The sequence below is a fragment of the Malus domestica genome, chromosome 15, assembly GCF_042453785.1.
Source record: "Malus domestica chromosome 15, GDT2T_hap1".
NCBI lineage: Eukaryota > Viridiplantae > Streptophyta > Magnoliopsida > Rosales > Rosaceae > Malus > Malus domestica.
The window spans coordinates 4522217-4639075 of NC_091675.1; the positions used below are offsets into that span (position 1 = coordinate 4522217).

The 116859-nt window shown below is 38.2% G+C and overlaps 16 protein-coding genes and 1 long non-coding RNA gene across 25 annotated transcripts; 8 read left to right on the forward strand and 9 right to left on the reverse strand.

Moving 5' to 3' along the window:
* Nucleotides 1-9666: 9666 nt before the first annotated feature.
* Nucleotides 9667-11665, forward strand: LOC103400126 (leucine aminopeptidase 2, chloroplastic-like). Its single transcript, XM_070814667.1, has 2 exons — nt 9667-9804; nt 10432-11665. Exons 1-2 carry the CDS (start codon nt 9667-9669, stop codon nt 11428-11430), a joined length of 1137 nt encoding a protein of 378 aa, XP_070670768.1. The 3' UTR covers nt 11431-11665.
* A 10255-nt stretch (nt 11666-21920) lies between these two features.
* Nucleotides 21921-22748, forward strand: LOC103455871 (uncharacterized). Its single transcript, XR_011576639.1, has 2 exons — nt 21921-22128; nt 22357-22748. It is a non-coding gene; the product is annotated as an uncharacterized lncRNA (long non-coding RNA).
* Nucleotides 22749-24984: 2236 nt separating this feature from the next.
* On the reverse strand, nt 24985-26726 carry LOC103455870 (protein PHLOEM PROTEIN 2-LIKE A10-like). Its single transcript, XM_008395481.3, has one exon. The coding sequence runs from the start codon at nt 26377-26379 to the stop codon at nt 25111-25113; it is 1269 nt and encodes a 422-aa protein (XP_008393703.2). The 5' UTR covers nt 26380-26726; the 3' UTR covers nt 24985-25110.
* A 460-nt stretch (nt 26727-27186) lies between these two features.
* On the reverse strand, nt 27187-27786 carry LOC114821755 (cysteine-rich and transmembrane domain-containing protein WIH2-like). Its single transcript, XM_029095039.1, has 3 exons — nt 27720-27786; nt 27430-27571; nt 27187-27235 (listed from the first exon to the last, which is right to left on the reverse strand). Exons 1-3 carry the CDS (start codon nt 27784-27786, stop codon nt 27187-27189), a joined length of 258 nt encoding a protein of 85 aa, XP_028950872.1.
* A 6220-nt stretch (nt 27787-34006) lies between these two features.
* On the forward strand, nt 34007-41270 carry LOC103431402 (uncharacterized). Of its 3 annotated transcripts, none has more exons than XM_070814408.1 (19): nt 34020-34205; nt 34394-34656; nt 34763-34849; nt 34937-35037; nt 35355-35471; nt 35561-35642; nt 35734-35801; nt 35911-35970; nt 36055-36179; nt 36298-36496; nt 36591-36692; nt 36790-36876; nt 37002-37379; nt 37474-37578; nt 37692-38441; nt 38570-40401; nt 40497-40572; nt 40811-40946; nt 41089-41270. In XM_070814408.1, exons 2-19 carry the CDS (start codon nt 34458-34460, stop codon nt 41103-41105), a joined length of 4521 nt encoding a protein of 1506 aa, XP_070670509.1. In that variant the 5' UTR covers nt 34020-34205; nt 34394-34457; the 3' UTR covers nt 41106-41270. The 3 variants fall into 3 exon arrangements, with proteins under 3 accessions (XP_028950255.1, XP_070670509.1, XP_070670510.1); XM_070814409.1 differs by having other exon boundaries at nt 34081-34205; nt 34420-34656; XM_029094422.2 differs by having other exon boundaries at nt 34007-34656.
* Nucleotides 41271-41431: 161 nt separating this feature from the next.
* Nucleotides 41432-44165, reverse strand: LOC103424653 (uncharacterized). The gene is made up of 3 exons (XM_008362748.4): nt 43578-44165; nt 42980-43167; nt 41432-42475 (listed from the first exon to the last, which is right to left on the reverse strand). The coding sequence occupies exons 1-3, from the start codon at nt 44083-44085 to the stop codon at nt 41966-41968; spliced, it is 1206 nt and encodes a 401-aa protein (XP_008360970.3). The 5' UTR covers nt 44086-44165; the 3' UTR covers nt 41432-41965.
* A 4007-nt stretch (nt 44166-48172) lies between these two features.
* On the reverse strand, nt 48173-51034 carry LOC103455876 (U-box domain-containing protein 30-like). The gene has a single exon (XM_008395488.4). It carries the CDS (start codon nt 50170-50172, stop codon nt 48811-48813), a length of 1362 nt encoding a protein of 453 aa, XP_008393710.3. The 5' UTR covers nt 50173-51034; the 3' UTR covers nt 48173-48810.
* A 4047-nt stretch (nt 51035-55081) lies between these two features.
* On the forward strand, nt 55082-61123 carry LOC103455874 (uncharacterized). 2 transcript variants are annotated; one of them, XM_070813332.1, is made up of 8 exons: nt 55082-55374; nt 55788-56244; nt 56351-57019; nt 57203-57649; nt 57765-57937; nt 58028-58211; nt 58439-58563; nt 60447-61123. In XM_070813332.1, the coding sequence occupies exons 2-7, from the start codon at nt 55825-55827 to the stop codon at nt 58526-58528; spliced, it is 1983 nt and encodes a 660-aa protein (XP_070669433.1). In that variant the 5' UTR covers nt 55082-55374; nt 55788-55824; the 3' UTR covers nt 58529-58563; nt 60447-61123. The 2 variants fall into 2 exon arrangements, with proteins under 2 accessions (XP_070669433.1, XP_008393708.2); XM_008395486.4 differs by lacking the exon at nt 60447-61123 and adding an exon at nt 58752-59931.
* LOC103455875 (lecithin-cholesterol acyltransferase-like 1) lies at nt 58577-60896 on the reverse strand. Its single transcript, XM_008395487.4, has 2 exons — nt 60488-60896; nt 58577-59777 (listed from the first exon to the last, which is right to left on the reverse strand). Exons 1-2 carry the CDS (start codon nt 60880-60882, stop codon nt 58862-58864), a joined length of 1311 nt encoding a protein of 436 aa, XP_008393709.1. The 5' UTR covers nt 60883-60896; the 3' UTR covers nt 58577-58861.
* Nucleotides 61124-66530: 5407 nt separating the features above from the next.
* Nucleotides 66531-67055, forward strand: LOC103455873 (uncharacterized). The gene has a single exon (XM_017322773.2). It carries the CDS (start codon nt 66531-66533, stop codon nt 67053-67055), a length of 525 nt encoding a protein of 174 aa, XP_017178262.1.
* Nucleotides 67056-69220: 2165 nt separating this feature from the next.
* On the forward strand, nt 69221-72957 carry LOC103455872 (70 kDa peptidyl-prolyl isomerase). The gene is made up of 12 exons (XM_008395483.4): nt 69221-69583; nt 70007-70324; nt 70411-70491; nt 70587-70667; nt 70757-70951; nt 71108-71197; nt 71312-71487; nt 71697-71819; nt 71912-72058; nt 72199-72326; nt 72437-72536; nt 72649-72957. The coding sequence occupies exons 1-12, from the start codon at nt 69391-69393 to the stop codon at nt 72676-72678; spliced, it is 1662 nt and encodes a 553-aa protein (XP_008393705.2). The 5' UTR covers nt 69221-69390; the 3' UTR covers nt 72679-72957.
* A 760-nt stretch (nt 72958-73717) lies between these two features.
* LOC103400127 (serine carboxypeptidase-like 13) lies at nt 73718-77897 on the forward strand. Of its 4 annotated transcripts, none has more exons than XM_070813307.1 (14): nt 73718-74002; nt 74198-74343; nt 74722-74798; nt 74935-75057; nt 75337-75439; nt 75573-75610; nt 75782-75883; nt 75980-76066; nt 76149-76307; nt 76404-76475; nt 76943-77076; nt 77200-77313; nt 77441-77486; nt 77597-77897. In XM_070813307.1, exons 1-14 carry the CDS (start codon nt 73821-73823, stop codon nt 77678-77680), a joined length of 1467 nt encoding a protein of 488 aa, XP_070669408.1. In that variant the 5' UTR covers nt 73718-73820; the 3' UTR covers nt 77681-77897. The 4 variants fall into 4 exon arrangements, 3 of the variants coding, with proteins under 3 accessions (XP_070669408.1, XP_070669410.1, XP_028950646.1); XM_029094813.2 differs by having other exon boundaries at nt 73722-74002; nt 76955-77076; XR_011575873.1 differs by lacking the exon at nt 77597-77897 and having other exon boundaries at nt 76965-77076; nt 77441-77469.
* A 166-nt stretch (nt 77898-78063) lies between these two features.
* LOC103455877 (calcium-transporting ATPase 3, endoplasmic reticulum-type) lies at nt 78064-90386 on the reverse strand. 2 transcript variants are annotated; one of them, XR_011575872.1, is made up of 34 exons: nt 90167-90386; nt 89878-89928; nt 89713-89746; nt 89548-89565; nt 88717-88853; nt 88068-88142; nt 87097-87142; nt 86536-86595; nt 86332-86412; nt 86073-86158; nt 85782-85883; nt 85266-85319; nt 85083-85184; nt 84853-84911; nt 84603-84747; nt 83827-83934; nt 83404-83556; nt 83137-83241; nt 82329-82525; nt 82098-82209; nt 81840-81938; nt 81618-81763; nt 81404-81461; nt 81090-81182; nt 80895-80945; nt 80619-80750; nt 80396-80497; nt 80030-80084; nt 79475-79575; nt 79139-79287; nt 78916-79021; nt 78764-78817; nt 78615-78663; nt 78064-78454 (listed from the first exon to the last, which is right to left on the reverse strand). XR_011575872.1 is itself a non-coding variant. In XM_008395489.4 (34 exons), exons 1-34 carry the CDS (start codon nt 90197-90199, stop codon nt 78384-78386), a joined length of 3009 nt encoding a protein of 1002 aa, XP_008393711.3. In that variant the 5' UTR covers nt 90200-90386; the 3' UTR covers nt 78064-78383. The 2 variants fall into 2 exon arrangements, 1 of the variants encoding a protein (XP_008393711.3); XM_008395489.4 differs by having other exon boundaries at nt 79475-79560.
* Nucleotides 90387-93159: 2773 nt separating this feature from the next.
* Nucleotides 93160-98364, forward strand: LOC103455880 (WD repeat-containing protein PCN-like). The gene is made up of 11 exons (XM_008395493.4): nt 93160-93551; nt 93688-93831; nt 94027-94324; nt 94435-94498; nt 94610-94723; nt 94850-95012; nt 95562-95715; nt 95873-96486; nt 96686-96867; nt 96991-97251; nt 97709-98364. The coding sequence occupies exons 1-11, from the start codon at nt 93390-93392 to the stop codon at nt 98025-98027; spliced, it is 2475 nt and encodes an 824-aa protein (XP_008393715.2). The 5' UTR covers nt 93160-93389; the 3' UTR covers nt 98028-98364.
* Nucleotides 98365-100174: 1810 nt separating this feature from the next.
* Nucleotides 100175-101517, reverse strand: LOC103455878 (protein SOB FIVE-LIKE 5-like). Of its 2 annotated transcripts, none has more exons than XM_008395492.4 (4): nt 100869-101517; nt 100691-100780; nt 100525-100600; nt 100175-100383 (listed from the first exon to the last, which is right to left on the reverse strand). In XM_008395492.4, exons 1-4 carry the CDS (start codon nt 101235-101237, stop codon nt 100355-100357), a joined length of 564 nt encoding a protein of 187 aa, XP_008393714.1. In that variant the 5' UTR covers nt 101238-101517; the 3' UTR covers nt 100175-100354. The 2 variants fall into 2 exon arrangements, with proteins under 2 accessions (XP_008393714.1, XP_008393712.1); XM_008395490.4 differs by having other exon boundaries at nt 100175-100394; nt 100869-101503.
* Nucleotides 101518-107986: 6469 nt separating this feature from the next.
* Nucleotides 107987-111957, reverse strand: LOC103424654 (putative nucleobase-ascorbate transporter 10). Its single transcript, XM_017329407.3, has 14 exons — nt 111429-111957; nt 111213-111310; nt 110668-110844; nt 110479-110579; nt 110268-110343; nt 110117-110176; nt 109847-110031; nt 109642-109738; nt 109408-109494; nt 109274-109332; nt 109016-109107; nt 108725-108802; nt 108497-108645; nt 107987-108372 (listed from the first exon to the last, which is right to left on the reverse strand). The coding sequence occupies exons 1-14, from the start codon at nt 111892-111894 to the stop codon at nt 108154-108156; spliced, it is 1944 nt and encodes a 647-aa protein (XP_017184896.2). The 5' UTR covers nt 111895-111957; the 3' UTR covers nt 107987-108153.
* A 552-nt stretch (nt 111958-112509) lies between these two features.
* Nucleotides 112510-115669, reverse strand: LOC103400128 (uncharacterized). Its single transcript, XM_029093857.2, has 2 exons — nt 113590-115669; nt 112510-112838 (listed from the first exon to the last, which is right to left on the reverse strand). Exon 1 carries the CDS (start codon nt 115572-115574, stop codon nt 114027-114029), a length of 1548 nt encoding a protein of 515 aa, XP_028949690.1. The 5' UTR covers nt 115575-115669; the 3' UTR covers nt 112510-112838; nt 113590-114026.
* Nucleotides 115670-116859: the final 1190 nt, after the last annotated feature.

Below are 116859 nucleotides of genomic sequence, written 5' to 3' on the forward strand. Positions count from 1 at the left end.
AATATAAATGAAATTGAGTTCATATAAGTTGTTTACTAATTCAGCTGAATCGGAATAAATATCAGTATGATTACTAAATTACCCTTGGTTATTTTATTCTACATTTATGTTTATAAACATTTTAATTAGATATTTTTATTTATTTAATTAAAGTAAAGAGTTAAAATATGCATTATTGATTTATTGTGCATAAATTAGATTATAATCTAATTAAAAGTAAAAAACCTAGCCACATTCATCTTCCTACCCACAGAAAAGAGAACCCAGATACCTTCAGAGTCTTCAAGACCTTCCTACCCCGTAGAAGAAAGAAGCCATAAAGCAATTGAAGAGTCAAGTCCTTCCTACCCCACAAAATAAATAACCCAGAAATTCAAAGAAATTCATTTGCTCATGCCTATTTCTTTCTCAGGTTTATGGTGGTGCAGTGGTGATACATAAGGGAGATGGAGATGGAGAAGTGGTTCGTGCTCTAATTTTCAAGATTCTTCGATTCTTAGGGGCAAACAGAGAGTAGTTGTAGTGGGTATGGGATCTGGGCTTGGCGGAGCAGCATCTAGGGTTGGTTTGGTATTGCTGTGCTTTGAAAAAATATTGATTCTGATGTGCTGTGAGAATAAGTAGCTGTGAAATAAAGCAGCATAGTGTTTAGTAAACATTTTTGTAAAAGTGCTTTTGAAAAAAAAAAAACAAACAGTATTATAGTGTTTGGTAAACTTTTATGTAAAACAGATGTGAAAAATGCCAGTTTTTCAAAGCTGGGTTTTGCAGCTTTGTTTTTTTGGCTTTTTTTCATCCAAAACTGTGAAAAAAAAGATGAAGCTGAATGTTTACCAAACAGAAAAAAGCTCCCAACATTTTTTGATACCCATTTTTTTCATAATTACCTCAATACCAAACCAGGCCCTAGTCGTGAGGTAGATGAAGCAGCAGCACTGGTAAGAGCAATTCCACCCATGGAGCCCTTCCCCCTGACAATCCACTATTCAATCCACCATATTAAACAGTAACTGCCTTAAATGAATAGTAACTACCATTAATGAACAGTAATTGTCATTTACATCTCCACCCTTGGAACCCTCCCCCTGGCAATAAGCAATTAAAATAATAGTTTTTTTTGTTTGTTTAAATAATAAAAAACCCTCTCTCTCTCTCTCTCTCTCTCTCTCTCTCTCTCTCTCTCTCTCTCTCTCTGACACAAAAAAAAATAAAAAATTGCAAAGGCCTCGGGCCACAGGCCCGTCGACTCCCCACCCCCCTTCGCTCGGGCTCCCACCCTCACTCGGGCCCTTCCCTGCTGGAGCTACTCCCACCGGCCCTCAGGCCCTTTCTCCTCCCCTGTCGCCCGAGCAACCAGCATCCGCTGGAGTTGCTCTAAGGGAGATGATCACAGTAAGATGAAGAGCAGTATTGGAATAATCACAACCAAGTGAGGGCATAATTGGTAAAAGAAGTCCATTCCCGATTCCCCTCTAATTTAGGAATTGAAATACCTCCCTCATGTAGGAAGTCCAATTCCTCCAAAATCAGGAATGAGATTCCCCAATTGATGTGGACCCCACATATTTTTTGATTTTCCAAGATTAAGTAAACAAAAGTGTATCCCGTAATCGAAATCCAATTCCATAAACTGATTCTGATTACATGTACGTAAACGTGCTCTAAATCTTATGTCCATAGATTCGTGTAGAAAACATGCAAGTTTCGTATAGAAAACCTGCAAGACTGCAAGTTTCAATTAAGCACTACTACCTAACACCTGCAAGACTGCAATAGTAGATAGAAATAGAATACTCTGATTACAACAAATCTCTCTGTTCATGGACGATTTACATCACATCACTCAGTTCCAGGGAAATTCTTTCAATATTTATGACATAAAATAAACTGTCTTGTTGCTTACCTGCTAAGTTTCTATACAGACCTTATCATGAGAGACTTGTAAAAAGGCTCCATGCAATAGTCAGTGACCATTGACATGATGATTAGTGTGGACCACTGACATGATGATTATTGTGGACCTTGAGTATTTGTATATAATTTTTATAATATGAATTATTATTAGCACTTTAAAAATTTTATTTTACACTTATCATAAGTGTATTTTTCTTTCTTAATATAGAAAGTTTTGAGTGTAGAATGAGATTTTTTTAGTACTAATAACAATTCCTTTTATAATTAATATATATTAAATAATTAGTAATATATATATATTTATATATATATCGATTCAGTTCGGTTTCCAAACCGCCAAAATTAAAACCAAACAACCAATTTTGGTTCTGTTTGAATTGATTTTCTTAGTTTGGTTCGGTTTTTTTTTCAGTTTTTAATTTTTTGAACCCACCCCTACTTGCCATGATTTTCTTGTTACTGGCTTCCTGTCACGCGTCTAACAATTAGCTTTTTAAAAATAAAAAATAAAAAAATTTATGTTTAGTTCTAATTACATGTTTTTTAATCAAAAAATAAAATAAAAAACAAAGAAAGAATAATAAACCTCCCACGACGTGGGTTTGAATTCATTTAAAACATGTAAAATGTCATTTTGTCCATATTTTGTTTGGGTAAATTGTTCATTGTTCTTGTTATAGTTTTCTTGTTAGGGGTGTGATATCCACACACCCCTTTTTACTTTTCCCACACCTTTTTGGTTTTCGGCTGTCGGATCAGATGAATTGAAGAAGATCAACGGACAGAAATTAACAAAGGGTATGTGAGAAAAAAAAAAGATGTGTGGATAGCATACCCCTTCTTGTTATTATAACCATATTGTATTCCTCATACTTAAATTCATAATTTTATCCCTCAAAAGATAAAAAAATATCATAATTCTATCGCTTAAACCTTTTACGAGTCCTCTTAATTCGAATGTAAGTTCACATATGACCTTCTCTCACACTTAAAATCTCATATAAGATCCGTTACTAATTCCGATACATGGGCTCAGCTGATGTGTTGCCGCACAAGCACCTCTTCAGCTCATCAATCAAAGCTTAGAATTTGCCCGATTCGAGACACCTACCCCGACAAAACGAAACCATCCGTACATATTCAAATTAAGTGCTTATGTTTTTTGACCGGAGGGAGCCGCTGTTTGACACACTTTCCATGGGAAAAGGTCGAAGGCAAACAACTCATGCGCAGCCGAAATATACAGTGTTTGATTATAAAAGATTTTGTTTTGAGTGTTTATGTAATTTAGTGGTCTGATCTTTGTTTGGGGTACGAATATATCTGGCTTAAGTAAAAAGATTTGATAATTATACGAAAATTTTAAAATTCGTGGCACTCAAAAATTTATATGTAAGCGAACAGATTTGATAGTTATACAAAAAATTTATAACTCGTGATACTTGAGAATCTATACAGTTAAAGTGGCCTAAACATAAAAAATATCTTCTTAGCTATAGTGCTTAAGATGGTGCGACCAAAAAAGAAGAGTAAAATGGATTGGAGATTATCAACTTGGCACTTAAAAAACCAATTAGCGACACTAATGATGTTATCAGACGTGACCTTTCACCATAAGAAAGAAACTGGGTCATTGTCTTTGTTTTTTTCGACATAATCTTCATTAATAGAAGAAAATGTTACATAGAGAGAAACCTAAGAGCTCAAAATTTTGGATTGGTAATAATTTGATACCTAAAGTTTCCAATTAAAAGAGGCCAGAGCAGACAACGACAACCAACATTACATAGCAACACCGCTGTGGCCAAACTGAAACCAACAACCATGTAAACTGTACAGTATTATAGAAGGAGGCGGTACGAAGACCCAAACCGAAATCAAGGAAACGATTTTGCACACTTTCCACTTAATAAGCGATAAATCGTTCTCACAGTAAGTGGTTAATATAAGTTTCAGATTATACTTCTCAATCGAAAGCAAAAGCATAGGCGGCAGCCTGGTGTTATGACAGAGAAGGACGGTAGGAGAGGAAGGATAAACATGTCGATTACTAGAAGAGGGGGAAAGAAACTGAAGCAAAGGCTATGGATTTGAGATTCATTTGGGAAGATAAAAAAATGTGGCTTAAGAGAGCAAGTGTAAGATAGCTATAGAGAAATAGGTCTTTTAAGGAAAAGGTATTTTATACATTAGATTAGATCTTAGTTTATTAAATCCTTGACTCAAATTTTAACGATTAAAATTTTGATGTATAAGATATTTCGAGGTAGAGTAAAAAATTTCAAAGAGAGTTATAAATCTCCCATGCTTTGGATTCCCTGGTCTTGGTTGTACATGGTCGAGGGGAAAAGAGAGCAAAAAAGGTAAACGTAACTTTGGGCAATGAAACGTGCTGATGATTATATGAAATGACAGCATATTGCAAAATCATGGAGAAAAAGAGCTAATCTTTGAATATATAGTTAAAGTGGCTTTTCCTGCTTTGCTTTTCTTCTACATTTCATTCTGGCATGAATTTTAAATCATAATTAGGAAATCCTTAAAATCATTTAAAATAAATTAAAACGATAATTTCAAGGTTCCTGCAGGCTTGAATCTTGGCAGCAGCAGGCTATGTGAACAAAAATCAGCATATTCCACGACTAAGTAAAAGACTAACAATCCAAAATTTGATCACATATATGCAGATATTTATTCAAAACCAGTAATTAATTAACATATGATTATCATCATTAATTTCCAGTCATTAATCCAAAACCATAACCAGCAAACTTTCCCAACTGCAAATTAAAGAAACCACAAAAACTGATTTCACTTATCAAAAGGGAAGAGATAGATAGCATTTCATTTGCTTGTTACATATATAAATTAACATACAACTTATTTCTCAATCGGTCGACGTGGTGCTAGTCCAGCACTACTAGTACGTACCCTTCTTTCCTTTGCCTGTTCTTCTCCGGCTGGTGGTGGAGTGATCAACAACCTCATGCCGGAAATTCCCATCGTTCAAAATCAACGGCAGGTCGTTACAATCATCGCCGTCTTCTTGAGTAATGATACGGATGCAAGAGCACCTTTCTAAAGATGCAAAGAAAGCATAACTGACACTGTGCATGAGCCACATAGCCACCCCATCAACCTTGCTACAGCCGTGTGATGAGCCGCTCGACGAGGACCGGAGTTTGGGCTCGACGGAAGAACTACTTGACCGGAAACTGAAGAAGCTGGAGCATGTGGTGGCCATGGAGTAGGAAATGGAATTAAGTTTTGGTAGCCAGCCACATTGTGAGAGATATGTTGAGAAAGCTATAGGCTTTAAGCATTTTCTCAAGGGACCTTTATTAGGCTTGTGAATGATTACAAGTTGAAATTCCAATATATGATATTGCAATTTGGTTCGCATTACTGTCCTTTCTGCCCTGTTGGGCCGTCTACGACTAGTGCAAAAATACAAAAATTAATAAGACTTAAACATCAATTATGATTTATGATTAATCTATGAATGCATCATACCAAGCGTATATATGATGTGATCTTCCTTCATTAATAAGTTAAACACCAAAAGTATTAGTTAGTTAGAAGCTAAATGGCTACTAGTACTAATTAAGGAAAAAAAAATAAGGTGAGTATATTGTCTAATACCTTTTTCTAGGATCATCAATAGAGGGGACGGTGAATTCGAATTTATGACATTTTAAAGAATTGAAATTCGAGTATTGTAGACCGAGAAGACAAAAACTAGTTGACAAATAGAACATTAATTAGTACTTGAGTTCATAAAGGGAACTGTTATTATCACTCTAAAAATCTCATTTTACACTTGTAGACATCGAAATTTCGGTAAATAAATGTTGACCGATAAATCAAAGTGTCAACGCTCATGTATTACATAAATTTTACACGTAACGTGTGACTCAACGAAAATTGAAATGAGTTGGAAAAGTCATCAAATAGGACACATGTCAACACCTGGCAGAAACGACTTATTTCATCTGGGATATTATATTCAAAATTAGGCATTGGAAAATTCTATAAATACAAGCCCATTTCATTCATTTAAGGGAACCAATTCATATTACACCTTGAAGCTCTGAAACTCCAAAGCTCTCAAGCATCCAGGTTCCCGAAGAATCAAGAAAGCCTTCTTCGTTCTTCGTTCATCGTTCTTCCAAGATCAAGCCCCGACGGCCCTTGAAGAAAGTGTTCTTCGTTCATCGTTCTTCTAAGATCAAGCCCCGACGGCCCTTTGGATCAACAATCATCCACCTTCAAGCCCAAGCCTCAACGGCCCATTGAAGAAAGCGTTCATCGTTCATCGTTCATCAACTGTTCATCCTCAAGGATCAAGCCCCAACGGCCCCTTTGGATCGACAACATCAACGAATCCGCTCATCCGCTGTTCATCAAGCCCAAGCCTCGACGGCCCTTGAAGAAAGCGTTCATCGTTCATCGTTCATCAACTGTTCATCCTCAAGATCAAGCCCCAACGGCTCCTTGAAGATCCGCTCAAATCCACCTTCAAAGATCAAGCCCACGGCCCCTTTGAAGAAACTTCCAACTGTTCATCCAAGATCAAGCCTTGACGCCCCTTGGATCGACGAAACACCTACCAATCAACACCTTACGGAGATCGAATCAGAGGATAAATTTGAGAGAGATTGTAACCCAAAATCATCAAATACAAATATTTGTTTGTGCACGTTTGTTCTTGTCTCTTTCGTTTCAGGAATTTTCCGTGTTCACAAATTGACACGCCCAGTGGGACAATCTCTACCTCTCATCTCTTCCTTCGTTCAAAGAATCCAAGTACACCTCAAAGTCAATGGCATCAAGCAAGGGACAAGCCGTTCTTGCAACCACTGAGGGAAGGATCTTAAGCACTTCTGCCGCAAATGGACGATCCATTGGCGCCACAACCGCTCCTCAACATGCCACTTCAAAATTGGTGCCGCTAAAAGAGCAAGGGGAGCATCCAAGGTGTGAGTCTGTCATCAACCTGATCTCGCTGGGGGCACCGAAGCATGATGTTAAGGCACACAAGATGACATCCCAAAACAGCCAACGACGTTCTTCATCAGCATCCTGGATGTTTAAAGGAAAGTCACGTCTATTGGTCGCACAAGTCATGACTATTGGTGTTACCTCCGTTGAAGAACAACTGGCTCAAATGAATGAAGCGATTGCAAGGCTAACACAGATTGTGGACGAAAAAGACTTGCAAATTGCTGCCCTCGTCAGCCGACTGGAGCCACAGGACGGCGATAAACCCGACCCAGAGAATGATCCACTAAAGAGAAGAGATGACGAAGAAGATGAGCCTCAGGTGGAGAAAAACGATGCGAAGCCGGAGCCAGACCAAGCAGCGGCACTCATGGGATCTCTTTCTATCCAGCAACTGCAAGAGATGATCACCAACACCATCAAGGCACAGTACGAAGGGAGCTCATATACCTCCGGGTTGTACTCAAAGCCGTATTCAAAGAAGATCGACGCCTTAAGGATGCCGATGGGTTATCAACCACCAAAGTTCATGCAATTTGATGGAAAGGGAAACCCGAAACAGCACGTTGCCCACTTCGTTGAAACTTGCAACAACGCAGGAACCGAAGGGGACTACCTCGCCAAGCAGTTTGTGCGCTCGCTGAAAGGAAACGCCTTTGAGTGGTACACGGATCTGGAGCCTGAGTCCATCAACAGTTGGGAGCAATTGGAGCGGGAATTCCTTAATCGCTTCTACAGCACCCGCCGCACTGTAAGCATGCTAGAGCTAACAAGCATAAAGCAGTGGAAGGACGAGCCAGTCATTGACTACATCAACAGATGGCGCACTCTAAGCCTCGACTGTAAAGACAGGATCTCGGAAACCTCTTCAATCGAGATGTGCATCCAAGGCATGCAATGGGGTTTGCAATACATCCTTCAAGGCATTAAACCGCGGACCTTCGAGGAATTGGCCACTCGCGCCCATGACATGGAGTTGAGCATCGCCCATCATGGGAAGAAAGAACCGACCGCCGACTACAAGAACGAAAAAGTTCTTGGGACAAAGGTGGAAAAGGCTGCATGGAAACCCACCAAGGAAGCGATGACGGTCAACACATCTCCCGTCAAAATATCCACACGAGGCAAGGCGATTCAAACCGAAGCTTTTCGTGATCAAGAGATGCGTAGACGCACTTTGAAGGAGCTTGAGGAGAAGACTTATCCATTCCCCGACTCTGATGTGGTTGCCATGCTAGATGACCTGTTGGACAAGAAGGTGATCAGTTTGCCTGAGTGCAGACGGCCAGAAGAGATGAATCGCACTGACAGTCCAAGGTACTGTAAATTCCACCGCTTCATCAGTCATCCGACAGAAAAATGTTTCGTGCTGAAAGATCTCATCATGAAGCTGGCTCAGAAAGGAATCATCGAGCTAGATCTTGACGATGTGGCGAAGTCAAACTATACCACCTTCACTTTTGGCTCTTCCGACTCAAAGTTTTCACCTCAACCGCTGGGGGCATCCTCCAAGACAAGCAAAGTTGAAGGATGGACTCAAGTCACTCCTAAGAAATTGCATAAGAAGCATACGTCTCCTCCACAAGTCCGCCAATCGGAAAGGGGGCAAAGCAGCTCTTGTCAACCTTCAAAGCAACATGAACGTGTTGAAGATGATGAAACTTCGACACGAAGATCGTCCGTCCCCATCATGATGCGCGACTTCTTGCCCGAAGACTTCTTCAATCACGCGGTCAAAGCTCCTTGCTATGAAAATTGTAAGGAACGCCTCTCCCGGATTGCTTGACAAAATTCACAAAAGCTCATTGTCCGCACGAGCCTAAACTGTAGGACACAATGCTCCTTGTTCGCACGAGCCTAAAACTGCATGAACCAAAGCTCCTCGCCTACACGAGCCTAAATTGCATGGCACAATGCTCCTGGTCTGCACGAGCATAAAAGGCAACACCAACGCTCCTGGTCTGCACGAGCATAAAATGCGACAACCCAAAGCTCCTTGCCTGCACGAGCTGAAACTGCAACACGGCACCAAATGCTCCTTGTCTGCACGAGTTGAAACTGCAAACGGCACCACCAAAAGAAAATACAAAAAAAATATATATATATCTATGTATTTGAACTACGTCTTGACTTGATCTCTTTCTTTGGAAGGGTACGTAGGCAGCTTAAATATTCAATTTCAAGTTCAGTCACATCAAAATTAAAAAAAAAAGTGTTTTATTAAATAGAGTCAATTTTATTACAAAAAAAAAGAGAGATATATATATATGTGTATATATATATATATATATATATATATATATATATGTATATCTAGTTCGAGCAGCAACAAAAGAAGGCAGAAAACGCCATGGACTCCAAAGCAACACCAGGCCCAAGCCTGTGTCAAGTCCAACGTCCAAGCCTGGTTCTCTCTCGGTCCGTACACACCTCAAATCACCATTTCCCTTGCCAACAAGCCCAAAACAGGCCTGGGCCCATAACGCACAGACCACGCTCAAGTTGATTTGCAAGACCATGACACGTACAAAGTGACGGACCGGCTGAGGAAGGAAGTTCGAATGCCACTGAGGAAGGTTCTCGAGCTGCCGGAGGTGTACATACCAGTGGGTTTCGATTCCGTACAACAGAGTGGTTTCCGTGGTGATGAAGAATTACAAGGAGTTACTTGGAGGCTGCTGAAAACTCTACCTCTCTTTCTCGCCTTCATCACTGCACCAGAAATTCGGAATTTCCAGCAAGCATTAGAACATGGGTTCCCCGCCGCAGAATCCCAACTGGGTCTTCGATTATAGTGTGATTGAGGACATTCTTGTGCCAGGTGGTGAACTTCCATCTCTTGACCCACCACTTCAACCCGTTCATCTCGCCCGATTCGAGTTGGGTCGGGTACCACAAAGTGCAGAAGCAGCAGGATTCCACTAGCCCAAATCCGAGTCCAGCTCCCTTTCTAGCATCGTCTTTGACGCTTGTAGCAGCGCCGTCAACAACATGAGCAGCTCTCCACGACAACCACAGCAACTCCAGCTGCACGACGAATGCTTTGTCGCTTTGAGTCACCACCACTCAAAGCTCTTCCGATCAGAAGAAGGCAATTGTCGCCGTCGACAACGACGGTTCAAAGAAGATTGCTGATACTTTTGGTCAGAGAACTTCGATTTACAGAGGGGTCACCAGATTTATTACAAACTGACAAAAAGCAAACCCGAAACGTCTATTAGTCAGATACAAATACATGGCTCCAGCGAGCAATTGGTTGTCCTTCTCTCTCATGTCTCCCATGGAAATGCTGAGGTCCTCTGAGTCCGATCAATCTCCGGCGGGATCTCGACCTTTAACCCGGTTCGATCCTCATAGATCTGAAATTGCCATGACTCCCGTGGATCTCTCCTCCCTTTCCCTTCGTCTCTGTAGAAATTTGGGGCACCCAGAGGGCACCCAAATTCGGTCTCTCCCTCTTCATCCGCCGCTGCCAACCTAGGCAGAGCAGAAAGCGACGCCGCCTTCAACCTCTAACTTCCCGTCTCCACCTTCTTCGTCCAAAGCAAGCACCATCGACTGCAGTCCGACGAATCGCTTGCGGCCAAAGCTATTCGAGCCTCGTCGGCGCATCGCGACTCCTCTCTCTCCTCCACTTACGCTGCTCGCGGTGCTCGCCTGCTCTCTGCAAACATATTAGATGAAGAGCAATGCAAAGAATTGAAAATGGGTTCTTATTTGGCTGTTGCCGCAGCCTCAACAAATCCCTCGCATTTTATTCACTTGATTTACAAACCCCCTGGCGGACCTGCTAAGGTCAAATTAGGGTTGGTTGGTAAAGGTCTTACCTTTGACAGCGGTGGCTACAACATCAAGACAGGGCCTGGCTGTTCAATTGAACAAATGAAATCTGATATGGGAGGTTCAGCAGCCGTATTAGGTGCAGCAAAAGCCATTGCTCAAATCAAACCAACTGGTGTAGAGGTTCATTTCATTGTTGCAGCTTGCGAGAATATGATGAGTGGAACAGGTATGAGGCCTGGAGACATTGTGACAGCATCAAATGGAAAGACAATTGAGGTCAATAACACTGATGCTGAAGGTAGACTTACTCTGGCTGACACATTGGTATATGCTTGTAACCAAGGTGTTGATAAGATTGTTGACCTAGCAACCTTAACCGGTGCTTGCATAGTTGCTTTTGGACCCTCAATAGCAGGTGTCTTCACACCAAGTGATGACCTGGCGAAGGAGGTGTTTGCAGCTTCAGAAATCAGTGGGGAGAAATTTTGGAGGTTGCCAATGGAGGAGAGTTATTGGGAATCAATGAAATCCGGAATAGCCGATATGCTCAACACCGGTGCTCGTCAAGGTGGTTCAATAACTGTTGCTCTCTTCTTGAAGCAGTTCATTGATGAAAAAGTTCAGTGGCTGCATATTGACATGGCCGGGCCTGTTTGGAGTGACAAGAAACGCACTGCTACAGGGTTCGTTGTTTCCACTCTGGTGGAGTGGGTTCAGAACAACTCTTCTTAAGTAGCTGAAGCGTCCGGCGGGAGAAGCATTACATCAGCATCACCAGCCTGGGTACAAATCCATGTTGATGGGGTTCTTTGATGCCGCGAGTCGGACTTCAGTTGATGAATAAAACGTGCAGGAAAAGAAATGGCAAGGGTTAATGGACCTATGGACATAGTCTTGTTCAAGTTTTTACTGCGAAATCCTTCATATCTTTCCTGTAAGGGTCGGTTTAATTTCTCCTTTTGTATGATTTGCCTTTTATCTTGTCGTACACCACGTCTTCGTCTCGCCATTTGTGCGATACGTCAAGACCACCGCGCGCTCCTGCGGGCAGCGAGGACAGGATAAATGCAGTCCAGCAAGCATACGGTGCCGGTCAGATCCGGATGTTAGGGGTGTACATACAGCGATCGTGGATCATTTTGCTAGTGACAGCTTGCGCCATGGTCCCCATCTATGTGTGGCCCCCACCTATTCTCGAGCTAGTTGGAGAGACCACCAAGATTTCTGAGGCCGCCGAAAGGTTTGCAGTGTTGATGCTTCCACAGTTACTCGTCTATGCCATCAACTTTCCAATTCAATAAAAATAAAAAAAAATCTTACAAGCACAGAGGAAAGTTAGTGTGATAGCCTGGATCTCAGGTGCAGTACTTGTAGAACATGCATTTCTCAGTTGGTTGCTGATGATTAAGCTCGTTGGGGGAGTATAGGGTGTCTTGAGAGATTCCTTCAAGTTCATCCTTGCCGTCTCCGCCACAACGGATACGCTTGAAAATTGGGAGGATCGACGAGAGGCTGAGGTCGTCTAAGCTTGTGCGACTCGGTTGAGTTGCTGAACACGTGGAAGATCCCCTACTACATCTGCACGTCCGCCCTCTCTGCCCATCTTCCACCGCAGCGCCTGGCCTCCCTCGAGCTCATCACTATGGCCACCATGATAGCAAAAAAACTTCAACGACCGCCGTCAAACGACTAGCCGGTCATGAAGCTCGAAGCACCATCTTCTCGGCCTCCTTGCTCCGCTCCCTGCAAGTTCCTCTACCCATCACCCAAATTTATACACAAAAAAAAAAAAAAAAAAAGAGGGTGGTGGTGCATCTGGCACCACGTGAAAAAAAAGGGAAGGGTGCATGGGCACCAACTAAAGAAACAGAAAATAATACAAAAAATAAGAAAAAAGGGTTTCATGGTGCGTCTGGCACCATGTGCAGAAAAAGAAAGAAAAAAAAAAATATATATATATATATTTATATAAAAATAAAAAATAAAAAATAGAAAAGAAGGAGAAAAGAAAAGAAAATGAAGTTATGATAATATGGTGTGTATGTACATAATATATGTCTGTATATAGCAACAAAAAAAAAAAAAATGCATCGAGAGAAATAAAGTCCATTTTATTTATTTTTTTCTGGAAATTTTACACAAATTTGCACTATGCATACCTTAAAAAAAAAAAAAAAAAAAAAATCAAATCAAATTTACAACAGGGGATATTCAAGGACGATCAGGTGGCGCCTCACAACTCGGCAGAGCTCCAGGAAGAGAAGGCGTCGGAGGTTGGCTGTTTGAAGCCTCAGCAGTCGGTACAGCCCCAGAAGACGAAGGTAAATGCTGCTGGAACAAACCCACAAACCTCCGATGATCAAGTAAAATCTGACCATCAGATTCCTGCATCTGGTCAATTTTCCTCTTCATGTTTGTGGCATAGTTATGTGCAAGCTTGTGCAACTGTTTATTCTCATGCTTGAGCCCTCTGATCTCTTGTTTGAGACTCATCACTTCAGCCGCCAACGATTCAACTTGACGGGTTCGAGCAAATAGGCGTTGGGCCATGTTGGACACAGAACCCGCACACTGCACACTAAGAGCCAGGGACTCCTTAACAGCCAACTCATCTGACCGCCTGGAAAGTAGTCTGTTATCTTTGGGAGTGACAAGGTTCCGGGCCACCACCGCAGCGGTCATATCATTCTTCATCACCGAATCCCCAACAGTAAGAGGACCAGTAGGGGATATGAAGGATGGGCGCCATATGTTGTCTGGAGAAGGCGGGACTGCCTCTTCACCAAGATTCAAGTCAAAACGACGGTCGGAGGGTCCAGACATTTTCAAAGTGTTGAAGGAAGAAGAGATCGGACAAATCAAGATCTTAGAAGTGCAAGAGGGGAGTTTTCACAAGCGAAAATTCAAGTGTGCTTTGAAACGAACTGCATGCCTCTATAAAAAATCAGCACTCGACGGGATTTCAGAGATCGAAGAGGCGAGCTCAGAATTCGAAGAGGCCATTCAAAAATCGAAGAGGCAAGCTCAGAAATCGGAGAAGCATCTTGCTTTTCCAGACGCGTCAACACCCGTCACACGCAAACTCAGCTTTGCGGAAATCACGGGCAATTTGTTAAAGCGCCAATCCCAGATATCGAAGAGGCGCCAGTCTTTTCAGCCTCGTCATCACCTGTCATATGCACACTCAACTTTGCGCAAATCACGGGCAATTTGTCGAAGATTTTCGGTGAAGGAGAAAGCACGTGAAATTTTATTGTTCAATCACGCGTTAGTTGTCGACACGAGTGAAAGAATAGTACCTCTACAAGTATTAAAGAACTTCCTATAAACTGTCTACCTTCACCCTACATAGTAAGGCAGACATACATAACATTTCTTCATCTCCAAAAATGCTTTCCCAACGAAACCTCTCGAGTCATTCAGTGTTCCTTATTCCTTGGGGTACCTCTGCAAGCCAATGACTCCAAAGCAAAAGTATCTCATATCACCAGGGTAGAAAGCAAGAGTATCTCATATCATGCGTTCTCTCTGTCCTTTCCTTTGTCCTTGTTCTTACCTACAAAGACAAGGATAAAGAAAACAATATGCCGGAACTTCCACTCGAACTCGGGTAAGGAACCGACTGCTTGGAACCCTTCCCTGATTGCCTACCTAGCACTGCTCTCGAGTACTCGTTTCGCACTGCTGCTGTACTTCCAAAGAAGCTGCCACATCTGCCTGGAGAACAGATAAGGCAAGTGAAAATGATACCTTGCAGCATGTGGAGACAAGGTGCAGAAGGAACAAGCAGAGAAGAATGCGGTTTGCACAGTCAACTCAGCAGAAGGAGTCCGAACTGAGGAACTCGAGAAGCTGCCATATCTGCCTGAAGAAACAAGCAGAGAAGAATGCAACATGCACAGCCAACTCGGCAGAAAGAGTCTGAGATGAAGAACTCGTTTTGACCCTCAAATTCTTGGGTCGACTTACTAGGCGTTGTGGGCTGCACGTGCCGATTCACCACCCTTGAATCGAATCCTTAAAGATCAAGTCACCAACTGGAAGAAAAGCCCATCAATCTTGAAGATCATACCGTTGACCAAACTGCTCAGGTGTGAATTAGAAAGATTGAACAAAGAAACAGGTTGTCACCTTCATCTCGTGCCTACTTGCCATGTGTTCGAGTCAACCTTCAAGAATCAAGCCTCAACGGCCCTTGAAGAAGTTTCCGGCCAAATTCAAGATCAAGCCTCGACGGCCCTTGAGGAAATCACAAGTCCGATTCAAGATCAAGCGTTCACCATATTTGAATCAAATCCAGTTCAAGAACAAGCTGTGGAAAATCAACAATTGGAGGAATCCAAAAAATCCTCCAACCCAGTTCAAGATCAAAGTTGTGGAAAGTCAACAAGCGCAACAAAATACGTGCCGATTCATCCACTACCAAAGCCAAATATCATCTACCACATGAAGCTCCTTGTGGCCCAATTTCAACCTTCAAGATCAAGCCTCGACGGCCCTTGAAGAAATTCCAAACAAAAGTTCAAGAACAAGCCTCAACGGCCCTTGAAGAAATCTCAAGCCCAATTCAAGATCAAGCCTCGACAGCCCTTGAAGAAATTTCAAACAAAAGTTCAAGAACAAGCTTCAACGGCCCTTGAAGAAATCTCAAGCCCAATTCAAGATCAAGCCTCAACGGCCCTTGAAGAAATCTCCAGCCCAATTCAAGATCAAGCCTCGACGGCCCTTGGATCGACATCTACAGTAAGGGACTTCAAAACGCATCTCCTACACGTGACAATCACATGTATACGACGTGCTTTGAAGTGGGGGCATTTGTAGACATCGAAATTTCGGTAAATAAATGTTGACCGATAAATCAAAGTGTCAACGCTCATGTATTACATAAATTTTACACGTAACGTGTGACTCAACGAAAATTGAAATGAGTTGGAAAAGTCATCAAATAGGACACATGTCAACACCTGGCAGAAACGACTTATTTCATCTGGGATATTATATTCAAAATTAGGCATTGGAAAATTCTATAAATACAAGCCCATTTCATTCATTTAAGGGAACCAATTCATATTACACCTTGAAGCTCTGAAACTCCAAAGCTCTCAAGCATCCAGGTTCCCGAAGAATCAAGAAAGCCTTCTTCGTTCTTCGTTCATCGTTCTTCCAAGATCAAGCCCCGACGGCCCTTGAAGAAAGTGTTCTTCGTTCATCGTTCTTCTAAGATCAAGCCCCGACGGCCCTTTGGATCAACAATCATCCACCTTCAAGCCCAAGCCTCAACGGCCCATTGAAGAAAGCGTTCATCGTTCATCGTTCATCAACTGTTCATCCTCAAGGATCAAGCCCCAACGGCCCATTTGGATCGACAACATCAACGAATCCGCTCATCCGCTGTTCATCAAGCCCAAGCCTCGACGGCCCTTGAAGAAAGCGTTCATCGTTCATCGTTCATCAACTGTTCATCCTCAAGATCAAGCCCCAACGGCTCCTTGAAGATCCGCTCAAATCCACCTTCAAAGATCAAGCCCACGGCCCCTTTGAAGAAACTTCCAACTGTTCATCCAAGATCAAGCCTTGACGCCCCTTGGATCGACGAAACACCTACCAATCAACACCTTACGGAGATCGAATCAGAGGATAAATTTGAGAGAGATTGTAACCCAAAATCATCAAATACAAATATTTGTTTGTGCACGTTTGTTCTTGTCTCTTTCGTTTCAGGAATTTTCCGTGTTCACAACACTACTCATAAATGTATTTTTCTTTATAATTATAGAAAGTTTGGAGTGCAAAATAAAATTTTTGGAATGCCAATAACAATTATTTTCATAAAAAGAGACTTCATCCCAGTGAAAGATCCAAGAAGACAAAAGCCGAAGAGGACGTCCTCGCAACCTACCATGCCCAATGCCTAAAACCCAATTCTCTTTTTGGCATAGTAGCTATGCTTGAAGAGAATATCAAAGATGCATTGAATAATTTTATGCGTAGCGATTGGGATGAGATGTTGGTTCATATGTGTGAAAAACTTATTCAGTATGTGTGTGTGTAGTTTTGTAAATTGAGAGTACGGATATTTGTGAATTTAGCACATATCTCTTGTAACCAAAAAATATTTTTAGAGACTTTATTCGTTCAACAAAGATTTGTTACATGATTGATAGGCGCTTGCCGCATGATATTTGATTGACAAAACAATTTATAACTAGGGGCATTCCCATTCTCCTCTATGCTTGAAAATGTTATAAAAACAAATTAAGCATATTTTAGTATAAATTAGTAATGAAAATCTCGATATATATAATAGATAGGAATATAAGGATAATGCTGATATGTTAAAGAATGGAGGAAGATAATGATGAGCGTCGAGTGCGTTTCATCATTTCCATTACTAGCTAGCTAGCTACCTAAAGCTAGTTATTTGATAGAAAGAGATCGATCAAAGTCTCAAAGACATTTTTTAAAAGGAAATACTAGTGAGATTAAAAATTTTAAATTAAATTTACAAATAAAATGATATGGTTGTTGATGATTGGATTATTATGTAAACGTTGATTAACTTGTTTATTTCTTATCGTTGATACATCATTTGATTTACAAATTTGAGTTAAAATTTTGATTTCTCTATCATAGGAAGATTTGTTTTGTTATAAACCAAACCCTAAAAAAGTTAACTTTCGTGGTGTGTGTTGGGTACGTATGTGCATGCGCGCGCATGCTAGAGAGAGATCTAGAGAGAGAGAGAATCTTTCCTTGATATCCAAACAAATGCGTGGCAGAATTGCTTTGCAATAGAGTTGCTGCAGCAATTAGAAGATTTCTTACCGGCTGTGACTTGAACAAATAATAACTAGGTTAGCTAGGAGGTAATTCAATATTACCAGGAAAACAAGCCCCAGTGCTCCAAAATCAATGTATTCACTTTCTAGGCTAGAAATTGATGTATGTGTGCATGAATAATAGGTGTCATTAGACAGTCTTGCATAGTTTAAAGAGAGATTTTTTATGTCATCGGCTATACATAATCACGTTTATATTTCTCAATACAATTATGTGCATGTCTCTTTCATCACGTCGTTATTAAATAGTTTAGTCGACTCCAATAAAATATTTTTGAATGTCATCGATTGTATACAATTATGCGCCGATCTCTCTCAATACTTAATCACTTTAATAAACAAGAGAAACATGTGTAATTGTATAATTAAACAAGTAATTAAATACATTTGTTCTCATCATGACAATTCACTTCTCTTCCTCCATGAAGGCTTAATTTTGAATACTCTAGCCTGAAAGTTTCATTTCAGACAGTTTTTAGATTTAAGTCCATTCTTTACACTGCAATGTGCCAATGTTGTTTGTTAAGCGATGTGCCAATGTTGTTGGTTTTATGATAGGTGTCACTAGACAGTCTTGCATGGTTTAAAGAGAATATCAAAGACGCATTGAATAATTTTATCACAAATGTATTTTTCTTTATAATTATAGAAAGTTCGGAGTGCAAAATAAAAATTTTGGAATGTCAATAACAATTTTTTTCATAAAAAGAGACTTCATCCCAGTGAAAGATCCAAGAAGACAAAGCCAAAGAAGACGTCCTCGCAACCTACCTTGCCCAATGCCTAAAACCCAATTCTCTTTTTGGCATAGTAGCTATGCTCGAAGAGAATATCAAAGACGCATTGGATAATTTTATGTGTAGCGATTGGGATGAGATGTTGGTTCATATGTGTGAAAAACTTATTCAGTATGTGTGTGTATGTGTGAAGGGTAGTTTTGTAAATTGAAAGCATGGATATTTGTGAATTTAGCACATCTCTTGTAACCAAAAAAATATTTTTAGAGACTTTATTCGTTCAACGAAGATTTGTTACATGGTTGATAGGCACTTGCCGCATGATATTTGATTAACAAAATAATTTATAACTAGGAGCATTCTCATTCTCCACTATGCTTGAAAATGTTTAAAAAACAAATTAACCATATTTTAGTGTAAATTAGTAATGAAAATCTCGATATATATAATAGATAGGAATATAAGAGCAAGTTCACCCCTAAGAACTTTGTGCCAGCACCCAACCCATTTATCAACTTCAGTGAACAGTGATAGACTCTAAGACCATCTCCAAACCTGGGCTAAAAGCCAAATTACCTCCCAAATTATCCCCCCAAACACTCTCCAACCCATGTTAAAATTTTAGGCTAAATGCCAAATGTTATTTTTGGGCCAAATACCCCCCAGCTTTCCCCCCGGGCTAAATACCAAATGTTTATCGGAATTTAAATTTTTTTATATTAAAATGTTCATAAAATTAATTTACAATAATCTACATATTTATTTAAAAAAAAAATTGATTTAAGAAAAAAATTAGCCTAAGTTCATTCTTTAATAATTCTGGGCTAAAATTTTAGGGCAGAAGGGTTGGAGTAAAAAAGATGTTTCTGGGCTAAAAGCCAAATTTTTCGGGCTAAAAAATTTGGCTTTTAGCCCAAGGGTTGGAGATGGTCTAATGAATAGTAATAGACCAATGCATCCCCACCCCTAAAACTAAATAGCCTAGTCAATTTTATTAAAATATTATTAATTTTTATTATAAAATAATAATTGGTTTTTTACTTTCTGACTTCTTCCTTCTGGAAATGGACCTCCTCCTCACCACACCAACGCTCCCCCAAAAATGGACCTCCTCCTCCTGGAAAAGAAACTTCTGGGTCTCTCCGTGGCAAGAAATTCAAGCTCCCGCCTGGTCTCATACCCGTACCCGTTTTTGGAAACTGGCTCCAGGTCGGCGACGACCTCAACCACCGTAATCCCACCGACCTCGCCAGGAAATTCGGCGACTGCTTCCTCCTCCGCATAGGGCAACACAACCTCGTGGTCGTCTCCTCGCTGGAGCTCGTAAGGGGAAAGGGGACATGGTGTTGAATACATGGATTTATTAGGGGAAGGGGGTTGATGGGGTTCCAGGCGTCAGATCGGGTTCCGGATGAGAAAGACAGTAGCCATGACGTCAACATGGCGTCAAATGAGCCGTCTCCTTTCTCTGTCGATTTTAGGCTGGCCTGTGGACTGGCTTGGGTTGGGTGCCAGTCTATTCCACGGGTTGAAGTGAATTGGCTGAGTCCCAGCTTGTTTTTTCCACTGGGTGCCAGGCTATTCCACCTCCGGTGGAACTGCTCTAAAGAGAAGGCTGCTAGTATGTTAAAGAATGGAGGAAGATAATGATGAGCGTCGAGTGCGTTTCATCATTTCCATTACTAGCTAGCTAGCTACCTAAAGCTAGTTATTTGATAGAAAGAGATCTATCAAAGTCTCAAAGACATTTTTTAAAAGGAAATACTAGTGAGATTAAATTTTTTAAATTAAATTTACAAATTAAATGATATGGTTATTGATAATTGGATTATTATGTAAACGTTGATTAATTTGTTTATTTCTTATTATTGACACATCATTTGATTTACAAATTTGAGTTAATTTTTTTATTTATCTATCATAGGAAGATTTGTTTTGTTATAAACCAAACCCTAAAAAAGTTAACTTTCGTGGTGTGTGTTGGGTACGTATGTGCAAACGCCCGCATGCTAGAGAGAGAATCTTTCCTTGATATCCAAACAAATGCGTGGCAGAATTGCTTTGCAATAGAGTTGCTGCAGCAATTAGAAGATTTCTTACCGGCTGTGACTTGAACAAATAATAACTAGGTTAGCTAGGTTACTGAAGTGTCTCGGAGGTACTTCAATATTACCAGGAAAACAAGCCCCAGTACTCCAAAATCAATGTATTCACTTTCTAGGCTAGAAATTGATGTATGTGTGCATGAATAATAGGTGTCACTGGACAGTCTTGCATAGTTTAAAGAGAGATTTTTTATGTCATCGGTTATACACAATCACGTTTATAGTTCTCAATACAATCATGTGCATGTCTCTTTAATCACGTCGTTATTGAATAGTTTAGTCGACTCCAATGAAATATTTTTGAATATCATCGATTGTATACAATTACGCGCCAATCTCTCTCAATACTTGATCACTTTAATAAACAAGAGAAACATGTGTAATTGTATAATTAAACAAGTAATTAAATACATTTGTTCTCATCATGACAATTCACTTCTCTTCCTCCATGAAGGCTTAATTTTGAATACTCTAGCCTGAAAGTTTCATTTCATACAATTTTTAGAATTTAAGTCCATTCTTTACACTGCAATGTGCCAATGTTGTTTGTTAAGCGATGTGACCAATACTTTCCTAACCAATCATTCCCAAAGTACATAAAAATCTTGGTTTTATGGTCTCAACTCAGCATGAGGATGTGACCAAATATAGATGTGATGCTGAAATATCCCCACTCTTTTGATTGATCAGACATCAGAACGACAAATCTGTCACGAACACTTTGGTGACAATTTCAACACATATAATGCCTCCTTTTGGAAGATTCTTGTTTGTAATTTTGTTTTTTTCCGGAGATCCAGAAAGATCATCAGAATTTTGACATACTTTCTGCAATCTGCATATCCAAATTTAGAGTGGTGGAGGGGACTGCCTTGTGTTTTGTTCCTATAGCTAAGTCCCTAGTTTGGGAAGAATCCACCGACACTGTAGTTTGAACGTGAGCATAACGCATTATCACCTTAATCCAAGGGTTATTCAGTTATTGACATCGTGAGTTCTGACGTTTGACTCACCTAGTTGATTTTACCTATAATTCAAACAGGAATTTAAATAACAAAACATAGAAGGAAACCATACTGGTTCCAAAATATTCATAAACTTGTATAATCAGAAAATCATAAAAATCACAAACCTAATACAAATGAACAGGAAATAAAATCCTAATATATATTGTAACTTCTATAAAATTATAACCAGAATAAGAAACCAAATCCAAAGTCTTGCCAAACATCACGATAAAAAAAATAAACGATTTTATCACAACAAAACAAAAAAAAAATATTCACTTTCAAAGTAAAAAAATACAATTCAAATCACCTACAAAATTTTCATAAATTGTTTTCTTTTTCAGTTACAACAGTTTAGGGTAACAAATTTTGAGGTGAAATTGGGGAGAGAATTGGATAGATTTTTAAATTTAGGTAGAGCCAATTGTCAGTTGGCACTATTGGCTCTGATCCAACCATGTAAACCTGTCAACGAGTCAGTATCCAATTGGTCCAATTGGACATGCAAAACGACCTAACAAAACCCCCACTATAAATCTCCACTCAGGTCTCACTTCCTTTCACACATTGTATTCCCCCTTCTCCACAGAAACTCAAAACAAAAAAGAAAGAAGAAAAAATGGCTAAATATATTATCACCTTCTTCACCATAGTTCTGCTTCTCAGTTTTCAACTCACAGCCTTCGCTGCTCGTCCAGTCCCTGCTGCTTTCACCAACAACGCTCTCAAAACCCAACACCAAGTAAGTTGTTTTAATTGTTTTAATTTCCGGCGTCCTCTAATAACCATTTCATTTTGTTTTTGTTTCACCTTTTCGAAAAGATTGTGGTTTTCTAAAAACTAAAAAACGAAATGGTAATCAAACGCATTCTAAATTTACTAAATCTAGTATTCTTTCATTAAGTTTTGTATCTTAAAATTGTTTTGTTTTGTTTATGTTGTAATTTGTTGAATAAAAATATGTGAACAGGACATAGACGCGGAGATCGTTGCAGCGGAGGGAGGCGGGAGCTGCGAAGGAGTAGCGGAGGAGGAGTGCCTGATGAGGAGGACATTGGCGGCTCATGTGGATTACATATATACACAGAAGCACAAGCCTTGAACTCGTGCAACCAATTAAAATTATCTCTCTTTGTTTTGTCTTTTTAAAAAGCCATGCAATACTAAAGCATCCATATGTTATACTAAATAATATCATAAAAGCTTATTTGGTAAACTCAATCTTTGTTTTCGAAAGACAATGGATTTAATTAGGATAATTTAGTTTGTCTTTATAATATTTCTTGTCTAGGGTTTGACTTTATGTCCCCTTTGTACTTTTAAATTTTTCTAATTAAATTTGGATGACACATCTGCTGGGCATATGAGAGTTAAGATTTTTACAGATCGCTATGAAAGCATAACTCATTATATATGATAGTTTGATAACTTGTTCTATGTGTAATTTGGCTCACTTAATACTCTACCGCCCACTCTATTGTCAATAATAGTAACAAAAATAAACAAATTATGTGTTTGGCAACAAGAAATTTGTTGCCATTTTGCTAATAAAAGTAAAAACCCACGACAAGTCATGAGCTTCTGGTATGAACAGTGGACTTTGGTGCAGGATTTCTTAGTTATCCATGGTTTGCGTTGATGTAATATGTTATCAGAGTTGTTTTTGGCATTCTAAAAAAAACGTTCCGTAACATTTTCTAATAAAATACTTTATAGAAAAAAAAATATAAGTGCAGCACTAGTGTGCAAATATCCGTTCTCTATTTAATTTAACAAAATAAAATATTTGCTGTCCTCATCTGTAAAGGATGCCGATGGAAAACTAAGGCAGCTTTGTGGAGATAAGTCAATATGATACTACTATAGGTAGCCGTTCACACTTCCGTTTTCTCATTTTGTGATCCTTTCATTGATTCTTTTTTATTTATTCAATCCAACAAAAAAAATGAAAAAAAGAGTAGTGTATAAATCATTTTCTTGTAGAACACTGCTCGCAATTATGCACCATATATTTGGTCAACTATCGTCAATGAAAGCAACTGCTAACACCCGTATTCATAACCCATGATTAAATTGTGGTGATTAAAAGTTGGAAACACAATATGAGCAGAGTGTCAAACACGTCGGCTGTGTTGAATAAAGAATTGATGTGTCATTATCCTGTAGAAGTCCAAAGCTAAAACGAGCTTTTGCTGCGACTGCTTTTGGGAATTTCAGATTACGAAATGCAATTTTAACAACCCACCAGTTGACATCAGAATTCCATCTTTGTACGTGTGCATGCATCTTGTCTGACCTCACAAAGAGGTCCGTAATCGATCCGTAATCTTCTCGTCGGCATTTAGATCTCGAGAGATTTTTGAGTGTCACCAGTTGTATATATGTATATATGTATGTCTTTCTCTCTCTTATGACAGGACTAATTTGACAAATGAATGGAATAGCAAGCATCATTAGCACCAAACGTTTAGAATGGTGGGAGTGGCACTTTGATCCACTTACCAAATGAAATATGAATTTTCAATTGGATGGCACAGTCCAATTGCGCTAAAAATACATTTATATGCCATTAAGGGCAAAGAATCATTACTGGTTTCAAACAACTCCACCCTTCCTCTTTCGGCAACAGATTGATGACTGCCTCATTTATCCATTTCCCATAACTCACTTTCGCCGGAGACACTAAATCAAGTCCCCGTCCTAAGAGGGCGTCATCGTGCATCCATTTTTTTCCCGGAAACGCTAATTTAGGTACAGCTATAGTACCAACTGAGTTCTTAAGTAAAAACATGTTGGAAATAATCGCTAGAGCCTGCATGGTGATACCCAGGGCCACCAACTCTCTCAATTTCCAGATTTAAACAGATGAACAGCTAGCACAATGTAATGAATGTCCACTGCAGTACAATTCTACGGGTAGTAACTAACAAAACGCGAGTGATAGTTACTACAGAAACATTCATTGCACACATAGGATAAATCAAATTCCCGCGGCCCCTGGATATCTTAAATTGCATCTCCAAACTTCTTATTACAACGTTGAATTGCAACTGCTAGCTAACCAGAATACAAAAGAACGAATTATCTCAGCTGACAAAAGAAGGCATCAGAAATGGTAACCTCCTTCGAACGTTGCCTCCGCTCTCGGAAAACAGTTCACAACTAACCAACATGAACCAAAGCAGTCAGAGAGAACCAGAATCTGCTGGTACAGGTTTTTATCACCATACCTTAATGAGACCAGAATCAGAATCGTGCAGCAAACTCTTCCAAATGCGGCAACGAGATCCGGGTGCCACTAATCGCTACTTTTCTTCCATATTGAAATTATTCTGGTTTAAGTTTTTTCTACCTAAACAAATCAAGAACTAGGTAGATATCATGAATGTTTAAACAGTACAATCATTATTGGTCTATTTCGATTTAACTTCAACAACCTAAAGCATGATTCCTCTAGATCGAAAGTAGGGATGTTCTAAACCACAAGATCCCACCAAAATTCAGATATGTATAGTTGCATTCACTCAAGGATTATAAATTTAATAATTAAAGAACAAAAAAGGAATAAAAGTTCCTGAATTTAAAGCATGCGTCACAATGAATCATGAACCCCCTTTTCCCCATTTGAATTAAGTAACAAAGTTATACACACATAGCCTTCCTCAAAAGGGAGCCGTATCCGACTGATAGGAGCTCCTTACAAGGGAGGGATAACCCCATCAAATTAAGCAGCCAAGAGAACTCTTGAACCACCCAGGACGTATAAATGCAAAGCAAGACATACAGTAACTATAACCGAAGACTTCCCACTGAAGTATCTGATGACTTGCAATCCCCTGTCTGCAACCTCCCCATGAAGTGCACTAAGGCTTCTTTTCAAGCCATCTAATAGCGTCCACAACATAAACTCAACGAGAGATCGCACCGTCTCAAACGTCACCCTCCCTGTCACATCCAGAACAAACTTCCTATTGCTCGGCACAGCCAATGTAGATGAAACCTTCCTAACCCACCCACTACTATGAATAACATCCGACGAACTCCCCACCTTCCCCTGCTTTGGAGATACCTCTCGCTGAAAGCACTCATCCGCAGTTCCACTTGGACCTTCACTCTGATCAACAATTGGACATGCATGCGAATTCGAGCTTGAACTCGAACAGGAACTCGTCAAAACTTGGTGAGATGTCCTCACAACTGTTTCCACAGCACCATTACAAACAGAAACTAGAACATCCCTCACTTCGTTCTGATGCTTGGGATTGGTCAACCCATCAAACATATCTTCATAAACGTTGATATCTTTCGTTTTGTCAAGGTAAACCGCAACAGCAGTGCTTACAAAATCCTGAATGCAATTTGCTATGAGATCCTTACTTCTGTCACTGCAAATCACATTAACCCATCTAGGCACATCCGATGAACTTGATTTCGACACACTTGAATTCTCACCCAATTGCTCATCGGAGTAAAATCCCAGAACCAAATTCTTAGCAAAGCTTCCAACCATAACCGAAACAAACCCGGTTCCAGCTGTAGAGAAAACCTGCTCCAAAACCCTATCTGAAAAGCTCGAATTCCCCATACTCTTCTCCGATTCACTCTCTTTGTTCATCTCCAATCTACACCCTCGAATCATCCCAACCGTCATAGCCTCTGTAACCCTACTCAGTGACACGGAGAACTCTTGCGACCTAGCAATCTTCGAAATCTGCTTCAAACTTTGGGGCATTTCATCCGAATCGGATCGCAAAAACTCCTTCAAGTCCTTGGAAACAACCCCGATCGTCTCGGCCGAATCGGAGACCGTCTCGGCCATAGAGATTAGGGCTCCAACGAGCTTCAGGCATCTCTTCCGCTTCCTGGCCACAGAGGGCAAATTGTAAACCCTATAAGCTCCATAGCCGGAGACCCCAAGAGCTGCGAGCATCAGAAGCCATCGCCTTCTTCTCCGAGAGAAATTCAACCCCTTCGCGACGAGCCCAAGTTCCATTGGAGCTCGAATAACAAAGGGAAGCTGTAAAGCTTCGGCCTTTAAAATGCTATTGGGAAATGAACTGACAATTTAACGAATTGGTTACTGAAAATCGATTGCTTTGGGTCGATGAATTTCTAGGGTTCTGGAGTTGCAAATCCCAATGAATTGGAAGGACCAGATATTAATTGGGGGAATTAAATGAGGAGGGCGATGAGAATACGAACCTTTGCGACTTTGAAATTGTCAATTGGTGGGAGGAGAGAGAGAGAGAGGAGACGGCGGGCGTTGCAGTGTCGGAGGGAGGGAAAGCGGGACGCCCCAGCCAGAAATATTTTATTGTATTAAATAAATGACGCATGCACTGATTGGATATAATACCCGCGTTATTTAAAATATCCCGTTTACCATATTTTTGGAACACATTCTTTTTCTTTTTAATGCGAGATATTTTTTATGAGATTGTTAAAGTGAAGGAAATTTTCATGTGAAATTTTGATATATTCTGATGATCTAAATTTTTCATAATTTTGCGTATAACTTCTATTAAAATTGTTCTTGAATTCTAAATGATTATTCAAATTTGATCAACCCGAATTCCTTCAAACTCTCATGAGCGACAAAAAAAAAATATTACTAAATATGAGTACTAAAACAAATACTAAATTGTAAAGCTAACAACAGAACTATAAAAAAAATAATTGACTCGAACGGCTTATACAAAATAGAATGACATAACGGAGATGTAACAGTCTTGGCATTAGCAAATATCATTTGAACCGTCTGATCATGATTCACGGGCTGACATTGCCTTCTAAACCATTTTCATGAGCAAAGCATCTCAATGCAGCAGCAACAACAAAGACCAGTCAAACTGCAACCATAAAAATAATGAACAAAATGTCACTCTCATAATTCTTAAAAGTTATGAATCCTTAGTTAACGAAGTTGTTCTATCCCACATTTCGTCACATGATTTGTTTGGTACATCTTGTCCTAATTTACATTTTTGAACATTAAAAAACATTGTATAATGTGATATGGAAATGGAGATACAGAGCTAATTACCATGCTTCCAAACAACCAACATTGGATTTTGATTGTGGTGGCGGCGGTGGAGGCTGATACAGTACTTGAGGCGGCAGAGGAGGCTGAGGAGGCTGAGGATACCCCTGTGCCAGATACCCCGGTGGAGGATAATCACCATAACCTATATACAACCCATATGATTCATCATCTCAATTTAAAAGAAAAAAATACACCCACGGCACAAACATAACAAATTAAATCATAAAACTCTTTTCATATATATAAATTCAACCAAGTATGGTTAAATCGAACTCACTACAAATATATACCTTGAGGAGGAGGAGGGGGAGCAACAACTTGGGCTGGCTGAGCCTTGGAATTATTATGGTAACTCATGTTTTTTTTTTCACTTGATCGTTTTTAACTCTTTTTTTTTCCTGAAAGCAGAGACTAACACCCAGAGGGCAGATAGATATAATTTATATGGAAGATGAAGTTTATATGTATATATAAATTCGTATGAACTTATATGGGAAGGAGATTTTGATTTTAGCTCATTAAGATTTCATGCCTTCATACATGCACTATAATAACGAATACGTGCCATTTACTTTAATTGTTTAAAAAAAAAATTGGGATTGTTTTCTTGAAATGACTTCAATTAAAATGCATGGTCATTATTATAGAATCGGATTCTCTTCAGCTAATTTTCTTTTTTTTTTTCATTATGCTTTTCAACTATAATTTATTTTTAATATCGGATTTTCTTCTCTTAATTTTTCAACTTAAAATGCTTTTAATTTTTTCATTCTAATTCGAAATTGGACATCGTTTGCGCCTATGCGCTCGTGAGATTGAGATATATCCGTCTATTCTAAAATCACATCAAAAAACCAACATAAAATTTAATATGATCAAAATGCCATTAAAATCGTTTTCCTCAAACTATAAAATACAAAAATAATAAATTTTGAAAGAGAGATTATATTCACACACCCCAAATTACTTCTCCTACAACTTTTTTTTTTTTTAATATTTTCTACACACCACTAACACTTGATAAAAAATATTAAAAAATTAAAAGGGTGTGTGATAAATAATTTGGAGTGTGTGAATATAATTGCCAAGAAAGTCAAAATTTTAATAACAGCACATCATGTTGATGCACAAAACCGGAGGGGTCTTGGAACAACGTAAATCCGACCGTGAATCTGCAAGTAAATAACACAAGATGTATCGTGGTTCACCCCAATGTTTGGGCTACGTCCACACTGATATTGTATTTCTCTGTTTGTGAGAGGATTGTGAGGGAGAGAGCTCTAAATATCAGAGTGAGAGGGCTTGCTCTGAATATGAGAGGCTTTGAGAGGGTGAGGGGGCTTTCTTCCTATGGCCTAAGAATTGGCCTCTAACTCCCCTAATGAGGAGAATCAGGGGTTTTTTTATAGAATAAAGGATCCTCACTTATTATATATTTGCCCCTTCATTTATTACATAAGTACATTTGAGTCCCTCGAGTATTTATACGAGATCTAAATACGGAGGCCATAAGTATGGTACAAACAGTTTTGGCGCCATCTGTGGGAATCGACACGAAAAGCTATGTTGGTTCTCTCTTAATTTTTCACCTCTACCATAAATCTGCACAACCCGAGATCCTACTTGATCTTCAACCAGGGATTTCAGAGAGACCAGACGGCTGCAGATGCAAAGGAAACACCACCACCCCACCATCAGTAAAGCAAAGCCAACAAGGAACTAAATGACAAAAAGAGGTTGACAACGAGCGGTGCAAACTTTGCAAGAGCATTTACTGTTCAATTTGGATCATGCAAGTTCCCAGAGAACTTCACTGGTTACCAAGATCTCGCCAAGCAGAAGGCAAAAAGGGTAAAGAAAATCTGGATTCCTTCTGCAAATCGCAGTGGCGGTCGAAGGTGCAAGCTTTAAAAAAATGGAAGCAGCGACGGAGGAGCCCATCAGGGTTCAAGGCCTAGCCCAAGCCGGTTTAACCCAAGTTCCGCCCCAATACATTCAACCTCCCCAGTACCGACCCAACCGACGTGTCCCTGCGGAGTCGACCCACCCCCTCTCCTTCTTCGGACACGACACCTTCCTTCCTTCATCCAAATTCCTCTATCTCTCTCTCTCTCCTACAGAAAATATTATGTAAGCAGCAATTTCTGTGAAGGAGTAGCAAACAGAAGCTATGAAGGTCATCTTGCTCTCTCATTTTTTCTCCGGGGTCTTAGTTTTTCGGTGTTATTCGTATGCTCTACATATGTAAATCATACACACTCAGAAACTCCAGCAAACCCTGATGAACAAGTCCCCCAATTGTAGATATTGTTAGGGTTGTTTTCTTGGTTTGCAGGTTGCTATCATGTCTTATCTAACGGCAAGAACAGGGCGGCAGAGGCAGCGCTACAACAGTCATTTGAGGCTTGTTTCGGGGGACCCAGAAAGTTGGATTCATGTCATCATTAGAAAAATGAGGAGAATTTCGTATGAGAATGATCTCGGTAACTTTAGCTATGACAGTGAGAAGGGTCTGAATGAGGCGCAAAGTCACCACCGCAAATCAACTGCTGTTAAGTTTTGAAGGTTTTGGTCGATCTTTAAGATTCATATCTCGAAATATCCACCCGATTCGGGCCCAAAATGCGGGCGGTGTACAATGCCCGATTGACCATGTTTGAGGACTCCGAGAAAGAGAACGAGTATGGCTACATCCGCAAGGTCTCTGGACCAGTCGTTGTTGCGGATGGCATGGCTGGAGCTGCTATGTACTAGTTGGTTCATGTTGGATATGATAATTTGATCGGTGAAATTATTCGGTTAGAAGGAGTTTTTGCCACAATTCAAGTTTATGAGGAAACAGTTGTGTTGATGGTGAATGATCCGATTCTACGTACTCGCAAGGTCGACGACCTTGTTGGCCTCCTTGATCACTTTGGTGGACAACAGGCATCTGTGGTGGGACATGACCACGGAGCGCTAGGAAAAGAAAAGGGAGACCACCAGTAAAGCTACAGGAAAAAAAACAAAAGCATAAAAGAGAAAGTAAAAGCAAAAGAAAGCAGAAAAGGAAAAGCCGAAAAGAAGATGCTCCACTATTCCACTATTCCACTATTCCACGGGATAACATGATTAAAGATAAGAAGATGCCCACCAAGGTTCCTTGTCTCCACTTTCTGTTGGACCAGAAGATGCCCATCAACATGTTGAAAACATTTAATTTATTTTTCTTATATTTCTGAGACATCTGTATAACCCATCAGAGGGTAATAATAATAAAAAAAAAAGGCAAGCAAAAGAGCCAGGCCTTATGGCTCCAAAATTATTTGGCAGCCTGCCGCTATTATCACCAACCAGGTGATCAAAAGTACGTCCAGTACTCTAAAATTATTCTGCAGCCTGCCACTATTATCACCAACCAAGTGATCAAAAGTACGCCCAGTACTCCGAAATTATTCGGCACCATGCCGCTATTATCACTAACCAGGTGATGAAAAGTACGCTCCGTACTCCAAAATTATTCAGCAGCCTGCCACTATTATCACCCACTAGGTGATCAAAAGTACGTCCAGTACTCCAAAATTATACATGAGCATCACTCATGTCAATCATACATAAACATTCATGAGCATCACTCATGTCAATCATACATAAACATTCATGACCATCATTCATATCAACATTCATGAGCATCACTCATGTCAGTATTCATGAGCATCACTTATGTCAATATCCATGAGCATCACTCATGTCAATCAACATAAATATTCATGAGCATCACTCATGTCAATCATACATAAACATTCATGACCAGCATTCACGTCAACATTCATGAGCATCACTCATGTCAACATTCATGAACATCACTCATGTCAACATTCATGAGCATCACTCATGTCAATATCCATGAGCATTACTCATGTTAATCAACATAAACATTCATGAGCATCACTCATGTCAATCAGCTTCGAAAGCTTCATTTACAGAGCTTCATCTTCAAAAGCTTCATTTACAAAAACTCCAGCTTCAAATCTTCACTTGCAAAGCTTCACCTACAAAGCTTCAGTGCAGGGTATACAAATACCGGCTCCGAACAACCACCATTTCGGCCTATACATAGATTGAATTTGAAGTCTCCAGCCAACAACCTTTATTGACTGAAGACTTGGGGGATTACAATGTGTACCATATATTGGGCTTCCACAACTGGGCATCACGAAAAATACTTGGGGGACTTAGCCCATTATTTATGTACTGAGGAGCGAGCCCTTATTTTATAAAAGGGACTCCCTCACTTTCATTAGAAAGCACCTATTATTCATGTACTGAGGAGCGAGCCCTTATTTTATAAAAGGGACTCCCTCACCTTCATTAGATAGCATCGCCGCCTTACCGCGAGCATCACTCCTAACCCATCACTTATGTATTGAGGAGCGAACCTTTATTCTATAAAAGGGACTCATTCACCATCATTAGAGAGCATCGCCGCCTATTGAGCAACCAGCTCACCGCGAGCATCAACTCTAGCCCATCATTTATGTATTGAGGAGCGAGCCCTTATTCTATAAAAGTGACTCTCTTACCATCATTAGAGAGCATCGCCGCCTATTGAGCAACCACCTCGCTGCGAGCATCAACTCTAGCCCATCATTTATGTATTAAGGAGCGAGCCATTATTTAATAAAAGGAACTCCCTCACCTTCAACGCCACAAGTCGAGCCAACCAAAGCAACATAAGCCATAAATCGAGCAGCCTCGCAACATGTGCTACTTCTAGTTGAGCATCATTTCAGATTGAGCACTACCTCATATCGAGCATCAGTTCAAGACGACATCTAGTTACTTCGGCCCACACATGGACTGAATTTCAAGTCTCCAGCCAAAAGACTCTCTTTTCTAAAGACTTGGGGGACTAGTGTTTGTACCATACTTAGGGCCTCCGTATTTAGATCTCGTATAAATACTCGGGGGACTCAAATGTAATTATGTAATAAATGAAGGGGCAAATATGTAATAAGTAAGGAGCCATTATTCTATAAAAGGACCCCTCATTCTCCTCATTATGGGAGTTAGAGGCCAATTCTTAGGTCATGGGAAGAAAGCCCCTTCACCCTCTCAAAGCCTCTCATATTCAGAGCAAGCCCTCTCACTCTAATATTCAGAGCTCTTTCTCCCTCACAATCCTTTCACAAACAGAGAAATACAATATCAGTGTGGACGTAGCCCAAACATTGGGGTGAACCACGATACATCTTGTGTTATTTACTTTATTGCAGATTCACGGTAGGATTTACGTTGTTCCAAGACCCTTCCGGTTTTGTGCATCAACACATCCTATAAAGGTAAAAGAAAATTATAGATTCATTGAAGGGTAATGTTAGGAAGATAAAATTTGCAAACTAAATGATGTGTCACCAATAGGAATAAGCACGTTTATCAACATAATAAGTCAATATATCAACTTCTATGTAATACAGTCATATAGGAAATATCTCCTATATCTTATTAGATGGATGCTACTTCTAGTTTACACAATCACACTTATAATTAAATACTGTTTACAAGTTTTTTTTTTAATTTTTTTTTTACTTTCTATTATAAAAAATTATATATACTACTGTAAGCTATGTTAAGGGGATGTGAATGGTTTGAACAGGAGACGCAACAAATTAACATGCACAATAAGGTATAGGTTATGGTGTCATAAGTGTTTCTTCATAGGTCCGCCCATGAATTTGATTAAGGGAACTTTAACGAAAAGCACCCGGTACTGTTCACTTTAACGAAAAACCACATTTTTACACTAAAAAGTCAATCCTGGTACTATTCACTTTACCCTTTATTTTGTCCTTATCATTAAAACTCAAAGTTTTCAAGCCATTTTCATTAGTTTTCCTTTTGATCAATCATCTTCTTGCTTTGTGAGAGGAAAACCCTAACTACCAAGGTGATTCCCCACTTTCCATTTCAATTAATTATCTTTCACCCTCTGACATGTGACTAGAGATGCCACACAACATGTATATACATGAGATTTATTTTTCTCTACCCCCTTCGTTTTAAATGAAATTATCATAACTTATTGCTTAATCGCTTCAATCTAACACGTTTGAGACTATTGCTAAAAGAGCTAAAAATATGGTTTGGTAACTAAAAATACATTTGATAACGTTTGAAAAAAAACTTAGAAGTACTTAAAAATTTATGAACGTGTTCTTAGAGCATAAAGAAAACTAAAGGTTATGAATTTATTAACAATCGAGCCATAAATAAAAAATAAACATGTTAATCAAATAACCCAATCGTTAACTTGCATGTCCTTTAGTTTATAAAATTGAGTCTTAGCATTAATTCATTTGAAAAATAAGAAAAATAGACCATTAAAAATAAAAGAAAACCAAAGGTTACGAAATTTAGTTGGTAAGTTTTGTTCTTAATTGAGGAAATTAATTGGAACATTGGTTTAATAAAGCGTTCTCTGTCCAAACTAAAAGTCAATGAGACACCACGTGGCAACTTGTTAGGAGCTGCCAACTGACGATGCTAGAAGGTGTCAGTGACGTCAAATAGTAATTGTGATTTTAAATTCAAAATTATTATTAGAATTGCGCGCTCTTTCGACTTCCCTCCTCTTGACTTATCTAAAGCTTCTCTTACACGACTCAACGGCTACTCTCTCTCTCTCTCTCTCCCTCCCTCCCTCCCTCCCTACCTCCGGTTAAAGCTTCAAGCTTCTAATTATCGGTTTTCCTCTGCTGAAAGCTCCTAAAGCTTCACCATCTTCACCTGATATTGTTGTGAGTCTGCGTTTTTTCATATATTCTTTCTTGAAAAAAGATGGATTTTATTTATTAATTTTATGCTTTTGAAGTAGCGAAATCGGTCGAGGTGATGGGGGTTGGGATATGCTTTTTTTTTCTGAGCCATTTCTTCCCTGTGTTCTAAACTTTTAATTCGTTGTTCGGTTTTGATTTCGGCTTCACAGGCGCATTTCGTGGTTTTTCGGTGTAGGTTTGCATTTTGCAAAGTCTCAAGGCCAAGCATATATTATGATGATGGCTTCCAGAACTCCTGGAACGCCAAGAGCTAAGAAGGAGAAGATTGTTGTTTTAGTGTGTTTAAGGCCTCTAAGCAAAAGGGAGGAACTTGCAAAAGAACAAGTTTCGTGGGATTGCCTAGGCGATAACACCATTGTTTATAAACCCCCGCCTCACGAACGTTCCGCTCAATCCACCTCGTTTACATTTGGTGTGTAAAAACATCTAATTGTTTTCCCTTATCTTTGATGATTCTTATTGTACGTTTGTTATGATTGATTGTGTAGATTATTGATCACTGATTTTCTGTTTTGTAGATAAAGTTTTCGGTCCTGGTTCAACCGAAGCAGTATATGAGGAAGGAGTGAGAAATGTTGCCTTGTCTTCTCTGATGGGAATTAACGGTAGTGATTATTGCTCAAATCATGTCATGTTTTTCCATCTAAATCTCTACTCGCATTGAATGATTGTTTACGTTCTCTTGTTCGCAGCAACTATATTTGCTTATGGACAAAGTGGCAGTGGCAAGACATACACAATGAGACGAATAATGGAAAAAGCTGTGGATGATATCTACAACCATATGATAAAGGTAAGCTCGAAAACCCTTTCGTTGATAGTTCTTTATTTTATTTTTTTTGTTTATTGGTTCATGCCTTCGCCCATGAGCGGTAGGTCTCGGGTTCGAGACTTGGGAGCAGCCTCTTCATAAATGGGGGTAAGGCTAGCCGACATTCACCTCTCCCAGACCCTGCGTAAAGCAGGAGCCTTGTGCACTGGGTACGACCTTTTATTGGTTCATGCCTTGGTAAATGTCTTGGTCTGTTCTGCACCAAGAATTGCGGTTTTCTGCTGTTGTTTCTGCAGTTTGATTTACTAAGCTGGTGTTGCTATTGTTTGTTTGCGCAGACTCCAGAGAGAGAGTTTGCAATAAAAATTTCAGGACTTGAGATATACAATGAGAATGTCCGCGACTTGCTGAATACAGAATCTGTTGGTAATTTAAAGCTTTTAGATGATCCAGAGGTATTGCCCTTCTAAACTTACTATAATCTTCAGTGAAATAATTAATCCTCCTTTTACTTATTTAAGTTCGAATGTTTTCTTGAATGTAGAAAGGAATCGTGGTTGAGAAATTGGTGGAGGAAGCTGCAAGCAGTCATCAGCACCTGAGAAGTTTAATCGGAATTTGCGAGGGTAATTCAGTGGAGCCCTTTACTTGGTTAGCTTCGTATTCTCTCAAATTTTTTTCATTAGCAATTAGTTAATCAGCTTGTTTTTGTGTCAGCTCAAAGAGAAGTTGGTGAAACTGCTCTAAACGAAAACAGTTCACGGTCTCATCAAATAATAAGGCTGGTCAGTTCCTTAGTCTCTCTTCATCACAACATCTTTGATGTTTTCTAATGAAGTACTTTTCTTCTTCCGACAACTAACACTTTGTCACTAATATTGTCTTTCTGTACAGACAATTGAAAGTACAGTCCGTGAAAGTTTAGACTGCAGGACGTCTTTCGTTGCAAGCCTGGTAAATCTAAAATAAGAAACAGAAGTTGCAACTGAGTTGGATTCTTGGTTAACAGCTAAAAACTGCAATCTGAATGATCTGCAGAATTTTGTAGACCTAGCTGGAAGCGAAAGAGCTCCAGATACGCATGCAGACGGTGTTAGGCTAAGGGAAGGCTGCCATATTAACCTTAGTTTGATGACACTTACTAACGTTATCAGAAAGCTCAGGTCAGAATCTATATAGCAGGACAGAAGGACCATTTCAAAGTTTCAAGTATGAGATTACGTGATAGATATATCTGATATATAGTCAATTTGGTTGCTCACTCTTCGACTTGATTATCAGTGCTGGAAAATTAAGTGGTCCTATACCTTATCGAGACTCAAAGCTCACTCGCATATTGCAACATTCTCTTGGAGGAAACGCTCGCACTGCCATCATATGTACCTTGAGTCCAGCACTGAGCCACGCTGAACAATCTCGAAACACTCTCTTCTTTGCTACACAGGCAAAGGAGGTAACAAATGATGCCAGCGTGAACACGGTATCACTTATCTGCTTATCACCTTTCTTTCAGTTTGCCTGTCTAGAATACAGAAGCTTTTAATCCATTTGTTTCAAAAAAATTATTTTGCTAGGTTGTATCAGACAAGCAGCTAGTCAAACACTTGCAAAAGCAAGTAGCTAAGCTGGAAGCAGAGCTGTACACCCTTTATCCATTGAGGGAAAGAATTCAGCAGGTAAACATTCATATAACATCTGGCCGCTTGATATTTTATTTGATGTGTGTATATGATTTTTTTTTTTTAATTTTTCATAAAATATGATCCTCACTAGATGGAAATGGAAATGGAGGATTTGAGAAGCGAAAGAGATTTGGCTCGATCTCAGGCGGATGAGTTACGCCATAAACTTGAGGTTCAGGTGAATCCCCAACTGTTCGTTCTCCCTCTCGCTGTTCCCCAAGCCCTTGGTCTACCGTTCTCCTCTCCCCTGTATAAGCGTTAGTTTTAGATTTGTCATTAATTCTTGTTGTATGCCAACTTCAGAGTTTATATCCATTGGAATTACCTCATCGCTCTGTGGACAACTATCTCTCCTACACTGGTGTGCTACCAACATCATTTTATGCCAAGGAACTAGGAGATTGTGATACAGCAACAAATGCAAGGACCAAGCACTCCATTAGGCACTCGGCAACTCCTCCTTTCATGCCAAGACGTGAAGTTCTAAAACATGAAATCTCATCAGAGCAACTTTCGGAGGAACCAAGTCGAGCTCTAAAACTAGACGTGCTTTACAAAAGCAAATTGGTGATTGGAGGATTTAGCTTTCAAAATTTAGCTTTCAGGTGCTTAGAGGATTTATTTCGTCCTCAAATAAACTCTCTCTTACTTTCCACACAGGCAAAGGGTGAATCTAACATGGTACTACTTTTTTGCTCATCACGTTTTTCAGTTCGCATTTTTACATACTCAGAATACAAACCTATTAATATATTTATTTCAAATACTTTGCTAGGTTGTTTCGGACAAGAATCTAGTTAAACGTTTGCAAATGGAAGTGCTCAGGCGGGAAACAGAGGTACCCACCGTGTCAAGGGAAGAAGATTTAAGAATTCAGAAGGTAAACCTTCCATACAAAGTGTTGCTTGATATTTTATATCGTGTCTGTAAATGTATATTATAGGAATATTTTGTATTATGTTTTCCTAAATTTTTACTGTGTTCCAAATTCAGGTTTTAAACCAACTGGAATTACCGCATCCTTATGTAAAGAAACTTATCTTCTGCATCGGTGTGCTACCTGCAACATTTTATGCTGAGGAGCTAGGAGGCGGTGATAGGGCAAGAAATACAATGATCAGGCACTCCATGAGGCTCTCATCATTTGCTCCTTTTACGCTAAACCATGAAATTCTAAGACTTGAAGTCCTGCTGGTGCAACTTGGGGAGGGACCAAGTCGAGCATTGGAAATACTAATACAGAAGGAGGTACTAGAAAACCATGATAGGGCAAGAAATACAATGATCAGGCACCCCATGAGGCTCTCATCATTTGCTCCTTTCATGCTAAACCGTGAAATTCTTAAACTTGAAGTCTTGCTGGCTCAACTTGGGGAGGGACCAAGTCGGGCTTTGGAAATAGTATTACAAAAGGAGGTAGCCTGGCAGGGACTAGAAAACCAAGATGCAGGTGAAACTTTTTGTAACCTGCAAGCAGAGATAAAAGAAACGCATTATACCAGTTCTCGGCCAAAAGAATTTGAAGTAGGAAGTCTTGTTCCTGTTAATAAAAAAGAAATTCCTAGACTTCACTCACAGGGCAGCGCCATTGCAAATCTTGAAGAACAGTTTCCAAAGGTGCAGTATTTTACAGACAAATTAGTGTCTCTCCCTTGCATTCAATTGTTGGTTTTGAGGTTCTTGGAGGATTTATTTCGTCCTCGTGAGGTTACTGGTGATGTTTTGGAACAAATTAAGAACGAGGTAATATAACTAGTCAAGCGTTTTATTTACTTCATTTTATTTAAATGATTCTTGAAACATTTAACTGTAATCATAATGTTCAAATGTTGTCAAGAAGATGAAACGGGACCCCTCTTGGTGTTTTGCAGCCTGTAAAACATAACATAGTTCCGTTGCTCGGATGTTGGCAAGAAGATGAAGCCGAAGTTGATGGTGGCTTTCATCTTGAACCAGGAACATCAAATGCTGCTTCTCCAGATGTATCTGCTGTAGAATATGACCATATCAGTGAACATGTTTTTCATGTTAAAGTAGAACATCCTGCAGATAGATATGAGAAGAAGGCTATTTCTGATGAAGCCAAAGAGCTCATGGATTGTCATAGGGAGACAAGTGACAGCGGTGCATTCCGTAATGGGAAGATTGATGTCTCCGAAAATCGTGATTTCTTGGGCTTCCTATGTAGCAATGGTGGTCAGCTGCTGATTTGTAATACAAGTAATTGCCCTTTCGTATTTCATCAGAACTTCTTGGATTCTGACTTAATATGCTATAAGAAGGGTAAATATTACTGCCCCATCTGTTCATATTCTCTTGCTTATGAGAATAGGCTGGGTGAGATAGAAGAAAAGTTGAGAAGAAAGGCAGTGGCTTTTGATGAAGTCTTCTCCGGCTGTACTGATGGTTGTACCGTTAATGAACAAATGAATGCGCGAAATGAAAATGGTTATGGTTGTGACTGTCAATTTGACGATGCTCAAGTTCATAACCAATTTGTCGGAGTGGAAGACAATGAGATCAAAGAAGGGACGGAGTTTGAGGTTGAAGATGAGAACAATGGTGGCAACAGTGTCAGTTGTAGAGGTGAAGGCACCAATGAAATAATTAGAGGAGGTTCTGGACACCCATGCGTATCTGAACTGCTTGAGTTGCAACAGGATGAGGAAACTGCTGTCGAAGAAAATTCAGGCGAAAATGAAGAAGATGAAGGTGGGAAAAGGGTGTTTGTGGAGAAAGAAGACGAAATTGAGAATGCAGAACTTATGCAACCAGAATCAATGGAATTGCCCTCAAATACCATTGTTCTATCTGACACGGAGTCTCCTTTAGTGCATAAAAGAAGGGAAGACAATGAGATCAAGGAAGGGATGAAGTTTGAGGTTGAAGATGAGAACAATGATGGTGACAGTGTCAGTTGTAGAGGTGAAGGCACCAATGAAGTAATTAGAGGAGATTCGGAACACCCGTGCCTATCTGAACTGCTTGAGTTGCAACAGGATGAGGAAACTGCTGTCGAAGAAAATTCAGACAAAAATGAAGAAGATGAAGGTGGGAAAAAGGTGTTTGCGGAGAAAGAAGACGAAATTGAGAATGCAGAACTTATGCAACCAGAATCAATGGAAGTGCCCTTAAATACCATTGTTCTATCTGACACAGAGTCTCCTGTAGTGCATAAAAGAAGGGAAGACAATGAGATCAAAGAAGGGATGAAGTTTGAGGTTGAAGATGAGAACAATGATAGTGACAATGTCAGTTGTAGAGGTGAAGGCACCAATGAAGTAATTAGAGGAGATTCAGAACACCCGTGCGTATCTGAACTGCTTGAGTTGCAACAGGATGAGGAAACTGCTGTTGAAGAAAATTCAGACAAAAATGAAGAAGATGAAGGTGGGAAAAGGGTGTTTGCGGAGACAGAAAACGAAATTAAGAATGCAGAACTTATGCAACCAGAATCTCTGGAAATGCCCTCAAATACCATTGTTCTATCTGACACAGAGTCTCCTGTAGTGCATAAAAACCATGAAAAAGCGCCAAAGAGTTTTACCATCGTTCTGTCTGATTCCTCGGAATCTGATGCTTCAGATACTTGGTCTCCTTCCATGGAACCGGAAGTTTCAGATACTCGGCCTCCTCTACTGGGCGAGATACAGCCTAAACATAAAGGTCAAAAGACAAGAGAATTCGGAAATCAACCAACGAGGTGATTGGGGGGTTAAGCTATCGATTTGGAGTTTATTTTATGAACTTTTACATGCAGTTATCGATTGTTAATCAACTGTTTCTCCTAACATGCAGCTCAAACTTGCCACTGCCTAGGACGAGGCGGCGTATGAGATTATACTGGACAAGAGAAGAAGAAGAAAAGTTGAAGGTATTTAATTATCTAAACTGAAGTAGTATCGTGGATGTGTGATTTCATCCAGATTATATAAACCATCTTGTTGCTTCGCTTAATTTCGAAACTCAAATTGTCGTTTCTAAGATGTCCTTCATTTTCTTAAACTTACAAATGCTGAACTCTCCATTTCCAATCAAATTTCGAAAAGTTCTTGGAAATTTTCTATTTTGTAGTTGCGTCGGAATCTAACATAAGTAATCTTATGCTCCAGGAGCTTGTGAACAGTTTTCCAACCACTGGAAAGTACCGATGCTGGAAGAAAATTTTGGAAAATGGTCGCGATGTATTTCACAAGGATCGAACTCCGAATGATCTGAGAAATAAATGGGGAAAGATGCGGGTGAAAGGTGCGGTTGATCACTTTCTAACTCTCCGAGAAAACATTTGTTCCATTCGAAAAATGAATTGAGGAAGGACTTGCTTCGATCTCTATGATTATTTAATCGCATTTACACACATATTTCTCTAAAACGATGCACTTCGATGCAGGCAATGCTGAATTCTGACTTCTGAAAGCGGCGAACTGCATAGAATGTACTGAAACCTCGCTTCGTGACCATCGGCATTCTTTGAGATTTTAGATCAAAGAATTTGACTTGATATGTAAATTGACTTTGTAGCAATATGTAAAAATGTTTTTGCATCCTAAGAAACCTGTACATATCTCACCATTTGCAAAAAGTAGAGCAGCAGGCCCTCACTGATTCATACACCAGAAGACTAGCCAGACATAAAACTAAAACTTGGATTACAAGAAACCGATGTGAATTACAACGATATGAGTTAGAAACCAAGACTGCATACGAACAAACTAATTACCATAAGGAGAAAAGATTGAAATTTGCTCCAGATATATTGATAAGCCCGGTCTTAATCTTCCGTAGCCTTCGCTACAAGAAACCCTTGGCTGCCTTGTAACGAGAAGCATAGTACAAGTTCATGAGATGGTAAAAAATATAACAGGGAAGACAAAATTCTTTGTATATTTTCTTTCCAAGACATTTCATTGATGAAATGACCACTTCTAACCTCTATCTCTCTCTCACAACTGTAATTACAATCCTATCACAACCAAACAAACATATACTTTTCTGTAAAGATTTGGACCACAAGAAATCAACATATCATGTACAATTTGGTATTGGAACAAATAGCATCATCACCAGAGGCTTGAGTCCCAGAGGGACTATTCAGCAGGACAATCAGCAAGCATTTACAAGAGTCCCAGCGCAGGTCCATACGACAGTGTTCTTCACAAGCGGTAGTGTCCTTGCCACTACCAGTTTATCCATTGACTTGAAGCTCCATCTTTTATTCAACGAGCAGAGCATGTGCCAATGGTTAACCTCTCTTTCCTTGTGGTTTCTTATTCCTTTGAGACAATCTTGAGTTTTGTGGATGCAAGGAAATCATCGTCCTCTAGATCACTGAAAGATATGTCGTCTTCATTGATTGCATGAATAGCTGTTCCACTATGCCCATCTAATTCAGAATCTTCCTCTGGCCAGTCATCATCGTCATCATTTTCATAGATATTATCTAGCATCTTCGAGGATGGACCAACTGTTAGATTCTTGTCCTCGCTCTTAATGATGGGCTTTTCTTCAATAACAGACTTATCAATAAATGGGATTTCATCACTCTCAACTGGGTGCTTCTCAGTCTCATAAGCCATGGGGGACATTGTTGATTCATAAGGATATGTCCTTAGCACCTTGTCCTCGTAATAAACACTACAGGATGAGACTGGAGCACAATCTTCGTGTAGTATATTGGAATGGTCTTTTAAAAAAGAAGGGTTTCTTTCAAATTGATCATCTTCTAATGCAGTCTGACAATGTAGCTCCCGCATCCACATTGCCCTGGCTTCCATTACCTGCCACCAGTATGATATACTACATTAAATTTCAGAAACCTAACAGGTTTAGCATGAACTTTGGTTCAATCTCAAAGTATAAATAAAGTTTTAATCTAATAAATAGAGCCATTTTTCTGGAACCATCTAGAATTCCTAAATCCTAACTTTATTCCAAACCTTAGGGAAGATCACCTGCAACCTAAATAGACTATTGAAGTTGAACATCTAGAACTACGAAAATCCATGCCGGGACAACCCCATGGAGGAGTTCAAGCAGCTACTAGCATCCAATAACAACGAGGACTTGTGATATACAATCAAGCTGATCGTGAATGGCATGAAGCAGCATTTCCAACTTTACAATGCCACAAAGTGTAGTTACTATGTTCAATTAATCCTTATAGTGTCAACTGATTCCACTTTAATATAACTTTAAATCTCAGGGTTTAAGTTGGAAGCAGAATCGAATTTAATCAATTGACTGCAGACACTAATGGTAATTATACAAAGAGGGAAGCTTACTTGGGGTGTGGACAAGATCTCGGCATCCTGCTTATTGAGCCTCGAATGCAGAAGAACAAAATAGACTTTCCAGAAGTAACTCTCACTCATATGGCACGGACAGAGTTCAAATCTCAAAGCAGCTAATCTTGGTGCAAGATGTTCAATCACCGTAGCATGCTCTTGCTGGGCATCAGACATGTCAAAATCTAAAATAAGAAAGGTGTATCAATTAGACACCAATCCCAAAACTGCATACTTAGAAAAAGCATCCCCCCCCCCCCCACCCACGCAAATGTAATTTAACTCATCTTCCAACAATTTGTATCAACTGCATTGTGCATAAAATTAAAATCCATCACCACAACGAGACAAGCTACGAACCATAAGCAACTCTACTGCCACAACCTTATGCATTGTACTACCGAAATCAAATGAATCTTCAATAACAAACACATTGAAAGTCGAAGATTAACCCAACAATTTGAAGGATAATAATGCAATGTACATTTGAACTGCACGAAATTTTCCACATTTCAAAAATTCGCCAATGAGAACTGATTCCTACATTGAAAAATACATACAGTATAAAATTTCGTATACGTATTTCCATACATACCGCCCAAATCCTCCTCTTCGTCGAGAGGAAAGTCCAGCCACGTCTCCGGATGCATCGCGATGTTCCTCGCGAACGCCAGCACCTCCTCAGTGACCCCTACGGCGCAATCCTCCTCCAATTCCTCCTCCTCCTCTTCTCCTTCACCAAAATCCATCGCCAATTGATCGGGCGGTTCGGATCGACCGATGTCGGGAGGATCCGTTCGATTACTGGATGGCAATGAAGGGTACGGCGGAGGCGGTGGGGGCGGAAGCGGAGCGAGGAATGACGCGACCCCCCAAAATTGGCGGGTCAGCGTCTGCTTGAATTCGTCCAAATCTTCCCTCACGCCTCGGGTCTGGTCGTCGTCTTCGTTCTCCTCATCTGAAGATTCAATTTCGCTTCTTCGAACGACGTCGTTGTCGGCGGTGGTTCGGATTGCTGATTCGTTGGGTACGACGTCGTTCTCGGCGTCGCCGTCCTCGTCGAGCCGTAGAGAGTCAGCGAGGGAGCGAGCGAGCCATGACATTTTTTTTTTTTTGGAGTGGAAGAAAAAAGTGACGGATTTGAAAAAAAAAAAAAATTGGAAACGGGACGTTCGATAAAGGTTCGGGAAAGTGCGGGGAAGAGTTCCGGTGTGTTTTGAACTGCCGTCGTCTATGTTCGTGGAGCGTATGGGATAGCGACACGTGTGCATGTTCCAGGGTGAAAACAACCGAATTATTTTGTCCGGCACGAGAAGATTTAGATAGATCGGGATATGATTTATTCAATCATATGGAGCTTGAAAAGTGCCTAAGAACGACACGTCGTACGAAATAATCTTGGTACTGTTTACTTTTAACGTTAAGGATATTTTTACTTTAAAAAATCACTCTTGATATTATTTACTCACAACAACTTCTTATTCTTTTAATTAACACTCAAAATTTTCAAAATTTTTTAATTAATTTTTCTTATTATGAATTTTCATGGGCCGTTAGAAGGGTGAATGAAACTTTACTTTCCAAGCTTGAAGCCCATGAATTATATGGATTTTGGGCTTAACGTAATAAAAGAGTTACAACTTAAAAAATCCAAATATGACTTAAGTTTACTATCTCTCACGAGGGATTCTGCTGTTACATGTTCACATAATGCGCTATCTTGAGAAATTACTTCTTTTTTTTGTCAAACGATAGATTTTGTTAAATTCGATGTTGGATTAGTAACCAATGAGGTTCGAACCAGGCTATCATGCAAAAACTCAACACATTTCCACCACTGTGGTAAAGGGTCCCTTGCAACAAAACTACTTCTATATTACAACTGAATTTTATGATTATAAAAGAATATAATTGAATTTGCATCTACATACCTAATGTTTATAATGCTATATAAAAAAATAAATAACAGATAATTGATGGGTCCAGAGAGAAGGGTGCTTGACAAAATAACAAAAAAGATGAAGGTATTGATGAGTTGCTTTGAGTAACATTTTTTTTTTAATTTGAAAAAATAAAATAAAATGAGAAAAATATGTTTTGTTTATCAAAAATAACAAAATTTTGTGAAGTTCCACTAGTACAGCATGAGAAGCCAAGTCATGAAAATTACAAGTTTCGTTCCAACCAAGTAAAAGTTACATAAGAATTCCATACTATTTCAACAACTTGCATGACCTTCTTCTCAATGTTGACGGGTTGAGTTGTAGAGTGGAGTTGGTGGTTTTACGTTGGGTTTAAAGGTGATGGCCTGATTGGGGTGATGATGACTGTTAGTTGGTGGAGGCTATACTTCAATGACTAGTTGATTTAGCATATTTTTAATAAGAGTAAATTGTACAAATTGTCCCTTAACTTTAATCAAATTGGAGCAATGGTCCCTCAACTAAAAATCCATTACCTTTGGTCCCTCAACTTATCAAAACGTGCAGCTATGGTCCCTCAACTAAAAATTCATTACCATTAGTCCCTGAACTTTAATTCAAGTGGAGAAATGGTCCTTTAACTTTAACCCAATTGTAGCAATGGTCCTTTCAATATAACTCGTTTTGACAAATTTTTTGACATAGTTGACGAAAAGAACCATAATTATACACTTTGATGAGTTAAGGGACCCTAATTATATAAATGGTCATTCCAACATAGCTTATTTTGACAAAATTTTGACAAAATTGATGAAAAGGACTATAGCTACACATTTTGATAAGTTGAGGGACCAATGGTAATGGATTTTTAGTTGAGGGACCATTGCTCTAATTTGATTAAAGTTGAGGGACCATTTGTACAATTTACTCTTTTAATAAAGGTTTAACGGATGTGACATTTTCAATAGATTAGATACTTATTTGAAACGTTTAAAAATATTGAGACCAATCCAGAAATAACACTAAAAAGTTATGATTTTAAATACTTAAATTTGTTTTTATTTTCCGTTATTTCGAGTGTTTTTTTTATTTTTTTAGCTACATTATTGTTAATGCATATCCATTCAAAGATGCTAGATGTTGCAACTGTCGCAAAAGGAGTTTTGGGTTGTCATCGTCTCTCCTTTTCAAGTAGACAAGGTTTCAACCCTCTTTTCCCCACTCCACTCCACTCCAAAATTTGGAGAAATTTATTTTCATTACCAAAGGGCCCAAAAGGAAGAAGTGTCCATGTGCACCCGTTCGTGACAGCAAAAGTGAAATGTGAGGGCCCTTCAAACCCCCCACTTCGACATCTAAGTTTCAACAAAGTTAATTCTGAGCGGGCGAACAAACTAAAGTTCTAAAGCAAGTAATACACGATTTGAGATCCGTTTGAGATTGCTTCTGAAAAGACCTAAAACGTTATTTTACAACTAAAGGGGATTCTGATTGCATTTGACAGAAAAAATTAGAAGTGTTTTTGGGTGCTAAACGCTTCTTCAAGAAACACTTTCAAGTGTGTTTTTTAGGATGTGTTTGAGTTTTCAGTAAAAATTTGAACATGTTTATAATGAATTCATTTTTAACATAAACTCTTATGAGCAAATGTGATTCGTACACAATGAATCACAAACGAATCCTTAAACAACACTTTGTAAAACTTATAATGAACTTATGGTGTGATAAATATTTTAGAGCGTTAAGAACAATTTCTTTTATTGTATAGATTTCCAAATTTAGTCATTCAGACTCCATTTTATTGTAAAAAAATAAAAAATAATAAAATAAACCTTAAAGTTCCGTTTTTTATAGTTTGATTTTTGAAGTGTTAAAATTTTCTAGGAATCTACACTATAAATATTTTACAGCAACACAAAAACTTTAGCTATAAAAAAAAAATTGAAACTTTGGAAATCCAAATAAAGAATAACCCTCCTTCGATGTTAAAAGAAGAGCAAACCAATCATAAATAAACTCGTATCTGAATAATTGAAATAGATAATATAATTAGACACTTGTTCATTTATAATTGGATTTCAACGACAATTACTGCTCTTCTTTTAATAGTAAAGCATTGTTCATCCTAAAATGGAATGTTAGCTGTTGGGACCGTGCACTGCAAATTTCATCTTTAAGACGATGATCACTGATAGGACTTTGGGATTAATATTTGGCTAATTTTTCTCTGATATTTCTTAATTTATATTGTCCACTGAATTTCATTGGATTTTATTTTTAATACTATGATGGTCCAATTACTTTGGTGATCGATGATGGAATATGAATGATGAGTAATTAAAAGCTCAGTCAATTTTTTTACCCCTTTGTCGTTTTAACTTTTTCCATTCACGTATGAAACAAGAAACCTCCTGTGTTTCTTTTCTGCTGTACCAGCTTTTCCCAGAGAGTAAGATATTGTCCTCTTTTTCTCTTCCTTGCCATTCAATTCCCATACAATAAAAAAATATCAAACAAAACAAGCAAAACCCAAATTCCCCCCTCTTTCCACCCGAGTTTGAATCCTCTTCCGACCTCATAGTCCAAAACCTAAGGATGATGGAATTCAGACCGTCCTGTGAGAGAAAAAGAGATATGAAGTGTTGATTTGTGTGAGGTGGGCCAGCGAAATGAATTAATGGAGATTATGATCAATTTGGGCGGTCTCTGTTCCTTGGGCTCCAAATAATGAGGTCGGAGAAGATCTCTATCCCTCCCACCCATCTCTCACCTATCAGATCTCAAGTTATCCAATGCGAAAAGAAGATTCGTAGCTCTCTCTCTTGTGGTAAAAACTTCGATACGTCAACCTGATCATTCAAATGGTTAAACACTCTCACAGGAAAACGTTTTTCTTTGCGTTTGGGTATCATCCGCCCTCGTGTAGGTAGGTACTACTTTGAATGTTCTCTATGTATTTGGGTATCATCCGGCATTGTATAGGTACTTTTTCCCAATGCACGTGGTCTCAACCAAGACCTGACCAAGTTCAAGTTGCTCTACTAAAATTTTTCTACTCTGGTTGTATATCTCTTAGTGTCGAACTCTCTTGTAACGAGATTACGAGTCATTTAAGGAGAAGATTATTAGATATTCCCGATTATATATTTTCTTGTGTTTATCTCTATCATTACGGGATTTAGAATTGAACTACCCATCAACTTAGAACAGTACAGTGTCAAACATAAAATAGGTGGAATATAAGTGAATGGAAATTCAAAACACATGATGGGAAAAGTATGAGAATCGATTAGGCAGTGCAGGGAAGCAACATCAACTACAGTTAACAGTTCAGAGCTCATGACAGAAGCTTTCACCTTCACTCAACTTCTTTACAGACGCATGATAAAAAAAAACTGCCCTATTCTGGAAATTGAAAAAAAAAAAAGAACAAACAATTTGCCTGTGAGAGACAAAAATATTAACTCCATTTGGATTCAAACTTGCTGAGGCTTATTGGCAAACTCAGCTCAAAATTGCCAGCTTATATAGACAGCGGAATTACAAATTCGAAAACTGCAACAGAGTGCCCGTCCGCTTCGAGCTTGTCGGCTTTGTGGTACAACTGAGGATCAGCAAATCTTGGGTCCGTCTGGCACCCGGATGGATCAGCGTATCATATTTACCAGAAAATGGAAATACATTGCCCAAATCGACCCACATTATGATGTTTCTTCTGGTGGCGGAAACAATCGATCCAAATCAAAGATGTTATAGCATACACAAGAAAGATGGGCACCTCAGAAACACCATATGACCTTTTGTCTTGAATTTTCTTGGATCCCAAACAAGCTCTGCGGCTCCTTTTATCCATTGGGACAGAGAAAAATTGAGAGAATGTATATCAACAAAGTGCCATTTTTTTCTTCATTGTATTGTTCTAGTAAGCTTACATTTCGAAATGAATAGTGTAGCGGTGTAATTTAGACTACACAACTTCAAGAGCTCAGCAGCTCTTTGCTTCAATACAGGATTGCAACCACTTTGAATTACAAGCAGCAGCTTGGCTGCCAAACCCGCCTCTACTGCAAGCGAAGCGCATTCGTCTGGCGCGAGCTTGCAGACCGCCCACAAGATCGATAATGCGAGCTGAGTGCAGCTTTCTGAAACCTTCATCAGTAGTCTAACTACACTGGGGATTGTCTTGGGACAATCTTTCAAAGCCTGCCTTCCCTCGGGAAGTGTTGACAAAACTTCTAGAACATGAAGGGCTATCTCCAAACACTCGTGATTCAAACCGGGCAAGAGCTCAATCAATTGAGGAACTGCCCCAACGCTCACAACCGAGTTCCTGACCGATTCGTGGGAACAAATTGTCTTGAGCAAACTGAGACCAGGCAAAACCCCATTAGGGTTCCTTTTATCCTTGACCAATCTCAACAATCCAACCACAAGACTTAAGCTTGAGACATTTTCCGCCTCCAAATCCTTGCCCTCCATCAAAACCTCAATCAATTTCGTGCAATTGATCTTTGTCTCAATCGATCCCTCGTTCAACATATCAACCATCAACGAAACCTTTGCAGGTTGCATCAGACTCGTCCTGGACTCTGAACTGAGCTCCAAATTCACAAGAGTCCCAATTGCTTCCGACCCAACGGCGTGCGAAGTGAAAGGACCCAACAGAGAGGAGATCAAGGCAACACCCCCGTTGTCCACCACTGTGTTCTGAGCGGAAGCATGAGCTGCCACTACCCTTCTGAGCTCCTTGAGAGCTTGAACTCTGGCTTGGCCCTTAACCTTCTTCAATGTCTCCAAAATCTCCAGAACCCTCCCCTGCACGTCCTCCGACCGCTTCTTCATCGCGACGTACTTCTGCGAAAACCAGCTGCATATCAACTGGTGAAGGGTATTATTTGGCGTGACTGAATCATCCCAAAGCTCCTGCATTGTTGTGGGGCAAGTGTAGTGCCCCAAAGAGAACCATCTGAGAATGTTCGATCTCTCGTAGGTCTGACCCGTGCAAAGGGTCACCGGATCCTGCATTGGCTCCAACGAAATCGGGCAGATGAACACTGAAGGAATCTCAATGGACTCCAGCTCCTCAATCATCTTCTTCAGATCCAACTTCTCCGCCACAACACCGACTCCGCCACCGCAAATTAACCCGCCTCCGCCGCCCAAAATCCCATCTTTCACCGCGGTTTCCAGATCTAGAACCTGCCCACCACTGCCTGCATCAAACTTCATCTCCCCACAACTTCTTTTCCACCCAGATGGATGGTACATAAGCAATTTCAAAACCCCTTTTTCCCCAAACCAAGAACAAAATCACACAAAACAACAATTGGGTATTTGAGATTTGAACTTCAACACCCCCAAAACCCACAAACACCAGAAAACAAGGATTCAACTCGAAGACCAATCTGTCCCATCATGAGATTAAGAAGCGTGCGGCAAAGAAAATCTAGAGAGAGAAGTGTAGATGTGAGAGAGAGGAAGGAAGAGTTTTTCTCTCTCCTTTACTCTCTTTGGCTAAACCTTCTCATTGACAAATACAAGCAACAAAGACCATCAAAATGCAAAGGGGGTCTCTTTTATTTTCTTCCTCCTCCTCTCCCGATTTCTCCTGCTTTATCTGATCTCTTTTTTCTATGGTCAAAACTCAAAAGGCCCACCTTCCTTCTCCTCCTCCACCACCACTACCACAACCCATCATTTTCTCATCACCAAATCAAGCAAAATCATCAACTAGTAGCACTAGTAATCTTCCTTCTCCAATACCAAAGCTCTCTCTCTCTCTCTCTCTCTCTCTCTCTACTCACTCACTCACTCACTTCCTCTTCAAGCTCAATAAAAAGTTTGAAATCATAAATAAACCCCCCAGATCAGGGAAAAAGCTATCAAAAGCAATAAAAAGGTACCAAACTCACTCAAACCACTCAAACCCAAATGACCCAAAAATTAAAAATATAAATCAAATTCCCAGAAAGAATTGAAATTTACAAGAAAAAAAAAAAGCTCAGAAGCATACCATTGATAGCGAGTGAGGAAAGAGACGGGAGGGAGAGATAAAAAATAAAGCTACCTTCTTCCGCAGAGTCTCCCCCACTGCTCCTGCTGGTCTTCTTGTGGGGGCAGGTGACGAAAACCCCCAAAAAATTGTTAATTTTTATTAATTTTTTAAGGAAAATTATGGATGTGTGTGTGAGGGCGACCGGGTATAGCCGGTGGCGGCAAGTTCAGGTCTGAGCGACTGTGCACCACACGTGCAGTCATAGCTTCAGTCACAGTAATATGCCATGTCTGATGATATTTTGTGTTTTATTTTTTGGTATTATTGACATTCAACGTAATTATGCAACCGATGCAAGTTAGGATAAAGGCTCCTTTTGACTGGAATATAAAGTATGTTTGACTGATATAAACTACAAATTCATAATACACCTTTTTTATAACTTTTATTTTTAATACCACTAAAATACAGATAAACTACTAAAGTCTAGTTTGAGATTGCAGTTTCTATTGTGGTTTGAGAATAAACTGCGGTAAAAAAAAGTAAGTGCTTGTTAAGCTATAGTGATAAAAATTATTTTAGCAAAAAAAATAAGATGGAAATATGATTGTCAATATGAAAGTTTTATTAATTGGTATTGTTCATTGCCTTCAATGAAAAAATGGTTTTTTGAGAAGTATGTACAGGGTTACTTCTGCTTTCTACTGTTTTGAACTCATTTACCAAACATAATTAATGCCCCAATTTTTTAAAGAACAACTTTTAAAAAGAATTAAGCAACTACAAACCAACCGTAAAAGTAAAAGAGCATTTAAAGTTGTCCATGAAAAATGACTTGTATGAAACAAAAACATTAAAATAACAATATCTCTAATAAATCATACAATATTATGTGAAAAATTTTAAATACGTGACACCATAAAATCCTAAAGAGTAGTTAAGTTATTCTTCTCCACAACTATGATCTAGTCATGTTAGGTATGTCTCCCATGGTCAGATTCAACCACCTATGACCAGCATTTGCCTAAACTAATATTAGTTGTTTAAAAAAAATATACATACAATTTTTGGAGGAACCCTAAAAAAAACAATACATACAATTGTTAGAGGAACCCATATAAAATTTTAAGAAAAAGTAGTGGGTGGATGGAATGGTCGGAGAAATATTTTAAGATGATAGACAATGTATTAACTTCAGTAGTTTTATTAAATTATAGAAATATTAAATGCCTCATCAAATTTATTAAGTGGGTTTAACTTGTTCATGTTTTTCATACGAATTTCATTTTATATTTTCCTTTAATTTAGTTGTTGTCACGTTAGTTGTTATTCAAATTTGAAAGAACAAATAAGAAAATAAGTTGGTGGTGTGCAAATGTTGATAAATTAAGTTATGTTTCATAAACTATTATTCATCTAATCCTTCTTTAATTTCGCCCAAACAATATTTATGTATAGAATGAAAAATTTAGGGTTTAGGTATTGGAATAAAACTATTCAAAGTCTTTTTGTGTTTGAAGATTGAAACCAAAAAGGCCTTGTTGTTAAAGAGATTTTTTAGTGTACCAAGAACACATTTCAATACACTAAATGTAATGATAAAATTGGTTAGAAGCTCGAAAAAAAAATGTCGACCAAGTGCATTATGATACTCGGTGTTTTGAGCAATGTTTTTTGAACACTGAAAAATTTATCTTGTACTTGACCTTGGAAATTTGGAATATGGAGCTATTTTTGTGTGGGGCCATTGATCATTGATCTAATTTGCAAACCTATTTAGGAATTTTCAAATCGTGTCCGTTCATCGTACATCATACGACTATAAATCATTTTAAATACTTTTATTTAAAATTAAATATGAATAATATCTGACGAAAACTGATTGCACAATATATAATAAACGAATATTATTTGTAAATCCCCAAAATCCTCATAAAAATATCCTTCTGGACCCACCACAACATTAAGACTGTTCATTATGTACTGTAAATAAGAAAATAATATTAGACCAAAAATTAAATAAAAACAAATATAAAGACCAAAAAATTAAATAAAAACACAACAAAAAAGAACGTTATTGGTCAAATCTCTACTTCTCAGTCTTCACTCTGATCCACCTTTAAACAATAATACTGCACAAACACAGTTACATACAATAATTAATTAATAATTAATTGTGGCTTAATACAGAGAAAAGTGTCTGGGTCTTTGGACGCACAGTTCCCGTGGCCACGTGGGAGCAGGTGATTGGCTGAGATAAAGCAAGTGCTTGAAGATACGCACTCTCTGCATACTCCCAAAGGACTTGAAAGTTGAAAGTGATCAAACCGGACACCGGAAAGCCAAAAATTGCCGATCGAGGACTCCAAAAAAATGAAATTACAAAATTTTCCTTTTAATTTGATTTGGTTTCGATTTGTTTTGGACCGAAATTGTAAATTGCAAATCTTTAGACCGCACAAGGAATCAGGATCGGTCAAACGAAACTCAGCTGGCAGTCTGCCACTTTATGAAAGCCACGCTCTGGTGGGTCCCGCCCCACGGGGTTCCAGTCCTCCCCCGAACTTCTATGCTTTTATTTATATATATATATTTTTTTTCCTCCCCAGTGAACATGATAAATAGACACTTAGTGTTACTGTCTAGTAATATTTTATTTTATTGTAAGTAACTTTTAGATTCATTTCTTGTAAAAGCTGAATTTGAACTATATTATTATAGCTAGTCAATTGTGAGACTTAGCTCATTCTCTCGCTCTATTAGCGTATACCTAATTCAAATAAAATATAATTACAAAATCACTTAATTCACACACTTAAGTTATTTATTTTTAATCAATTAACAGTATTCGTTTACACTTATATGTAAAAAGAAATATTACAAAATTAATAACTAACTCATCATTCACAAAATTTAAATTTAAAATCTTGCACTTATATGTAAAAATAAAAAAAAATTAAAAAAAAAGACATCACTAAACTGTAATCCTACTGTATTAGGAAATGCAAGTGGATTATTAACAGTTCATCATAAACTTAGTTCATGATATAAATTTCATTTATTTATGTCAATTATTATGTTGTCTACATATGTATTAGGAAATACAAAATATTAGCATGTTTTTTAATCAATGACTTGTGCACTTGTACAAATAATTTGTGCATTTTATTCCACTACAAGTTTTGCTCACGGTTATGAAGTGATGGTGATGGTCATTAACTTATTTATTATTGCTAGATAAATTTAAATTTTGATATATGTGTAATGAACAGATATAAATGGAATTGTGAGCATTACCGCCACTTAAGGGTGATGAGCAAAAAACAATCCTTTTGTTCCACACTTCTATCTTCGTTTATTGACTCCATCGATATGATCCCCACTTCTTGAAAGAATTGTGGTACATGCACCAAATAAATTAGTGAATTTTATTGATCTAAATGTTGGTTGAACTCATAAGATACAATGATAGTGGTAGATACACCCACTTTGGACTAGTTAAAATTTATATATTCAGTATTAAAGTTAAGTTATTTGCAGGGTTTGGGTTGATTATTAAATTCCATCGTGGAATTAGAGCTAAGTTATTTGCATATCGAGCAAAAAAAAAATGTAGAAAACTTTATATCTTTATCGTAAGAGAATTTGGTTGATTTATTTTTTAGAAATGAATCTTAAAATAGTGATTTTAAAAATAGACTATGTAGATTATTGAGCACCGTTTTAAAATTGTAACGTAAAACAACCGTAATAACAAAATTTTATCCCACTAAGTGAAAGACTATATAAATCCTTGATTTTGCGCCAAGTCTGTTAACTCCAAGACCATGTATTTCCTTACAGTTATTTTTTTTTCCAAGTCTTTTTTTCTGGCAAATATCATATTGGAGTGTTGAGATTTCATGAGTCGTAATGAAACTGCATCATGCATTATATCTACATGAAAGAGATCCTCTTCGGATCTCTTCCTCCAAAACTCACAGATCAAGTAATTTGAACCTTTGAAATTTGATCCAACGACTAAAAATAAAAAAGTTAGTAAAAACATTTAAAAGTTATAATAATTTTTTACCGTTAAATCAAATTTCAAGAATCCGGATCACTTGATCAGTATACTTTGAAAGAAGAGATACGATCTCTTTCTATATCTACAAATAGCGTAAGACGGTAGCGGACTGCCTTGCCGATCGTTTGTTTTTGGGCTTTAGCACCGTTTATCACCAAAAAAAAAAAGAAAAAAAGAAAAAAGAAGAGAGAAAATCAACCAAATTCTTTTGATGTTAAGCCCACTGAAGCCCAACTTTAGCCCACTTCTCCTACGTCGCTTAAACCCCTAAAACCCTAAAAGAAACATTTTTTATTTTTTCATTAAAAAGAAAAAAAAAGCTCAATCCCTAGGCGTGTCTTCTCGATCGATTTTCTACCTCAGCACTCAGCAGCACTCGGTTCCATTGCAGTCTCTGTGCAGCTAACAGGTACGTATGTAATTTTCTCAGCTCATTGCATTCATTTTCTTCTCCCTGACCAAGAAATTTGATTTTTTGGTGATTTATGAGCGGCTGGTTCTTTCCTGTTTAAGCTAAAGATCGTAAATTTACTTTAAAGTTTTTGAAATTTATTTTAGGGACTGTAAATTTTGGGTTCGATTCCGGTAGTCCACTCACTTAGTTAAACTTAGACAGTAAGATTTAAGTTCTGGGAATTGAAATTGTGTTTTTAAAATTAGGGTTTTGAATTTGGGGGTTCTGGGTAGAATGCTTATTGTAGTAAACCGACATGTAGCTCAACAATTTTACGAAGCTGCCACTTTGTTTGTTACCAGCTCTCATGTTGAGAAAGTAGATAAGAGGTATTGTTATTTGTCATTGACATGAATTTATATTCCCAGTTGGTCCGGCAGTCGACTCTGTTAGCCGTAAGCAAAAATGGCGGATGTGGTCCAGTACCGGATGGAGCGTATGCTCCCGGAGTTGGACGACCTGGAGAAGGAGGAACTATTCACGAGACGTGAGCTTGCTGAGATTGTCAAGCAGCGTCGCAATTTTGAATTCCGGCTCAAGCGGCCGAGCCCACTCAAGGAGGACTACCTTGCCTACATTGACTACGAGACTAAGGTCGACAAGCTAAGGTGCTTGAGGAAAAAGGCAAAGTTGCCTGAGCGGGAAGATAATGAGGAGACGAAGATGAAGAAAAAGAGGAAGAGGAAGTCGGTTTCGGACTTTGCTGGTGTCAGGAGGATTCTTGATATTTATAGGCTTGCCGTCACCAGGTTCACTGGCGATCTTGAACTCTGGTTTCGCTACCTAGACTTTTGTAAAGAGCGACGAAATGGTAGGATCAAGGAGGTAATTGTTACCGAGTGAATTTAACTTAAAAGTTAAGTGTTGATTACTGCATTTAAACTTGTTTCGGTAGATTTATTTTTATTTCGGATTTGGGATTGTTCTGTAGGTCTTGAATAAGGTAATCGGGTTTCATTCCAAGCAGCCATCTGTTTGGATATATAAAGCTGCTTGGGAATTTGACAACTACTCAAATGTCGAAGCTGCCCGTAATACAATGCTACAGGGGTTGAGATTTTGCAAAAATTCAGAAGATCTTTGGATAGAGTATCTTCGGATGGAACTCACATTCCTTAATAAACTAAAGGCTCGGAAGGTTGCTCTTGGAGAGGATGAGGGCAGTCTGGTTCGTGATAAGATTAGTGCTGATGAGCAACAATGGAAAAGTGAAAACAAAGATTTATACATGCCTCTCAATGAAGAAAGAGAAAATGATGATAATAATGAAGGGTCAGATATCGAAGAAAGCAAGTCAACGAAGAAAGTTGATAAGTTAGAAGAGGTAGGTTTTGGCGTGATAAAAACCATATACAGTGAAGCAGTTAAATCTCTTCCCTCTAGCTTTACCCTGAGAAAGCGGTTTTTGGAGATCTTGGAACCTATCAACTTGGCTAAGTCTGGGGAAATGCGTGAGGAAGTACTAAGTGACATGAAGAGAGACTTCTCAACAGAACCAGAGTATTGGGATTGGCTTGCTAAATTCGAATACAGTCCTGCAAGTACACAGGAGGAGATGAGTGAAGAAATCACATTTTCTCATATTGGAAAAGCCATTCAGGTATTAAATGCATGCATCACCGACTAAATCCTGTAGTACTAGAATTGTTTATTTAGTCTTCTATTGAATAATTGGTCAACACCTATGCTTTGTTTTGAAACTGAATTAGATTCCGTTTGTATATATCTTATGTCCCTATCTATAATTGTTTGACAAATAAAATGGATGTCATGCTGTGGGTAGGTCTACGAGGATGCCATAAAAGTTTTGCCTTCGGCCATAATGTTCAAGCACTATGCAAAGTTTCTGATGGGTACTGTAGCTCTTCTAATAGGAGACAACAAGCCTTCTCTAGACAATCAATCTGCTAGTTATATATCACATCTTTTGGGCCTTTACCAAAAGGCTGATACAATCGGGTTCACTAATGAGGAACTTGCCTGTGAGCATATCTCAATTTATTTGCAACTTGGAAGAGTGGATGAAGCTCGGAAACTGGCACAAAATCTTTGTTGCGGAAAATTTCCGAATTCAGCAAAGGTACGGGTATTATGGGCCTCGATTGAAATGAAGCACTTCACAAGGGATCTTATTTCTCCGAGCAAAGATACGCTGCTATCGATCTTTGAACTTGTAAAAGATGGTTTGACAAGACTGTCCATTTCAGAAGCTGAGAGCTTGTGGGTAATGGTATGTTATCTATACATTTCAATTTGATGAACTCCAACTATGATTGTAATTACCAACTGTGAGTAATTACCAATTATCTTGGTGAGAACAGTTTTAACGTTACCACATAATGCAGGCCCTTAAATTCTTTGCCAGTCAAAAACATTATTTTGACATGTTGGTTGAGGTTGCTGTTACATCGTTAATTGAATATCGTGGCAGTGATGAAGGATTTTCCCTCTCTTCTGTTATTGTTAATTTTGTTCTTCAAAAAGATGGAATTGCACATGCTAGAGAGATGTATAAGCGGTAGGCCCTTTCTTCCATTATTATATTTCATCTTAGATTATGCAGTTTTCTTACAAAGAAGTGTCTAAGCTTGTATCAGTTGAATTTCAGCTTTACCGGCTTACCACGCCCTGGGCTAGTTCTATATAGGACCTGCATTGAATTGGAAACAAACCTTGCATCAAATGGTGATAAAACTGGTCTTGAAAATGCCCGGAAGTTGTATTTTTCTGCACTACAGACTTACGACCAAGATTCAAGCCTGTGGCGAGATTTCTGGCTTATGGAGACCAAGGTGAGATTTCCTCTGGCTTATGCAAGCATCTCTAGAATCTAGAAAAACTGCAATTTCCTTTTGTAACAAGAAGGCTACTTTTCTTTTTCCAGATTGTTTTCTTGGACATAATTAAGCAAATGAATTGCGATTCTGCGAACGACACTATTGTTTTGTTCTAGTTTGTAATCCGATATCAGGACTTGCTTAATCTACTAAAGACCTTCTTTCTTTCCTCAAATTTACAGATGGGAACATCAAAGACAGCTTCTGATGTATCTTGGCGTGCGCGCAAGACACTAAAAGACAGTAGTGCACTTTCGTTGCCAGATTTGTGATAATAGTAATGCAGAGTGCTCTTCAATTGTAACTTGTAAGCCTTTGAATTTAGTTGTTTCTTCTGTCAGTATTCATTGAATTTAGTTTTATAGGCAAATAATTCATACTTTTATCTCATGTCAACAGAATTGAGTAAAATAGTTATAAATTCAGTTTTTACAGTAAAAATGTTATTGCCTGAATGATTGCAGCAATCTCTTGCCTTGTGAATAATTGCTCCAGGTCGTCCAACTCCATCAATTTCAATATTCCATGTTCGTGGCCAGTTGAAGGCGATGGAGCGGTGACGTCCGAAATAGAAGAATAGCTAGTATCCCCACATAACCATTCATTCATTGAACGCTTACATTCTCAACAAAACTTAACTGGGAATTAATACCAGAAATTTCCCTAACTATTTCATCAAGTGCATCTTCATCTTTGAGCATTGCTGTATGAGACACTCCCGGAACTCTGATCGTTTTCAGAGTTTGATTTTTCGTATCGGACCACAGAGATTCATGTGCCAACAGGCTCACCATGTTCACAGTCCCATCTCCATCCCCGTAAACAATCTCAGGCTGCTCATCGAAACTGTTGCTTCCATAGAACAAAGTCTCTGCTGTCTTCACACCACTTCCAACAACACAAGTAATAGGCACCCCAGGAGCTACCAGCTCCTCCATTAAACCCAAAACCCTAGTTTTATAAGGATGAACACCTTCTCCAAATCCAATGTCGTCAAGAAATCTTGGAACATCGGAGGCCGAATATGTTGCATTTGGGGTGATCACAAGCAGGTTTTTCCGACCGAATATTTCAGGATTCGGCATCAGCCAAAGGTTGCTCTCTGAGCTCCTTTGCTCCCCCCTTACCAGCAACGGATCCACCAACGGGACTCCTAGAGTGTTTCCTGAAGCAAACGTGAGCATTTCATCCACAGTGCCACCCCACGGCGCGCAGAGTGCAACCAAGTGTTTGATGAATTTTCGCCGCCAAGACGGCGGGTTTCGGTTGAGGAGTTGGAGAGCAAAGAGGCCACCTAAGCTGTGTGACACAAGTATGACTGGCTTTCCTCCGTTGGAAGTGCTTGCATTTTCTACCAAATGTGTTAGGTCTTGTAAAAACTTGGAGCCGACGTGGCATGGGTGGCCTTCTGGTGCCAAACCATATCGAAAATCGTATGGAGCTCCGAACAGGGTTTCATCATTGACATATCCAATCTTCTCCAATGATTCCACTAGTGGTGCCATGTATCCTGTGATGTGCCTATATATATAAAAATGTAGCTAGCCACTATTAGTGCAAACACAACTAATTTTAATTTGCATAAATACCATCTAGATTCTTAAGGGTGTGTATACACCTCCCATAGAATTATGTTCTGCCAAATTTACCACTTAAAGACTATTTTTAGTGTGAATGTACCGCATAGCGCATACATGAGTAATTTTTAGTTAAATTTTCGCCACTCCATGATTTTAAATGTTTAGGTGAATAACTGTGTTGATTAAAGCTAATCGGAACAACAAAATTGTTGTGTTGAAGTTATTTTGTTTCTGTTGTTCCCACGAGCTTTAGTAAGCACTATTCTTATTTTCAAATCGTTTATGAGTCATGGAATGACAAAAATTTCCATTTACACGACATATAATGTGTTTCAGTGAGATTTCTTTATAGATAAAGTACGTTCACATTTAAAGTGTCCGAACGGTAAATTATGACAAATAAACTTTCTAGTGTTATTTGTGCACAACCGTAACAACCTAAGTGGTATCATCTTGCAATTTTCCTAAAATATAGTATCTTATATCTAATATGTTATATTGTCAGACCGTCCATCTAAGTAACCAATCAATCATTCTTTAGACTCTAAACCTTCAAACAAGTATAAATTCATCAGTTCTTAAAACCATTTGCTGTAAAAAAAAAATGCAGAAGGGCACCCAGTTATGAAACAACACGAAGTTATAGCTTACTTGAGACGGGGATCAAGGTAGAGAAGTGACTCGGTGGAACCAAAGTGAGGGACCCTAGTCTGGACCCCAGGGGCATTGTGGTAATCATCGGAAACTGCGTCGTAATAAAGCGTCATTCGCTGAGCAAAACAGCTGGTGAACGGAGCAATGAGGACGGTCGGGTCGAACCACAGCCTGAACCAGCCGTCCTTCTTCTTCTGAAACGGGTACCAACGGTTGCATAACAGACCGGAGGGCTTGTAGTCGTTGGTTAACCGAGCTTCCAGCTGGTTCCCGCCATTCCCAGGTATTAAGATCAGAGGGTGGAGGTTGGTAGTTCCTGCCTGACACTTGTACAGCATCAAAACCATTGATGAGAACACCAGCAACAGTTTCAATCCTCGTGGTGGCTTCATGATTTGGTTCTCTGGTCTGATGTTTTGGATTTGGCTGTCATCTTGTTCGGGACCTTGGGTTATAGATAATGTGCATAGTATCTTGCTCTGCTAGAAGTTTGTGGTTGAGAATGAGATAACGTAATGCATGCATATTCTTCTTGTTTGGGGGAGCATAGATAAAGATATTTATAGTGGGCATGATACATCACCATTTACACTTACGTTGAATTTTAGCTATTAGTTTTATTTGATTTTTCAATTCAATGGCTAATAACAAAGAGGGGTGTGCAAAAAACTAAAAAAAAAGTGTGAAAATCACTTCTCATTACACAAAGTCAGATTAAAGATCTTAAGTTCAATTTTTCTTGCACTGAAATTTTAGATGATTTTTCTTTTTCTTTCATTTTATTATTAAAATTAGGCATACTGGTTCAAATTAGTTCGTATCCCTTTTTCCGAGTTTAAACTAATTTGAAACATCATTTGCATATAGAATTCAAAAACTATAGTCGAACTAAATTCATTAATTAGGAGTCGCGCTTGTCAACACAGTCCTTTTGCAGTGACTCATTGTAAAAATGTACAAAAACTCACGTCCAACAAACGGACCCAAGACAGATGAAAAGCCCAAACCTACGCCGTTTGCCAAAAAAAAAAGAAAGAAGCCCAAACCTACGCCCATGACAGGCTTTGGAGGGAAAACTCAGACTTGGCATCGCATTTAGCATGTGCTACCGAGCAGAAGCAAACCGAGACCGAACCCAGTCACTGCCTTCAAACCGCCACTGACTACTATCCAGGTGTCACGAAGTAAAGTGAAGAGAGCAATAGACAGATGAAGGGCTCCAAATCGAATGAGGATCCTGGGATCCTCAAATCGTACGGTCATAAATCATTTTAAATTTTTTTACTTAAAATTAAATGTGAATAGTATCTGATGAAAATTGATTGTACGATGTACGATAAACAAATAGGATTTGATGATCCTTAGAATCCTCACAAAAAGTTGAGTATCTGGAGAGAATCCTCATTCCTCCAAATCTTACGTGAAAGCAGAGGATGACATCATGACCTAATCGAAGGGCAATCGTCAACACACTTGCCGACTTCTATATAAGAGAAGAAGGAAAACCTGGTTAAGCAAGGTTTCGAGTTCGAGCCATGCGAATGAAGAAGCCAACATTGGGAGAGCTTAACCCCCAAGTAGGGTCCGACCCGGCTTGAGGGATTAATCCTTACCAATAACCAAAATATCGATATTATCGGCGAAATATCGCCGATAATATCGTTTTTTTAGATGACGATATTTTCACACTTATTTACTTAAATATCGTCAAAATATCACAATATTATCGATAATATCGCTTCTTCCTCTGCAGCTCTGGATCGCTCAAGCTCCAGCTCTTTGTCACCGACCCATTCGCCGACTTCCCCTTCCTAAACTTCTTGCCGTTGTTTCCCACCAGGGTTTGCTGCTGCTGCTGCGGGTGCACTGATGACACGTAGGACGTGCTATAGACGAGGAAGAGAGGGAGAGAGTTGAGAGAGTTGACGAGACGAGGAAAAGAGGGAGAGAGTTGACGAGGTGATGGTGGTGATGTTGTCGACGTCGGGGTGGCGACGGTGCCTCGACATGGGTCTGGGTTCAAATGGAGAATGAGAGGTGAGTGGGATCTTTGAGAGAGATAAAAGTGAGCTGAGAGGGGGAGGCTCGGGAAAGGAGAAGAGGAAAAGAGATGGGGACTTGCCACGTGGCAAGTCGTGATAGGAGGATAAGAGTTAGGAAATCCCATCCGGATAGGGTAAGTGTTCAAATGACCAAATTGTAAAATTCGTTAACTTTGAGGGACAAATATCTGAAATTACAAATTATTTGAGGGTGGGGTTTTATAATAGGTGTTGGACAATTATTTGGCCACCTAAGTCAGTAAAAATTAGGTACTAACACCTTATCCCAGTATTATCCTGCTGACCATTTGTTTATTTTTTTTCTCTCTTAAAATATTGTGCTAACCACCACTTCTCTTCTGGTCTTTATCTTTCTACCCCACATGTTTGTTTACCAATTTCCTCCTTTTTTTTCCTCTTATGACCCCATCTTTTTTGTGGTTTATTAACTCATTTCTCTCCTTTTTTTTTATTCTTGTATGTATTTTTATTTTCTCTTTTAAGATTACACCGTATTTATCTTAAACTCTCACATTATTTATAAATATCGTATTACTTTTTAAAAACAATGTAAATATTGTTTAATGCTTATTTTATGATAATTTAAATCCATCTAGGCTCCTACCTAGATCTCGCCTAGACACCTAGCTGCTAGTTCCCAATCCGCTGTTTGACTAGCGCCTAACATTTTTTAGGATCTAATCCTAGCCAATTTAAACTTCTTACATTGGCTTTGATATTATTGCTCATAACAGCTTTGGTGGAGAGATTTTTTTCTAGTATGCAATGTATCTTACCATGCAATTATTGGGGCACCTAAGTCACTCATGTATCTTACCATGCAATGTATAAAGTGTAAAATATTGTACTAATTCATTATATATAAATGATTATGGTGTGTTTAAACTTCTTTCATTAATTACTACATATTTTCTACACTCACAATGTTTGCCAGCTCGCTATATAATCAACTTAAATCAGTTAAATCCATCATGCAATGCATTTCCTTCCAATTTTTTGTGATAAACTAATAGATAATTGACTAAATAAACATCATGCAAAGTTTCAATAAAATTTTCCAAGTTTCTCTTACAATTTCCGTGGTTTTTATTCAATTTTTATCAATATCAATAATATCCCGATATTTCCATCGAAATTTATGTGTTTTTGAATTACCGATATTTCCGATATCATCAATATTTTAGACCTTAATCCTTACCTATGTGTGGGGGATACCCTGGATTCATCCAAAAAAAAGAAGGAAAACCTAGAAAGGAGAGTTCACCAGACAACCCTAAACTTAGTAGTATTGTTCTCTATCCTTAAACGATCCACCAGAGGCTTTGGAGTAGCGAGACCTGCACCCCACCTCCTCAACCAGGCCTCCTTTTCTCTTTCATATAACATCTGTAACTCTATGCAAGTATTCAACAATACTTCAATGAACGTCGCCGATTATGGGTGTATCATTATTTATCTCTGTGATAACATTACTACTAATTTCTACCACAATAGCCTTTTACTATAGTGGTGGAGAGAAATGTTATCTTTGTACTGCGGCGTGAGTTCGAACCCCGTTAGCTCCTTAATCTAATATCTAATCTAACAAATCTACCATTTGACAAAAAATAAAAATAAAAATACATTACTACTAAACCCAAAACCCCTTGGTATTCACATCCTAAAGCCCCCTACAAACCACTAATGTTAACCTTACCAATCTATGCGTTAGCAATGCTTACTTGCACACAAATCATAATTTAACAAGTATGCATAAGGTTTTCTTTGTTAATTTCATTGCTTTGATTTTTGATTTTTGATTTTTTTTCATATTGAGACTGAGCTATGATTTTCAAATAAGATTGAATAACTCATTATAAAGAAATTTTCGTCGATCACCCTAGAAGTAAACTTTTCAGTATGAGGGTCATACTACCAAATAGTGTCACTTATTAATAATATAACATGGGTATCTGCTTGTTAATATTATACATGCATTAAACTCATAACATATCACTCAAGTTATTAATTTTTATTATAATACATGAAAGTTAACAACATGTGGCGCGTTGTGGCGTATCAATACAATGTGCTTATACAGTGAACAAAAAAACAGTGTGCTTACAGTTGAAGTTTATGTTTAGGCAGATTTTTTACTTTTGAGTGGAGTTATACCTAAATCTTATTTTGAGCCAGTAATATTGTGCTTTCCTGCCGATATTTGGTACGAATCGTGAAATTTTGGGCCTTGAATTCTTCTAATTACCTAATAATTTTTCTCAAGTATTTAGGAAACTTGCCACGTTATAACATACAAACAAGACTTGTCGCATGCAAAGGCGGATGTACACTGGGACCTAGGTGGTCCTAAGACCATCCCGAGTTTAGAAAATATACATGTTAAGGTCTTTCGAGGATCCTCTGAATGTTTTGTATGGGTCCTTTTGTACCTAACAAGTGTTTGATGTAATACTTGCTAGGACTACACTCGACATGTTGTGTAAACAATGCTCGATAAATTTTCTCGATATCGCTTATCAAATGTTTGACAAAGTACCTAAGTGAATAAACTGAAACTTTTTTTACGTGCTTTGCGCTCCGTTTCTATCTAAAAAAACTCTTGGACCGCCCAAGAGCCACTGATCGCATGATCTTTTCAAAGTCAAACTTTGGTGCGCATGCTAATTACAAATGTGACTGCCGCTTGCAATAATGTAAGCTGTTTTTTCAGAAACACACAATACATGAACGAGTACCGACAAACAATGGGCGCCAGTAAATTGGCCTTTTTATATTTATTTACTTATTTTGGATATTTAATTCTTATTTAAAAAAAAAACCTTAATTTTCAAATTTTGATGTAAAATAAATTCATTAAAAAGGTCATTAACATCTTTATGGGGGATGGGGGTTTGTTTCCTTCATTTTTTTTTTCAAATATCCGAACGGACTATAATACTTATATGTATTAATCCTATACTGTAGGTTATAGACTTGGCTACAATTAGTACTTCTAAGTATTATAGTCAATTCGGATATAATTACGTGATGTGCTAATTCATGTGTATAATATGATAATGATAAAATATAGACCATAAGTGCCCACAAATTGAAAAATATGTTGGCTGGCCGGGCTATGTATTGCCTTTATGTTGAATATTTCATGGATAGATATTATCCAGTATAATAAAAGGTGAGTTTTTACTTTTTAGGGTGTAAGTCGTATAATCACGTAATGTAAGAGAGAACCAGTCCATACTGTGACAGAGTCAAATATTTGCACGGCATTGCTGCTGAGAACACTACTAGAATTGAATTTGACTGAATTAGTTTTTTATTAAGTTTTTTTATCATTTACACACAGAATTGCCATGAAAGAATAATAAAACTTATTTTGCAAGAAATGAGGGTGTGGTTGGTTTTGAACTTGACCACTGAGCTACAATCTCCTGATTTTATTTATTTTTATTTAATTAATTAAATAAATAAAACTTGTTCATAGAGGGAAAAAGAATGTTTAAAAATTATATATTCACCAAGCACAAACGTAAGATTAAAAATAAATAATTAAGAAATCAAATGTGGAAAAAGTAATAAACTTGAACCTTCTTTTTCAATTTTTTGGCCTACTTTATCTTTTGTCAACAAATTGAACTCACCCCCACCAGCTCTTTGTTCTTATCTATAAATTTCTTTATTTTGAATTTTATTTAATTCCCCAATCTCGTGGGTTTTGAAAAGTCGAAACCCACCACCTTCTACTTGTTCATATGCTGCTCATGTTTGAACGACGTTATTTCTAGCTCACCCCTCTACAAAACCATTCTATATAAAATCCATATTTCCTCACATCACACCCTCCTTCTCCTCCTCCCCCTCCTCCGTTTTCTCATATTTTTCTCCATAAACCTCATAAACCCGATTTTCGCAGTGGAAAATTTCGGGTCCTCCAACGTATAACCTACAGTAGTTTTGGTGTCACGTAATCTGTGCACAGCATGAGGAAGACAAAGGTGAATAACCAGAACATGTTCATGAAAATCATCACGGTGCCCATCAGAGCTCTGGGCAAGGCCAAGAACTGTTACGTCGGTAGCATCACGGACGTGGGCGGCAGATTGACCTACGGCGGTACCCCTGGAGGATTTAGTGGTACTTGCGGTCGAGGCCTGCCCAAGAGCTACAGCGTTAAGACAACTTCTTCTAGGTCAAGGGAAGATGACGATTATTCAGAGCTTATTAGGGCTGCGTCAGCAAGGAACTACGAGGAAAGGATGGACGTGAACATGATCATGCAAGAGCACATGAAGCGATCGGCTACAACCACGACTATGCGATCAGATATGGGATCGAAAATCGGATCGTATAATCGGGCAGTTTTGCCAAAGTGCACCGTGGCCATGGGGAGGATTGATGAGGATGCGCCTGAGGATTTTGATGAAGGTGCTGCTGATGTCAAGGGTGAATTGCACCCTAGAAGCAGAAGCTATGCTGTTAGAAAGAAAAGTGCTTTTGCGTTTTGATTGTTGATCGAGCGCATCCAATTAGGCGTCAGTCGAATTCAAGACCTGCTGATATTTAGTTGTACAGTGAAGCCAACAAATTACAAGAGGACCGACAATTCTTTTGTGGTTTTGATTCAATTTAGAAGCGCTGTCATCATTGAAGCGGTTTTGTTTTGTATATATGCATTTTCCTTTCCTTTTCGTTCATATGAGATTTGAACTCGCGAATTTCTCTTTCAATAGAAGTAAGGATATATACGTAAGACCTTTTTGAGGATTGTTAAATATGCTTTGCTGCAAATACAAGCAAAATTATGAGAAAAGGAAAACTAGGGTTATTGCTTGATTAGGTGTCTTATTTGTTCTGGTTGCAAGGGAAAAAAAATAAGTAGTATTACATTTTGTCCTTTCAGATTTACGTCCAATTTCAAATTCATACAATGTAATTAAAAAAAAAAGAAGACCAATTTAAAAGTTGACTTTCTATTACATGCAGCACGAACACTATATTGTTTTATTTTTATTTTTATTTTTATTTTTTATCGTAGGTAAGTAACAAAATTACTTACATTTTTAGTACTTTAAAATTTGAAAGAGATGATGTAAGTAATTTTCTGTACCGTAAAATTCAATCAAGATATACAGTTAGTTATTATGGAGGATTATTATAATATACGTGATTGAAAAATTTACATTTTAACAATAATGTAACAGAGCAACAGTTACACCAAATACATGATAATATAGACATACAATTATTATATCCAAATTTCAAATTATCAAATACACGCATATAGTTTAATATCTTAATAAATATAGTATTATGTTTTTACTCATGTATTTGATAATAGTTCCGAACTTTCGCGTTCCCCGTATCACGACGAAGAAATTGAAGCCAATGACAATTGATACTTTCACAAAGTCATGCATATCATTTAAAGCTTTTGATAAAACCGAAATTTTATTTAATGCTCTGGAGCTTTCTTGTGATGTCCACTTCATTTAAATCGTCACGTAGATTCACAAAATATCTGTGGGCTTTTGGCCCACCAGAATATATTGTTATGAGCATTACATCGCAGTTTTTTTGGACTTAGCTCCAGTTTTGGGCTCATAGCTTTTGAGGTGGCAATTCGGTTTGCTGGTCGGCTTTATCTCTTCTCGAATTCCACACAAATACGATTACGGTTAATTTATGGTTGTTAATTAGGTTAATCTGAACTTAACATATGATTAATTGGATTACTTGTCACAAATAAAATAAAGTACATGTCCACATCAACTAAAAGAGTTAAACTTGTCATTTGAAAAAAGAGTTAAACTTGTCGATTTAACGTGAATTTAAATGAATAATCTCTATATTATTGTAATTTTATCAAATCTCTTGATATGCGTAGTCATATAATTTTCAATTTTAATTTTTCATTTCGTTTGGGAAAATATGAAAGTTAAAAGCTGAAAATAAAAGATAGAGTACTTATCATACGAATCTGTTTCAGTGTTCTTTTTATTATTTTTAAAAAAATTAAAAATAGTTCTCAAACAAAGTTAGAAGTTATAAAGAGTTATTTCACGTAACCGAGACATGTTCACGTCCATAATGACAAGTACCATCGCTAACAACCTAATTCTTGTTATTTCGTATTCGTGTCGATTTTTAGCACTGTTCTAAAAAACGGCCTAGGCAGTGGTGAGCTGATATGTTTTCTTGCAAATCGGTTGGAAAAATCGGATCGGCTCTAGGTGGCTGCCTAGGCGGGGTAGGCGGCTAGGCGGTGGTAGGCGGGGCTAGGTGAGGCTAGACGGTTATTATTTTTTTTAATGAAATTAAAAAATAAAATAAAAAATCCTATCTAAGTTTAAGTGGTTTAAAATTGTGAACTTGTTGTACATTTATCATCATACAATACTCCTCACTATGGTTATATGACATATATGCTTAATGTGTTTTTAAATTTTGGACTTGTTGGATACTCTTTTGGCATTTTATCATTTTTTTATTATCTTATCCATGGATTTTATACAAATATAATTTTTTGTAAGTGTTAATATGCACTTATTTACAAGATATACAAGAAAATTACCTAAATCCGCCTAGGCCACCTAGGATCTATGCTACAGCTCGCCGCCCGACTAGCGCCTAGTGTTTTTTAAAACCTTGATTTTTAGTCAGATTTGTCCTTGGGTCCAAAATCACCCTTGCCTCAATTTACTAAAACGCCCTTACATTTATCCCTTCCATTTGCCACGAAATCATCGTTCCCGTACCGCCACATAACCGCCCCACCGCCGAGCCACACTACTCTAACTCACAGTTTCCCTTGCTACCGTCGTTCGGAGTCCAGATTTTACCATGGAGGTTGAGAAAGGCACAAACCTGTCGGACATCGAGAACGACCTCGACGAGGAACCCGGCGAGGTGATCGAATCGGCACCGCCTCTCGAAGTCGGCGAAGAGAGAGAGCTCGGTAGCTCCGGCATCAAGAAGAAGCTCCTCAAGCGCGGCCATGGCTACGAAGCCCCTGAGTTCGGCGACGAAGCCACTGGTAAGTGTTTCTCCAGAAAACCCTTTTGCTAAAAGCACTTGTGATAAAAGCATGTTGGAATTTGATAAAACCCATACCTGCTGCTTGTACAATCGAGAAGCATTGCATTTTCTGCTGAGGGCTTGTTTGGTAATCCTTTTGTAGGAAGCATGTTGAAATTTTCGTGAAAAATTCAAGTGCTTCCTGAATCCTGAAGAACCAGTTGGAGGCGCTTCTTAAGTTTTTTCTGGCTAGTCAGAAGCACAATTTGTTACCAAAAAGCACCTTTGACCATTCAAGAAGCAGTGCCAAACAGGCTCTAAACATTGTTAGACGTGCTTTTGATCATCTAAAATTGCTTTGACCATTCAAGACGCCCTTAGACATTTCTTATCTCAATTAATAATATTTTAGAGAAAACTGATTGTGGAAATTTGGATTTAGTGCACTATGTTGGGACTTTGCTTGATGGGACGAAGATCGAGTCCACTAGAGATGGAGACGATCCTCTCACTATTAAGCTCGGTGAGGGCCGAGTGGTGAAGGGTTTGGATTATGCAGTCGTGACTATGAAAAAGGGAGAGATTGCATTATTCACATTACCTGCTGAGTTGGGCTATGACAATGCTGCTGTTCGATATGAAGTTGAGCTCGTTTCATGGATTAGGGTGGTGGATTTGAGCAGAGATGGTGGGATTGTTAAGAAGATTGTGGAGAAAGGAGAGAGGAACGAGCTGCCTGGTGATCTGGATGAAGTTATTGGTACTCTGATTCCTCATCATGTAAGCATGTAATTACTGTAAACCTCAATTTTAATGTTTTTATTGGAACTTTTGTTGCTAATGCAGTCAAGTATCGTGCGGCGTTGGCTGATGGCACTGTTGTTGCAGAAACGCCAGAAGAAGGAATTGAATTCTATGTGAAAGATGGTAATTTTTGTGTGGTTTCAATGTGGAAAGCAACTATGTTTGAGATGTGCCGAATTGTGATAATTGAATAACTCTGTTATCTGCGTGTGTTTCAGGTCATTTTTGTCCAGCATTGCCAAAAGCGATCAAGACAATGAAAAGGGGAGAGAAGGCCAAATTAATTGTTCAGCCTCGGTGTATGTCTTTGTATTCTTGTTATCACACTGCTATTTTAGAGAAGAAAAAATTGAACCTTTTAACCATGAAATATTTTAAATAATTGTAGATGCCTTTCGAGAGGAGGGGAGGGATGCGAACGAGGGGTTTAATTCTATCCCTCCAAGTTCTGTGCTCAATATTGACACAGAGTTGGTGTCTTTCAAGCCTGTTATTGACGTTACAGGTGATGCCAAGGTACTAAAGAAGATCTTGAAAGAAGGGGAAGGCGCATGGACTGCTAATGAAGGTGCAAGTGTTACTGGTAAGTTTATTGAGATGCCCACTTTTATAGCAATATTACTAGAATCATGACATAAGTGTATAGCTAGGCTTGTAATTCCTTGCATTTGAAACATATAATTAACCTATGACAATCACAGTTAACTTAAAACTGCTATACAATGTCCAACTGTTGCAGTTAGCTATATAGCTAGGCTTGAAGACGGCACTGTCTTTGACAAAAAGGGAGTAGATGGAGAGCAGCCTTTGGAGTTTATCATAGATGAAGGTCAGTTACTCCATTGCATCTCTTTTTTCTGTTATTTGCATCTTTTTGCCTGATAATCACAAGAAGAAAGCTCAAAAGTAGTTGTGGCTAATATCTGCATCTTACTATCTGTAGAACAAGTGATTGCTGGTTTAGACCGAGCAGTTGCAACAATGAAAAAGGGAGAGCTGGCAATACTGACTATACATCCTGATTTTGGATTTGGAAGCGTTGAAGTAAGGCGGGACCTGGCTGTTGTACCACCATGTTCGAATGTCTTCTTTGAAGTTGAAATGTTAGATTTTATCAGGGTAATGACCATTTTGATGAACTTGTGGAATTTGCAATGATAATTTTCTAAGATATTCATATTTCCTAAACTTCCTACAGACATACTTTGGTAATTTGGTGTCCTTACTCATCATATATACAGCATAAGCTAGAAGGCACATATTTTCTTAATTTCTCTCGCAACCATTGCTTTCTCAATTATTACTCTCTAATTTTCTTTAATGAAAAGGAAAAAGCACCATGGGAAATGAGTAATCAAGAGAGACTTGAGGCAGCAGGAAAGAAGAAAGAGGAAGGCAACCTTCTCTTTAAAAAGGGAAAGCTTCAACAAGCAGGGAAAAAATATGATAAGGTAACGGAATGCGAATTTTTATTCCCAAACTAACCATAGTTTGGTTCAATTTAAACTAAATTCATATTTATTTGCTGCTTTCCTCCTCTCAGGCTGCTGATTATGTTAGTGAAGATGGAAACTTTGGGGATGATGAGTCGAAGCTAGCTAGAACACTGCGAATGTTATGTTGGTTGAACGGTGCAGCATGTAGCCTAAAACTAAATGACTTTCAGGAAGCGATCAAGCTATGTTCAAAGGTAAGCTGTACACAGAAAGAAAAACATGATGACAAAGTCTCAGCTTCTTCTAGCAAGAATAACGTTCTACACGTCTCTCAATGTTCAGAGATAACGTTGAGGCAAATCTCATCATATTTTCTGAATTCGATCTTGTACAGGTACTAGATATCGAGTTCCACAATGTAAAAGCCTTGTACAGACGGGCACAAGCGTATATGGAAATTGCAGATTTGGTCTTGGCTGAATTAGACATCAAGAAAGCTCTTGAGGTTGATCCTCATAACAGGTAACTGAAAAACTGATCTTTGCAATCCCGTATTCCCGATGTACATTTGTTTAAAGCGACACGTACTCCGTGGAGCATTATACGATTAGTATTCTTTTTCAATTTTCCAGGGAGGTCAAGCTGATTGAGAAGAACTTGAAACGACTTCAAGTTGAAAGCGACAAGAGGGATGCTAAGCTCTACACAAACATCTTTGGACGAGCTACAAAGGTGAATATTGTTTTTTATGTTTCATCAGCTCTGAGTAATTTCAGTGACAATATTGTAACTGAAATTGGCCATCAAGGTCCATCTTAACCGAGATTCTTTACTGTAACGGCAGAAATTGAAAGTCGAGGACGAGAAAAGATGAGGCTGTGGCGCTGTAAATGGTTGCTGATACACCGGTTTCTTCCTCGCCTGAAAATGAAGTGGTTGATTCTTGTAAAAATGTCTGATCATGATTCATGATTCATGATTTGTGTATGCGTAGAGTAGTGAGAGAGACAGTCGATGAAGGTACGGGTTATATAAACTACATCAATGTATAACTACTATGATACACGGGAGAACCGGATTTGAACTTAGATACAACGAACTCGCTTAAACCCCAATTTGGTCCGTTCTTCAATTTGAAGTATTTTTGTCAAAACATGGTTCAAACTTATATTTTTTGTTGAGAAAAATATAGTTCAAACTTGAGTTAACTAATAAAACTGGAGACGCTTACCTATAATGTCTTATAAATAATAGAAGGATGTTGCTATCTATATAGTACTTTTTATTTTTTGCACTCTTGTTAATTTATGTCATTTGATATTTTCTAATTCACCCAATTCGACGACTGAAAATTGAGAGGAGTGCGAAAAGTAAAAGATACGTAAATATTTATAACAAAATATAGCGGCCATGTTTCCTTTTGTTTCCGAATTTCTGCTTCTGCGATTGATCAAGAAGTCCTCAATTCCAAATTGTCGTTTGTTTTGTAGAGAGAGAAATTCAAGTGTGAATAGCGGCGGAGGAGAGGGGCCACGCGGGGAGGGAGGAAGTTGGTGGAGGGGTAGGAGCGTAGGTGGAGTTGAAGATGCGGTCGAGGAGGGTTTGGCAAATGAGGCGAGGAGGGAGAGGGGGAGTAGGAAACAAGTGGAGGGAATGCGATTTCACGTGTCGAAGAATCTACTCTATTTTTCTCACCGACTTTCAGGATATATAATTTACAAGTTTTATGCCTGCATACTTCCTAAAATACAAGAGTTAATTTTTCTTGTTTGTGATCAATTAACTAATTTGTTGTGGCTTCAATTACTACCAAAAGCCACGGGCCTTCCATTTCTCACTTGTCGTCGTCTTATCCCAAACTCATGCGCTCTAGGCCGCTGTATTCTCCGAGCCACCGTAACACCGCACGTTCAAAGCACGACACTTCATATATATAGTGTATATATATGCACACACAGAGAGAGTATATACACACACACACACACACACACACAGAACTAGGATTAGTACCAGTTAATGATGTCACGTCGCATGGCAGGACTTTCTTCTCCTTGCCGTGGTCTGCAGCTGGTTCTACTTCTGCTTCTACTCCTACCTCTTTCAAATGTTTGCTCACAGATGCTTCCAGTCTCTAACTCACAGTTGGTTAAATTTCTTCCTGGATTCCAGGGACCTCTTCCTTTCGAACTCGAAACCGGGTACAAATCTCACTGTGTTGAGTGATTATACAACTGGTTACAAAGTTTTCATAAATTGCAAAGTTAGAAGGACGCTGAACAGACAATAAACAAGTTTTAAATTGTGGTTGGTATACGATTTATTGTGTGTTTAGTATCTCCTAATTCAAGTAAGCGCGTTCGCGCGTATAACTTTACGTTTATGTCGATTGTTAGGTACGTGGGAGTGGGGGAAGAAGAGGAGGTGCAGCTATTTTACTACTTTGTCAAGACAGAAAGGAAACCTGAAGAGGCTCCTCTAATGCTTTGGCTAACTGGTGGTCCTGGTTGCTCTTCCCTCACTGCCCTTTTGTATGAAATAGGTACGTAAACTGTTAATTAACACAGCCAATCAACATTATTGCTCATTAGGCCATATTTAAGAGAATGATCCATATAAATTATTAACTATCCATATAAATGATTAACTTTCCATATAAATTATTAACAATAATTAATAAGTTAACAACTAGCTAGTCCTCTTCCTTAAAGGTTTATTTGCTTTGTTTGAAAGTGCTCTAGGAAAGGCTCAAAACCGTTATAAGATAACCAAAATCGCTAGTTAAAAGTGCTTATGAATGATAAATGAACTAGAATTTTAATACAGACGTTTTTAGTACAAGTGCTTATGAGCATAAGACCTCTTTAGTTGTACTTTGTTACTCTCACATCAATCATTTACCTTTTTCTGCATTTTGTAGGTCCATTAAATTTTAACATTGAGCAGTACAATGGGAGTTTGCCTACATTAACCTTAAATCCATACGCATGGACAAAGGTGATAATATTAACATCATCATCTTACGAATATAAACAAGAAAATTAAATGACTCTTTTACTTGTTTTACATGACGGAAATTAAACACGGAATTAAACCTTTTTTTTCCGAATGGCATTTTGATCTCGAATGGCAGGTATCTAGCATAATTTTTGTAGATTCCCCGGTGGGGACTGGATTTTCCTATGCAAGAAGTTCGTTTGCTTCTCCGCCAAGTGATTCGGAACAAGTTGGGCATGCCCTCCAATTCTTAAGGAAGGTAATAAGAAATATTAATACAAACTTAATTGGGGTCTTAAACATCATTTTAAACACTTCTGTGTCATGATTCCCACCTAATAGTACTTAAGCAGCAACATTTTCGAATCAACTTAGAGAGTTATTAAATCGTCTGTGGCGAAAAGAAAACAAACATGGTTGCCATTTGCCGATAATGATAGTAGCTCTTTGGTATAAAGGAGTAGTTGTAATAAGTTCAATTAATTTTAGTTCTCCATTTTCCTTTTGTTATGAAATGTTGTTCAATTGCACCTTGTAGTGGCTTGTTGATCATCCAGAGTTCATGTCCAATCCTTTCTTTGTCGGTGGCGATTCATATTCCGGCATTCCTGTTCCTGTTCTTGCTCAGTTAATCTCAGATGGTATGCAAATAATTGCTAATTAGCTTTATATATATATATATATATATATATATATATATGTGTGTGTGTGTGTGTGTGTGTAATTCTGCAGTTAGTTTGATATAGCTAACTTGATAGTTGGTACGTACTGCAGGCAATCAAGAAGGAGTTAGACCCGCCATAAATCTGCAGGTTTATAACTATATATTCTTGTATATTCGTGTTAACTGTCTATTTTGTGTTGGAAGCTTGTGTCACAATCCATGTCAGTGAAATAATTACAACGGAAAAATCGAATCGGTAGTTGTAGCGGTAGTAGTGTAGTTCTAACTTCTAAGTTGTGATCCATGCTCATTTTTTCAGGGTTATATACTAGGGAACCCAGTAACAGTGCCACAAGATGAAGGCAACTCACAAATCACATTTGCTCATGGGATGGGACTTATTCCTGATGACCTATTTGAGGTACGTACTAATTTGATCTCATATTTAATCACCAATTAATCAACCTATTAAAAGTACTTTTTAATAATTAATTAGTCTAAAATTCATATAATGCAGTCCTTGGAAAGAAGTTGCGGAGGAGAATATCAAACCATAGACCCCAGAAACGCAGAGTGTTTGAAACATAAGCAGGCTTATCATACTGTATGGTGCAATTACCCGAAAATTAATCTTTCTTAACCGTCTTGCTTCCTAGTTTTGATCTCATGTTTTTCATGTACTGCAGTGCATTTCACAAATAAATTTGGCGCATATTTTGGAATGGAACTGCGAACTTGTTTCTCCGAAACCTCCGCTACATATGCTTGATAAAAGAAGATATCTGAGTAACAAGGACTACAATGTGTTCTCAGAATCAACTCCTCCTCCTATATTAGACTGTCGGGTAACCCCCTTCGTCGCTTTCTACTAATTTTCTTGACCTAATACTTGTTGATAGGGAACATTTCTTGAATACAAGCTCTCGATTTTGTGCATGCAGAGTTACGGATATTTGCTTTCTGAATATTGGACGAATGATCAGTACGTACGTGAAGCCCTTCACATACGGAAGGTATATGTATATACGATCGAGATGAATACTAAACAAGATTTAAATTGGTAAAATATATATTGAGATCAATCAGGGGCAGAACTAGAAAGTTAGCTTACCGGGTGCACAACTAAGTGGTGACAGATGTAGGACTATCCTCATTGCATTTGGCCAACCCATGCTATTGTTTTGCTTAGCGTACATTCCCGCTCTTTAGTGCTCATTTAATTGTGCATTTAGGTCAATAATGTTATAGGTTTATAAAAAGGTAAAATCATACATGTATAGGACCGGAAGCTCAAATTTATAAGATGTTTGACAGTTATTACTTTAAGAAAACGACTAACTATAAAATTTACTAAAAATAGTGTCGTTTCTCTATGAGGATCGAGTGATAGAGTTACACTAGAGAGATGTCGATGTTGTATAGTTTTTTTTTCAACTCATTTGTTTAATGAAAAAAAACCGAAAAAGAGATATTTTGAAAGTACGCAGTGCAGGGAAGTATAGGGAGATGGAAGAGATGCAGCTACGATATACCTTACGAGTATGACATTCACACCAGCATTCAGTTTCATGCAAAGTTTAGTGCTCGAGGCTGTTATCGCTCTTTAATATACAGGTGATGAGGAATTTAAATTTAATTAACATCTCCATATATATTTTCCATGCATCAACTCTGCGTTTATATAATGTTTAAATATTTTTTTAACTTTAATTTCTTTGATTTTGTTAATTATTTCAGCGGAGACCATGATATGATAGTGCCCTTCATGGCTACACAAGCATGGATTAGATCTTTAAATTATTCCATTGTTAATGACTGGAGACCATGGTTTGTCAAAGGCCAAGTCGCGGGGTACGTAAATATTTCTGATACGAACGATATTGATGGAGAGAGAATCGAACTTGGGGCATCTTATTTTTAAGTTTCGATTGGGTTTGAGTTTGCCAATCAAGTTTTTCCTTGGGGATGTACGATGTAGGTATACGAGGACTTATTCAAACAGGATGACCTATGCTACCGTGAAGGCAAGAAATAGTTTCCGATCCAATTTTCTGAATTTCAAAGGAAGATTTGATTCAACTTGAGTCTTTTTTAATTTTGGCTTTCTTGTTTGGTTATAATTTTGCATGTGCAGGGGGCGGGGCACACAGCTCCTGAGTACAAGCCTGAAGAATGTTCAACTATGTATACGAAGTGGTTATACGAGGAACCTCTATAAATCGAGAAGAAAACTCACATGCAATCGGAATTAACAGTGAGATCTGCAGAGAATCTCAATCCGTATTTAAGAGGCTTAAGGTCCATATTTTAAGAAAATATTAACTATCTAGATAATTTTTTTATTTTTTCAAATGAGGAATGCTAGTTACCTTCCTCGATTATATGTAGCGTGGACATTATTTTCACTTAAAACTAAATATTTAATGTGCTTAAAATGTAACAATTTTATTTCCACTAGTACCCCAAACAAATCTAAGCTAAAAAATTCTTGCTCTAACGCAATTCAGAAACGACGGGGTGTAACATGCAAAAATTAAAATCTCTCAATTTTGACACTATAAACGGTATGGTGGGTCAATTTAGATGAAAATAAATTAATGCTTGCATGAGAAAACGACATTAACATTGAACACAAATGGTCCATAATATGGTCGTATAAGGAAACATGTTTGTCAAAGTTAATGGATACAAGACCCAAATGACGAATGGTACATCTTTGCTATCTGTAGTGACACGTCGTTTCTGGGACATTTTTCAGACTTCTCAACGTTTTTCACTCCTCTATGTCGAGGAAGTATGTACATCGGTGAGTAGCCATCGGGACTGCGCAGTTCTTCCCTTTGTGTTGAAGGATGACATAAACATAGGCTTCTTTCCCAGTCTCGGTGTCTCCAAGAATTCGGATCACAGAAACTCCGTTTCTATTTGTCACGCGATTCCCCTTTTGGCAGTAAATCAGGCCTCCTCCACCGGAAATTGAACCATCGCATGCCTACAACAGGAGCAACGGCCATCAAAATCTATGAGACAGCAATATTGTTACTCGAATATAACCCGAGCTAACATTATTCATACATGTTATAGACAAAGGAGATAAACACACTGCTACGAAATAAAAAATGATAAGACTTCAAAAAACGAAGATGATTTACCAGTGGAACTTCTTGAGAAGAACTTTAGCACTTCATCGATGATAATAACCTAAAATCAGATCACGAATGAGAGCTTGAATGAGTATTGACAATGAGCAGTCGGAAGAGGGAATCAAAACATAGGACACTCTGAAAGGTAAATTGCATACGGGAAATGAAAGGTATAGCACAACAGTCCAGTCAGCCCAAGATAATGGCGTAACCTACAGCACAAAATATTACGGGACCATCAGTAATGTTCGTTTACAAAAAAACGATAAAAGTAACTGTCAAACACAAGAGAAGGAAGAAGACTACTTACAGAGAAAAGAATAGAGAGCGGATGGACGTATAATATTAGTACGTGAAGGATCATCGTTAGAATAATTGAACCAACAAGCCACAAGTTACTCCATGGAGGGATAACACTGGAAACGAGAGAAAGTCAGTGCTAACACCAGTCTAGTCTCCAACCAAAATGTAAAAATGAAATAACTTAATCATTCAAAGTAAATTGTAATGTTAATATCTACGTATATGCTTACACAAGAGACTGATTTTCGCTGAGATTATTCAAGGCATTGAACATTTCAACCACCACAAGCACAGTCATGGATACAGTTGATGGATGGCGATCATCAAATATACTGCATGGATAAGTTGTCTCCCTCGTTGAGCATGAGTCAAAATTCATCTGGAATGAAATAACTAAAAAAGTGAGACCCCAGTTTATACATAACGGAGGATATTATAAGCGTCTAGTCTACAGACATTTCTATGTAGGTAGTAATTAAACGTATGTCATACAAACTGTAGAAACCAGTAAACAACCGGACAATGACTTTAGAAACTACAGAATTTCAGAGCCTGTATGATCTTACCAATTCAGAATATGGCAGTTGAGGACCACTATCAGAGTAAACAAACCACCATATAAATCCCGCAACCGTGGCAACCCCAACATAAGCTGCAATTCATACACCTTCATTTGATTTGCATGGAGAAAATAAACAAACACATTTACCGTAACGTAAACTTAAATTCACGCCACAAAAAAATCCTAACAAATAGGATCAATCATGTTATATACAGTAAATGGCTTCGTGTTATGTCTTAAGTTTTTTTACTAATTGTCAGAAGACTCAGAACTGATTTTCTCTATTGATTCATAATTGAAAGGAGTGTAACCAGTAGGGACCAAAAGGCCATTATATAAGTGATACCAATTCATTTGTTCAAAATATAAGCTTATGAAAGAGATTAAATTGCTGACTATTGTAAGGCTTAACATTGCTTCATACCGAAAAAATAATGTAAAAGAGATGCACTACAGGGCTTTACAGCTTTTAATTATAGCTACTAGGTAAACCAAACCAGTACATGCTGATGCGGCATCAATTTCACTGGGAGCCATATCTAACATGATTTATGCATACCTCCGATTACCAAATAACGAAAAAACAGCCATCCAGAAACAACTGCTTCATTGACCTACACACAGATAAAAGTTAAAGTGACGTTATGCGAAAGCTAGAACTTCTCTCAACAACAGAAGGACTTGTTTTATGATGGTACGATAATAACATTAATGGATGAAACATACATATGACCTAATGAAAAAAATAAAAGTCCAAATTTGTCCTTGATATTATTATTGATCTCCCCAGCGGAAAAAAAAAACACAAACTCAATACCATTTCTCATTCAGCCACTTTTAGGCAACTAGTATTAAAGACGGATAAGAGGAGGAAGAGAAAAGAAAAAAACCAGAATACTGATAGCAGATTTAATTTATGCAATACCTTCCGAGGTTTAACCTTCATCACATCAGAATCTTGCTTATTAAAACCAATAGCGGTGGCAGGCAATCCATCAGTAACTAAGTTGACCCAGAGCAGCTGGACCTGGAAAAAGTTTTCATAAAGTATTGAGGACATGAAAATAAAAGACGCAGAAGACATTACAGTTCTCAAATAGAAAGGGTTGGAAAATGAAATATCACAATTCGTACATAAAAGGACTTACAGGGGCTAGAGTATCAGGTATGCCAAGTACAGCTGCCACAAATATACAAACTACTTCACCAATATTTGAAGAAATCATATATCTGATGAATTGCTTTGTGTTATTGTATATAGCCCTTCCCTCTGCAACAGCCTGCCAAGAATTAACCAATAATTAAGTTGAATGGCAGAGAAATACTTTTGAATGTAAGGTAAAAGTCCTCATTGCTGACAAGTAGTAAAAATAGAATACTTGCGAAAATAATATGAGAAAGAAAATGGAGAAAGAGAGGCACACCGCAACAATAGTAGCGAAATTGTCGTCGGCCAAAACCATATCTGAAGCACTCTGATAAAGACAGAAATAGCAGTGGTAAGAAGAGTAAAGTAATACTACAAAATGATAATGAAACCAAGAATAGCTCTAGGGACCAAAAGTATAGAAGTTGGGTTCACAGTGACATAAGTGAAAACGGTATGTATCCCATTCTACCTTGGCAACAGCTGTTCCTGAACCCATGGCAATTCCAATATCTGCCTTTTTAAGTGCAGGTGCATCGTTAACACCATCACCAGTCATTGCCACCTAACAAGCACACTAGAGCTTCAGGAAAGTAAAGAAGAGTATGGCAGTAAGCATGAAAAAGTATGATAGTAAGATGACTAAGCATGAAAAGGTCTAAACAAATGTAAAAGTTTCTTTGTTTACAAATTTTGAGGGAGCAAAACATCATTCCTAGGCTAAAATGAAGCTATTGCATCTATATAATGATTCAGCAACCAGAGATAAAGCTATAGAGGGTGTACCACTTCGTTTTGGTGTCGCAAGGCTTCAACCAGCATCCTTTTATGAGAAGGTTCAACCCTAACCAATCAGAGGAGGAACAAAAAAAATGAACAATTACTAAAGAAATAGAAAGAGAAAATTTGTTTAAAAAACTGATTAAAAAAGATGGAACAAATGGTAAATATCTAATCTTCCACAGAAAATGAACATACAGCGTGGATGCAACCAGTATACCTAGTGAATAGTGCCATGCGTTGCAATGCCAGAGTTTTCTGCAATGCTGGTAATTCTTCAAACTCAGTCGCAGTGTAGGAGTATCCAGCAAGATCTTCTAAGTGATCAAAAGCCCCTATCTTGCGGCAAAGTGATTCAGCTGTTGACTGAAATCATGCCAAAATCAGCCGGAGTGTTCTAACCATATGTGTCCTACACCCATGCATAAAAGGACAGACCTACCTTGTTATCCCCAGTTACAACTATAACACGTATGCCAGCAGTCATGCATGAAAGCATCGCGTTTCTCACTTCTTCTCTTGGTGGATCAAGCATTCCAACCTTCAAAAGAAACAAAGCAAGGAAAATGTATACAACGTAAATAATTGAGCTAATGGGCATGAAGAGACAAAGTTCATGTCTTGCAAAATAAAAATAAAATCACGTATTTGGCACAGCAACCAAACAAACTTGACTTTCTATTTTGAAAAGAAAGCATACCAACCCAATGAATGTTAGATCATTCTCATCATTATGGGTGAGACTCTGTAGACCCATGGGCATCCGCTTAAAGGCCAGGGCCAAGCATCTTAGTGTTTCCCTCCCTGCAAAACTGACCAAAAAATATATATTACAACGATAAGCACGTAAGCCTAGAGAGAGAGAGAGAGAGAGAGAGAGAGAGAGAGAGAGAGAGAGAGAGAGTATAACGATGAAGAAAATATTCCTAACCTACGGAACCTTGATTCCAGCTCAGCTCGAATACTAGTTGTTAGTGGTATAGCTGAACCATCATCATTGCACAGAATACTTGTGCATCTAGAAATAATACTCTCCGGAGCACCTTTTGAAAACATAATTTGCAACTGGTTTCGGCTGCAAAGGACACTCATCATCTTCCGATCACGAGTAAAATCTGCAACAGAAATCTGCAAGTAATATATTAAACCAATAAGCAAAACCAAAAAATTACTGCAACAAAAATGGCAAGTTAGAATTAGAGTTTTTTTGCCAGAGCATTTCTTTTTGTCTTTTTCAAGTAGATAGTTCCACTGTTACTGCTTATGATATAAAACTTGAAGAACAAAAAAATAGATGCATAAGCATAAACACCAACCGATGATTTTGCAGCCAGAAGTCAAGACACAGTCAAGTAGTTATAGCAGACAACATGAGAATCAAATAAAAATATGCAGAAGTACACAAGAAGACAAACTAACAAGTAGAATAACAAATTAGTCCGAGTTGTTTGGTAAGGAGGTAAAAAAGCATAAAACATCATAATTCTTCAGCAGGTTTATTTTTTGTAGAAACATATAAGAAGATGGTACATATTTCATATCATAAAACTATAATATAAAGTAGAAAAAATAAATTATATAAAAGCTTCAGACTAAAAACTACAATACTGAATTTTTGGAAGCCATACAATATACCTACTAATAAGCTATATATGATTCTCTTGATCTATTAGTTTAACAATTTAATCTCTTTCTATATTTGGGGCGTGATGTGAGGGTGGAGGGATCAGAAAACAAACCTTTTTAAAATGGTCCTCCCAGTAGTGGTTACAGTAAGATGCACGTTCATGCTTGCTCAGCATATTCAGAGAAGAAGGCATTGAATCAAAGCCAGGAAGACCAATCTGGCAGTGAAAGAAATTAGGTTAAGAACATAAAAGTGCATACCTTGAATAACTGCATGACCAACAAAATAGAGAAAGAAGGGGAAGAAAATAAGAATCGAAAACTTCAGTTATTAGCAAATTTTCAGACTTTTAGAAAAGAGTATTAGTACATAAATGAACCTTCTCTGCAAGAACACGGAGGGCTACTTCAGTTGACTCGCCAATTTTTTCATAGTTGCCCTTATCAGGATTATATTGCAGGATAGACTCATTGCATAGTGCTGAACACATTGCTATGTGAAGAAGACAAGGCGTCTGAGCTGGAAGTTCAAGCTGAAAAATAGATAACACTTCAAATCAGTGCAGAACTATAAAGGAACCTGAATGAAGCATTAAAAAACTTATGCCAGGTAGGGGGTTGGCCATGATATTATCCTGTAGTTTGTCGTTATATAATATATACACTTGCAAGCAAATCATTTACACTAGAATATGAAACAATGCTCCCAATCAGGTCACATGTTTATATGTAGCATCAAGGTTCATTTTTTTCCTTTTTTTTTTTTACTTTCAGCGGCTTATCAATTTGCAAAAGTAACCTACCTGATGCCCAGTACTGTCAAAAATAATGCCTTCCGGTGCATATGTTGTCCCACTGACACTGTATTCGGAAATAACAGGAGCATGCTGTACAGTATGAAGCACACAAACCTGGAGAGATAAGAATAGAAATGGGTGACTAATCATTTGAAAGAAACATAATTACGCCAAGCACCAATTATAGGAAGCGAATCAAGTTTGAAATTAACACTCAAAAGATTTTAAATCAGGTAAAACAAGTTTTATCAAATCAGGTAGCCAGGCTATATATTGAAACCTGGAGAGCAAAGTAATCTTTTGATTGGAGTGATGACTTGTACAATCAACAAATACAATTTCACACGACAATAAACATCTGACAGATTGAAACTTCATGCAGTCGAATGTTACATAACTCATAAATTCCTTGTCTTTATCCGGCATGCCTTTAATTATGGACGTGATGTGCACTTCTGGGCCTCTGCTTCTCCCACTACATATGTATGTATGTATGTATTTCATGCATATATATATATGCATGTGTTGCATACTTAGGAGGTAAGTTATTACAAGTTATATATATGCATGTGTTGCATCCTTAGGAGGTAAGTTATTACAAGTTCTCAACCACAAGTAATAAATAAAGACTATACAAAGCCACAAACCATAGCAAAAGCATACATGCCAATAAATTTATGAAGTGACAAGTTATGTTCCTGGCTATTTACAGCAATTTAGGAAACCAAAAAGATCAGGAAAGTCCTATTCAACTGTTTACTATGGCAAGGTCATGAGATTACCTTCGAGACAGACATCATATTGGTTGTCAGGGTTCCAGTTTTGTCACTGCAGATTACTGTAGTGCAGCCTAAAGTCTCAACAGATGGCAAAGACCTTACAATGGCATTCAATCGAGCCATTCGTTTTGTTCCAAGAGCCAAACAACTAGAAAAAGAAAATCAAAGAAAGACCATGATAAAGAAAAGCATCAGAGATTGCAGTATAACGTCTTTCTCATTTCTATACACAAGTAAAAGTTCAAGCACTCACGTTGTAACGACAGCTGGAAGTCCTTCTGGGATTGCTGCAACTGCAAGTGCGACTGCAATCTTAGTGGGCACAAAAGAATGGTTCGTAAACATTAAATCAGGAAAGATGAGTAAGAACCAGTAAATAAGGCCTTGAAACAGAAATGTGATGAATAAAAATTAAAAAGAATTTGAAAAACCCAAAAGAATTTTCTTTGTAAGTAATGATCAATAAATTTACTAAGAAAATACCTTGAAGTAATGAATTGCACCACGCAAGAACCCACCATGAGCAGGGTCATGAAAGTGACCAATATTTACAATCCATACCAGTACGCATATGCCAGCAATAACCTGAGAAAGCAATGAAAGTTAAGAAATGCATAATAAAGCAATACTAGAGAGTAATGACCAAACAAAAACTTGGAGAATTACCTTGGCCAAGAAAGTACCAAATTCATCCAGCTTCTTTTTCAATGGCGTAGCTTCCTGCAAACAGCCATATAATTGAATAATTGAAAGCTCAGGTCATCTATATACAAACTATAAATTCAACAAAGGATCTTTCTTTCAATTTTCTTTCCTGTCTGAGTTTCAGAAGAAAAAAAGGAGCAGTGAAGAAAGGACGTAATTTCATAAAGCGCTGTGTCAATCATAATGGTGAACTAGAAAATTGGTCTCCGTGGAGCAAAGATATTTGAGCACTATGCTCTATGTCGTGACTCCTTCCATTATTTCGCTACTGATGTTTCAAGTAGGAAGAGAGGAACATATAGATAAGCAGAACCACACTTCATCGAACTAGGCAGTAAAATGGAAGTACACAAAAAGTTTTGCTAAATTCAGTGCTAGAAAGAAATTTCAAAATTTAAAGCAAGATTCCATGCCACTGACAGGGTAAGAGCACATAGAGATAAACTACTGAGAACAATCTGAATTTAGAGTGCTTACATCTTCTGTTCGTAACATTGAATCGTGTATGCCGCCCATAGCAGTGTGTGTTCCAACTCCTACTACGACAGCTCTAGCCCTACCAGCCACGACTACTGTACCCTGGCGATCAAGATATGCAGGAAGATAATCATTGCTTTCTAACGGATACCCTTTCAAGAAACTCCATCCAAAACAGAACAATAGTACGACACAAAGAAATAGAAAACTTGGTCAACACATTCCCTTAAAGTAGATAAAATAGAGAAATTGGATCCAGCATAGTAGCTTCAATAAACACATAAATTTTACCGAGAAAAGAATACTTGTCTTGTCTTGATATACAGCATTTGTTGCAGTAGTGGATTCAAGCTCTTTTTCGACAGAGCAACTCTCACCTGCCATCATCAAACAGAAGTTCTCAAATACATTGATCTAGCATGTGCTAAATCATAATACTTTGACAGCGAAGATTCATGCAACTTACAAAGACAATAATGACAAATATCCATCAACGATAATAACAAGTACTGTTTTGATTTACTATATTCAGTACATAAAGCAGATGTACCTGTAAGAATTGCCTGATCAACACGTAATTGATTACTTAGCATCTCAATCATTCTCATATCAGCTGGAATTTTGCCTCCCACTATACGTTTTGCCCAACCAAAAAAAATTCAGAATCCAAAAAAAAAAATAAATAAATAAATAAATTCAGTATCCACGAGTAACCACAGTAGTAAACCAATTCTGCGTACTCAAAGCAACTTACCAGCCACTTCTACAACATCACCTGGGACAAGCTCTGTTGCTGGAAGTATGGAAAAGCAACCTGCAAGGAGTTACTTTTACGTCAACTTTGAGTGGTAAAGGATCACACAATTGTCAGTACAGTACAAACAATGCATCAAGCAATTTGATATGATGTTCATGAGATTTTGGTCACCCACTACTCCCAAAAGCTTAAGTTGTACATAGGTAGCAATTATCTTCCTTTTTCAAGCGTGATTAACAATGTTCCATCAATTTCTCAATTTATCCCCAAGATCCAGCCAAGGAGTCACAAGTGATTACAAAAGCAAAGCATCCCAAAAGAACCAACAATAATAAATACTAGCTATCAAGTGTCTTTTCCAAACTGATGAGATCTCCACCAGCACCCTCATAACAAAAGGGAGCACTACCTTACACTTCTTATGATCTGATTTTCACAATTTAAGCTCTAGAAAGAAATGCTTACAATACAAAAGAGGACTTAGAAACATGAAATCATAACATCAAAGTGCAAACAGCATTTAGCATGGTCAAGTCACTTCATAAAATAATTTTTTACCATTCCGTAGCACAGTCGCGATATCAGCTTGGTACGCACGTAGCTCCTACAATGTCAAGGGCAAAAATAGGGAATCAGAACAAGCTGAAGTTAAGGACTAATGAATGAATTTCCAGAATGATGAGGACATGAACGTCAAGTTTTAGGGTCCATTGCTGGAAGAGATAAAAAGGAGAAAGAAGACAATCCAATTTCCATTAGGACTGGTTTAATCCTTTTGGAGCATACAAATTTATTCTTATTTTCCTTGTTTAATTAGAGTTTCCCATTTCTAAAAGGATTTGGTTAATTTCCTATTCTATTTTGGATTAGGATTTCTTTCCAATAAGTTTATTTTCCTATTTGTATTAGATTTAAGGTACTGCTCAGGTCACGCGATGAAGAAAATAGGGAACTAAGAAACCCCTCCTTGTACGGTTGTACCACATAGAGGACAGATGAGTTTATGAATAAAAGTTTGAGTTAAATTTCCTGCGACAAGAGTTTATTTGGAGTGATTCCAAATTCCAATTTTTGGTGCGAGGCATTTTTGGTGCGAGGTCAAGAACGAGTGAGAGGCCACTGGAGTGATTCCAGTTATCCTTGATCATTGTTTTAATTTAAGTTTTATGTGTTTTCGCTTCTGCTATACAATCTAATTTCTGCTGCCCTACTCTGTCCTACATCACAGAACAAAAAGAAGGCTACCTAGGGATTCATGCATTCATCTTCTACAACATGCAACAGAAAAGCACTCATGCATAGGATAAGGGTAGAAATGGGTACTTGGGAAAGGGGCAATGATAAATAGATCAACTTAAGTGCTAACAGTCAATCAACAAATTGAACACAATTTGAAGTTTTGGTAGAATTGAGTTTAGAAAAAAGAGCTTGGTTTCCGCATGAAAGAAAAGATCCACTTGAAATGGTAGTCTTTCAAGATGTTTCTGGTATTTACGCAAGTTCTGAAATACTATAGATGTAAAATTTACCTCAAGAGCCTTTTCAGCATTGGTTTCTGTAATCACTCCTACTGCAGCATTTGCAGCCAATATCATGAGAATAACCTGTTCCCCATTAATTTCATACAATAAAATCTTTAGTAAGACCGAGTTGTATCCCGCTTGCTTAATCAACAACAAACATAAAAAACAGATATCAAATATCACAAAATTCAAAGCCTTAACTTGTAAAGTTTCAAGTGCTCAACAAATTTCGAACAATGATGTTTCAATACTTATTAAAAAGGACATGCATTAAAGACTTATAGGTGGAAAAAATTAGTACTAGAAGAGAGAAAGCTGAGTGCAAATCAAACACTAAGGAATAAGGATCACTTCTAGACATGGAAAGTAAAAGTAGGAGGAAAAAGAAAACACCAAGACAAGGCATCGATAACTAAACTTTTTCTTCTTTTCTGGCCAGTCTAAACTGACAGTCTAACATGCATAGCATCTTTCCCTCTTTATTTTTTAAGGAAACATAAATAGTATTAAGGAAGAAAATGTATACTCTCTTTTTTTTTTTTTTTTTTCTTCAGCTAATAGATTACTCCTAAAAGATGAACTCAACTCATATTTTGAAAAATAATGATAGTAATAAGCAATCAGTTTAACAAAGCAGAAAATTATCATATCTTACTGAAGGCTCCAAAAATGCTGTTAAGCCCGTATCTCCATTAATCAAAGCCAGAATAAATGAAACAAGCGCCGCAACAATCAATATCTTTACAAGCAAATCATCAAACTGTTTCAAAACCAATTTCCAGAATGAAGCCCCTGCATATGGAATATAGATGGTATTCATAACAGGCATAAAATGCATGATCTTGATTTGTGAAAACTACAGTGTTAACAGAAATTTAGATCAAACCAGTAGCATGCTCCTGAAATATGAATCCAGTAAAAAAAGTTTTGTATTTAGACTCCCTAAATTCTTCATTCTCACAAAACTCACCAACTCACCAAAACCAGCTACTCTTCTAAAGAGATCGGATTCATAACTGTGGTTTTCTACACTTTGTGAACTAGGGAGTATTAACAAATTATTGGTGGTACACAAGCCATTGGCTGCTAAAAAACACATTCAAATAACAGTTTATACAGTACAATAAAAAGGTCGTACCCAGTGCACAAGGCTCCCGCTTTACGCAGGGTCTGGGAGAGGTGAATGTCGGCTAGCCTTACCCCCATTTATGGAGAGGCTGCTCCCAAGTCTCGAACTCGAGACCTACCGCTCATGGGTGAAGGCACTTGCTATCGCACCAAGTGCGACCTCTAGTTTATACAGTACAATGACGAGAAAAATTAATTCCATGTGGAACTCATGCTTCATTTAGTACTGGAAAGAGTAGGGAAATTTTGAGAAGACATAAATGAGAATGTACTCGTGCAATCAATGAAAGAAACGTCGCAAAAACTTGCTTATGCAAGATGGAGAGAGTAAGGGGAAAGGAACGTGTGGTGTACTTACTTTTCTCTTCCGGAAGCACTGCATACAATATTCCAATCATGCAATCCAAGAGAAACCACATTAGAACTAGACAAACAATTCCAAATCCAGCACTCTAGTCTGGAGGACACAACAACCGAATTGGAAAACGAATACGCACTCGTGCTAGGAGCAGAGAAAACATACCATTTTTGCCGTAGAGTCTTGCATGTTGCGCAACCTGCGAACAGCATAACATTTCAAACCTTAAGAGTAGATAAACTAACTTCAAAACCGAATTAGAACTAAATGGCCAATAAAACAGTACAAATTTCACAGCTTTCGCGCCGAAAGCAACAAACTTTACCATACCTGTGAGTCATTGAGGCCCTTCTTCGGGTCCACGCCGAAGAAATCCAACACCTAACCAATAATACAAGGGCAACAAAATGGAGTAGTGAATTAATCAATGACATAACCGGAACTAAAAAACGCCACATTCCCAGGGAAACGCTGCAACCGAAGCTTCCAATTTCCAAAGAATTCAATTATTCGACTTCAAGAATTCGAATTTTGTTATCTAAACACACACACTTCGAATTTGGAAGCTGGTAAAACCGATGGATTACTGGATTACTGAATTACTGAGTTACTGAACTACCTCGGTGACGGATCGAGCGTAAGCGTCCTCCATTGAGGGACGACGAAGAGCTTGGACGCGATCGGAGCCTTTGGCACTTTTTCTTCTTCTTCGTCTACCTCTTCCTCTTCAAGTTTCTGTGTTTTGTACCAGCCACTGGACGAGTAATGGGTGAGAGATCTGATGAGAAAGGGGGAATTTTGGAGTGAAGCGTTGCGTTTAAGCAACGTCGTCGTTTCGGCTTGTGGCCTTTACGTTTCTTAATTCGTAAAGGCTTTTGACCCACGAGACTCACGCCTTTGGTTTTTTGGCCGGAATTAGGCTGATTTTCGGATCTGGATCGTGGCCCGCTTGAAATAAATGGTTTCTGCCTTCTCGCATCGGCAAGCGGAATTGATCTTGCTTAAGAGCAACTCCAACCATGAAACCCTCCCCTGGCAATCCACTATTCAATCCACCATATTGAACAGTAACTGCCTTAAATGAATAGTAATTACCATTAATGAACAGTAATTGTCATTTACATCTCCACCCTTGGAACCCTCCCCCCTGGCTAGGGGTGGATTTTTTTGCCAAATTGCCGTGCCAACCGAATTGCCAACTGTGCCATACCGATTTTGTGCCAAATTTTTTGTACCAATCGGTAATGGTACGGTAGTGTACCGTACCGAAATTTCATGGTACGGTATTGGTAATGGATACCATTACCATGGTATTACCGTACCATACCGAAAATCCAATATAATTTATAATTTATAAATTATATAATAGATAATTATATAATACATATTTATAATATTCCAATAATTTGAAAATAAAACTCTACTTATATTAGCATTGTTGTTGGTGACTTTGATATCTTAAAATTGTGGAAATCAAACACAAAAGAGTTCCTAATTCTTTCACACATAGCCAAAATATCTTTGTAACCCCCACTTATACTGTTGCTAGTGAAAATGCATTTAGCCTAAGGAGGAGGGTTGTGGACCCTTTTAGGGTATCCTTGACTCCTAAAATAATGGAGGCACTAGTGTATACTAGTGGTTGGCTTAGGGCAGATAAAGGAAACTTCTACAAGAAACCAACGGAAGATATGCTTCAATTTTACAAGGAAATGGAAAAAGAGAAAACAAGAAATATATGCTTTAATTTTTTTAGTAAATTTGTTATTAAATGGTTTTTAACTTTAATTCTTCTTGCTACTAATTAATATGTTTTATTTGTTTGTAATGTAGGCTTGACACAAACTCAATCTTCTACAAGTTCAATGCGTCCTCCAAAAGCTTCGACATCTCAAGCTTGAATAACTGATCAATGAATTCTCCTTTTTGAAGTTTACTTCCAATTTTCATTTGGTTTGAAACTTTAATTTCTATTTGGATTGTTAACTTCTATTTGTTTTGGTTCGTAACTTCTATTTGGATTGTAAGCTTAATTTTCATGATGAATCTTGATGCATCATTTGAATTATTATGTGTGTGAATTGTGAATGATGAATAATAGATGAATTTAATCTATAATGTATGAGATAAAGGTACAAAAAAAAAATGTTTTGCCCTTGAATTAGGTTAAAAAAACAAAAACATATTTTGTCCCAAAACAAAATGGCAATTACCATTGCCATACCATGCCAACCGAACTTTTGGCAATACCGAACTTCGGTATACCGAAAGTTTGGTATGGATTAGGTAATAGATTTTACCAAACCGAAAGTTTGGTACGGTAATTGGTACAAAGGTTTTTGTACGGTAACCGTACCGAACCCACCCCTACCCCTGGCAATAAGCAATAAAAATAATAGTTTTTTATGTTTGTTTAAATAATAAAAAATTACAAAAGCTATCTCTCTCTCTCTCTCTGACACAAAAAAAATAAAAAATTACAAAACCCTCGGGCCACAGGCCCGTCGACTCCCCACCCCCCCTTCGCCCGACCTCCCACCCTCACTCGGGCCCTTCCCCGCTGGATTTGCTCCCACCGGCCCGAGGGCCCTTTCTCCTCGCCTGACGCCCGAGCAACCAGCAAGGCTGGAGTTGCTCTAAAGAGAGAAATTGTTTTGACTGATTTTAGGTCTACCAGTTAACAAATCGGACCATTATCAAGTTACCCGTTAATAATTCATTAAAAATACATTGAGATGACGAGTATGACATGAATATGACTTGTTTGCCAGGTCATATTAAGCGTGACAATTGCTTACATGACTTGTTAACTCAATACGAGAATAACATGTTCCAGGTCAACTCGTTAATGAGTCGGATAATTATTAGATCGCTTATTAAAAACTCATTAAAATACTAAATATTACACGAATACGACACGAACAGGGCAAACACAATCTACTTGTCAAGTCTACTCATGCCGAAATGTAAAATTAATGTATTCGCCTAACTCTAATATACTTGATCATAAAAAAAAAACAAAAAAAAAACTCCAATATTCAAGTTTCCAATACATTCAACAACTCAACAAACTCAAATTTAATTTAACCCTTTGATGCAACCCATTCTAAGTTGAATTAAATCATTAGGGATAATCATGGTTTTAGGCATTCTATAAAATTTATCAAGCGCTAATCATTCGGTTGGCCCACTCCGCAACGTCATCTCTTAATACGTTGAGTCCATTTTTCCTCTTACAAAGTAACCCGAGATTTTTCTTTATACGCGGAACACAAGCAAATATATCAGTTTTTTCATATATTTGAAACATAAGTTGATATATCAGTGTCCTAAAATAACTAAATAGAGATTCAGTGTTGCTTAACTTGAATATACCATATGGTATACCGATTGTGTTTCGATTAAACTTCAAAAAAATCTCTAGAAGGTAAAGTAAAGGGATAATTTGGAATAAAAGAGTGGCGTTCCATACCTTGACATATGTAAAGCGGTGGGCCGGAGCTTTCATTCCATCAAAGGCCACGTTTTCAACAGCGTGGACCAATCCGCAATGGGCCTTTGGATTCGCCTCTAACTTGACCTATAAATACACACAAGCACCACAATTAAACCGGTCCGATCCGGTTCACACGTCCCATCAAGAAGACCTATCATTCAACCCGCGCCGCGCTTAAACCCTCGAACAAAAACCTAGCTTCATTCTTCTTCGTCTTCTCTCTCTCATGCCCTCGCACCTCCATCACACTCCCTTCACTCTCGGAGTCACTCGCAGACACACCAAACCCTAACCCTAACCCTAATCATTTGCAGGGGCGCTTCCGGACTTAGAGTCTCAGACGAAAATGTCTGAAGCTTACAGGACCAGCTCCGTCGATTGGAAGCCCTCTCCCTTGGTTGCCCTAGCCACCAGCGTCGACGACTCCCAAGTCGCCGCTGCTCGCGAGGATGGCTCCCTCGAGATTTGGCTCGTCTCCCCCGGCTCCGTCGGCTGGCACTGTCAGCTGGTACAATTACAACCGCGAGCTCTCTTTCTATGTATACATATATAGCTATTGAATTGATAATCTTCAGTAATTGATAGCTTAGCTGAATTTAAAGGTTGAAATATCAATGTTATGTTTTGTTTTGTTTTTTGCTTAGACGATTCATGGCGATCCTGAATCGAGAGTATCGTCGCTTATTTGGTGTCGTGCCGGCTCGAAAGGATTGCCTTGTGGACGGTTGTTTTCCTCGAGCATCAATGGTTCAGTTTTGCAGTGGGATCTTTTCCATTTGAAGCAGAAGGTATGCTTTTATGTTTGTAATGAAGCTAAATTGAGCATTTCCAATTTTTGGCTTGAAAGGCAAATTTTATGCAAACAGTCAATGAACATTAAGAGTTACTAAAACTTTCATAATTCTTCTTAATTTTTAGTTCTCGAAGCACTCACTGTGATGAATTATCAGATGCTGTGACTAAATATTGAATTTCATTCTCAGACCGTGTTGGATTCTATTGGGGTCTCGATCTGGCAAATGGCTGTTGCACCATGTAGTAGTGATATAGAATCAAAGGACTACCCTATTGGAAATGGGTGTTTAAAAGCTAATAGTACCGAGGGGGGTGATCCAGAAACAAGCGATAGCGAAGATGATTCCGACTCCGCTGAGATTAATGAACAATCAGTTGTTGAGGACCAGCTTGTGGCATTAGCTTGTGATGATGGTTGTGTGCGAATATACAGTATTACTAAAACAGATGAGTTTGTTTACACTAGATCGTTGCCTAGGGTCAGTGGTGAGATATCTACTCTTCAACGTCCTTCTAGTTCTTGTAGTTTTGTTTCTCTTCCATATTTAATTCTCTTCGTAAGTTTCCATTTTGATGTGTGATGTTCTATATTTCAGGACGTGTCTTGAGTGTGACATGGAGTCCTGATACTAAATTTATATATTCGGGGAGTAGTGATGGGTATGTATGAACATTGACAGCAACTTACTTGTTGTGAACTTGTATAAATTAATGTGTTATATTATTGTCATTTCTATCATGCATTTGATGATTTTTTTTTTCGTTGGGTAGGATGATAAGATGCTGGGATGCTAAATTGGGCCATGAAATCTATAGGATTACAGTTGGGCTTGGAGGTCTGGGAAGTGGACCTGAACTTTGTGTTTGGTCGTTACTTTCTCTGAGGTAAAAACGAGGCACATCTTTATTATTTTCTGCAGCTTCAAATTGATTTTTCAGTTTGTCGCATCTAGTGGTGTTTATTAGCTGCTGAACTACCTTTTTGAAAATTGAGTTCTTTCTTTACACCAGGTGTGGGAACCTTGTCAGTGCAGACAGTACTGGCAGTGTTCAGTTTTGGGACAGTCAGCATGGAACTCTATTGCAGGCACATTCGTACCACAAAGGTGATGTAAATGCTCTGGCAGCAGCCCCCAGCCATAATAGGGTGTTTTCCGCTGGTTCTGATGGTCAGGTACAGGTTATGGGTTATGTTTTGGAGACAAAAATCATTGGTAGTTCTGGATAGTTATTCTGCTATTTGTTTTAGGAATCACAAATTTGATATGTCTTTCCAGATTGTGAGGAAATTATAAATCACTTCAGTTGTAGCAACATATGCATTCATTTCTCTTTCTTTTGTTGTGGATTGTTTGAACCCTGCATCTTATGTTGCATACAGTACCATTAGACTGTTTTTATGCCATAATTGGATTTTGTTCAATCATTTCTTATTGCATTGAAGTGAAATTCTGTGGCGGTAGTTATAAACTTATGAGTAGTAACAAGAACAGTTTCTTATTTTCTCTAACATCTTGAACTAATTGAATAAAAATGGATGTAAGTTAGAGACATCAAACTCACTTGTGAAAGGATAGGTATATATTCATGCTAATAATTCTTTATTGCTGAAATTCACTTTTTTTATCGTTTTGAATTTGATAATTTTATCAAGTAATATTCTGTTGTCCAATTCGCTGATTGACTACAATAACCTCAATGGTTCACTATTTACTTTTGTCAGGTTATTCTTTATAAGCTCTCTAGTGTGACGGTGGGATCTAGTGATGACAAGTCTTCTTCTGAGTTATTGAAGAAATGGATCTATGTTGGTCTTGTAAAAGCTCATACACACGATGTTAGGGCTTTGACAGTGGCTGTACCAATCAGCAGAGAAGGTTTGCCCATATCTTATGCATGATTTATTGATTTTCCTTGTTTTTGCTGTTATTTAATCTTTCCCTTTTCACACATAAAAAGATTCATTAGTTTATGCTCTTTGTTACGTCTCAACTATTTTCCAATTCTTAAATCAAGTCATTCTCTAATTTGCAGATCCCTTGCCAGATGAAGGTATAAAAATACACCGTAAAGAACGTCGTAAGATAACGCGTAATAATATTAATGAGTTTAGTTATCGTAAATGGGCACATTTGGGTGTTCCCATGCTTATATCTGCTGGTGATGACACAAAGTTAATCGCATATCCTGTTAAGGAGTTCACACAGTTTAAACCTCATGATATCTGCCCTGCGCCTCAGAGACTACCAATTCAACTGGTGCTTAATAGAACATCCAAACAGTCATTGCTTCTTGTACAAGCTTCTAGTTGGGTGGATATTCTTCTTGTACGTGCACAAAGTGGCACCTTTTCCAAGATAGCTCCTGTCTCCAAATGGGGCCAAGCCTCAACAGATCTTTTGGTTCGAGTCAAGAGTAAGGCATATCGGAAGATCATTTGCAGCACAATTTCTAATACGGGAGTGCTTTTTGCATATTCTGATCATGTGAAACCTAGCCTATATGAACTGAAGAAGAATAAAGTTGGCAAAAGTGCACTGACTGTTAATAAAAGACAGCTTCCACAGAAACTACCATTTGCCCATTCCATGGTTTTTAGTTCTGATTCTTCTCGCTTGATGATAGCTGGGCATGATAGAAGAATATATGTAAGCTATTTCCTTCTTGTTGCTCTATTTCATCTATTGTTTCAAAGATTTTTTTTTTTTTTTTGGGGTTTGACTGTAAAGAGATTGATTATTTGAGACATGATAACCTGTAAAACACGTTGATTAGATAGGGACAAAACCTGCGTATTCATTTAATGTTATGTGGCTTCCATTTCTTGACTTACCTCACATGATATAGGTTGTGGATGTGAGCAGAGAAGAACTAGTGCACAGGTTCACCCCTTGTCGCGATTTGCAGGATCAAGAATTACCACCTAGTGAGCCTCCCATAACAAAACTGTTCACCAGTTGTGATGGGCAGTGGTTGGCTGCCATCAACTGCTTTGGAGATATTTATGTATTTAATCTGGAGATACAAAGGTATGAAACTATACTTGGTGTCTCTTTTTCTGGTCGGTGCCTATGATAATAAATTTCTTTTTTATTTTTTACTAGGACCTTGACGAATTTACTATTATAACTCTTTTTTATCATGTAAAACAGGCAGCACTGGTTCATTTCAAGACTAAATGGCGCATCTGTGACAGCTGGTGGTTTTTCTCCTCGAAACAACAATGTGCTTGTAATCACAACCTCTTCAAATCATGTATATGCATTGGATGTTGAGGAGAGAGAACTGGGAAACTGGTCGAGGCAGCATACGTATTGTCTACCAAAGAAATTCCAAGAATTTCCAGGCGAAGTTATTGGGCTCTCTTTCCCACCCTCCTCAAGTTCATCTGCTGTTATTGTTTACAGTGCCAGGTGCGCTCCTTTTTCTTTGTCTATGAATGAGGTGTGATTTGCGCATGTTATAGAGCTCAAAACCATGGAAGTTGCTAATGTGAAAAAATGAAAGATAATCCCTTGTTATGTTGGTATCCAGAGGTAACACAATCTTCGGTTGAATCCGAGTCCGGTTTAGGCATTAGATTTTATGTTGTGAGGATTTTACAATAAACACTAGACCTGCCCTAGGACATGAAGGTGGTGGTACCATATGCCGGAGTCGTGTCTGAGGGGATGGCATTGGAATGCCATACCCATTCTAGAGCCAAGTCAGTTAGTGATATTTAACTGTGTAAATGTTACCATTTTGACGGACTCGCGTGTCCCATGGTTTTTTTTTGCTATCTCCTTAATGAGTAGTGCAGCTTATAGTAGATTTTGGGGATATCAGTTTTTATGATATAACTAATTTCAAGGTTATCTTATGCTTTAGGGCAATGTGCTGGATTGATTTTGGGAAGCCCATTGATCCAGACGATGAAAGTGGCATGCCAAACGGTCAGAATCCGACATCGATGAATTTGCAAAGTAGTAATTCGATTAAGAAGATTCTAAAACGTAAATTGACAGACAGTGAAACTGAGAGTAGACTTATGGCTATGAAGAATTTTGATTTTATTTGGTTCCCAAGTCCAGCTTTATTTTTGGGTCATCTTTCGAATAGTTCTCTGTTGATGATAGACAAACCGTGGATGGAAGTGGTTAAATCGTTGGACTCTGCACCTGTACACAGACATGTTTACGGGACATAATGCCATGGATGGTTTAGCCTTCGAGAGAGTGAGAGAGCGATCAAATGTGGCATTCGATCTCTTTTACATTTTGCCATCGTTTCTTCTCTTTGGTTACGAAGGGCTAAAGCATGTTGTGTAATTTTACTCTTCAAAATTTTGTTCTTGTTAACCAGTTTAAAGAAGTTTGTCTTACGATTCTTTTAGGTTTGTGCATTTGATGGGTACGTCCCTTTCGGTTCCTTGTAGGCTTTGGAGCGGTATGATTTCTTATCTTTTGCATTTTTAAGAGACTGTAAAATGTATATTTGTAGGTTCCATTTATTGAAGGAACTGGGAAGTTATCCTTGCTTGTGAACGGTGACATGAGATGTTACGGCAAATTTTGCTTTTCGGCCGACGAATTTGCGAGGTTTGCTCTTGTTCTGAGTTTTACACGGTCAATTCCATCGAGCTGTATTTTCTCGCCGGTTTCACCCTGCGCTGATAAAGTTTTGGAGTCCGTAGAAATTCCACGGTTCGAATAACCCGAAACAAGGGGGATGGGACCTGAGAGTACGCATACCAATGTAAGAGACAAGAGGGATCGACCATTTTAGTTGGAAATTTTCGGCTCTCCTTTTTCTTTTGTAATGTTGCACGACGGTCAAAACAATAGGCTTTTCAAGTTCATTATGCAAAAAATCAATCAAATTAAAATCATGTAACCATTCAATTAGGTTTCATCTTCAATTGAATAACATGGTTCACTTATTTATGGATAGTTTTTAGATGATTAGACAATTCATTATCGGTGGATTTTGACCTTTAAAGGGTGACCTATAAAATAAACAATTCGAATCATCGTATAACATTTCAGGATAAAAATGAGAATCAAGAAAGTAAAACTAAAGAGAGAATTGACCGATTAATATTTGGTGGAATTTTTAGATGATTAGACAATTCATATTTGGTGGATTTTTTAAAGTTGAACTTTAGAGTGACCTAGAAAACAGACAGTTCAAATCATTGTTTAACATTTCATAATGAAAATGAGAATCGAAGAAGTAAAACTAAAGAAAGAATGACTGATTAAATAGGAAGCGAAGCAGTATTGACTTTTAAAATTTTCAGTAAAAATTAGATCAAAATCCCTTCCCAAGATGTGGACTACTAAATTTGAGGATGGCAACCTTTCAATAAAATAATTGTCAAGGGAAAAATCTGCCAAAACAAATTCAATAGTTGCACCAATATTTTCTAATGAGTATCATAAGATTAGAGGGTAGCTATCACAATGTGGTGGGGTGCCCCTTTTGGTTGCAAATGAAGCTTACCTTTTGGTTCCATTTCATCGACAAATTATCTTTTTTCTTAGATCTTTGTTGGCTTGAAAATTGCATTGCCAAATTTTACGAGAGAAATCTCTCATGCATCCAAGATATCAGATAGCTATCTCTTATTAATTTTTTTCTCTCTCTTCTATTAGTAGTTAGTTTTTATCAATAAAAAATGAAAGAGATGTTACTGATATTATGTATTGGACGCATGAGAGATTCTCTCCAAATTCACCCACCTAAAAGTTGTTGTGAGCTAGGCTGGCAAGCTGGAGTAGAAGAATAAAGTTGAACCATTATTGCTCCTCTGGCTTTGGCTTTGGCTTTTTTTTTGGTTTGAAATGCTTAATCATAGTGTGTGGGTGCAAATGGTCATCTCATCTCATCTGTTTATAAATGGAAAGTGCAGGTTCACTCTTTGGTCTTGAGTGGACCACAACTCTTTCTATACTTAGCTTTATTCCCTACACCCTTATTTAACCTAAAACTATGGGATTATTGAGAAGCAAACACTTTATAGGTCACTTATTCTTAATATTATACACTATTTTAACACATCACGTCCTTTTAGAAATGTTGGTCGGTTATGTAGAGTTAACTAGTCATTCTTCTTTATTTTATAAATTATCGGCTGACACACATACTGAAGTGACTTACACTGTAAAATTTTATAGGACAGAAAGAAGTAAGTATTTTTCGTTCCTTAATATGCATTTATTTATTTTTTTGTCTAATCTAGGCGGCAGCTGAACTTAATGCATGTAAAATGAATACGTGGGAGAAATGAGAGATCAATAGGGCGATAATTTACTAATATTTTTTTTTATGTTCCTTACGTTGTTTCCCACTGCGTTGACAAGAAGAAATAAAATGTAATTTATTGGAAAGAAAGGTAGCAAAAAAGCAAGGAACAAGATCCCACGGGATCTAAATCTAATTGCGTTTTAGCTTTTACATTGTTTGTTTCCCGATCTCTTCTCTCCCCAACTGCAGCAGATGAAATGAGATACTTCATTCCTGTCATTATATATATCACTCCCAACTTTCACCTTGCAAATCACCTGTTTGATAACTATTTCGTTTTTAGTTTGTGGTTAGAGATCTAAGAGAAATACGGGCAGAAACGAGGGAAAAGAAGAAGGGAGTAATGCGGAAGAAATATATTTGAAATGGTAAGCAAAATTATCGGTTTTTGGCTTTACCTGGTTTTTGTGAAGCTGGACTTTTGGGTAGAGATGACTTCAAGAAACCAAAGTGCTGCAGCAATGCAGATTTTCCCTGAAAGAAATCAACATTTGCACCACATTCTTTAAAGAACAGAAGCAGATAACAAAAAACCGGAATTACGAAAAAGTGCAAAGAAAGAACCTTCTTGTGTGTTGCAGAAAAACCCTCAGAGTAACCCAATACATTCTGCATTGAAGATTCATCTTTTGAGAAATTAGTACTCAACTTCTTCTGTAAAATAAGAGCACATTTATGTAAATACATCGACCCGAAAAACAAATATATACATTTATGCAAACATGTTGCTATTAATTTTTGCCTTGGAATAGTTGAGGACTGGGGAGCTAGCGGTGTCATCAAGGTGGAGCTCTCTGCTGCCATTTCCTTTGCTCTTCTTCTTGCTTTTCTTTCCCAATTTGGAACCCCACGAAACCGAAAAAGAAGATCCGTCTTCGTACACGCAGTCTTCGTCAAAATCGTGGTAATGTGGAGGTCCAGAAGAAGCATCAGAAACCATTGAAAGATCCTCTTCCTCTTCTTCTTCTTCTTCTTCTTCTTTTGTCTCCACATAATCAGCAAAACCCCCAGGTTTTTGGAACTGACTTTGAGAAAGATAAGAGGACTGATCCAAGTAACTTGTCCATCCAGATTCACATCCACTATTGTATTGTGATGGTGATATATTCATCTCCACTCTCCTCAGCCCAAAACGGACTTTCACACTTAACTTCGAGCGGTATTTCTAACAGGGTGCTGTTATTGAGGCTCCAAAAAACGAAGAAAGTGTGTATTTTGCAGTAGTACAATTAGCTGCTGCTCTGGCAATCTCCCTTTCTTTTCTTTTCTTTTCTTTTCTGTTACTGTCGCTGTTATTGTGGTTGTGGTTGTTTATATAAACACAGTTGAGAGGGAGGGAGGGAGGAAAAAAACCAAACAAATCACATTCAAATCCTAGACTGCATGTGTCCTTGTTCTTATCTTTTGGCCTTGTTATTTTATCTCTTTGTGGGTGAATCAAATTTGCCAGTTGGTTGTGAGTGTGTGTGGGGGAGGGAGAGGAAGAGAGGAAACAATGTCAATTGGTAAAGTGTTGTGATGAGGGATGTGGTTATAATTTTGCATACAATTTTAGCAATAAACAGCTTGTTTCTACTTTTTTGATCAAAAGAGAGATCTATAACATTTCTCGCTATTTACTTGTGTTTTTGCCTTTTTTCCCCAATTGCCTAAACCTTCCTTCCTAACCACTACTCTATGAAGTTGAAGAGTTGAACAAATAATTAAAGTAAATTAGATGGTGACCACTTATTTAATATCGTATTTCATTATTTTTACCTTGTTGTCCAAGACTCTAATAGCTCATTTGGTGTCAAATGCTTGTTTGGAAATGCTTTTAAAATAACTAAAAGTATTTTTGGTGAAAATTTATTTTGAGGTTCCAAAAGTACTTTAAGTGTTTTCTACAAGAAACACATTTCATGAAGTACTTCAAGTGTTTTTCCATGATTAATTTGCATTTGTAAGGATTAGCACTTCGAAACGAACCTAGACTACATTAAATTGGATAACTCAAAAAATTGTTTGGTGCCATGGATTGTTTGTTACCCTGTTTTGATATCCAAGACTCCAAGGGCTCATTGTGTCCATGATTGATTTGAGTTGAATAACTCATAAGATTCAAGATATGTTAAAGGCGTAAGGGTTTAGAGAATAAATGTGTTCTTATTTTACCTATTGCATAAATAAACAAGATTGTATACATCAAATATGTACACTCTTTCTCTCAAACACTCATATTTATTTATGGCTTAAAAAATGAATGAATGAATAAATAAATAAATAAAAGAATTTCTTGTATATATTTAGGGATGTATTATCCACACACTCTTTTTTACTTCTCCCACACCCTTATTAATTTATGTTCTTTGATCTTCTTCAATTCATCCGATCCGACGGTCGAAAATTGAAAGGGTGTGAGAGAAGTAAAAAGGGATGTGTGGATATCACACCCCTATATTTAATATATTTTTTTATTTTTTCTTCAAAATACCTTGAATTTGGTAAATTATTCAACTCATTTTTATTTAGATGCCCCAAATATTGTAGAGCAGGAGTGAAAAGACATATAACTGACTTGTCCATAGATGGTTTTTGCTAGAGAATCTAGCAAGAGAGAGGAAATTGAAATTAAAAAAATTTCCTGCTGCGCCCATGTTGGTTTAGAGTTCACTACATATAAAAATTTTGTGATGCTCTTGTTAGAAAATATGACACAGAAGTTCAGAGCAAAACGGATAGAGGAAGACTTTGGAAGACTTGAAAAGAGACTTTAAGAAGAAAAAAACATGGAGTATTTAGAGTTAACGAAAGACTTAATGCAAAATCGAGCGCAGTGGTGTTTTAAAATTCATACAACCGACCTTGGTTAATGTACATGTATAACAAAAATATCCTTGATTCGTTTGGTTTTTGACCTACATTTGATTTGATTTGAGGACCCAAGTCTTCAAAGACATCCACACTAAACAAGACATTGGTGCTTGACAATAATTCTCCATGATTTAATAACAATAATTTATATAAATAAAAAAAACCCAAATAACTAATCAGTTTGGGAAGAAGCAGAATTGAATATTTGCTGAATTTGCTTGACGACAGAACCCTTTTTTCATTAGAAGGTAGAAAATCTGGTCGAATACATCCATTATGTATCTTGTTGGGGCCCTGCTGGGATATAATAATTCCCATTGGCCAACACTTTTTTTTCTGGTTGAAAAATAATGCAAGAACAAAACAGAAAAATCAATAATATGTCACACATATTTGTGCTGAATCTTTTGGATTAACTTTAGTTGAGATCATCATTTGTGAACGTTTGTTTTTCTGCTGTAAAAATTCGAAATGTGAGTTTTAATTTGACCCAAGTTAGGAGGTTTTTACAAGATAGAAGAAGGGCTAAATGACACCCTTTGAAACTCTACAATTCTCACCCCTTTTGTATGTGAAAAGTGCCAAAATTATAAAGAAATGATCGAATAATAAAGGAGAAGCTCTTGTGTCTGTTAGACGTATATGACAACACACTTGATTAGGTATATGACCAACGTGAGGTTGGTTCGAGTCAAAATAGACGGTTGTTATTTTGTGCATAAAATTGTATAAGTAACTTGGTCTGGATAGTCAGACATTAGAATTTCTTTACATAAAAAATCAAACATTAGAATTTCTAACGTCTTTGATCGAATAAAGGGTTGAACAGTCGAAAGAAAGTTGACAACACTCATTAAATGGGATCATGTGAAGTTAATTCCATATATCTCCGATGGAAAATCAAATGTGGTGACAATGTGAATGTGACATGAATCAATGATTTGAAATGTGACTATTTAGAAGGATCCAAATTTCTAACTTGATGAGCACATGCCCTTTTTATTGCTTGTGGACCTTACTTAATTCATCCTCCACAATTTATGTACGAAAACACAGTCGATGATCAATTTGGTTTTTTGGCTTTTCCTCCCCCCCTTGCTTTATAGGGTCCAGTGCCATTCGTTTCCTCCTCAAAAATTTCCATGTACTTTCTTGAGTATATTTCGGGTGACACATCTCACTACTTTTTTAGTACTTCTGGTTAGGTGTGTGAATAAGATTGATTACATTAATTCATTGTTTATTTTCTGTTCGAAAATGGATATGCGTACAGGCCGATGCTTGAGTCCCAACAGTGTGCTCGGGCGTTGAATAGTAAGTTTAGCCCTAACGAGAGCCTATGGAGACTCAAACCAAGGCATTGAGGGAGAACACAAAAGTTTTATTTGTTGAAAGTGATAAGGGGGTAACCCAATTTCTAATAAGTTCTTGCGAAGTTTTTGAACTTTGCAAATAGTCCCATAACATGTTGTGAGTGTTAAAGAGTAGATTTAGCCCCAACAAGTGGCTATGGAAACTCAAACCCAGGCATAGAGCGAGACTCTCAAAGTCTTGCCACAAACAGCAGTGAGAGGAGTAGACCAATTCCTAATAATAATAAGCCCCTTTAAAGTTTTCAAATTTTTGGATGCGAGACAAGTCGTCAATGCATATATATCCTCACGTGAACCAAAGATTTGTTGGTGAAATATCTAATTTTGCTGGCTAAATATCAACGGAACCAAACCCTAGTTTTGTTAGCTCCTTGGTGGAATATCTAATGAAACTAGAGAGGAATGGTATGGGCTCTCTTGCCCTGCAGCTTGAGCTTTTGCCAATTAACATGGTCCCCTACAAATATATGAAAATGTCAAACAATGCCAGTTGCTAGTACTAGTTTAGCTATAGCAAAACCCACTGTGAGTTGTATAAATATCGCACCACCGGCCTACACCCACAGTATATGTGTGTGGAATGGAAGACCTAAAGTAGTTTCAAATTTCAGTGATTTTTTTTGTAGAGATTATCTTTAAAGGGAAACCTAAATTAAAGATGAACAGTTGAATCGTCAAAATACGATGTGGAATGAGTTTTACAAACCTAAAAGATGAATAGTTAGATAGTTGAAATACGATATGAAATGAGTCATACAAAAACGGAAAATGACTCTACAATGTGTGCGTGCGCTTGTGTATAATCAAACACCTAGAAGGCTCTCCCTTCCCTCCTAAAAGACAAGTTCACTTTCTCTCACTTTCAAGGCCTAAACATAACAATCCCAAAGTCTGGCTCAAGAAAATGAAAGTCAAACCTCCCTTTCTATTGGATTTTGTCTTTCTGGAGAAGGATGGTAACAAACCGCCCATTTCTTGGCCTTTTTGACCAAATTCAAAGAGTGAATAATAATGGCTTCATCTCTTGATGTATTTGTACGTCTCTGCCCCCACTAATTTAATTTGGCTTGCTAATGAGTGAAAGAAGTGATTGGAATTTGAGGATTTTTAGCCACACAAATTTGTATTGCCTTTTTGTGACTGTCGTTGTGGCTTAACGAAGATCTTGTATTCTAAATGTTGTTGATTAATTTTTCTAATATCTTTCGCATCAAAATCGCACTTACGTCTTTGTGACCAGATTATGAATGCAATGTCCATTTGATTCACCAAAAAATAAATCTTTTTTTTTTATTAAGTTTTTCCCTTAATTTCTTGTGGGGGATGTAGTCTAGAATTAGATAGACGGCATTTATTTGGAGCCATATATAAATGTGTGTAGCTTAATTAGCTTGTGACCAAGAATATACTTGTCACATCCCACGTATGAGGCCACATGGGATCACAACTCAGGCTGATGAATAATGCCACCGAGAGCCATATTTTGCAAATTATTTCAAGAAAACAAAAACTACGTTTCAAGGGACCATGAATTTATTGTTTCTGGGCACCAGAAGGGACACACATCACACAACTCATTGCAAGTTTCAAACAAATCCTTCTCGTCTTTGCATGAGTGGAAGTGTCGGAGAGCTTATGCGACTCGAAATTTATATGAATATAAGATTCAACGTGTACACGATAAACCAATCGACACAGTTCAACTAATATTATTGAATAAAATGATAACATTCAATTTTTTGAGAAGTATGAGCTATTAATTTACCAATGGACACGACACAGACATAAATGAGTAAATCCGAACAAGATCCATTTCAAACCCTTGCACATATGAAACGGTTCGACGGTTTTGATTTGATATGCTTTGTGTTTTTTCTCTTTCATATCAGAGTTTGATTTGTCATTCATTCCATAAGTCACGTTCAAAAAACAGTCGCCCAAATTGCGCAATCATGTGTTATGTGGATAACAGCTACCAACAGCAAACGAGTACTACTCTTCAAAGAGGTTAAAGTGGGACCTCTCTCTCTCTCTCTCTCTTTACACCATCTTCAACCCTCTGATCCTTCAAGATATTAATATTTTAATGTATAGTACATGAACATATTTGTCTTCATCTCCAACCAAAGGTCATAGGGCTCGTTTTAGCCCTGTCACAAAAAACCGTCTCCAACCGAGGGCTATATGACCAAACATAATTTATTATTTAAATTTAAAAACTACAACCACTTAAATTTAAAAATGGTGAAAATTATGTGAGAAATGACTTAGGTATTTATAGGAAAAAAAGGGGATATTTTTTTTAAATTTGGCCCCAAAAAAAAATAACAATATTGTCGGTTATATCCGACAGTAAAGAGGGAAATATTGTCGGATATTCGACAGAAAAGATATAAATACTGCTAAATCCAGCCCGACCAGGGGCTGGCTGGCGGCTCCTTTGGGCCAGCCGGTTGGCCCTTTGCCCCTTTTAGATTCCGTGGGGCCCACGAGCCATTTGGCCTAACCCTCGATTGGAGACGGTTTTCGGGTTATTTTCGGCCCTCTGGACCCTTCGGTTGAAGATGGCCTTACAAAATTTGGTCTGTCATGTGGTGAGAAAGATATACACAACAAAAGGAGACATACGCCGGTTCAACAAGAGCTAACTAGAAATTTTATGTGGAGGACATTTTCCCTTCGTTAAACGATGGGGAGTTGTGTTGATAATATTGATATTTGTATCGGTAATGTTTATAAATTGAGGAAAATTTTGTAAACATGTTGGTTATGGTTATGATGAAGGATTAAAGATTGTTTAAATGCATATAAATATGCGATCTTCCAGATTCTATTCGCCTCCACATCCAATGTGCAAAAGGGATATGCGAATAAGCCTTGTGGATAAAATGAAGCCTGACCTTACGCATATTGTTTGTCAAAGTTTTGCACACTCCTAAGACAAATCACAAACAGTCAAAGAAATAGACAAGAACACTCAAGATTTAAATAGAAACCAATACGGCAGATCTTAGTTTCTAGAGGATTTTGTATACGATAACCAACGTATACATGGAGGAGAATCTTAGTTAGAAAATGAATTGGATGATTTTATGTTAGTATACTATCTCTTTGTATAAATTATAACCAGTGCCGCCAATCAAGTCAAATGGCGACAGACATATTCTCTTAACAACTAGACCTTAATTTGGTTTTCACCAAATTTCGAACGTGTAAACTCAGAAGAAGGAAAAATACCCCAAAGCCAAACCCAACAAAAAAGCCCTAGAAAAGACCCTTCATTGACCTAACATACTATTTGGCCCCCAAATCATCAATCCTAACAACCTTTACAACTTGCAAGTTCTGCCATCAGATATATACACCAGCTCAGCAAGTATTGTGTTATCAAATTGTCAATTGTCCTGCCACAACCATGACATGAAACTGCTACCCAAAGAGAAGGATTGGAAGGAGTTCACCGTTGGCGTCTCGGTCCAATAATGCATTGTTGTAAGTATGTTTATTTTATGACAATGTATTATTGAACCGGAATACCACAATTACGGTGAATCTATTTCATATAAGTTGCTTTCACTAACCAAAGTACACACAATTTCTATTTCCTTATTTAATGTAGAGTTTGAAATAGTACCAAAAACTGCTATATATCAAAAGTAAATAATCGAGTCCAAAATTTTGATTACAAAACTAAGCAGTCATGTCAACTGTTTGGCTCTATGGACGTCCTACATAGAGATTCTCTCGATATTTGAATGCATTTTGCACTTGGCTTTTATTTGAGGCAATAGTTTTATGGACTCAAAAGGATGGGAAGAACTTGTCCAATCTACAGGGCAGTTTGTAGAACTCATCGTTCCTAACATCTGAACCATATAAACCGAACTTCTCCCACCAGTTTAAACTGCTGTCTTTTCGAGCTGCATCGTTGTCACGGGACAGAGAACAATCTAAGATTAGGGCAACAAGAGCAGCTACCGTTGTGTGGGACATGAAGATCACATTCACCATGTCCTCTAACTGAAAGTAAATGAACCGAAAAAATAAGGCGGAAGTTAGCAGTTGGACTTGATTCCAACGAAATCAAGTACAGTGACCGAACTCACAAAACTAGAACCGTGGTTACTAAAATTGAAATCCTCACCCATCTAGGCCCGCTTTGAGTATGGTCGGACCTGTACTCTCGGAAGTATTGTGGTACCGAAATTCCCATGAAGAAAGAGAAGCCTAGTACGAATTTCGTTCTGAAGCTGTTGAGGTTACAAAATTGGAGAAAACTAAGGCCTGCAGAAGCTGCAAGTGACTTTGAAATGTTAAGGCACTGGAATCTGACATTGGAAAAATCAGATGTTTAAAGAACAGAAAGACTTACCAACGTAGCCAAATAAGACACAAGAAAGAGCTGCTATGATCGGTGTTGGAATAGAAGCGAAAAGTGCTCCAAATTTTCCTGATTCAAAAGAGCACCATTAGGCAACAAGAGAAACATTTAGCATACAAAAGGAGCTTCCATGCAACATGTTGTATGAAACAATTGTCTGTTTCTTCCCTTGCGTATCACGTCAGGAGGGAGATTCATACGACATGTTCCAAAGGAGTTTTTCTGGTGGGATACTGATGAAGAATAAAATCGCACGGTTATGCCGTGTGATTGGCAGCATACCAAATATAGAGAAGAAAATCATGAAACCAGCTGATATTTGGATGACTCTTCGACTTCCAACTCTTGTCAATGCTAATAGACCAGCGTTTTCCCTAAGCAGAAAATAACGAGCGGTAATGAGGAGATAAGTTCGGTGAAGTAAGAATCATAAGGGTAGGATCTTGCTGCATTTTTACACATTCGTAAAGACATAAAGTCTGAAAGGATAAATTTGATCGAATTTTTCACACGAACTAATACGAGGATTCAGCTCATTACACTGATGCAGTAGTGCCAGTTGGAGAACCAAACATCCCATTAAGTAGCACTCCTACACCCTGAAATTCAAAAGCGCCTAGAATCAATGAGGGTCGAAATTCTAAACTAAAAAACAACAGCTAAAGATGTCGTACCAGCCAGCCAACGCCACGGCCTGTGACAGAAGGAGGTACGGGCGTGGCACTTCCGTATCTTGCTGTAGCAAAAAATGTACCAGAGGACTGCAGGCATTGAAGGTAAATTATCATTATAAACATATTTGGTAAATAATATTTGTGATAGGCTTTGAAAAGGCAGATTTCTCTACTGATTCATTGCAGTTAGCTAACTATTACATATAATTTGAGCTACAAGAGATCGATGTGAACCTCAAAGATCGAAACAAAAGAAGCAGCTATCATTGCAAAAACTTCTCCAGCATTAAAAGTGGGGCTCCCCCATTGAAATGGATACGGAATATATATCCTGCATATCATAACAACAAAAAAAAGACAAGATGTATTGTTTTCAAAATGTTCAACAAAGGAAAGGAATTACTGGTCGATAATTGCAGTTTGCATTACAAATGCTCACCAGGGAGCTGCACCAATGAGGCCAGAACGATCAGTGCGGCAACTAATCTGAGTACTTGTTGGTGTGTTGTTATACACTCCACTTGAGGTTAGAATTTGCGCAAACAGCCATACAATTGCAACAGAGAACAGCACGGAAAATCTGTGGCAGATTTGCTTCTTTGTATGTATGAAACGAGAAGGAAACTGCAATGCGTAAGACTTGAATGAGAAACCTCCAGGAAAAAGACTTGTCTTATGATTTCGTATACTTGTGGTATCGAAAACTTGCCTGTGAGATGAAAACCATGATGACCAACTCTGGAAGCCCAAGTTCAACACACCTCGCCAACTAGAAGGAGAATAGAGCTTTTTTTACCAGATGGTTTAAAACTAATAAACATCATATATGAGCAAATAATGGAGGATTAAGAGCTTTGTACCAGAGGGAAACCAAGATTGTAGATCCCGAGTCCGGCAAAAGTTATGAATGGGACAACAGAAAGAGGGCTAAGAAACCTAAATCAGTAAGTCAAGAAACTTGGGTCACAAGAAATTCAAATTATCAAACATCTACAGTACCACTAGTTTGAGAAGTTCATGAATGAATCCAAAACCAAAAAATCGAAAACATTCCAGTTCAGAACGACTAACCTTACAACGTTTCTCCACAACCCCAGGAAACCCACAATCATCTGAAAACAGGAAGTGATGATTAGAGCGCCTTGTATACCTCTCATTGTCTCCGAAAACCTCTGAAAAGTTCATCAAGAAGGCCAAGTCAAGAAATTGAGATAGGAAATTAATATTTCAAAAACCAAAATTATTAATTTGAAGCCTGACCTCATGAGGATCTGTGAATGCCTTATATCTATTGGCTAGGATTATTGAAGTTGTGGGGATTATATATGTGTAGGAACCCACCACCACTGTGGGAAGCCTGGTCCCAAACAGAGATTGCAACAATGTGTTCAACCCCGAAACAAACAGCATGGTTTGCACCACTCTGGCCTTCTCAATCTGTGGGGAGGAAAAAGGAATGAATGAGTCGACGAATCTAATAAATGGGAGTATCGAGAACAGAAATTATCTGTGAAGTCAATTCTTTGTTGAAGTATCGGTGTGACCGATATGGTCGGAAAAGAAATGATTTCTGTACACCCTTTTCCTCCTTCTGCATACTTCTGCTATTTATGTCTCTTCATTCCGAAGGTCAGAAATAAATTGTGGTGTGCATAGGAGAAAGGGATGTCTGGATATCACTTTCCTGTCGGAATTGTATCAACAACAAAGAACGGATGTCCGGTCCATTGCCACTTGCCAGACTACATCGATCACGAAAACATGACCGAGAAAAAGAAAGTGAAACTTAGTAATGAAATCCTTACATCGCCTCCGCCCATTTGAGTAACAAACATGGTTGGGATGAAGACAGTAATACCAAGAGTCAACAGATAGTGCTGGAAACCCAGCATCACAGCTTCCGCTGCAAAAACCATCAAAGTTTGAAGATTCAGAATTTGAAGAACTTGGCTAATAATTATTCCGAAAACCAAGTAATCAAGATTGTAATTATAGTAATAAGCGAGGATTAGTATACTGACGCCACGGCGGAGGGCTGTTGACACAATACTGAACACCGGGTAGCTGCTCTTTCACTGGGTGAGGCTGCAACTCCTCTGCCTCCTTGTTGCCACCACCATTACTGTTGTTGTTGTTGTTGTTGTTGTTCCCTCCGTTGCCATTATTGGTATTGTTACCGCCACCACGGCCACCACCATTATTGTTGTTATTGTTACAACCGCCGTCGCTACCACCACCGTTATTGGTATTGTTACCGCCACCACGGCCACCACTATTATTGTTATTATTGTTACCACCGCCGCCATTACCACCACCATTATTGTTATTGTTGTTGCCACCGCCACGGAAACCACCATTGTTGCTGTTGTTACCTCCACCACGGGCGCAACCATTATTATTGTTGTTGTTTCCCCCACCACTGTTGCTGTTATTAGTACCACCACCATTACCGTTGTTATTGTTACCACCGCCCCCGTTTTGGGCCATGTTTTTTGCTAGTTGAAGGGGTTAACGGAGGAGGGTGGAGAACCAAAGAGAGGCTAGAGTGCTAGGAAGTAGGAAGAGAGATAAGTGGCACACCCTTTTATTGCGCGGGAATATAACCAGTAAGTCGACCGTTACAAATTTTAATTAACCAATAATAATTGAAAATTTGAAATCTTATGTGGTAATTAGTATTTGGTCGAACAAAAATTCAGATTTTTTTCATAAAGTACATGGTCTTAAACTTGATGATTTCAAAACTGAAAAACGATTTTGTTTTAGTGGAAAAATTGAATAAAATTTGCTTCAAAGGTTTGGACAGGTCATTTTATTGAAATGATTCTAAGTAATAATAAGATACTTTCATTGAATATTAACTAGGAAATGATTTCCGCTCACACTTGCTCTATTTTTCAACCTCAATTAGAGTGTGCAAGAGGACACTTGGTGTGCGGAAATCACTTCCGTACTAATTACGGACCTCAGTTTCCTAGAAAATCGAAAATAATTCCTGATTTATGATGATTAAAGCGGAAATCATAGCATGATTGTGTATCTTAAAAATGATCGGATACACAAGAATCAGAGGGAGGGGAGAGAGCTTAGAAGACATGGAGATTTTAATGAAAGTCATGAAAATACCAACACATTTTGATAACAGAACATCACCATCTCTTCAGACATGAAATTCAAATGCCGAGATCACGATTAGTTCCACCCGAAATCATGATCAATAATCAAGTAAAAGTACCCGAATAATGATTAGATCAATCAACAAACCGAAATATGAATGTCATCCGGTGCATTTACAAGTCATCAACTAAACCACTGCATCAGCGCGACAAGTTCTGGTTCAGATCTGTTTCGCCCCCTCTTTGTTGGATAATTCTAGCTCGTCTTCCCAGCCAACTTCAGTGAACTTGCATTCAAACATGTTCCACTCGGACCTGCAGAGCAATCATGAAAAAGAAAATTTACTCTTAAAGCTGCAATTCTAAACGAAACAATGTTGCCTTCGGGTAAAGTAGGTTCATAAAGAGGAAATGGTACGCATGAAATATTGTCTGCTAAACTCCTCGTGGAAATGATGAATCAAACTATTTTACATTCCACAACTTCGGTGGGTTGTCAATAATTTCAACCTTTTAAATCCTAGTTTAACGTTCGTAAATTCCTGTAATCATCGATAGCTGGTTGCGTGCAGATCAACTCATATTTCTGACTTCCAGTATTAATTGAAGAGAAATTTGAATCAAGAAACGAAATAACAACAAAACCATCAACCGTGTCCAGCAGCGCCTATACTTCCCTTCTGGTAACCTACAAGAATACCGGCTGACCCTGATATTACACCGCGTGTTCTCCTCAAGTCAAATCTTCTAATAACATTTGTAATTCTCCTACGAAGTTTTTAACTTTTGATCATTGCTATGCATCAAATCTTTCGCTCAAACTATCAATCCCTATTGTTCCTAATCTTATCAGACACGAAAACTACCTTTTCCCACAACATTGTAACTTCGAAATACTCTAGTTCATGATACATTATGATTCTCAGCATACCAAAACCTTTTGTTGTTCAAATCTTGCATTCCCTATATCTAAACTCAGTTAAATAGGCAATGATCAAATAGCAAACATCCATAGCACACAATAAAACAAAGGCATTGCTTAAACACAGAGTGAATTTTGACTCACCAGAAACAGCATTACTCCCCTCCAAGCTCTAAACTCCGCCACCATTGCCGTCAGCAACCTCACCTTTCTTAACCCAAACCCTAAACCCAGAACCTCTCTGTCTCTGCAAATCAAAGCGGCCATCTCTCTTACCATAACCCCTAATTTCACCATTACCGAGGCCATCAGCTCCAGTCCACCTCCTCAGCTGATCATCCCCCTTTCCGGCCTCACCATCCACCGATAAACCCCCAAATTTGGGCACCATCTCCGTCACCGGACCCACATTCACGCTCTTTGCCCTAATTTCAGTTTCAATTTCTATTCCTACTCCCTGTTCTTCCTTTCCAGTCGCCCGATCACTTTCCTTCTCGGCACTTGCTGTATGCGCATCCACTCCACCTTCCTTCTCAGTCACCTCCTCCTTATCTTCCCTAGCATTCTTCTTCCACTTCTTGTTACCCTTCTGCTTCTTCTTCTTCGTCCATTTCTTCTTCTCCTCTGGTTGCTCGCTCGCTTTTCTTCCCCTCCAGCTCAGCAACCTCGAGCTCCGAAACCCCCCGATTAACCGGCCGAAACTGCCCCCGATCTCTCCGATTCCTCGGCTTGATATCGGTTTCGGTTCTCTGAACGACGCCGTTTTGCTTCGGCTGTTCTTCCTCGCTTCCATTCCCCTCCATCTCAGCACCCTCACGCTCCGAGACACCACGATTAACTGGCCGAAACTGTGCCCGATGACGCTTGTTATCGATTTTGGTTCTCTGAACGAGGGCGTTTTGCTTCAGCTCTTCTTGCTCGCTTCTTTTCCCATCCAGCGAGGGTGCCCGATTGCCCCGATTGCCCCGATTAACAGGCCGAAACTGTCCCCGTTCACTTCGATCCCTCGGCTTGTTATCGATTTTGGTTCCCTGAACGACGGCATTTTGCTTCGGCTCTTCTTCCTCGCTTCTTTTCCCCTCCAGCGAGGGTACCCGATCACCCCGATTAACAGGCCGAAGCTGTCCCCGATCACTTGGGTTCCCCGGCTTGTTAGCGGCTTCGGTTCTCTGAACAACAGCGTTTTGCTTAAGCTCTTCTTTCTCGCTTCTTTTCCCCTCCAGCGAGGGTGCCCGACCACCACTATTAACCGGCCGAAACTGTCCCCGATCACTTCGGTTCCTCGGCTTGTTAGCGGTTTGGGTTCTTTGGACTACGGCATTTTGCTTCGCCTCTTCTTCCACGCTTCTTTTCCCCTCCAACAAGGGTGCCCGGCCACTTCGATTCACCGTCCGAAACTGTGTCTCATTTCTCGGATTATTACCGGTTCCGGTTCTCCAAACGACGCCGCTTTCCTTCGGTTCTCCTTCCTCGCTTCTTTTTCCCTCCAGCTCAGCACCCTCACATTCCGAAACACTCCGATTAACCGGCCGAAACTCTAGCCGATTACCGCGATTCTTCGGCTTGTCATCCGCTTCTGTTCTCTTAACGATGGCGTTATCCTTGGGCTCTTCTTCCTCGCTTTTTTTCCCCTCCAGCTCAGCCCCCTCGCGCCCCGAAACGCTCCGATTAACCGGCCGACACTGTCCCCGATTACGACCATACCTAGGCTTGGAACCGGTTTCGGGTTTCCAAACGACGGCCTTTTGTTTCTTCTGATTCGCCTCCTCTTCTCGGAGCTTCCGCTGCCGGAGCTCTTCTTCTCGCCGGTCCTTCTCCTCTTGTCGTCGTTTTTCCTCCTCTTCTCGGAGCTTCCGCTGCCGGAGCTCTTCTCCTCGCCGTTCCTTCTCCTCTTGTCGTCGTTTTTCCTCCTCTTCTCGGAGCTTCCGCTGCCTGAGCTTTTCTTCTCGTTGTTCCTCCTCCTTTTGTCGTCGTTTTTCCTCCTCTTCCTGTCGTTTCTTCTCCTCTTGCCGTCGTTCTTCCTCCTTCTGTTTTCGTTCCTGGTCTCTGAGCCAGCGCTCCTTGAGATCGTTGATGGTGACGTAGTTGGCGGGCAAAGATTGGGGCCTCTTGAATTTGGTGACCTCCATTTTTGAATACTCCGAAATGGGGCGATTTTTCGCTCCACAGTTCACTAAAGAAATGATTCAAATGAATGAGCCAATCCCAAAGACAAGGACAAAGTCTTTTTCACCATTTTTTCATCGTTTGAAGAAAAAAACAATGGCAATTTCTAATTTGTTTTTAATAAAACTAATGAAAATAATTTGAAATTTTTGAGTTTTAATTAAAATAATAAAATAAAAGGTAAAGTGAATAGTATCATAATTGACTTTCTAATATAAAAATGTGATTTTTTTTAAAGTGAATAATACCGATAACTTTTTTTTTTTTTTTATTTGCTCTCTCGACTTTTGCAACTTTAGTAAGTTGTCATTTTTACCCTCATATTTCCGTCAAATTGAAGGTCATTTTTGTCCATTTCCATCGTGAAACTAACATAACGGGTGACAACTTCAATCCTTATCGTCAAATATAACTTTTTTAAGGACAAAAATTAGGTAGTATGTTTATCCGCACTAGTTGTGACTGACGAGTTCTCAGCGCATACCTGTCTTAACCGAAACCATTTGTTTGTTAAGTTTACCATTTAATGTTCATTGCCAGAATTTTAATTATTACCAAAATCATCAATTTGTTCAATGTATGTGGATTACTAATAAATTTCTAAATTTATTTTAATCTGTAATCGTGATATCGAATGAACTATTTGAACTATGAGATATAGACAATAAAGATACGTTAATCATAATCGAAATAGATAAAAGGAGGCAATCCTAACTCCTAAGTATTGTGTTAATGTTCAAAACATAAAAGTTAACAAATTAAAATATGAAACCTTTGGTGGGCTTGAGATATAGGTTGAAATGAAATAAATACAAAAGTATACAGTGGTTTGCTCGTAAACAAAGCTACGTCCACTGTAGTCTATTTATTTATTTATGATACATTCGAATTGGCTTGGAAGCCCTCCCCAGATCGAAGGGTCCAACCGATGGCTGGCTAGAATGCTCGTTTTAGCCTTCTTCATTTCATGATCCTCCAAGATATTAATATTTTAATGAACATTACATGGCCATATTTGCCTCCGTCTCCAACCGAGGGCCAAAGGGCCAGAGGGCTCATTTGAGTCCTGTCACAAAAAATTGTCTCCAACCGAGGGCCAAAGGGCCATAGAGCCAAACATAATTTATTATTTAAAAACTACAACTTAAATGTTGTTTAAGTTTCATGTTGTTAAATATTTTTTTTATGTTGGTTAATATTATTTAATGTTGTTTCATATTGTTTAATGTTGTTTCATGTTACTTAATT

Excerpts from the sequence above, each read along its gene's own strand:
- LOC103424653 (XM_008362748.4), bottom strand. The coding sequence starts at position 44,085 with ATGTCATGGCTCGCTCGCTCCCTCGCTGACTCTCTACGGCTCGACGAG. Across the intron at positions 43,168-43,577 it reads CGAAGAGGAGGATTTGGGCG|ATTTTGACATGTCTGATGCC; the intron begins GTATGTATGGAA and ends TTCTTATTTTAG. Across the intron at positions 42,476-42,979 it reads AGATCTTGTCCACACCCCAA|GTAATGGAAGCCAGGGCAAT; the intron begins GTAAGCTTCCCT and ends TACTGGTGGCAG.
- LOC103400127 (XM_070813307.1), top strand. The coding sequence starts at position 73,821 with ATGATGTCACGTCGCATGGCAGGACTTTCTTCTCCTTGCCGTGGTCTG. Across the intron at positions 74,799-74,934 it reads ATCCATACGCATGGACAAAG|GTATCTAGCATAATTTTTGT; the intron begins GTGATAATATTA and ends CTCGAATGGCAG. Across the intron at positions 75,440-75,572 it reads TGCTCAGTTAATCTCAGATG|GCAATCAAGAAGGAGTTAGA; the intron begins GTATGCAAATAA and ends TACGTACTGCAG.
- LOC103455872 (XM_008395483.4), top strand. The coding sequence starts at position 69,391 with ATGGAGGTTGAGAAAGGCACAAACCTGTCGGACATCGAGAACGACCTC. Across the intron at positions 70,492-70,586 it reads TGAATTCTATGTGAAAGATG|GTCATTTTTGTCCAGCATTG; the intron begins GTAATTTTTGTG and ends CGTGTGTTTCAG. Across the intron at positions 72,059-72,198 it reads CGATCAAGCTATGTTCAAAG|GTACTAGATATCGAGTTCCA; the intron begins GTAAGCTGTACA and ends GATCTTGTACAG.
- LOC103400128 (XM_029093857.2), bottom strand. The coding sequence starts at position 115,574 with ATGGAGGTCACCAAATTCAAGAGGCCCCAATCTTTGCCCGCCAACTAC.
- LOC103424654 (XM_017329407.3), bottom strand. The coding sequence starts at position 111,894 with ATGGCCCAAAACGGGGGCGGTGGTAACAATAACAACGGTAATGGTGGT. Across the intron at positions 110,177-110,267 it reads ACAATCTTGGTTTCCCTCTG|TTGGCGAGGTGTGTTGAACT; the intron begins GTACAAAGCTCT and ends TTCTCCTTCTAG. Across the intron at positions 109,333-109,407 it reads GCCGTGGCGTTGGCTGGCTG|GGTGTAGGAGTGCTACTTAA; the intron begins GTACGACATCTT and ends TTTGAATTTCAG.
- LOC103455876 (XM_008395488.4), bottom strand. The coding sequence starts at position 50,172 with ATGTACCATCCATCTGGGTGGAAAAGAAGTTGTGGGGAGATGAAGTTT.
- LOC114821755 (XM_029095039.1), bottom strand. The coding sequence starts at position 27,786 with ATGAGTTACCATAATAATTCCAAGGCTCAGCCAGCCCAAGTTGTTGCT. Across the intron at positions 27,572-27,719 it reads TCCCCCTCCTCCTCCTCAAG|GTTATGGTGATTATCCTCCA; the intron begins GTATATATTTGT and ends GGTTGTATATAG. Across the intron at positions 27,236-27,429 it reads GTTGGTTGTTTGGAAGCATG|TTTGACTGGTCTTTGTTGTT; the intron begins GTAATTAGCTCT and ends TTATGGTTGCAG.
- LOC103431402 (XM_029094422.2), top strand. The coding sequence starts at position 34,458 with ATGATGATGGCTTCCAGAACTCCTGGAACGCCAAGAGCTAAGAAGGAG. Across the intron at positions 34,657-34,762 it reads ATCCACCTCGTTTACATTTG|ATAAAGTTTTCGGTCCTGGT; the intron begins GTGTGTAAAAAC and ends TCTGTTTTGTAG. Across the intron at positions 36,497-36,590 it reads ATGATGCCAGCGTGAACACG|GTTGTATCAGACAAGCAGCT; the intron begins GTATCACTTATC and ends TTATTTTGCTAG.
- LOC103455880 (XM_008395493.4), top strand. The coding sequence starts at position 93,390 with ATGTCTGAAGCTTACAGGACCAGCTCCGTCGATTGGAAGCCCTCTCCC. Across the intron at positions 94,325-94,434 it reads ATCGTTGCCTAGGGTCAGTG|GACGTGTCTTGAGTGTGACA; the intron begins GTGAGATATCTA and ends TCTATATTTCAG. Across the intron at positions 96,868-96,990 it reads TTTAATCTGGAGATACAAAG|GCAGCACTGGTTCATTTCAA; the intron begins GTATGAAACTAT and ends CATGTAAAACAG.
- LOC103455878 (XM_008395490.4), bottom strand. The coding sequence starts at position 101,237 with ATGAATATATCACCATCACAATACAATAGTGGATGTGAATCTGGATGG. Across the intron at positions 100,781-100,868 it reads CAGTCCTCAACTATTCCAAG|AAGAAGTTGAGTACTAATTT; the intron begins GCAAAAATTAAT and ends CTTATTTTACAG. Across the intron at positions 100,601-100,690 it reads TTTCTGCAACACACAAGAAG|GGAAAATCTGCATTGCTGCA; the intron begins GTTCTTTCTTTG and ends GATTTCTTTCAG.
- LOC103455873 (XM_017322773.2), top strand. The coding sequence starts at position 66,531 with ATGAGGAAGACAAAGGTGAATAACCAGAACATGTTCATGAAAATCATC.
- LOC103400126 (XM_070814667.1), top strand. The coding sequence starts at position 9,667 with ATGGGTTCCCCGCCGCAGAATCCCAACTGGGTCTTCGATTATAGTGTG. Across the intron at positions 9,805-10,431 it reads CCCGATTCGAGTTGGGTCGG|CTTCCCGTCTCCACCTTCTT; the intron begins GTACCACAAAGT and ends TTCAACCTCTAA.
- LOC103455877 (XM_008395489.4), bottom strand. The coding sequence starts at position 90,199 with ATGGAGGACGCTTACGCTCGATCCGTCACCGAG. Across the intron at positions 82,526-83,136 it reads GGGAGGACCATTTTAAAAAG|ATTTCTGTTGCAGATTTTAC; the intron begins GTTTGTTTTCTG and ends TATTACTTGCAG. Across the intron at positions 82,210-82,328 it reads CTGGAATCAAGGTTCCGTAG|TTTTGCAGGGAGGGAAACAC; the intron begins GTTAGGAATATT and ends TTTTTTGGTCAG.
- LOC103455874 (XM_070813332.1), top strand. The coding sequence starts at position 55,825 with ATGGCGGATGTGGTCCAGTACCGGATGGAGCGTATGCTCCCGGAGTTG. Across the intron at positions 57,650-57,764 it reads CTGAGAGCTTGTGGGTAATG|GCCCTTAAATTCTTTGCCAG; the intron begins GTATGTTATCTA and ends CACATAATGCAG. Across the intron at positions 57,938-58,027 it reads GCTAGAGAGATGTATAAGCG|CTTTACCGGCTTACCACGCC; the intron begins GTAGGCCCTTTC and ends GTTGAATTTCAG.
- LOC103455875 (XM_008395487.4), bottom strand. The coding sequence starts at position 60,882 with ATGAAGCCACCACGAGGATTGAAACTGTTGCTGGTGTTCTCATCAATG. Across the intron at positions 59,778-60,487 it reads TACCTTGATCCCCGTCTCAA|GCACATCACAGGATACATGG; the intron begins GTAAGCTATAAC and ends TTATATATATAG.
- LOC103455870 (XM_008395481.3), bottom strand. The coding sequence starts at position 26,379 with ATGGAACTTGGGCTCGTCGCGAAGGGGTTGAATTTCTCTCGGAGAAGA.